General features: G+C 41.4%; 7 protein-coding genes and 1 long non-coding RNA gene across 20 annotated transcripts; 4 read left to right on the forward strand and 4 right to left on the reverse strand.

Annotated features, from left to right (window-relative positions):
• Window positions 1-12,363: 12,363 nt before the first annotated feature.
• On the reverse strand, window positions 12,364-13,542 carry rps29 (ribosomal protein S29). Of its 2 annotated transcripts, XM_071530255.1 has the most exons (3): window positions 13,447-13,542; window positions 12,861-12,960; window positions 12,364-12,479 (listed from the first exon to the last, which is right to left on the reverse strand). In XM_071530255.1, the coding sequence occupies exons 1-3, from the start codon at window positions 13,506-13,508 to the stop codon at window positions 12,471-12,473; spliced, it is 171 nt and encodes a 56-aa protein (XP_071386356.1). In that variant the 5' UTR covers window positions 13,509-13,542; the 3' UTR covers window positions 12,364-12,470. The 2 variants fall into 2 exon arrangements, with proteins under 2 accessions (XP_071386356.1, XP_071386355.1); XM_071530254.1 differs by lacking the exon at window positions 12,364-12,479 and having other exon boundaries at window positions 12,780-12,960.
• A 931-nt stretch (window positions 13,543-14,473) lies between these two features.
• Window positions 14,474-17,559, forward strand: mgat2 (alpha-1,6-mannosyl-glycoprotein 2-beta-N-acetylglucosaminyltransferase). Its single transcript, XM_071530253.1, has 2 exons — window positions 14,474-14,612; window positions 15,759-17,559. Exon 2 carries the CDS (start codon window positions 16,017-16,019, stop codon window positions 17,421-17,423), a length of 1,407 nt encoding a protein of 468 aa, XP_071386354.1. The 5' UTR covers window positions 14,474-14,612; window positions 15,759-16,016; the 3' UTR covers window positions 17,424-17,559.
• Window positions 17,560-25,188: 7,629 nt separating this feature from the next.
• wdr20b (WD repeat domain 20b) lies at window positions 25,189-32,285 on the reverse strand. Of its 9 annotated transcripts, none has more exons than XM_071530242.1 (5): window positions 32,033-32,285; window positions 28,944-29,126; window positions 27,896-28,710; window positions 27,313-27,832; window positions 25,189-27,041 (listed from the first exon to the last, which is right to left on the reverse strand). In XM_071530242.1, the coding sequence occupies exons 1-5, from the start codon at window positions 32,279-32,281 to the stop codon at window positions 26,985-26,987; spliced, it is 1,824 nt and encodes a 607-aa protein (XP_071386343.1). In that variant the 5' UTR covers window positions 32,282-32,285; the 3' UTR covers window positions 25,189-26,984. The 9 variants fall into 9 exon arrangements, with proteins under 9 accessions (XP_071386343.1, XP_071386340.1, XP_071386342.1 ...); XM_071530239.1 differs by having other exon boundaries at window positions 27,313-27,797; window positions 27,852-28,710; XM_071530241.1 differs by having other exon boundaries at window positions 27,313-27,665; window positions 27,717-28,710.
• Window positions 32,286-33,983: 1,698 nt separating this feature from the next.
• hsp90aa1.1 (heat shock protein 90, alpha (cytosolic), class A member 1, tandem duplicate 1) lies at window positions 33,984-38,833 on the forward strand. Its single transcript, XM_071530250.1, has 11 exons — window positions 33,984-34,106; window positions 35,250-35,399; window positions 35,529-35,895; window positions 36,015-36,148; window positions 36,285-36,590; window positions 36,739-36,904; window positions 37,069-37,259; window positions 37,378-37,525; window positions 37,621-37,889; window positions 37,995-38,328; window positions 38,455-38,833. The coding sequence occupies exons 2-11, from the start codon at window positions 35,250-35,252 to the stop codon at window positions 38,562-38,564; spliced, it is 2,175 nt and encodes a 724-aa protein (XP_071386351.1). The 5' UTR covers window positions 33,984-34,106; the 3' UTR covers window positions 38,565-38,833.
• A 402-nt stretch (window positions 38,834-39,235) lies between these two features.
• On the forward strand, window positions 39,236-48,290 carry hsp90aa1.2 (heat shock protein 90, alpha (cytosolic), class A member 1, tandem duplicate 2). Its single transcript, XM_071530249.1, has 11 exons — window positions 39,236-39,335; window positions 42,100-42,249; window positions 42,513-42,879; window positions 43,306-43,439; window positions 44,791-45,114; window positions 45,233-45,398; window positions 45,708-45,898; window positions 46,514-46,661; window positions 46,821-47,089; window positions 47,253-47,586; window positions 47,830-48,290. The coding sequence occupies exons 2-11, from the start codon at window positions 42,100-42,102 to the stop codon at window positions 47,937-47,939; spliced, it is 2,193 nt and encodes a 730-aa protein (XP_071386350.1). The 5' UTR covers window positions 39,236-39,335; the 3' UTR covers window positions 47,940-48,290.
• Window positions 48,291-49,473: 1,183 nt separating this feature from the next.
• Window positions 49,474-79,337, forward strand: ppp2r5cb (protein phosphatase 2, regulatory subunit B', gamma b). Of its 4 annotated transcripts, none has more exons than XM_071530231.1 (16): window positions 49,474-49,542; window positions 50,100-50,159; window positions 52,722-52,887; window positions 64,159-64,358; window positions 68,068-68,178; window positions 68,311-68,403; window positions 68,618-68,748; window positions 68,878-68,937; window positions 69,355-69,463; window positions 69,607-69,660; window positions 70,708-70,878; window positions 71,302-71,429; window positions 71,569-71,670; window positions 73,144-73,216; window positions 74,363-74,479; window positions 76,153-79,337. In XM_071530231.1, the coding sequence occupies exons 1-16, from the start codon at window positions 49,516-49,518 to the stop codon at window positions 76,285-76,287; spliced, it is 1,737 nt and encodes a 578-aa protein (XP_071386332.1). In that variant the 5' UTR covers window positions 49,474-49,515; the 3' UTR covers window positions 76,288-79,337. The 4 variants fall into 4 exon arrangements, with proteins under 4 accessions (XP_071386332.1, XP_071386333.1, XP_071386334.1 ...); XM_071530232.1 differs by having other exon boundaries at window positions 49,484-49,542; window positions 52,725-52,887; XM_071530233.1 differs by lacking the exons at window positions 49,474-49,542; window positions 50,100-50,159; window positions 52,722-52,887 and adding an exon at window positions 59,535-59,696.
• Window positions 79,338-99,166: 19,829 nt separating this feature from the next.
• Window positions 99,167-100,636, reverse strand: LOC139653264 (thyroxine 5-deiodinase-like). The gene has a single exon (XM_071530251.1). The coding sequence runs from the start codon at window positions 100,571-100,573 to the stop codon at window positions 99,767-99,769; it is 807 nt and encodes a 268-aa protein (XP_071386352.1). The 5' UTR covers window positions 100,574-100,636; the 3' UTR covers window positions 99,167-99,766.
• A 34,058-nt stretch (window positions 100,637-134,694) lies between these two features.
• LOC139653256 (uncharacterized) lies at window positions 134,695-136,590 on the reverse strand. The gene is made up of 3 exons (XR_011695994.1): window positions 136,513-136,590; window positions 135,188-135,420; window positions 134,695-134,784 (listed from the first exon to the last, which is right to left on the reverse strand). It is a non-coding gene; the product is annotated as an uncharacterized lncRNA (long non-coding RNA).
• Window positions 136,591-144,179: the final 7,589 nt, after the last annotated feature.

Here is a 144,179-nt window from a genome sequence, read left to right on the forward strand (position 1 = left end):
TCCCTGACAGCTCAGACCCACCTTTTCTACTGAAGCACATTGCTAGGTCTGACAAAGAAGCGCCGTGCTGTTTCCTCCATTTTGTGTCATCTGTTTAACATGGTGTATTTCTAACATACTCAGCACCTCCTGGCACATGGTGTGCCTTAGACACGTGTGGAACAACCACGGAAAGGAAAACCAAATTTTCTTCGGTGACAAAAACGTTCACATTTCATTCCTGAAAAAAAGAATGACACTGGATCTGGATTCAGCGTCGTCCCGGCTCTAATAATTCAAAATCTCATCTCTTTTCGCGAATTTGATCGGCACTGTGGTGTATTTCTGTGTGAGCCGTCTTAATTCCTCATCCCTTTCTATCTGCCTATGTCTGTGGCTCTGTTGAGAACCATTTGTTATGCAGGTTCATGAGATCAAGTGGGTGTTTGACATTCCCAAGCACACTCCCTCACAGTGGCTGGCTGCCTGTCTCCCTGCGGTACCACAGTGAGGAGAAAACAGCATGACACAAACCATGCTTGTCTGTCTCACAGAAAGGGAATGTACAGAAGGCAACATTGCTCTCATTTGCTCCAATGTTACATTGATTTTGTTGGCAAGACGGTCAGGCAGACAGTATTCGCTGCAACACTTTGATTCTACTGTCAGTCATGCAGCAGCTGCTCATATGCTCTGCCAGAGATAAGAGAGGTGCAGGCTGCTCAAGGGGGCTCGTTCACACGCTGACACGTACACACACATGTACACACACGCACGCATTAGCAGCCAGTCACAGCAGGCATAAGTATGACCCCACAAACTGTGATGAGGTCATTAAAGCCGGCACAGCCTGGGCCGGAGTCTGGAGACTGGAGGCTGTGCGGCAGTAAAACAGCAGCGAGTACAACATGTTCCTCATAAAGGCCATAGGTCAGGATGTGCTAGTCCCCCTGCTTGTCCTCGGCGGCGGATACAGAGGATGGGGAGGCTGGTGACATCACACAGGGCCACTCAGAGTGACTCACAGACACTAATTATGGTTTCAACCTCCTGCTCCTGCTCAGTTTGACTCCTCTCCACCTCGCTCCTGACATTTCCACCTGCGACATTTTGACAATCTCTTTCAAATCTCTCTTTCTCTCCGGCTTGCACTTTTTCCTCGCTCTTTCTCTGTGTCAAACATACGCACGCACACACACATACATCTTGTACGCAACACAGAAATACTACAGCTAATATTGAATTAAATTCAATTTAGTACATTTCATTCCATCTAATCTCTCTCTCCCTCTCTCTCTCTCTCTCTCTCTCTCTCTCTCTCTCCCTCTCTCACTGCACCCTGCCCTCGCTGGACACCCCATTTTTAGCTATGAGCAGGGAAGCAATTGTCCTTATCAACTGCAACTAGAGGAAATGGACTGAATCTTGATAGCACTCTGCCACTTGAGTGGAACAGAGGCAACATGTACTGAGGTGACTCAAGGCCTTTTTCAATTGGGTCTGTTGATATCCTGTTAAGGTATGATTCACTCCATATCCACTCCAAGCCAAGTGGAGAGAGAGTGGCAGCGGGGGGTTACAGAGTGCAAAGCATGATGGGGAAGAATGAGACGGTGAGAAGTGGGGAATGCAATAGCCAAGTAAACTTGAAAAAAAAAACTTGAAAAATGTGAACGTGAAAAATAGGAGGAGAGGGAGAAAGAAGGGGGCCGGGGTTAGGTCTACGGTAGCAGTGGGTGGGTTTCTGTTTGCGCTCCCGGTTAGCTCTCAGCTGGCTGATATGAAGGAGCCTTGGCAGAGCAGTCAGCCAGCAGCCAGCACACCTGAGGAGTAAACATGACAGATGCTGATAGACCCTGACACAGACAGATAAGCGCTCTCCCACAATCCCCCGCTGCTGTCCACAGCGGCACAGAAACCTTATCGTGCGGTGCACCGTGCCAAGCCCGCCTTCACCTACGTTCACGTCGCTCGCCACCGTCTCCACCACCCACCCGCCCGCCCACCCATGCACGCACCCAACCCCGAGGCCCCCTCCGGTGTCTGCCGCCACCCGCATCGCGTTTCCCCACCGCCCGCCCACCCTGATTGGCAGGCGGCACCATGGGGTTGACTGTGCTCAGCCTGGTGGGCTGGAAATGTGAGTCAGGCCGTTTAAACTTGACTCCTGTGATTATTCATCTCGTCATAGCTACTACCGTATTTTATTAACATCCTGAGGCTTGATTGAGTACCGCTCCAAATCCATGCGTAATGATGTAGAGAAATCTATTCTGGAAAGAGAAGATGAATAATGAGATGCCAACGTAACACTCATAGGCGACTATTAACAATAAATTGTAAATGCCTCATTCCAGTTATATGTAAATTGGCTAATAAAGTAATCTATCTACCTATAAAATTATGAGTAGGCCAAGAAATAATCAAATCAGACACATCGGCTTGTTCAAATATTTCTTTGCTAGAAGAAATAGCAGTAGAAATAGAAGCAGTCTTAGTAGAACAGATGTAGTGGTAGCAGTAGAAGTCGTAATAGTTGTGTATGTAGTAGGCTAGTAGTAACAGTAGTACTAAAACTGAAAAAAATAGAAGTAGTAGATGCAGTAGACATAGTAGTAAATGTGGCAGGATAGTAATAGTAGTAATAGAGGTGGCAATATTACAAATAGTAGTTTTTATTGGTTTTTATTGTTTTTATTCCTCTTTGATTTGTTCGCAATGGGTAAAATAAGGCCCTAGTTTTTAATCCATAACACCACTTAACTGTCGGTGTCGTTCATCGGTGCTCGTTAAAATGCTTATAATTTCCATTCACCTGTCTCCATTGATCTCTGTATCTGTTTATACACACACAGCCAATCAATCGGAACCTGGCTCTAACTGATCCCTATCACTCTCAATTACGCCCATCAGAGCCCGGTCTGCTGATACCCTGCGGCCTTTAAATATGTGGACTCTGCATCATGTTAACTGGTATCGGATGCTCTGGTGGGTGGACAGGCTGAAATCAATAGGCTCAGAGAGATGCCTCTCTATCCCAGTGCAGCAGCACACACAGCTGAGAGTGGGCAGGTCGTGCTGCCGCAGGCAAACACACAGCGAGTCTGCTGGGATAGACATATCTCAACACCAAACAACAATATACTTTACTCTCCTCTTCTGCGTGTCTTCTTAATCCTGTACATGTCATCGCTTTGGGCAAGAAACCATTTTTATGTAACCCAGTGATTTAACCTCTTGAGATGCCTGAAGTAATGGAAAATCACCAGGCCTATATTCAAAGGAACATGAAGTGATTTCAGGGAATACAAATGCACAGACTGTATAATCATTGAGACATGGAATAATACATGATGGAAATTTACATCACGTCCCAGGCACTGTTCCTCACAAGTCCTTGCTATTGAAAAGGCTTTGAAAGGCTAAGGCTTCTGTCAGGTTGACTATTGGAAAGCCATCCTCTTGATACAGGTGTCTTGGAAGGGAGGCTCTGACTTCAAAACCATCATTGACTGGTGAAAGATCAAGGTCAAACTGGCAGGTCATGAAACAAACGGTACAAGAGGAGTCGACATTTTGAATATAGCTTTGAGTGCTGACTAACTGTGTCCGTCACAAAACTATTCAACCACGTGGTCAAAAGTGATCCGACTCATTAAACTCCTCATCTTTCCATCTTGTGTTTAGGTCCTTTAGAGAGTGAGAGTGTGAGTTTTGTCGTTTCTGAGAGAGACGCAGGACCGTGAAAGTTACATGATTGAGCTGCTGCATTAGTCAAAAAATGTCCGCTCTGCACCGTCCCCCATTTCACTGGAGAGGAAAATGGCCCTCTCTGCTCTGATGGCATAAGGACTGTGTGTCATATTTAGTGCCAGTCATCTCCCGACATGCGGGTCAGTCCGTAGAGATGTTGTGTGTAATAGCCACAGCCGTAATGGTTATGGTAGGAGTGGGGTTAATAAAAAAAATAGGCAAGAAGGGATGTAACTGGAGTGAACGGAAACCATCCTCCCTGTACTACATGTGAGCTGCTGGTTATGTACTGTTCTCCCTGATCCTCTCGAGCTGCTCCATCCACTCGTACTGAAAAATGGAGCTGCATCTGTCACATTGTCACTAAAGATCCTTTCGGTATTGAGAACCAATGAACCGTCCTCCACCTAATTACATCTTCCAGACATTCAAAATGGGGGAAAAAAATGTTTGGATGAAGAGTCTCGCCTGCCCATTACTCCAAACCTCCAGAATTATCTCCCGCCCCCATTGGTAGAGGTGTTGTCACGGAAACCAGCAGCCACTTTTAACCATCAAACATGCGTGACAGTTCATTTTCTCTCCTGGATTAGAAGTGCTAGCAGTGACATGTGAATAGAAAGACAGTGAGGCTGGGCAGTAGCTGAGCGTGACAATTGGATGGCAAAGCCACAGACATTTCAGAACTGGAGACACAGTGGAAAGAATTAGCAACTACTAATAAGATCAGTGGGTGGCAGAAAATCTCGCAGCTGTTCACCCTCACCGTCTTGAACATGTTGTTTATCATAACATACAATACAAGTCGGTTTACAAGTGGGTTAAAGCAGTGCTGTAGTGTTAAGTAATAGTTTAGATACTGCAATAGCAAAAATAGAGATGGAGATCTCATATTGAGCCATCATTTTGGCTCTTTCCCTGTCATTTTGCCCCTGTGACTGGCAGCAAGGATTTCTCCCATTGCAATCCTCCCTGGATATCTTCAGCATGCACTTCAATATAATGTTAACCGTCTCATGTAAATCATGTTAAATATTCAATTCCACCCTGGTTGTCTTAAAGATTCATAAATGTGGGGAATGAAAAATGTTAGCATGGGTCATATTGAGGCCAAGCATTGTGAATTAAAAGGTTAACATCCAAACCGGCATACAAAAGGGATTCGCAGATATGGTTGTGGGCGGTCATTTCCATATTGCATAAAGGGTTATGGTTATGTCTAGTCTCTCGCAGGCAAGATGAAACGCCGAAGTACATCCATATATCTGAGCGTACATATATTCACACCACTGGCTCAATTCATATGTGCCTGACTGTAATGGGGGATTATAGCTGGGGAGGAGACCACCCAGTAAAGTATATGGTGTGATTGCCCAGCCATGACCTGTGTGAGAAATAAATTACAATGCTGAGGGAACATCACATCCTCTTAGCCTGGGGAGAGCTGGAAGACGAGGTCCTCCGTGACACCATTTCTCTGCGGATTGTTAAATGCCACTATTTGATCTTTTCCATTTATGAGTAGTATTTTTTTTTTCTGCTGCCCCTGAGCACTAAGCTACATATGGCAGGTAAGTCAAACACCGAAAAAGCAACTGACCTCCACCATCATATTATGTTCCTGTGAGTCACCGAGGCAGCGTCTGTAGTCGTCCCACCTGCATCTATTCACTGATAAGACCAACAACTTCCTTTTCCTCAAATCAGACTGAAAGTGATAATCATCGATCGACTTCTTAACGGTGTTTACCTAACTGGGAGGATGAATAGAGCACAGTGTTAGGACTTGTTCATTCTCTCCCCTTCAACTTCCATATTGTTTAAACCACCTTTACCGTTGTTTATGTCTGTTATTTGACAGACCTGACAACCTCTCTTCTCTTCTCTCTCACACATTCACGCGCTCAATCACCAACCGCACATACGCAAAGAGAGTGGTAGATGTCAGGGAATATATGTTTGATCGTCTTATATGTTCGCTCTTTGATTCATCTTTTCTTGTTTAGTGAAGGCTGCTGCTCCCCTACTGTGCCTGCCCCACACTGCCTTCTCTTTCTGCTCCAACTGTACTCTCCACTTCAAATGGCATGGAGTATTCAATTAGATATGCCCCAGCTGACAGGCTGATCGAGGCTGGCTCTTACCGTTCTGCATCTCTTTTTCAGCTGTGGCTGGAGAGCTCCTCCCCAGGGAGCAGCACACATCTCTTGTCAACCCACCTTTCCACGCTCCACGCCTCTGCTTGTCTCCACATTTAAGTGATGGCGCGCTACTGCCCCCACAGGCACACTTTGTTGCTGCAGCGTCTTTTTCACTGGGTGGTGGAGAGCTGTGATTTACAGTATTAACCGCCCGATTTTGCTTGGGAGGGTTGGTGTCATATTTAGAACTGCGGCTGGTTAACGGGAGATGTTAAATCCCATCAGCTTAAGGTAATTCTTTATAAAGTGCGTAGCAAACTAGAGTCAGAATTAGGATTTGTGTCCTGCATGTGGTCCACGCTTGACAGAACTTGGCTTTTTTGAGGAAATAAAAGTGGGTCTTGTGTAGCTTATGACTTTTCTCTCAAAAATACTCATTCAGGGAGAGAATATATGTCTGAAAACAAGATGTCCGTGGCCTGGAAAGAAAAGACTGACACTGTTCTCCCAAGGCCTTTCGAAGTGGATCTGCTGCGTCCAGATAAATATGTAATGGTCATTTGCATGCACAGTGTCATTTAGGAAATCTAGCCTTATGAAACCCAATACATTCTGCATTTCAAACACATTTAATGCGGGCTACTTTTTCTCTGTGTCATACTCGTTCAGCAACACATTTTTCATGTTTTGGTTCTGCACTCTTATTACTTCAGCTGTGAAATGACACAATGAGTAGGAGGCTTAAGTGCAGATCGTCTGCCTCACTTTGCAGGTGTTTGAAGCCAAAATGAATGAATTTATCACAAGGTTCTCCTTTTTGAGACCTGTACAATTCTGCAATCTTATCATTGGCTGACTGATGATATCTTATTTTCAGGTTCTCCTCCCAGCACTTTTGCATTTCAATGATGAATGCAGCACATGTATGGAGCGCACAGGGGACTACGAGTGAAAAGGGCTCAGATTTATCAAACCAGCCTTCAACTCAAGCTCTTGCTACAGAGCTTCAAGATTGGCATGTATTACTTAAGCAATTCATTTCTTCCTACTAATCTCCCTTTGAAATCTAGGGAGAAATTAATGTTTGCTGAAGTCATCCATGCCTAAATTGAGGCTCTTAAGCAGGAGCTTGGTTATTCCAGGGTGGTTTGATAACTCAGGCCCTGTTTGACTTGAACACATTTAGTCAGCCATGTGCTCCACGCTGGCCTGTAATAATTTAGAGCCAAGTGTAGTCCACAGCTCCCTTCTCATAGGAATACACTGAAATGCAAAAAGGACTGGGCAGAGAACTTCAAAACAAGATAGACTCTGGTGATGTTTGTGGGTTGTAGGCGTTTAAAAGTCATCGTACATTAAGATTTTTTTTACTACATACAAAATGACTAGATTAGTGAATGTATTCTTCATCTGTCATCATCAAATAAAATGTGCGTATCATAGAAAAAACAGCCTTTAATTCCCTTACCTGCATCTATTACAGCTGAAAATACCCTCAAATTAAGGCCAACAGTTTGCGCTTTAGCCTCTTAGTCATTGCATCAGTTCACAGTGAGAGCAAAACAATGTTGCTGGCCTTACTGTATATTTTAGTAAAAGGTTTTTCCAATTAACCTTTCTATTTCTTCCCTCTGTCCCTGGCCGCATCTGTTCTTTGATTTGCCTTCACCCGAGCCGTACAGATCCCACTCAGTCAAAATAGAGGAAGTGAATGAATGAGCAGTGTGTTTGCTCACAGCCCTTTTGAGGAACCTTTCAGTGAGAAGTGCCTCTTGGTCTGCTAACAGTTGAAAGCAGGTAAACCCAGTGGAATGTTTCCATGCCAACAGTGCAGCATAACATTTTCAATTCACTTATTTTCCCTGTAATCTAGGAGATGGATGGGAGACCTGTGCAATGTGCCTGGCAGTCAGTCAAATAGCAGTGCTGAGAATTTAGTTCCCAAGCCATCACACAAGCACTGCTTCCGGTTTGCTTGGACTAGTGCTTTTTTCCAGGTTTCCTTTGATTGTTAAGTTATGATTGTGAACAAAGAGCACACACGCAATAATACATGAATGCGGAGTGAGTGAAACACGGCCAAGCTTTAACACACACACACACACTCGCCCACGCTGTCTTTCACCACCAACAACAACTGATTTTCCTTGGATCTGCATCATCATCACAGCATCCGTGTGTCTCTCAGTGATGATAAAATGTAAGTGTGCATGCCTTCCCACCACTCCCACCACACCAACCTTCTTCCAAAGTAGCAGCAGGCATTCTCACATTGCACACCCACACATACGCTATTGATAGAAAGGCGATGGCCTCTTGGTATTGAAAGCAGTATAATATCACCTAAGTGGAGAGGTGTGAAGTAATTACAACTGCTGTAGTTAGAATACTGTTGAGTAACTGCTACTTTCTGACCGAAAGTCTGCATTTTAACTTCCTGAATATTTTTACCCCTACTTGTTTTTGAATACCTGTCATTTTTTTAGACAGAAGATTATTGAGGGCAGTGAGGAGGAGTACAGGAGAGTGAGGGTGGGTGGTGCAAGGAGAGCCATCTGCAGCAGTAAGACAAAGGAGCTGGTAGTGGGTTTCCAGTGAAGCAAGAAGCCACTGACACCTGTCACCACCCAGGGTGAGGAGGTGGAGATGGAGTCCTACAAGTAGCTGGGGGTGTGGGGGTGTGTTTCAACAACAAGCTGCTCCAACAACACAGATGCTCACTGTACAAGAAAGGGCAGAGTAGCCTGTTCTTCTCGAGGAGGCTCACGTGTGTCGATGGACGCAACATGTTCTCCTCAACATGTTCTACTGATCGGTTGTTGTGTGCTGGGGAAGCAGGTGGGATTAACCAATTGGTTTAAAAAAAAACAAGCAAATAGTAAACATGTTTTCCCCCACCAGTGATGTAGTTCAACCTTGGGTCAGTCAGTGATTGCTGAGTGTACTTGAAGTATGAGTGAAATTGTATAAGCATTTTCGTATGGGACAATGAAAGGACAGATTGACCATATATTTCTGTTGCCTACTCTCCTCCTGTAACTGTAACTGTACAGTAACTTGTAGTAACTGTAATTGTCCTGTTTTTACTCAATACAGTATAAAATATAAGAACTACAATACGCAATAAATACAATCCATACATTACACAATGTACACTACAATACAATTTATAATACAATATACAATATAACATACAACAGCAGGAGCATGAGTGTTATGAATAATATAAATGCTAAATGATAAGTGATATATGGTATTGCACAGTAGGTAAATGGTAATATAAGAAGTCAACACTGACGGCACAGTGGTAGTGCAGTGATGAGTGCAATAACAGTACAACAATCCAACATTGTACAATAACTACAGTGTCTTGTGGTTAGAGGTTGGCCCAAAAATTCTCTATTGACTCTCACTTCAACACATCAACCCAGTCTGATGTCTCCAAGTGTGTAGCGTGTGTAGACTATTATGTTACCTATGATAACTTTAACTGCATTGCTTGACCACTGAGTCCTCATTCATTGTCCCCCACATTGTATGATATCTTTACCTGTATGACCTGCTTTACCACTGAGTCCCCATTCATTGTCAATGCCGCCCCCTAGCGGCACAAAGTCAACGTTACAGTGTGACTAACTAACTAACTAACTAACTAACAGACGGAGACCGATCCATAGTACCCCCTTTGGTGGGGTACAAAAAGGGGGTGAGACTGAACTGAACTGCACTCCATCATAGACAACACCTCCCACTCAACTCCATGGTGAGCTGATGCAGCAATAGAGCGCTTCCAGCTTCCACCTCATCACCCCAAGGTGCAACACAGAGCACTTTAGGCGCTCTGTTGCTCTGTCCAAACAGCCCCAGCCTCAGCCAACTTGGAGGGTGCTGAAGCAGGGTGCCTGCACAGTCTGTATGAACTATCTTTCACTTTTCTGCATATGAATCGGTGCATATCTCCAGCCGCTTTACATACATATGCAGCCTTCATGTGACGATGCACTTTACACATTCTCACTTTTCTGTACATATTGTGTCTCCATCTGGAGTTTTTGATAGGCTAGACAGTTAGTACTGCTCATAGTCCAATCTACATGTTTTCTACATCTGTAATTTGAATATATGAGGTTTTTAATGTATTGGACTGTCATGATATTCTGTGTTTTACCAGCTGTTCTCTGCTTTAAAATGGAACTGTTGAATAAATGAATTAATTCAAGGTGTGTAGTTTTCTTTACAATGCTCGTCTACACACCTAGACACTTTCTATACAAAAGCATGGCCTTCTGTAGATGTGTTAATGTGAATACAAGCACATTTTGTACATCCTGTACATTGTTACATAGAGCATAGAACTGTACACGTTTTCATACTGCACATATTTAATTATTTTTAGTATATTCACATATTGTATGTATTTTTCATGTTTTTCTTTGCCTCAATACATATTACTGTTGCTATTGTGGACACTCTCATAATGCTGTAATCCATAGCTTGTCAAACTTTGATTAATACATTTCTACATAGCATGTTCTAGTGCTGACACTGTAGGTTGTGTATGTTTATATTACCATTATATTTCTATGTTCCTATTAATATTCTATTTTTCTTGACTGCATCCTACTACTATTTGCTGCTTCAAACAGCCCAGTTTCCCCATGGGATCATTAAAGTTTAATCTTAATCCTATTGAGTACTGTTATTTACAATGAAAAGGACTTTGCCTCCCTTTATTCGATGAAACCCGATAATGAACCATCAAAGTGTTAGGTAAGGTGTATAGATCTATGGATCCAGCCTGAGTAGGATTCAAAGAAAAGGTTTTTAAAAGAAGCGAAAAAAAAAAAGATCAAAGTAACAGTATTTCAGACAATATTTTCTGTATTATTTCCATCTCTGTCTAGAAGAACCCCCCTTCATAAACCTATAGCCTAAAAACTCATATTAGACCTGCAACACCTTTAATTAAGTTTCCACAACTGCATGATAGAAGTGAGAGTCTCTGTGTCTGATATATGATGGATCCTGAAGAATATCTGAATGCACAAATAGCATTTGTATTTGTCAGTGCTATTGTGCAATGTGTTTCATTGTCACTCTGTAAATGTACACTGTCCTTGAGTTGCAATGTGAAGTATTGCTGCCATCTAGTGCCTCACACTTTACCTTATAATTTAAAGACAGCGGGCAAAAGAAGGAATAAATTAATATAGTACATCCAGGCCAAAGTCTATATATGGCGCTGCACTCTCCCTCTGCCAAGGTGCCTGGCTGCTGCCTGTTCTGAGCTTATTCAATTTGCAAAGTTTGGTAGCCAATGTCAAAGCACTGAGTGATAAACGACTCGACAGGGGATGGAGAGAGCCTGACGCTGTGCATTAAACACTCATTGGATTTCATCAGTTTTACACGAGACAAATAAGTCGGCACAGAACCAACTCCTGGATCTGAGGAAGGCATGTCATCTCAAGTGAATGCATGTTGACTTGGAAATTAGTCTTAGCAATTGCAGAAGGACATCAATTGCGCTCTTAAATCAGCGGTAATGCAAGCAGCGTCATTTAAGATGTATTGATGCATAGATCAATTCCTCTTTTGGCAAAACACATCAGGCAAATGTTAATGAAATATAGCTTCCATAGCACCCTTAGGGAGGAAATGACTACTCCATCATAAAATATCACCTTACAGTTGAGTTCCCTCATGAGGAATTTAGGGAGATGATCCCCCAGTTCTTAACAGCCTTGTCTGGAGCAGACAGGTACGACTCAATCTGTCTGAACAGAAGCCTGTAATCCTCCCACATCAAATTGGTGCAGACAGTCAATATCTGTTGCTTTTCCTTTTAGCCACTTTCCCATTAGTATTTCAGTCTTAACTATCATTAGACTAGGATGGGGAGCTAGTCCATCTTATTGAACCAATGCACTTGCTACTTGTAAGAACACCCATCAATTCATCTGGTATTACCTTTTCAGATTATATAAGCCTACCCATATTGCCTAAATATCAAGATGGCACCTCTGAGAGACTGGAACCATCAGACCCAGCAACAGTCAGATATACTTTGAATGGTAAACATGTGGAAAGGAATGCTTATCTTCCATGTGATGCATCTTTGAGGTTAAATATCCAAGAGACGTGTACACCATAGGCACCTAACATTTCAAACCATTTAACAAAAAAATTCTTTACCCAGGGATATAAGTGTTCATTCATGTGCTCTACACCCTGAATAGCTCTATTTGTATGCAACACTTTTGGGAAAACACTTGAAACTTTAATCATTTGGCAGAAAGCACTCTCTGATCGTTATTCATCTTCCCTGAGCAGTAATCCTAACAAGTCAATTTCAATCTGACCAAGGCTTTTAGCCTGGATTCTAACCATCTTCAATAATCGTCAGTTGCGGAGACCATTACTTATGACTAGCTACAAAATGAGCCATTAAAAACACCCATATTGATGCAAGAATAAACACAGAAGAGGATTGTCTTTGTCAAAACAAAACATTTATTTGCAGTGCTGAATTATCCCATCTTGGCTCGCCTTGCAGGAATCGCTTGACCCAGGTGAGGAAACTTCAGCGCAGAACATCTAGTCCAGCTGTATGGAAATAAGACAAATTAAGGCATTTAATACAAATGTAAGACTTCCAATCTGCAGCATTGTTCCAAATATTCCAAAACCCTCTCATGATTTGAGTCACATGCATGATGATTTGAGATTTCCAAGCATGGATGCTGTATGCCAGTAAAAACTGGCTATGAACTAAAAGGCTATGAATGTCCAACTGAATAAAGGGAATATTTAGTCCATTTTAAGCTGCCATTATGTTCAGGTCAGGTCAAGATAAGATAGCACGTCAACAGTTACCATCAGACTTTACTTAGATTAAATCCTAGGCCATATACTAGTAGATCAAAGACACAGCAAGAATATACACTTAACACCATTGAACTGAGCTGAAAAATAGTTAATACTTGCCTTCACGAAGCCGATGTCTTTAGCGTACTGCCTGAAGCACTGGCGGCACATGTTGAGTCCGTATTTACGGATCAGACCGTGTCTGTTCGAGCATACTCGGCTGGAAAAACACACACAAAGGGATTGTTAATTAGCTTACGTTAGTGACTGATAGAGCAAGATGTGCCTGCAGCCTTCATTCATTCTCACTGATGTCAGGTGAGGAACTTTACACACAGCTTCACTGGTTCAAATTACATGTCGTTCTTTGTATCCGGGCTAAGATAAACATCAGCTAATAAGCTACCAAGTCTGAGATTTAGACTGAATGAACGTTTACAGATACACTGCAGAAATCATAAATAACCGTGTTAACATCGTTATCGAGAATATGCAGAGGGATGTCGCCTGAATTGTTAGTGACCGAGTGAGCTTAACGCTAGCACATTAGCAAGGCGCAGCATCCGCCGCCATATTAGCTCGAGCTCAGCCTCCATGTGGTGAACTTTTGGACATAAATTTTCGACTATGGAGAGCCGCAGAAACCTCCAAACCGACCCAAATCACAATCTAAATAACTACTTAACACAACATGAGCAGGACTGACCAGGATCGGGATCCCTGTCCGAATTTTCTGGGGTGACTCCAATAGAGCTGCTGATGGCCCATCTTGTCTCTTTCGCTCGAGTATCGGAAAGGAAGGAGAAGGGACGCGCATGCGCAAATAAAACTTTCACATCCTTTCTTTCCGGTTGTGGCGCCCAGGCGTGGCGCCCTCTGGTGGCCGGCAGAACAGTAGCGTGTAGCGTAACATCAGAGACTCCAGGTGGCATTAGTAAGCCACAACAATAATCAGTGGTAAAGAGGCTAAACTCAGTGCATCCACATTTTTTAGGCTGATATAAATATTTGTGACATAATTTCGTGGCATACATAAAAGTAATTAGTATAAAAATATTGTAAGTTATATGAAGATAGGACCTTGTGCTTTTCTATTAATTAATGCTTTTCTAAAAATATAATATAATAATAATATGTTTTCCTTATGATGATCACCGATTGGAAGTCATAGTCCCCCTCCCCCCTCCTTATTTACCAGTAGGCCTACATCAGTGACAACAACCCACACCAACATCATTTACACAATTTTACTGGGTTTCAAAAGTAGCCAGGAGTCAAAGAAACAGTACCCAAATGCTGAGCACAGTGTTTTGCAGACACTGCCCTTGTTTCTCCACTGACCTGAATTGAGGCCATCATTTTTTGTGGATTCACCATGAATGCTGGTAATTAAAAACGACAAACATTTTCATATGATTCTGAATATTCTGAATAATATGAACAATAAAGCATATAAAAGCATCTACCATCCCAATAATAACAACGACAATCTGACGTGATATGTTCAGTAACTACTAGTAGGCAGAGTAGGCCTTGTAATGAACTTCTGAAATGATTAAAGTATAGCAAATAACATTATTGCAAGGATGATATAAAGCTGTGACTGTGGCTTAGACATGGTTGAGTGTGCATCATCAGCAGCAGGGATACTGTAGCATCATTTCTGGCGTCTTGGGTGCCCCCCGCTGGACCAGTGCATTGTGGGACAGAGGCAGGCAGTGGTTCCGTATTTGGTATTTTTATAGCTAGCTGGGTAGTTGCTTTTTATGCAGACATCGGGAGCCGGATGGGAGGAATGGAGGAGAATGAGAATCTCACGCCACCGTACTGATGTTTCTTGCTGAACGGACTGCACGGCTACTCCAGTTTTAGGTAACTAGTATTAATAACGGTTTCATTGGTTCATAATGGACGCTGTTGTTGACGGGGTTCTTCTGGACGGGCTGCTAGTTGCTAGCCGAGCGTTGCTACGGTTAGCATGTAGAATACCGCTGGCATTCGGAGACCGTTGCTGCATTGCCAACTGTTGTTTTCGGTTGCTACAACAAGTAGCTACATTTCGCGTTAGTTGGCGAACAAACGTATCATGTCGAAATCGATGGAAATCATTGACAGGTTAAAAGCGGAGTCGTGTGCTCGCTGTCCCTCACAGCGGCCAGTTCAGGACAGAAAAACTAGTAGCTTATCAGTGAAACATTACGTTATTTGAATTGGAGAAATATGCTTGAGGTACGGTTGTTAGATAAAGACTACAAAGAGGCGCTGGTCATACTGTATTTGCTAAATTAATGCGGGGGAAATTGCAGAACAAACGATTTAGTTGCTCAGACTGTGGCAAGGCTCAATGCGAGCTGCAAGTGTGTGAAAACGACGCACTAATAAGCAACATGGCAACACGTTAGGGACATGAATTATGCAAGCTTATGGAACAAATTCACATTAGTTAGTTTTGCTAAATAATCGGCCATAAGCTATTGTATTTCAAAAAGAAATCAAACAGTACCATGTTACATTAAGTAGACTACACAAGTGCTATGGTTCACAGTTTGATGCTAAACGCCTTACAGTACTAGGAATGCACACAGTTTTATAATGAGAGACTCCATTAGGAATCAAATCCCTAACCCTGGCAGTGTTAGTGCAACACTGTCACCATTAGGTTGCACAGGGTCTGATAGAGGCTATTACCCACCTAGCACCACAGCTCTATCCTTTTTGTTCATTTCTTGATATATGAATTGATTGTGACAGTGCCTCTCGGCAGTGGGAGGAGAGATGAAGAGGTCAATAGGAAGCCAGAGAGACCACTGGTAATACAACTGAAGATGGAGATTGGTGCAGAGGGACAGAGCAGAAAGGGCTAATCAGCAGTGTTGAGTGAAGTATGTAGTAACCATGGTGTTTGCTCGTGTTTTCAGTGATGCTCTTTAGTGCAGAGACCAGCATCCCATTTGTTGTTACTGTTTTTAAGTGTGTTGCCATGACATACCTAACTTTATTTCTTTATCTTTCATTCAGTGGGTTGATGCACACTGCTACCCTGCTGCCTCCCAGCAACCATCATGCCTTATGGAATATCCATCCGCCGCCACTGACATTCCCGAGGGATCCATGTTTACATTCCAACAGATCACATTGCCGAAAATTTTCGTCTTAAGAGCTTTTTTTTAATCAGGCTTGCCCCCTGCGCAGAACACACCATCTGGATTGCAAACCTGTGCTTTCCATTTCTGTACAATCAACTTCTCTCCTTTCGCAAGAGGTTGACTCCCTATCATGAGATTCCGAATCTACAAGAGGAAGGTGGTGATACTGACTCTGGTGGTTGTCGTCTGTGGCCTAGCTTTCTGGACCAGCGGGAGGCAGAAGAAGAGCGGCAGTGGACCTTTCCCCAAGGAAGTGGAGACTGTGAGGAGAAGCAGCAGCATAAGCAGCAGCAGCAGTAGCAGCAACAACAACAACCAGGTGCAAGCCACACCTGCTGTCAGCCGGGCACCTGCGCCTCCACCTGTCGTACAAGCCAATGAGACTCACCCAGAGAAAGAGAAGGACAAAGAGAAGGTAGCCAAGCCAGAGGTAGACAACACCACCTTAGTCTACCGCGGCATCGTCTTCCAGCTCAACTTCGACCAGACGATAAGAAACGAGGAGAAGTTTAAGGCGGCGCGGCAGAAGGACGATCTGGTTGTGGTGGTTCAGGTCCATAACCGGCCAGACTACCTTAAGCTGTTGGTGGACAGTTTGCGGAAGGCCAGGGGTGTGGAGAGCATACTGCTGATATTCAGCCATGACTTCTGGTCCCCAGAGATAAATCAGGTGGTGGCCTCGGTCGACTTCTGTCAGGTCCTCCAGATCTTCTTCCCCTTCAGCATCCAGCTGTACCCCCAGGAGTTCCCCGGAAACGACCCCAGGGACTGCCCCAGAGACATTCCCAAGAAAGACGCCTTAAAGCTGGGCTGCATCAACGCAGAGTACCCCGACTCGTTTGGCCACTACCGCGAGGCCAAGTTCTCCCAGACCAAGCACCACTGGTGGTGGAAGCTGCACTTTGTATGGGACAGAGTCCGTGTTCTGAAGGACCACAAAGGTCTGGTCCTGCTGATTGAGGAGGACCACTTCCTGTCCCCGGACTTCCTCCATCTCTTAAAGCTGATGTCGGCTCTCAAAAGGGAGCAGTGCACTGACTGTGACATCCTCTCGCTGGGGAGCTACAGCCACATCGGCTACTCCAGCAAAGCAAACAAGGTGGAGGTAAAAGCCTGGAAGTCCACCGAGCACAACATGGGGATGGCTCTGAGCAGGGAGACGTACCAGAAGCTCATCCAATGCACCGACGCCTTCTGCACTTACGACGACTACAACTGGGACTGGTCCTTGCAGCACCTGACCGTGACCTGCCTGCCCTCCTACTGGAAGGTCATGGTCAGCGAGGCGCCACGGGTCTTCCACGCCGGGGACTGCGGCATGCACCACAAGAAGTCTGCCTGCATGCCAGTCAGCCAGAAAACCAAGATCGAAAACATCCTACAGAGCAGCGGGAACCAGCTGTTCCCAAAGAACCTCCTGATAACAAAGAGACTGCCGGCCAACGGGGCGGGAGGGGTGGCACCACATGTTAAAAATGGGGGCTGGGGGGATATCAGGGACCATGAACTCTGCAAGAGTTACCTACGATTACAGTGACCTTATTGCTACTATTATATATTACTATCTCTTTTGCATCCTCTTTAAAGAAAAGAAAGCCTTTTAAAAAGTAAATCTTTATGGACTATTCTTCATATTGCCTGTTTTATTGGACTGTTCCAAATAAAAAAAGAATGTTGGGTTTGGGCCTCTTTAACACTAGTATGTCTTTACATTGAATTATTTATGACTGATTCCTGATAGGTTCACAATTCTTTGTAGTTATATTTATCCCTAATCTACAGAACAATATATTGTAGTGTTTTCTATGAGTATTGATGATATAGACTAAAATACTTAAGCTGAAAATACAGAACATCTCTAAATAGTTGTAAATTGAAAAGAGCAGGGACTGGGCCAGTCATAAATTTGGTGAATCTGTGGACCTAGCAATCCCTCTGTGCATGCATAATTAATTTGAAGATATTTATATCACATAAATTTGCTGAGATCAAAGGAGATCCTTTGAGACACCTTGTTCCATTTAAATAATCTCCCACTTAGCTGATCTTCAACAGGTTTCTAGAGCACACCCAGGGTCTCATTACTCCTTGACTGCAAAAGGATGTCACTTAAGGTACACTGCATTAAGAAGACTACATCATTAATAAACATGCCACTGACACTTAGTTGAGCTACACTTCTAGACCACAGAGGAGACAATGTATTTCACCAGGCCAGGTTTAAGACAGCTTTGACAGAGTGGGTGTGCATTCATTTTATTTTGCAGTCGTGGAGCATTGTCCATCATAACACTTTGATAGAACTCGGTAATTCAGTCTAGTGTAGCTGTGTGCAGAGATTTTGATTTCACAGGTAAATGTGCAGGATCCCCCTGGAGAGATCCCAAGAAGATACAACTTTCTCATTCCTGTTGTAGCTGTAGAGGGTGCATTTACATTTTAAGTGCTTAGAGTGCGGCTCAGTATTGACAGTTTCCGCTAAGGGCCAAGCTTGGTGGCTTCTCTGAGGCTGCATCGATTTCCCCCTCCCCCTCTCGAGCAATGTTTTACAACCAATCCTGCACACTGTTCGAAATCTGAAATAACTGCAATGCTATCGCTGACTGGGCTTTCCATACATATTAAAAAACATCCTCTGGCATACTATGCTCTAGGCCTTTTGCAGACTTGGATCTTAACAGGAGATTCCTAAATATTGCATGAATTCAATGTGACATGCTTGATATTAAGCTATATCCTTACTGAAGTGCTTACTCCAGTTGTACACCAGGACTGAGTTACACTGATGAGGCCTAACAAGGCTTCTCCTGGGACAAACATTCCCTGCACAATAGACCACACCATAACTGCGGGGTGAAAAGTCCCATTTTATTTCCTAGCCATGAACTTTAATTCCTAATGTAGTGTGGCCTAGCGTGAAGACATGTGACTGTGGGCTGCTGTGCTGATGTCATGTGACCAGTGAATAGCGCAGCTGCTCCCATGGTGAAGGCCCAATAATTGGGCCTGTACCTCAAGGGGAAGGCTGCTCAGAATAGAAAAGAGAATAGGAGGAAGTGACTCCTAGCTCGTGGTGCTTGGTGACTAATGGTTAACTGATGTTGAAGCCTTTGAAACAGGAATGCACTGCTCACTTGGAAAGGTCTGCACAGACTTTCAGATCTGGGTTAGTGTTGCCACACACTGTCTTCAATTACGCAGTAAAATAATTTTTTGAAGCAACATTTTTGACAGGGACCCTTTCAACTCAGTATCTGAAGCAGATGGGAGAAAATAAAATCCATTATTTACAAGAGGCATTTTAAATAACCAGGGCTCTTCAGCTGAGATCAGTCAGTTCCCTCAAGTCACCGAATGCTATAATATAAATGTATTCCCCCTCCTTGGCTTGTGAGGTCCCTTGAGATGGTCCAAGACCTAATCATCGCTCTAAATTACTGATTTCAAGAGCAGTCGGTGTGTGGGTGTTCTTTTCCTCTTCACAGGCTTCTGTATGCTTTTCCCCACACATCTATCACAAAGACTAACACTCAGGTGCACAAAGTAACCTTTTTGGTTGTAGGGGCATGCAGCCAAACTGCATTCTTAATAGCAAGTGTATCCCAAACCCTTCCCTATAGGCTTCCTTTTGTTCCAAGTACTTTCTGTCCTTTTCATCAATCCAAATATCCATGATGTCCCAATGTCTATACAGATATAGTGTTAGTAGATATTTGTATACAGACAGTGGAGTTTCAATGGCTTCAATGGCTAAGTACACGATAAAATACACAAGGGTTTTTCTGAATTTCATAATTCAGACAAACAACTTCTTGAACATTTACCAACACACAGCATGTGATCCCATATGTACCAGAATCCAGGGTGAACATACATACAGAGAAGTCAAAAGAATATGATGTACTGACCCACAAATGGTGAGGACATCAGGCTACACCGTCATAAATCTACAGCACCGTCAGACAGGCAGCAGACTCCACCAGCCACCTAATCTAAATGTTACAGGGTTGAGTGGGAGTGTGGGTATGTGTTGGTAGGTATATCCTATATATATGTATATAACACCTCCAGAAGGCTTATGCTCATTTGTAGTTCCCAACATGACCCAGTAATTTCTAAACTCACTACTGGTCTCAGCATTAGGCTAAATAAATATCGCCCTGGTCTTTGAATTAATGGAATTCTTGGTTAATTTCCATAACCACTAGACCTGTCTCCTTGGTCGAGATCCTGAGTCCAGTTCATTTTACAAGCTCTCATTTTAGAGAACTTAATCTGTTTTGTCTGGCCATTAACATCTCCGTTTGATTTTGTCATATTTTTGTTCATATCTCTTGCAACAGTAACTTATCTAAGGCAGCTTTGTATGCCGTTTTCATCTTTTTTTGCTCTGAGAGACTATATTAATCATTAATAGCTTTTGCACACATTGCTAGGTAAACAAAACTCTGGGTCAATACAGAGGCATGCACACAGGGGAATTGCATCACTTGAAGAAGATGAGTAATGCAGGACCTTACAGAAGCAATGGGATTCTCTCTCAATCTATAGGATTCCTATCAAATGCGACCTATTTCCCTGAGGGGGCAAGATAAATGCAACTGTTTCCCAGGTTTTGCTCTGAATATTTTTTTTAAGCTACAGTGATTTGGTTGCTGCTAAATAACTGATTCAAATGGCTGGAAAAGAGACATTACATTACATTACATTACATTGCGTCATTAAACCGACAGCTTTTGTCCAAAGTGATTTACAGTAAGTGCATTTTGTCAACACGACGAAACGACAAGATGGTACGATTTGTAAATAATGAATTAATGTGATTGGTAGTCAAATATTTATTTGACTTTAACATAACATTACATTTACAAGAGAGAAACAAAAACAGCATAGGAGCATATAGAATACCAATAGCAGCTTGTTTGTACAGACAGCAAATAGTGTAACTTTTCATTCCCATGATATCCATTGTCCTAGGGGCTTCTGCTTCTTCTTCTTCTTCTTCTTCTTCTTCTTCTTCGTCTTCTATGCAGCCCTGATGGTTTTGTGTGAGACATCTAGCAAGCACCAATCCTGAACGATCCTTGCTCAGCGTTAACACAGCATTGATTTGTGCAGCCCAGGGGGGATCAGGCAGGCAGGCAGAGCTCCTCAGGGTGGTGACTGACTCCCTGACAGGACGCTCAGGACGCTCCAGCCTGCCGGTCACGCTTCCCATCAGCCTCCACACCGATTCCAACAGGCTTCTAGTGTAAAAACACGGTATCCATTTAACGGTTGTAAGTGGTTTTCTGGCGTTTGAGACACTCCTAAATTATGGAGGAGCAGTTTTATTTCCCACTTGGAATATAAAATATATATGAAGTAGTAGAAATACATTTGTAAAAAAGGGAATAGATAATACAGAGATAGCCTGTATTTTCCCCCATTTTATCAAGCGATATTATCAAACACAAGTCCACTTAATGGATATAAAGGAGCACCAGGTGTAACACAGTTCTCATTTGTCAGAGCAATACTGCCTCCCATTGGCTATACTATTACCTATACCTCATATGCTCTTGGTCTCTTAACAGTATGTGCTGCCTCCAACACATTAGGCTGCATGTAGGCTATAGTTATTTATTTATTGAGGCATTTATTTATTTATTCATGTATTTATTTTCTATTTTGACACATCTGGTCCTCCATAGCAGCATGGCAAAGGTGCAGGAGGAAACACATAGCTTAGTGTGGAATAGAATGAGCGTTTAAAGGGGATAAAGAAAGTCAAACTCCAAAGTAAACATGCCCTGCTTTCAAATGCTGTCAGAAATACTGTCATTACAAGTTGAACACAAATTAACAACCCAACAAACAGGTGAATAGGACTGGGAAAGTCAAAGTTTTCTATAAGACCCAGCACCCGAGTTGCCAAGATGTGATGTTTAGGGGCGGAGAGCACGTAAGCCATGTCAATAACTAATGATAAAAATTATTTAATTTATTATGCCATCTATATGTTGTTTGGCATCCCATGTAAATAACTATTGTCATATTGTTTGACTTTTAGTTGTCATGCCTTTTTGCTTTTCATGAATTAATTAAGGCATCAGTTACAGGCCTGACATGAATTTTCTCTTCTTCATTGTGGCACATGCAGCACAAAGTAGCACTGTGCTGCGTGATTCCTAAAGTAAAACATCAGCCACCAAAAAAGTACTTTTGTTATGGGTCCATTTTGTTATTATTTCTGACCAGAAGTACTTGAGTGTGTGAAGTCGTAGGCCTAATTTCGATTTACTTAAGTAGGAGCTTGAAGGCAGCAGCATACTTCTGGTCAGTCTAATTGTTGTTGCAGGCCTACAAGCTGAGTGAGAAGTTCAAATTTGTATGTATTCCTGGAAGGTTTGGCCTTCTTGACAGGTGTAACATTTTTTCCTGTCATGGTTTAGTGGTGTAGCCTACTAACAGAAAACCGTCTTTATAGGACCTCATAGATTTATAAATTTAAGAAATGAAGTTCAATAACTTGTTTCTATAGGCTAAGCCTTTTGTTTTATTCTTCAGAAGGACGCCATGAAAATCCATTTCATTATCTGAAACAATCTGCTTTTCCTCGAATCACCAAAGGCAAATAACATTTGTTCTGAAAACGAACACATTTTGCAATTAATTTCATTTATTTGGAGTGAAGATAAAAAACATTGGGTGCCACTGTATTTATTAATGGTATTTTCTGCTTTAATTAAACAACTTAGCCCAATTGCCTGTTCTTCTGTTCCTGTCAATGTCCACAAGACTAAACTTCTCAGAATGACGTCACGTCTTACCTGTATATCTGCTCCAGTGGTTCTCGCCGGGCGCGGTGGCGCGTGCCTGTAATCCCAGTGACCGGGAGGCGGAGGTTGGCGGTTCGAGTGAGCCAGGGAGCTCTGGGCTGTGACGGGCTGTGTTGAACCGGTGTCCGCACTAAGCTCGGTACCGACATGGTGCTCCTGGGGAAGCCCGGGACCACCAGGTCGTCTAAGGAGGGGCGCACCGGCCCAGGTCGGGAACGGAGCAGGTCAAAACCCCCGTGCCGTCCAGTAGTGGGACAGCACCTGTGAGCAGAAGGTTCAGTCCAGCCTCGGCAATACAGCGGTACCCAATCTCTTCTTTTTTCACAAGAAATACAACTTTTAGACTCCTGTGGAGAAAATGTAGCTTTAGATTAAACTAAGCAAAGAACTAATAGAGTTCATTTAGATATTTAATCATCTTTAATAGTTTTGCTGCCTCCTACTGATGAAGCAACGAAAATCCAACGAGAAACCGAGATGGTACCACCAGTTTATCATCTCAGAAGGTGCTATAATTTGTGTCACTTGCAATATTTAGTGATTTCATTGCCTTTAGGTACTTGGCTGACAATGGCCACAAGTCAAATACAAAATGTGTGAGTCAGGGTCAAAACAGATGACTTATTTTTGCTATTCATAAACGTCTGAATTTTAGTCATATCTTATTTCATTGCTGTTTGATGCATGAATTGGTACTCCTTACTATATAGGCCTACATATGATAGAATATGGTAATGTCTTTGGAAGCTCTTTACAGTGACTGGAATAGTTTCCAAAAGCAGCATCATTTTAATCTTCCAATCATATAATTCTTCATTGTGATCATCTCAATACAAAAATCAATACAAATGATCAAAAACCTGCATTTCTTGTATGCAGGATGTTTTATCGGTTGAATTAATTCTCACTGAAGGATTCAGAATTCTGTTATGATTGTTCCATAATGAACCCGCAGGATTTGTCATATTGTTGACCCATCTGTCACTAACTCAGAGTGAATCAGCCTTTAGTTTCATAATGTCAGCTGTGTCAGCCTTAATTAGAATCATCCTTCACTTTGTCTTCTGCCATGTCATTTCCTTTCTCTCAGTCAGCGGTAGCGGTATGCCTTACCCAGCCCTCCTTGTCCCTCATAAACCTTAATCTTAGTCGCAGAATTCACAAATACATACACAGACGCACATACCATACAGAAATTACATAGACCTTTCCACACATGGAACACAGATACCACATGAAGCCGTTATTTAAGCTGTCTTCCCGTACTCAGCCCACATACAGTCTATATTTGTTCCCATCCTAGAACCACATAGACACACACAGCATGCCAGCTCATCCCCTGTTGATTATATAAACCGTTGCTTACAGCTCCTTTGTGTGTATAACTTTTGTTCTCTCCTGATGTGAGACTTCTCTTACAAGTCATGTGTCTTCCAATTAAATTTCAGTCAATCTACGGTGCTGTCTCGCCAAGTCTTCTTGCTCCAGTTCAGCTTCCTGATAGGGTTCTTTGATAAAGCCGGGCTTTCAAAGAGCCAAAGAGTTTTCATCACTACCCTTGACACCTCATTTCCCCCTTTACCCATTTCCTTTCAGGCTCTTTAGTATGTGAGTTGATGCAGATAAATTCCAGTGATTTGATAGAATGTGAGTGATGTAGATCAGCATTATATTAGTAACTGCAGGGCCAGCAATTTTGACCGTTAACTCCATATTGGGAGCAGAAAATTCCTGTAACCCCAATATTTCAAACACATTTAATGTTAAAATTGTAGTGATGATTCAAGTAGGCCTGAAGAGTGAACATATTAATTCCTCAGGGTGGCTTCTTCGGGTTGAGTGCCCCTAAACTTTATTATCCAATTTCAACTGTAGTTCTAGCAAGCCGCCACCCTGCTGAAGTGTCCTTGAGCAAGACACTGTATCCCTACCAGCTCCAGGGCTGCTGCTCTGTAGCTGAGCATGACCTCTGACCTCCCTGTGGATGGAGGCAAGCAAAGGTATTTTCCCTACAGGTATCAATAAAGTATCACATTAAATTATTCACAATAGGTTACGTGAAGACATGGATTCACGTGAGTATATGAAGCTGTTCAAAATTAACGTTGCATGCAAGTGATCATGTCAACAAAAATGACCCATTCCTATTTCAGTGTGAATGGCAACATTGACTGAATTCACTTAATTGTATTCTTTTATATTCTATTTGATTGTATGCACATCTGTCTATATTCCAACATCCAGAGCCATGATGGCTGCAACTTGTCTCCTTTGAACAAGACCAGTCAAGGAGTGCAAACAGACCATGAACAGTGATTTACAAGATCATGTGTCAATTTGCCGTGAAATACCAAAGATAGAATACAATGCAGTGTAACTATCATCTGATTTCCCCTCTGATTACATTACACCGATGTATGTGAGATCAATTCAACTGTCAGCGGTGAACAAATGACTTGAGGTCAAAGACATCTGGTCTGTCAAAGCTGTTTTAATAGGTGTCACATGGAGGAAAAGGCTCCCACTGTTAAAATCCTCAGTCTTTCTATGCGAGTGCTTGAAAAACACCCTCACCTCAAGCACATATACCATCATCAAGTACTGACATTTATCAGTTGGTTATCAAACACAGTGTCAATTGTCTGTTCACAAGTTCAGCGTCAGTCCAGTCATTATTACTCACAATAACAGGGGGTCACAGATTCCACGCCCTGCCCATGTAACAACATTGTATCAGTCTTGTTTGTTAGTTAAAGAGTGAATTCACACAGATGTTGATGGGTGGGACCGGTGCTAATGGGTGCGGGAGCTATGCCAACGTTAGTCTTCCTGTGGTTTACCTGAGCTCTGAGTGATGGCTGAATTAGACCGCTGCGTCTGCGCCTACCTGCCTAATGTCGTAAAGGAGTCTGCAGCGGCAGGCTAGCTAGCGTTCAGCACTACCTGTTAGATAAGAGGATTTCATAGACATCTCCTATACCAAACATTTCATTAATAAAAATACACCTGAATTCTCTTTATGTACAACAGAAAAGAAACATTTAACCTGCATATTCAAGATTCATTTTAATATTATGTATATATTTTCTGTATTAGAAATATCACTATTTTCTGAAATGAGGATCTTTGAACTAATGTAATAATAATGATCATTTCACCCATAAATCATTGAAGTACAATATTTACATATAATACAGAGCCCATTTAATCTGAAACAATATTAAAATAAATGTTCAATAGATACAAAGGTTTTTAATTCTATTTATATTTCAACAACCTTGTCAGGGAGTCCTTACACACTCCAAAATTGTAAAGCCATTCTCCTCTAACAAACTATTAAGTGCAAACAATTTTCTTTTTTTCTTATAAAAAAAACTATGATTGCAGCATCCAGCGTTGAGACAGAGGGTAATGACAAGCCGTTTCCCCAAGTGCTTCCAAAGCTGTCTTTGAAAAAATTTCGTTTATGTTCCACCATCATCATGAATTCAAAATGAATGGGAAAAACACGAGAACAAGAATGAAAGAAAAACAAAATCTGTGCAAAAATACTCTGATATCTCCGATTAAGATTAAAAGCTTTTTTTTTTTTTGTAAAGGAGGCAAACTGCTCCGGTCTCTCCCTTTGCTGTGAGCATGAGGTGAGACCGCGGCTGCACAAGGGAACGTCCAGGAGGTGAAACTGAAAGAGACGCCGCATTTGGGGAGATGTCTCTGCTCTAAAAAAAAAAAAAAATCCCTCATCCTATTCCCTTTATTGTCTGCAAATACATCTGAATAAACAAGATATAGGAGGTGTAGTAAATATGTCTGAATTATCTCCACACACATCAAAAGGTTAGGTAGAGGAGTCACCATACTGCTTACACCTTGTCTAGTCTTCCGAGATCTACAGGCACAAAGGATAGGGTACTAGAGTTTATTTTCAGACTAGATAAGACCTGATATGGCCATAGATGGAACACAGTAACGAGCCAGGCAACCCCTCCCCTAAACCTCCTGGACGATTTCAAGCTTGCCCTCTTACTTCCGCAGCCTTTTTTTCCCCCCTCGACGACGGGGGTCTAGTTTCTACCCTGGCTTGGCCATCATCGGTTATCTCGAGACGAGTGGTAACAAAAAAAGAGAGCATCTGGTCGGTTGTAGTGATGAGAATGAAGATGACGCTGAAGATGATGTTGCGAGTGACGGTGTGAGGAGCAGCGCTGCAGGGCCTTGGCCTTGGTCATCCCCGTCTCTGTCGCGTGGAGCTGTCGTTAGCAGCACCAGAACCGGGGCTATACTACTGTTCCACTGGGAGAGTTGGCCGGGTTGTTTTGAGATGATAGTAATCCCTGTGAAAAGACAGACAGGCAGAAATACATTGATAACAAACAAGACTGTAACATCAGTTTACATACGTTTATCGTGTGAGCAAATGTGGCATTAACCATCAAAATGCTGAGGGTGTTGTATGAATCTTGTATGAAACAACCATAAAAACCTTTGGTGGTACACAGAGAATAAGAGTTTCTGAATGCAGTGAGGAAAGGCCTGTATACTCGAAAACCATCTGCTAGTTTAGAGGCGTCACATGACAGTATCCGTGCGAGGCCCGTCACTCACCACTTTCCCAGGCCTAGCCCATGTGCAAACGAAACCCTCCTGGCAGGCTGTGACCAGACAGTCCTCCAGGAAGATTAACACAGTGAGTCTCTCATGAGCGATCTTCTTGCACACCAGCGGCTCGAGCAGGGGCACGTCCTCCATGCGCGGGCACAGCGTTGTGCCCAGAGTCTTAGCTGCGTCGGCTTTTGCTGTCCGTGACGAGCTCAACTGGTTGAGCTTGTCGCTGCTCTTGCTGCTAATGTGGCCCATGCTGTGGTTGCGCTTGTGGTCCTTCTCGTGGCGCTCCTTGCGTGAGTCGTGCAATGACAATGTCGCAAACTTGCTAACGCCAGTGGCGATGAAAGCGCTGTCTATGATGCTGCTGCCCTTGGTGCTGCTGTTGCTGCCGGTGCCAGTGTGACTGTTGGGGGTGCTGCCCCCTGCTGGGTTGGAGGAGTGTGGCAAGCTGTTAGAACGAGGCAGGGTGTTGGGGAGGGAGTTAGCTGGGTTGCCACTGTTACTACTACTGCTCACGCTGCTGTTGCCATTGGTGCCACTGGGATTAGCGGTGGTGGTGGTGGTGATAGCAGTAGTAGCTTGCCCAGTGGCAGGAGGGCTTGTGGCACTCATAACATTAGTGTGAGTCCTGGTGCGGGACAGTGGGAGGTGTGGGAAGAGAATGTCCTCCGTAAGGTCCCACAGACACAGCTGGGTATCCTGGCCCACTGAACCAAAGCGGTAGGTCACACTAACAGGCCTACCGTCTGTAGAGTTCCTCTTAGAGAGCCGTGAATGAGCGCTGTTGGCTCTGTCTCTGCCCGCTCCAAAGTGAATCTGCTCATGGAAGTCCTCATCGCTGCCACTGAACTCAGCAGGGGGGTCCCCATCCTCCACGCTGGTAGTGCAGTGGTCAAACGCCACCACGCTCACCCACGACTTGTGACCGTGCCCCCGCGCAATCACCCTACAGTCTGAGAATGACCACACCGTCACCAGGTCGTCCTCCCCTCCTGCCACAATATACCGTCCGTCGGGGCTCCAGCACACACACAGTAAGCCGCCAAAGTAGCTCTTCATGGTTCCATGGAGCTCGGCAGCATCGAAGCCAAACACCCGCAGGAAGCCATCCTGGCTGGCGCAAGCCAGAAACTTGCCATCCGGGGAGAAGGCGAACTCATTGAGCGCCCCCTCACCCACCGTCCAGCGGAGTAAAGGGTTGCGGGCCGACTTGCTCTTGCAGGTATGCACGGCATAGTTTTCACCCTGCTTAAGGAGCTGGTAGTGAGGCGGCGTGGTGCCGCAGGTGTGTTCCACGTTGTACAGGTACATGCTGCCACTGGAGTGAGCCACCAAAAACAGGCTCTCTGAACCAGGAACCCATCGCACACATGTTACCCGCGACTTGTCTATCAGTCTCTGGAGGGGATGCAGAATGAGAGAGAAAGAGACAGAGAGAGAGAGAGAGAGAGACTGGTCAGGGAGGGTGGATGTAATGGACTAACAGACAAAAGTTCATATGCATTGTAGTTGAAACATGATGCTGGTATGATTACATTTCTAGTCCATTTTAGGAACAGCAAAGTAGTATCTTGTGCTATTGGTAAGTGTAACATGTGAAAGTGTGCAGAACAAGGCTGACTAGAACCCACCTCTTCATTGAAGAGCTTGCTGGTTTCCTTCTTAATAGGATCAATAAGCTGCACCTGGCCAGCTGAGAAGCCCACAAGCAGGGAGACGCTCTCTGCTGTGGCTGTGAGGGGGTTGAAGTCATGACACGTGGGCTGCGTTCCTTTGTATATCCTCTTGTCTATGGGCTTACTAAGGTCTGCAGCCTAGAATAATACAAAACACACAGAGAAAAGTTATGCTTTTAGTCAACAGAAAAACACAATCACCTCTGTAAACGAAAATCAAACAAGTCTCTCAAACTTTGCCAGAGGACAACTATAACGACAGCATGGTTGGCTGCTATCAAATCTCAAAACGGCCAAAAGACACTGTTCCTGGTGCATGATAGTGATGAATTCTGAAACATGGGAAGTCATTATCCCAAAGGGAGATGGAGAGCAGCCCCAGAAGGAAATGTAGGTTAACCTGCAGTGCCTATGTCTACCAACAGGTGGTTGAGGGCACATGGAATATGTAATGAGATACCATAATAATAATGACTAATCTGTCAATCTGTTATAAAATTAAAATGTCGTTTGTTAAGCCTATCAAAAAGCATACAATAATATGTTAACTGGTTCGCCGTAGGATGTCAAACAGGTTCGGACAGTGTAAGCCTACAGAATGAGCATCATTATGGTAACAATTCATTGTTTGTTCTGCAAGTTTACACCCAAAACTGACACTATTCATCCCTGGCAAATAGGCTGTTTTAGTACTGTAAATACAAAGAAAGACAATGAATGTAAAAGATAAAAGATAAACGTTAAGCCTATAGCAGGTATAAGACAAAAATAACAATACAAACCTGATGAACAGAGATGCTAACTTGGCATGCATGTATTTGGCATTAGACCTATGCTAATTTGTTACTTGTTGTGTGACAGTTTGATGCTTTATTGCTGTAAATTTCTCTTGGGTCTCTTGTGGCCTAATTGGGTGCATTATAGGAGGCAGGGAGAAAGCTTATGAGATGAAACCATAATGCTGACGGATGTGTCAGAGTGAAGCAGCTCTAAATGAATTTGGGATCTTTGGCAGACTTTGATGTTCCAAGTACCACGCTGCTTCTAAGCCTGTCCCATTTGCTACTAGAACATTTTACACAAACTTGAGGCTTTATATGCTCAAATTGTGGCAAAAATCCCCTAAGCAAAAGCAAGAAACAACTGAAAGGGAGATCTAAACACTGAGGGGAAGAACAATCCAAGACGGACGTGATTTTCCGTGTCCAATTTGTGAGACATAAATGGCACATTGCCAGCCCAGTTCAGCCACAAAATGAAAAGCCTGACGACAGTGATTACCGCAAATATAGGCTGGGTCTGGACTAGTTGCTGTAGGGACAGTTTAAGTTTGTAGGTCAACTCACTGGTTGATTGTCCAATATCAGAATCAGTGGCAAAAGAGCACATTCATATAAATCTAAGAATAGAATGGCTGATCTGGGGACAGTTTTTCCTCTTCATTCAGATTTTTTCATTGAGATCCTATATGAGAACAAGTTCCCTCAAAAAGCTGATCATCTCCAATTACAAATGGTTATGTCCCCCCCCCCCCAAAAAAAATCCTGAAAATCCTTGAGGATTTTTTTCCAACAAACATTCTTTGTATGACAGAGCATGCACAAAGCTATTAAGCTCAACCTGTTACCATCCACTGTCTGGAGGTTGAAGTTCTGATTCTAAGTACCATTGGGGCCTGTAAAACACAACAAATAAGCTCCCCACTGAGTCGAAAAGACAAGACCGTTCCCTCTTTAGTGAAATGTGTCAGAGTCAGATCACAGGAGAATGACAGAGCGTGATCATGTGACAATCCTTGTCAAGACCATTTCTCATAAAATGATCCGCTGGGCCTCCAGTCCTCTGAGCTTTTTGATGTGCTCTCTTCTGCTCTGCTGCTTCACAGAATTACAGACCACAAATAAAACCTTCAGTCCAGTCATCCCTGGCCAGGAATGTGGTTTGGCTATATCAACCACCACCCTAGCAGGGCTCGATTTCCTTCCAAGAGAATAACACTATCACTATTCTAAATTCCAATCCTCTGTTTTTCCTGTTTTTGGCTGGTTGAGACCAGCTCTAAAGAAGAAGAGATCTACAAGTGAAATAACTTCCTCTGGTGGTTCATACCTTTTGTGTGATTGTGAGAGACAACACAGGCTACCCTGCAGAGGAAAGGAGTAGCGGTGAACTTAGGCTACAACCCTCATATCCAAGTTGTCATTAGGAAGATAGTCTGCTTATGTTGGACTGCACAGGCGGTAGCCTTTCCAGAAACAACCACATCACCATCATGACTGTCACAATCACCACCCTTGCTAATGTAGACAAACGTGGCTTGCTGCTATGACATCATCACTGTGCACAACCAACCGCTGAGTTCACATTGCATCACATCCAAACCCCGACATAAGAGTGCGCTCAACATTACATCACCAATAACAAACACGCCTCACTTCCAGTGCAATATCTGTAGAGGCTGAACAGTTTTATTTCTATGATTAAAACACTTAAGTAGACATTTCTGATGAGCGCCACTGAAAACTTTACACTTATATCTATAGTATGTTAAGACCGGAGATAATCAAAAACCTCATTAAACATTTAACACATGTGTAATAACCAATGTCACCGCAGTTTCCACCTCGAAGTGACACACGCACACACACACATACGCGGGATGTCAACATGTCACAACTCATGACGAGCAATTTCTCACACGTCCAAGGTTAAAGCTTGCACTTTCCAAGAACAATTCATTCAGTCACACTCCGGGATATCTCATGTCACAGCAGCCATGTTAGCTAGCTAGACACTGACTGAACACTCAAACGGAGGGACTGCTGGAATTTGAAGTGCACGCATCTCATCGAGGCAAAAACAAACTGTGGCGATGCTAGCTAGGAATGCTAATAACTAAGTTAGCTAGGTCAGCTACATGGCCTTGTCTGGCAATCTGCGCACTTCAGCGAGATAACCAAAGAGACTGACAGCAGCGATGCAACACGTTTCACGTTGCCCTGCTGGACAACACAGGCTTTGTCGTTGTAGTTAATGCTGTTTACCTTTCTCACGCCTTTGTAGATATAAAAGTACAGTTCCCGGCCCACATTGAAACAGATTCTGTCGCCGTTACCGGACTGGTCGTTCACGTTGACGAAGGAGACTTTGACGGGATTGGAGCCCTGTGAGTTAAAAGGCACCCTGTTCGGGCGGCTGTATTCAGAGTGAGTGAGGAGTTTATAGACGCCTTCTCGAGTAGTGAATTGAGTTTTAATTTCGTTCATCTCCTTCCCTCCTCCCTCCGCCGCCATCTTGGAAATTGGCGTTCATCCTGTCCAAGCCCCGGATGTTACCGACAGCGCATGCGTTCCACCGTTGAAGCCCAGCAGCCATGCGTGTAGCCCATCCATGGTGTAGCCCGATAATGTAATACTTCCATGGATGTAAACTAGTCAGTCATGTGAGATTCAACTAGACTGCCTTAGCATAGAAACCTTCAACAAACGCAGTAACCCATTAGACTATTATTGTATAAATCGGACAGATTCATCCTACCGGGTGAATGTCATATCCCTTAAGAAAAAAACAACTGTTATAATCCTATAATAAATTTTTAGGGAAATTTTAACTTTTTTCTTTACCCAGTTTTACCCAAAACACTCAAACCTAGCAAAACACAACATTAAACATAGGCTAGCTTTGGACATAATACAGATAATAGGTCTAATGGATGTAATATCATAAAATCCTTTCAGTAGCCTTTACAAAAATAAAATGGATCCCAGAGTTAGTTTTTGCCCATGACAATATCATCAAACAATTTCATTATATAGGACGTAGCACACAATTAGGGGAAATATGTTGATGATTTAGGTGACCCCAAGCTGGAAAAGTGGGTAGCCTATTCAAGATAGAATTTGTTCCTATTTGCAGAGCCCCTTTTCTCCAGGGAGTACTGCATTTTGAGTGCCATCCCAGAATATGAATACGTAGTCAATGTTCATGAAGCGTCACACAAGCATTTAAACACCATTGAGATAGTCTTACACCAACCATCTTATTCTTAGATATATTATGAACACAGCCCCTGATGAACTGCAGGCTATCTGCTTTTAGAAAAGATCATCTCACAATGATTGCGAAACTTCCACATTTCTAGAGTTACAGGGAGGCTTCTAGTAATGTCTGCTGCTATCAAATGGAAACATGTGGATTACATAACTGATAGCAAGTGTAACACACTGCCATCCTCTGGTCAGCTGAAGTTGAAACATCCACACCAGACCAGAAAATTCTAGCCTTTCTGGTGCTTTCTATCTCACACATTTTTATTTACAGTGTAATAAATTTTCTACATTTATACATTTCTTTCTGTAGGCCCCTAATAGTTTATTGCAAGTTATATATGATGAGTAAAGGGTCAATCTACAGTACTGAAATTCTTAATAGACGCAAAGTAATCAAAAGGCGGATTTGTCCAGTGACAGTGTGTAGCAGTGATGGGAGCGCCTTAGACCTGAGATGTGCTGCAGCAGTCTGCTCAACTGCTTCAAACATGTGAAACTTGTGAGATTCTCCCCAATCCTGCAGGCCAAAAAAAGACATGGGCCTGCTATCTCTTGGAAGCCTCATGGTCTGCGTCTGTCTCAAGGGCTGCCATGACAGCAGGTGATAATAAACGCAACGCACAGCTGTGACGCTGACAGGGGGGTATGGAGGGGCTTATAGGCAGGCCTGCTATAAGCTATCAGGAAAGCCCTCGTCCTGAGTGACAGGCACCCCTTGTGACTCTGCAGCCCTATAAGGGCACATAAACTTTAGGGCTCTGGAGTCTCTCTTGCTGCCACCCCCCTCCCCAGCCGTTCTTTACCCCCCTTTACGCCAAGACTGTAGTGAACAAATCTTCTGGAAGCTTCTGAATGGGAGCTTCTAGAAACCACCCCTTGAGTATAAAAAGACAGAAGCATGCCGTCCGGTCAGTGTAGAGTGAAGTGATATTCACTTGAACCCACACAGAGACTTACTGCCCACAGGAGCAGCGGTGAAACAGATTTGGAGCAAGACGAGCAGACAAGCTCACTGATTCATTCGACGTCTGATTTCAAGAAATAACTGAAGAGAGGGATTTTATTCAAGGTAAGACTGGGACACCCAAAATGAAGAACATTGTGTCTGTCTTTAGAAGAAAGAAGAAGAATACTTTTGAATGGAGGAAAAACTTATTGGGTGCAAAATGCTGGAAGGAAAAGCATAAAAGCTTATAGGCTACATAAAAATTAAAAAATAAGAATAATAAAAGTACACAATTAATTCAGATATCAGCTGTTATTTAATTAACTGTGTCAGAGTAGTGTCTCTACCATCAATATCTTTGTGAAGGCATAGCATGCAAGCAGCACATGGCAAAGAGGGTGACCCTGGGTGTGAGAGCAATGGCGGATGAACAGGAAAACTGGCCAGCACAAAGATCAGTTACAGCAGGATTACATCTAGATACAGAAAATTAGCAAAGAAGATAATTATCATAGGGACAATATTAGATTGTTTGATTGCAAAGGAATCTGGTGGACTAATTTATGAAACTGTAATATCCGATTTCTCTATCTGAGAAAATGAGAATATTTTTCATGAAGAATTTTCTCGATTGAGGATTTGAGGAAATGTTACCACAATAAGGCAGAACTATTTTCTTCCTCAAAAAAGTCAATGATGCTGATGATTAAATTAATAGAACATCCACTCTCATGAAAATAAATAACAGATTACTACAGCTCTTTAGATGTCTTAATACAAACACCAAATTAAGTATGTCCTTCTATCTTTGTCAGAATTGTTACTCCATATTGCTCCCTTTCAAAGAAAGGTGTTATATGACACACGTAGCAGCTGTTGGCAGTGGGGTGGGAAGGGCACAAGAAGCTCCACCCTTTTTTCAGATGGCAAATCTTTGATTGACAGATGGAACATGTGCAACAGGAGCCTCATCTAGCACCAGCAGTATCAGCTGTCCCCTCCACTTGTCTCTACTACTAGCCATGTGGCTGTCTTTGCAAAGGGGGAGAAGTAGCTTTTAATGATAAGAGCAGAAATGAATTGTCAAGAACTACTGCTACTATTAAATTTAAGTTTTATATGAGAGAAAAGTAGCATTTTTAATTTCTTTGAGACAGATATATGAGAATCGTAGTTTCAGCAGCTACTTGAAAACAAGTACATTAATCCAGATTAAAATATTTATGCTGCTCAAACATAATTACCAATTTACTTCCCTTTATTCAGATGCCAGAGAAAGCCGGACACACAATGGAGGAGGAAGTGGAGACCTTTGCCTTCCAGGCTGAGATTGCTCAGCTGATGTCTCTGATCATCAACACCTTCTACTCAAACAAAGAGATCTTCCTTAGGGAGCTTATCTCCAACTCCTCAGATGTAAGTAAAATACTTACTTTCTTACCATATATACATTTATTTTTTCAAATGTAAACAGCCATAGTATGAAACACACAATACATCACTCACAGGAACTCACAACTTCTCTGTTCCATTCCATGCTGGCAGGCTTTGGACAAAATCAGATATGAAAGCTTGACAGACCCCAGCAGACTCGAGTCTTGCAAGGAGCTGAAGATTGAAATCAGGCCTGACCTGCACGCTCGCACCCTGACCCTGATTGACACGGGTATCGGCATGACCAAGGCTGACCTGATCAACAACCTGGGAACCATCGCCAAGTCTGGCACCAAGGCTTTCATGGAGGCCCTGCAGGCTGGAGCTGACATCTCCATGATCGGTCAGTTTGGTGTGGGTTTCTACTCCGCCTACCTGGTGGCAGAGAAAGTCACAGTCATCACCAAGCACAACGATGACGAGCAGTATGTGTGGGAGTCTGCAGCTGGAGGCTCATTCACAGTCAAAACTGACCCAGGTAATTTTTTTCTTACAACTATTTCACTTTGTCTTTCAATCTGTAATTTGCATGATGAACATAGTTTGACACATGACCTGGCACTGCTCTCATCCTCAATTTCATTTTACTAATTTTAGGTGAGTCCATCGGCCGTGGCACTAAAGTGATCCTGCATCTCAAGGAGGACCAGTCTGAATATTGTGAGGAGAAGCGCATCAAGGAAGTCGTGAAGAAGCACTCACAGTTCATTGGCTACCCTATTACACTCTATGTAAGTTCTTGTATAGGCCCAATATCTGTCTAAGTAATACACATCCACTAGCTAAACCTAATGAAGCTTGAAACCACATCTAAATGATGTTGACATGTAATAACACAAAATAAAATCCTCTTTTCATATGTTCAAGGTGGAGAAGACTAGGGAGAAAGAAGTGGACCTGGAAGAGGGAGAAAAGGTAGAAGAGGTTGAGAAGGACGCTGCTGAGGACAAGGACAAACCCAAGATTGAGGATGTGGGCTCTGATGAGGATGAGGACTCAAAGGACGGCAAGAACAAGAGGAAGAAGAAGGTCAAGGAAAAGTTCATGGATGCTCAGGAGCTGAACAAGACCAAGCCCATCTGGACCCGTAACCCCGACGACATCACCAACGAAGAGTATGGCGAGTTCTACAAGAGCCTCACCAACGACTGGGAGGACCACCTGGCTGTCAAGGTGAGTCTTTTGATGGGAAACAAACTGCAAAGTGCAAACCAGTTACCTAAAGTCGTTGATAGCTTAATTTGTCAAATTAATTAAAGAGAATTAATTTGTTGTGTTCATTTTAAGTTCACGAGTTCATACTTGTCTCTTGTCTCTGCAGCACTTCTCAGTGGAGGGCCAGCTGGAGTTCCGCGCCTTGCTCTTCGTGCCCAGAAGGGCCTCATTCGACCTCTTTGAAAACAAGAAGAAGAGAAACAACATCAAGCTGTACGTGCGCAGGGTCTTCATCATGGACAACTGCGAGGAGCTGATGCCAGAGTACCTCAGTGAGTAGCCTATCCCACTAATTACGAAATAGAAAAACTTTGTCACATTTTCAAATCTTATCATTATTCATCATCTCATTATTAGTAACAATTTTGTGTTATTACATTTAAGAAATTAATTTTGATGCATGGCTGATCATTCTGTCTTTGTCCTTCCTCATCAGACTTCATCAAGGGCGTGGTGGACTCTGAGGATCTGCCCCTGAACATCTCCAGAGAGATGCTGCAGCAGAGCAAGATCCTGAAGGTCATCCGCAAGAACCTGGTCAAGAAGTGCCTGGAGCTTTTCACCGAGCTGTCTGAGGACAAGGACAACTACAAGAAGTTGTACGAGCAGTTCTCCAAGAACATCAAGGTAAGTCGATCCATCTGAAATTATTTGTTAAGATCTGCTTAGGTTGGAATATTTGAACTTCTTATTTGGGTTTAACCTTCAGTTTTAATCATACAATGTTTCATTTGTCATGTTTTAGCTGGGCATCCATGAGGACTCCCAGAACAGGAAGAAGCTGTCTGAGATGCTGCGTTACTACACCTCAAATTCAGCTGATGAGATGGTTTCCCTGAAGGACTATGTTTCACGCATGAAGGACAACCAGAAACACATCTACTATATCACTGGTTAGTAATTCAACTCCATTTCCATTCCTTTGTCATTCTACTTTTGCTTAAAACTTTTTCTTAAAAGTGATTTACGTTTTCATTTGTTTTCACAGGTGAGACCAAGGAGCAGGTGGCTAACTCCGCCTTTGTGGAGCGCCTTCGCAAGGCTGGTCTGGAGGTTATCTACATGATTGAGCCCATTGATGAGTACTGCGTCCAGCAGCTGAAGGAGTATGATGGCAAGAACCTGGTTTCAGTAACCAAGGAGGGTCTGGAGCTGCCTGAGGATGATGATGAGAAGAAGAGGCAGGAGGAGCTCAAAAATAAATTTGAGAACCTTTGCAAGATCATGAAGGACATCCTTGACAAGAAGATTGAAAAGGTAACATTTCTCCTCTTAAAATGTATATTTCTAAACTAATGGACTAATATAATGGTCCATATTGTGTTTGATCATGACAGTAATCCAGAATTTAATCATCACCAGGTTGCAGTCTCCAACCGCTTGGTGTCTTCCCCCTGTTGCATCGTCACCAGCACCTACGGCTGGACGGCCAACATGGAGAGGATCATGAAGTCTCAAGCGCTCAGGGACAACTCCACCATGGGCTACATGACCGCCAAGAAGCACCTTGAGATCAACCCCCAGCATCCAATTGTTGAGACCTTGAGGGAGAAGGCCGAGGCCGACAAGAACGACAAGGCTGTGAAGGACCTGGTCATCCTTCTGTTCGAGACCGCTCTGCTGTCCTCAGGATTCACACTGGAAGACCCTCAGACACATGCCAACCGCATCTACAGAATGATCAAGCTTGGCCTGGGTAAGCAGCTTCTCCTTGATTGTAAAGAGTAGAGGCAATACAGGAACTGGTCCGGTTGTCAAAAATTGATTGCTGATTAATATCAAAGGACTTCTGTTGCTAATGGATGCCTCTTTTCATTCATAGGCATTGATGATGATGACTCGGCAGTTGAGGACCTCATTCAGCCCAGTGAAGATGACATGCCTGTTTTGGAAGGAGATGATGACACATCAAGAATGGAGGAAGTTGACTAAGATATTTCCAACGTACACAATTTCTTGCTTTAACTTTATTTTTTTAAGTTATAGTGCTTCTTCCAAATAGACTTTTCATTTTTACACAACTGTCTTATTTCTTAAACAGTAATATTTACCGGTAATTACAAGTTAATTCATGATACTACTGTAGTCCACAATGGGTATACATCATACCAGCTGCCTGTTTAAAACAACTGGAAACCAAAGTCAACAGGAATTTGACTTGCCTCTTTTTTTGTAACTGTTAGATATTTTTTATTAAAAGAATACAGATTTGTAATAAAAATGTATTTAGAAATATGATCCATATTCCCTCTTGCTGAGTCTGTGTAGTGCTTGCATGTTACTGGATTTCTTTCATCACTTTGTTCAGTTCCTATATGGAAGGAAACATAATGTACGTATTCTGGATTGTAGTTTTTTGTCTGAGTTTTTTTTTTAAAATTCCATTATACTGGAATTTTCTGGTGAGCGCTATGGTTAATTTCAGGTGGAAGTCCTCTCATCTCTAAGTCCCGCCTACTCAGCTGAGTTAAATGGAAGAGAGGCGTGTACAAAGAACATGATTGACAGTCCACTGAGCCTGTCAGTGGCCACCTCCAAGCTTTGCTAGGAAGATTCCAGACGGTTCTGGAAGCTCAGGATTTCTCGAACACTCTGAAGGGGAACAAAATCCGCTCAGCTTGCTTCTCTCCATCTCGCCGGGTTGTCTGTGTAGTCAAAGCAAACAGATCTCCAAGCGGAATTTTCGCTACATTAAGGAGCAAGGTAAACCGACTGAACAATATATTTTTTTTTACAGGGTTTCAGCACGATTTAAATTAAATGTCAATTACTGCCTTTGGTGTGACATTTTATCACTCATATTTTTAATGTTAACTGACATTAGCTTAACTAACCGTTAAGGTTAGATAGTTAGCTTAACGTATATTAGCCGTTTTCATTCGAAGCTGACATTTTCTAACATTTCCATAGAATATTCCAACGTCCCTAGTTGCTAATGGTGATGGTGTCATGTATGATAATATAACTATTTTATGTCTATCTTACTGAAAGACCATATGACATCCATATAGTTTCTGAATACGGTTGGTAGAACAAGTTGGTTTTCCTGGTCATACCTGCGTTATTAAGGACATTTAAAAACTTTTTCCAAGATTATCATGCCGAATTGGCAGCTCACGTTATCTCTTTATTAACGTTATCCAAACTGGAAGACAGCAGCCACAAGCACCACATGGTGCATCCACGACACTTGCCAACCAGCAATTATGATAGGCAGGCGCACAACCTAACTAAAGTCAATCTGATTCCTCAGTGGAAATGTTTTCTCACGCTTCCAGGTGGTAGTCTTCACAATATGCAAGACTTGTATAGCTCAATTAAGGACGGGTGATCGTTCTTAAAGTCTTGTCAAAACGCTGTGAGGAGACGCTTTCGATTCCTACTGTATAGAAACTGCAGGAGAGTCTGGTAGCTTCTAGAATCATGCATTTTGTAGGGGAGCCGGCAGGTGGAGTGTTTTTGGTGATGCTGAGATGCACTTCAAAACATGCGCTCCTCTCATGAGCAGTTATTAACCAACCAAGTCTGTCAAGTGTCAGGTTAGGGTGCCCCCCATATATTGGCTGTTTGAGGCTTCTCTTTGCTGTTTTCCCTTTGGATTAAGGGTCTCGGTTCCCTCATTGACCTTGAGAATATAAATTGGTTGAGAAACCAGTTTACTTACTGTATTCACAGTGGATTAGGGATTCAAATTTTCAGAAATTTCCTTAATCGATCGTCGGTCACGTTAATGACCAATTAATCGATTAATCATTTTGTAAAAAACAGCTTTTGACATAGGAAATAGAAAATACAAAATGTGTATTTTTACACCTGTCTTTAGGCCTACTCAACAAGTTACTCAACCAAGCATAATTCAAAAGAGTCGGGACCCCCGACAACGGACGTCAGTGTTTCCCACAGGCTGAAAATGTACTTTCTTTAGGGTTAATTACTTTAAATTGTCTTTACATTGTGTCCAACGGAACCCAACTGGCGGAATATGCAATGAAGTCTGCACTGCACTCATGTTAACTTTCTGAGTGTTGAGCAGCGTTACAATTGTCCGATTGAAAAGTATCAAGTTACTCTTTACCGTTACAACACGTGCGAGTTCGGAGAAATTGTGGAACTTTATATTTTTTTACGAACGTTTTCAGACTGTCAGGTTGAGCACAGAGCTACTGCGTCGCCAAATGACAGACATGACGTGATGCGCACATTAGACGCATTACAGAGCGATTTAGATCAATTTCTATACATTGATTAACATTTTTATGTTGTGCCGGCCGGCTGTGCCGATATTGTGGCGCTGCCACAGTTTATGTATTGGAAACAATGGCACGACAATCTACTGGTTTATTTAAGAATAAGAGCGCATCTACGTGGTCAGGGATGAGTCCAGTGCGCAGCCTGGTGACAGTCAGTCCATCCGCTGAAACACGCGCTCCGGGGGAACAGCTGTCCCGGGTCGGGAAGCACAAATAGTGTCGCGCCAACTTTACTTCGCCAGCCGGGGGAGTGCATTCTCTTTCATTGTGCTGGTGCTGTATTTCAACTTTGTATTACATTGTTTACAATGAACACTGTTGTCTTTTCGGGTGTAATGCTTCTGCCCGCTTGCTTGGCTTTCTTCTTCCTCTGTATAGGCGGTGAAAGTTAAATTGCGCCCTTGTGGCGGTAAATCATTTCCGAAAAAAAATGAGAAATAGCACATAACGTACATTATCGGTTAATATATGCTTGATCGATCAAATTGTTAACAGTGGGTGTATTTTGGTGTAGTTGCAATTCTCCACAAATACTAGTAATATCAATATTATGTAACTTGTGTCAGGGCAGAAGCAGGTGGATTTAGTCTTGTTCGCCAAGGATGGATTATAGAATTGAAGTACAGCAGAACTGGACAGTCTGTTACACCACCTGCCATTATAAGCCATACGCCTGCGCATATGAACCCATCATTACAGACACACACCTCATTGCCATCAATTAACTGAATGGATTTCACTTGGCTTCCAGAATAGCACCATCAAATTTGGTGCAATATGAGGCTGACAGTTGTCAAGGTTTTTTGGTAATTTTGGTAAAATCGCATTACGTAAGAGTGATGTGATGGCGCTCTTAGTAGCTGTGCCAGTTCTTTAGACCATTGAACGCGATGGCACAGGCTTGCAGCATGCCTGTACAACTGTCAAAATAAGAAACAAAGCCAAAGGGGCAAAATTGATGCTGTTGTTGGAAAGTGTGTGCCGTTACTGCTTCTGATGATGCAGCGCACGGTTTCATCTTAGTCAAATCAAATGTGAAGGCCTGTGTACATTGTGCTTTAGGGAAAAAAAGGACATACCATCATATATGTAAATGCCCTCAGTATAACCCAAACAGTGTATTCCATGACAATATATGCAATTTGATATAATGCATAGTGACTTATAAGCAATGTGCATTCACCTCCTCTGCTCCTCTACTCGTCACCTCTGCTCAGATGCCTGAAGCACACGACCAGCCCATGGAGGAGGAGGCTGAGACCTTTGCCTTCCAGGCTGAGATTGCTCAACTGATGTCCCTGATCATCAACACTTTCTATTCCAACAAAGAGATCTTCCTTAGGGAGCTTATATCCAACTCATCAGATGTAAGTTTGTCACGGTATTGGCCTAAGGCTATGTGCTCAGTCTGATATGTTGTATTGTAGCCTGTATGCAGATGTTCACTGAATTGTGCAATGGAATGATGTTAATATTGTCTCTACACTTATTTTTACCATATGCTACAGCTATAAGTGCTATACTGCACTGAAAATGAGGAAATCTAATATTGTAAATTACCGAATAATCAAAAAATCCTGAAGTTTAAAAATTCTGGCAGTAAACCTCTTATCAACATTTAATTCTTCAGGCCCTGGACAAAATCCGCTATGAGAGTCTCACTGACCCAACCAAGCTGGACTCTGGCAAGGACCTCAAGATTGAAATCATTCCCAACAAAGAGGAACGCACGCTGACCCTGATTGACACGGGTATTGGCATGACCAAGGCTGACCTGATCAACAACCTGGGAACCATTGCCAAGTCTGGCACCAAGGCTTTCATGGAGGCCCTGCAGGCTGGGGCTGACATCTCCATGATTGGTCAGTTTGGTGTGGGTTTCTACTCCGCCTACCTGGTGGCAGAGAAAGTCACAGTCATCACCAAGCACAACGATGACGAGCAGTACGCCTGGGAATCCTCTGCTGGAGGCTCTTTCACCGTTAAAGTGGACAATTGTAAGTGACGTAAAGGCCAAATTGTACAATGACTTAACAGTTAATTACAGTGGTGTCCGTTTATAGTAATACTACTACTAATAATAATACATTTTATTTATAAAGCTCTTTACATGATGCTCAAAGACACTTTAAAAAAGATGAAAAATAAATATATTAAAATAATACAATTAATAAATCAACATCAATACAATCCAAACAGTGATGCTGGGTGATCATAGCGGGAGTAGCAGTGGGTGTCAAATGTTGTATGCAGTTTTGAAAAGGTGGATTTTGATTTGATATATTTTCAACACTTCATTTTCATTGTTGAAGGAATAGCTATACCTAATAATGTAGTTTTGTTTACAAGGGAATATTATTCCAGTTGGTACCAGGATCATCTTGATATACACTAACCCATGCTTACTTTTTTTCCCCTCTTAGCTGAGCCCATTGGTCGGGGCACCAGGGTGATCCTGCACCTGAAGGATGACCAGACAGAATACATTGAGGAGCGAAGGGTCAAAGAGATTGTGAAGAAGCACTCGCAGTTCATTGGCTACCCCATCACACTCTTTGTAAGCACTCAATCCAATTGATATACACAGTCTTACTAGAGTATGATTAACTTGGAACTTTGAATCTGCTAGCATGGCGTCCATTGTGGGCTAACATCTCCAATAGAATAATCCAGTTTAAATGTTCAGATAAATACATTTATAATTGTGTGGACAAATGTATTAGATGGATACAAATCAATTTTCTCTAATTAAATAATTATTTCTGTTTTTATTCATTATTTTTCTCACAAATCACAGCTGTAATCCATTTATTGTTTTATTTATTTTATTTTATAACTTATTTTCTTATTCTTATCTTATCCTTTGCATCAATGTATTTATCAATTTCTTGGGTTAGGGTTAGGCTATTGAATTCAATTTTGGCACATATATATATTCATATATCCATTTTCCCATTTTTCAATATGAATTTATTTAAATCTGTATATTTGGTGCGGGATTACCTTAGTTGAGATGCTGACACACAATCGACGCCATAGCTGTAAGATAGAATTGCAACAATGCATTGTAAAAAAAAACATAGCAAGATCATGGGAAAGGAACCAAGTTTTGGGAGACCGTTGAGCAATCAGAACATAGGACTCCAAAGTCACCTGTTTGTCCATAGAAGGTTGTTTGCTCTGGTCCTCCAGGCTAACTGTTTACACTGTGTTGAGTGGTAACTGGCAACTAGCGTTATCTTGAAAATGAGAACTAGTAGCAGCTTTAAAGGTAAATGGTAACTAATTTTAAATGTTACAGTATGTGGCTAAATATGTTTTGTTTAGGAGATTACTAAGATTTATACAAAATATGGTGCACAAATAAGGTTGTTTTGCACTACCAGGGCCTACTTTCCCTTTGGAAAGGTCTCTCTTCCTGCAACACTCTGAGCATGATTTGTTTTAACATAGAAAGTGAACTTGGTGGGTGATGGAAGACTGTACAGCTAAAAATCGCTGTGCATCAGATAAATATGTGGTTACTCACCTGAAATAGCTCCAAAAAAACATCAGCTATACTGGGTTAATATTTCATTTTTAAATATATGAATCTACAGGCCATATAATAAAAACTTCGACAACTTTTTATTACTAAAAGGTCAGTGTTTGTACTTGGAGTAATGCCAGTTGCATACTCTCAGTTATCATAATGTATTCTAGTGTTGGCATGTAGTACTGGAACAAATGATCTACCGGATGGAGTGAATTGACCAAATATACCAAAAACATGGTGTATTTTTTTTAAAGGCTTTTGTGGAGAAAGACAAAAGCAGATGGCAACATTTCTTGTGGATGTTGTTCCTGGCTAGCCCATGGTCACAACTTTTTTTTAAATGACCAGTGACTAATGACTTATCTCTATTCAGGTAGAGAAAGAGCGTGACAAGGAGGTGAGTGACGACGAGGCGGAGGAGGAGGAGAAGGAGAAAGAGAAGGAAGAGGAAGATGAGGATAAGGACGAGGACAAGCCCGAGATCGAGGACGTCGGCTCCGATGACGAGCATGACCACGACAAGTCTTCAGACAAAAAGAAGAAGAAGAAGAAGATCAAGGAGAAGTACATTGACCAGGAAGAGCTGAACAAGACCAAGCCCCTGTGGACGCGTAACCCCGATGACATCACCAATGAGGAGTATGGAGAGTTCTACAAGAGTCTCACCAACGACTGGGAGGACCACCTGGCCGTCAAGGTGAGGAAGTCCATTCATGGTTCAGTCAGCAGTATCTAGGCTACATTATTGACGTTTTAACCAAAATAAACTAAACAGCTAATTGGAAAAATTATCCAATCAACCTGTCTTCCCACAGCACTTCTCAGTGGAGGGCCAGTTGGAGTTCCGAGCCCTGCTATTCGTGCCTCGTCGCGCTCCCTTCGACCTCTTTGAGAACAAGAAGAAGAAGAACAATATCAAGCTATACGTGCGCAGGGTCTTCATCATGGACAACTGTGATGAACTCATTCCCGAGTACCTCAGTGAGTCTTAACACACCACGTAGGGTCATATAACCAAACCCTTCCAAACTCCCTGATCTACCGAAAAGGTATGATAAATTCAAGTGGAGATGCAATGAATGAGTGAATTATCTCTTTTACAAACAGGTGCTACTTCTGGAAATTATAGTCATGCAGAAAGTTTTTCCACACCATATTGCATTCATTATATTGAATCTAATTTTAATGGCTCTTCTCTGTTCATACCAATCAGATGATCAGTGAAATTATATCTTGGGAAATTAATTTTGAAGTATCGCTGACCAATCTGTCTCTATCCTTCCTCATCAGACTTCATCAAGGGTGTGGTGGACTCTGAGGATCTGCCCCTGAACATCTCCAGAGAGATGCTGCAGCAGAGCAAGATCCTGAAGGTCATCCGCAAGAACCTGGTCAAGAAGTGCCTGGAGCTTTTCACCGAACTGGCTGAGGACAAGGACAACTACAAGAAGTACTATGAGCAGTTCTCCAAGAACATCAAGGTCAGTCGCCGCACCTTGCACTGTACATGCTGCAAGCTTTCCATAATCATGTGTTGGTCAAAATTATGGCAGCCACCTTGTGTGTCGTATAACTCTATTGTGCCATGGGTCTGATACTATGTAATTTGTCATGATTTCACAAGTCAAGCTGAATGTGATCTGTTTCATAGTGTGGTAGGGATTACACATTTATTTGAAAGGTGCTAATTTGAGCCAATAAATTAAAACCGCCTGTTTGTCTTAGAACCTTCTGAATTTTAGTTACTGCTTGTCCCTCTAACCTTTCATGCAGTAGCCACCTGTCTGATCCTCTCGCCATATTGTCCCTATGATAAGCTGCTTTGAGCCTTATTCAGAGCTCCTTACTGCCATCTCCTGTTTTGTCTGAATGGAGGCTCTCAGGGTAGCAGGGTTCAGCACATAATGTCGTTTTTACAATTACTGTAACACAAGCCTCTGCTGAGGAAGGCTATTGAATAAATCCAATTTAGAGATAACAGCCTCATTGTGATTAAATGCCAGCTGAATTTCTGCGTACTAGAACCGCCTTGTTCCCCACTGCACGTTACCGGCACTTGAATGAGTAATTCATTGAACATTTTCCATGTTTTCCAGCTCGGCATCCATGAGGACTCCCAGAACAGGAAGAAGCTGTCTGAGCTGCTGCGTTACTACACCTCAGCTTCTGGAGATGAGATGGTTTCCCTGAAGGACTATGTCACACGCATGAAGGACTCCCAGAAACACATCTACTACATTACTGGTGATTATGCTCTTTCACTTCTAGTCTGTCAACTGTAAATGCAAATTATAATATGTCAAATTAACTGAATTTATATGGTACTGTATATGGTCACTATTTCATATTTTGTTATATCAAGTATATATCTTGTTTGACAACATTACCATGACTTTATTTCAGGTGAGACCAAAGACCAGGTCGCTAACTCCGCCTTTGTGGAGCGCCTTCGCAAAGCTGGCCTAGAGGTTATCTACATGATTGAGCCCATTGACGAATACTGTGTGCAGCAGCTGAAGGAGTTTGAGGGAAAGAACCTGGTTTCAGTGACCAAGGAGGGCCTGGAGCTGCCTGAGGATGAGGATGAGAAGAAGAGGCAGGAGGAAAAGAAATCTCAGTTTGAGAACCTGTGCAAGATCATGAAAGATATCCTGGAGAAGAAGGTGGAGAAGGTGAGGAGATTTACAAATAATTCACACAGCATGTGTTCGAACAACCCACAAAACCTCAAAACCATGACATCCTGTTTATAACAACTCAATTTGATATTGTTTACAATGCACTGATGTCCCAGTATTATATTGGAAAATGGCATAAACTCCTTTGCCTCCACAGGTCACAGTCTCCAACCGCCTGGTGTCTTCCCCTTGCTGCATCGTCACCAGCACCTACGGCTGGACGGCCAACATGGAGAGGATCATGAAGGCCCAGGCCCTGAGGGACAACTCCACCATGGGCTACATGGCCGCTAAAAAGCACCTGGAGATCAATCCTGACCACCCCATTGTAGAGACCCTGAGGCAGAAGGCCGAGGCGGACAAGAACGATAAATCTGTGAAGGATCTGGTCATCCTTCTGTTCGAGACCGCCCTGCTGTCCTCAGGATTCACCTTGGACGACCCCCAGACCCACTCCAACCGCATCTACAGGATGATCAAGCTAGGACTGGGTGAGTACCTGCGTGTTCAGTCATATAGCTTAAATCTTTCATATTACATTTGATCTATCCTTGCATATGTTGCCTGTTTTAAGCAAACAAGAATATCGCTCTAGGTGTAAGTTGAGTCAGCTTACAGTATGTGCTGTACATTTTCTGTGAGTCATCGACATATATTTTTTACTGCATAACACAAGCCTACTCATGAAATCCAGCTTCAGTGACTCATAACCCACTTCCCGTTCCTTCTTCCAGGTATCGACGAGGATGACCTGGCGTCAGACGAGCCCACGTCTGCCCCCGCTGAGGACATGCCCCCTCTGGAAGGGGACGACGACACATCCAGGATGGAGGAGGTGGACTAAACTGACCCGGTTTCATCTGCCTGCTAGTTTGGCAGTAGTGTTATATAATGACAAGAGTTTGATGTTGTTAATGAGCCTGGAATGTCCTCCCCACCCCAACCCCTTTTTGCCCCATCTCACTGAACTTCCCCTTGCATTGACCATATGCAGTTCAGATTCATTCCTTAGAACTTTATTACTTTTTTTTGTTAAAGTCATCACTTTTTGTATCTTGAGTTGTATCAATGCATTTTTTGTATTTATTGACATTCCAGCATTCTTGTGTGTTCTGACTTTTACTGTAAATATCTTGTCAAAAAATTGATACTGATGTTTGAAACGGTGGGACCCAGAAATAAAGTTTACGATGTTAACGAGTCACATTTTTTTCACCCTTGCTGATTTCTCTGAAGTGATTAAGGACATTGTGTCTTCCAACTTTGTTTGATGGTTATAATAATGCAATGCCTCTCACCGATTATGCATATACTGTATATAGGCATCAACTTTGGCTTCTAGTCTGGCTAAGGACTTAACTAATAGTAGTGAGGTTGACATGTCCCTGTGACACCAATTTGTCTTCAGTGTTGTAGTGTTTTCTTATAGAGGCTTCCACAGTGGCTTTTCAGCTGTCCACAAGTGGTTGGCAGTATTTTTCATTTCAGTGTGAGGATGAAATATTACATCCTTGCTACATTTACAGGGACCATTTGCAGGGTCCCAAGGCTGGAGTAACCCTGTGTTAAGTGCTTTATTATTTCAAGTTCAAGTTCAATAACTTTATTTGTACCCGGTGGGGCAATTGGTTATGCAGCAGTGGGACGCATACATTTAGCACACATAAAACACAGGGCACATAAATACAACACTAGACCAAAAGACATAAATACACAGTAAAAATACTCTGTCAATTAAAAGGATACAACATTATGCAAATAACAACCTTTTCCTCCTAGAGTTTAGGAGGGAGATGGCAGAAGGTATAAAGGAGTGTTTGTTTCTGTTTGTTTTAGCTTCTGCTTTCTTATATAACTGTTTGTTGTAAAGATCCTGCAGAGTTTCCTGTTCAGTGCCAGTTATTAATTGGGAACCATCATGATGCATGTAAGCCTGGTCGTTGGGATATGTGAGATTTATTCTCCAATAAAACCTGCATTCAATTGGAAGGTTTTAACACCAGGTGGCGTCTGCCTCTAAAAAGTAAGTGAAATAAGCCAGTGGTCGTGAAGATTTTAACAGCTGGCATTGTGAATTAGACTTTTGGAAAACTGACTCATTGAGAGGTAGGTACTGAATGGAACAGATATATGAATATGGGACGTCTGGAAAAACGCAGTCCAGCTCATTTCATGCCTGCTGGACAAACCCTGAACACTTTGATGTGTCAGCCGTGGTTGTAATTTCTCTCACCAGCAGAGAGCTCCCACTCTCTTCCACGGCTCAATCTGTCAAAACGAGACGCCGAGAGTCACCTGACTGACAGCAGCCTATCGCATCAGCGAGGACAGGCTAACCGCCACAGTGTGGTTCCCGAAGAGTTGTCAAGGATTTGGTTGTGGAGTATCTGAAGGGGAGCAAGGGCGGCTACGTTTGTGCAATGCCGAATAAAACGAAAAAAGAGAAGGTGAGTTCAGAATTGGGAGCAGGTTATGACTATGGTGAATAAAGTTCACCCAGATGCATTTGAATGCATTTTTGGATAAACGGAGGCCTTACTACAAGACATTTATCAGTGTAGTGTCCCATCATCAGAGAGCGAAGAGACAAGCCAACTAGCAATCATCACCAGCTAGCCGCTAGTCTGCTACGTTAACGGGTTAGCACTTGCTACGTTGGGCTGCCTAATTTAAATAAACTACCGTTATCCAGCAATGAAATGGTTCTCTAACTATACATATGTTTTCTCAGATGATGTATGTGTGTTTGTGCAAATTTAGGCATTTGGTACCTTTTTAAAAGTGAAAATATGGCTTGTGTGACTGCTAACTAGCTTTGAAGTAGCTAGCTAGAAGCAGATTTGCCAGTGTGTTCAAATATGAGTGTGTGACTGTGTGGTCAGGTTTGCTATATTTGGCTAGGATTTGTGCATGGCAGCATAAGTGACACACCGCTTAGCATTATTTTCCAGCCTATTATCCGCTAATGTCACGTTCACTTAAGTATTTTAACTATGTCTTTCAGGAGTCCCCTAAGTCTGGAAAAGTGGGCAAGAGTGGAGGACAAGAGAATTCAGAGCATGAGGTAGGCTAACTCAGGACACCTGCCCGGACACTCCCTGGAAATCAGAAGGACTTTGCTTGACACAAGTTCAGATGACACTTTTAAATTGTCACTAGGCATTTTGAAAATGGAATGTGTTATTAGTGTCTAGTGCTGTCCTATGTGATGTTTTGGTGAAAGACTGCACAGTGCTCTGATGGGATGAGACTATTGCCCTCAGACCAGTAAACCAGCCTAAGCATGGTAGAAAATCCAGGGGATGGGCAAAATAACAGAAACGACGCATGAAAAAGGACTTAAACTTAATCAGAATTGCAGGCAGCTAGTCGGGTCAGTCATTAAATTGAATGCCAGCAGTATGTGTCGGCTCTAAAAGAGGTCTGGCAATCACCACCTTTTATATGTGTCTTGAGGGCAACATAAGGCAATTAATAGAGTTGCAAACTGGGAAAATAGTCGTTGCCTTAAGTGTGTGGCAAGGAGTCATTCTCAAAAATCATGACGATATACAGTATGCCAAACAGAGAAACTGTACTGGCTAAGAGGATCAGTAGTTGCAAGTTGAATATCACTGACAGGGATAGATGGAGATGGATAGATAGTTGCTAAACATCACAAAACGTGGACATCTGAAATGACCACAGAACTGAATCCCTCAGAAAATCTCAACAAAAACTGTATTTTGTGAGCTTCATAAAACTGGTATTTATCGGAAGGCGCAAAACCTGAACCTCGAGCTATGGAAAGATAGTAACATGATCTGAGTTGTCTTTCACCTTTTTTCTGATATCTGGATGGGGTTAGGTTTGGAGATGTTACCAACTGTTAAACATGGTGGTGGAGCTGTAATAGTGTGGGAGTCATTAGGTCGGATGACTGCACTGCATGGTCGTATAATTGTCAAAGAATCTAAACATTATTGAACCTTCATGGAAAGAAGATTTGCACCACCTTCATCCCATAAAGAACTGAGGCTTTCCTTCTTGAAGAATAGTCAAATATCCCGCTGCAGAACTGAAGCTGTTCTGAAAGCAAATGGTGGCCCTACTCCTTACAAGATACTTGATATTCATATATTATTAGGTGTGTCCGTTACTTTGTTCACCCCCTGTATGTTTTTAGTTTGCCAGGTTCAGAATACTGTACCAGGTCTAAATCTTTAAGATGCTGTTATATGTAGTCAAATTGATCTTAATCTATAAACACGTAGGCCTATCTAGTGAGTTTGGCAGCTGACCAAGTTTGTAAGTTGAAAGGTTTAAATAATACAGCCTGTGTACTGGGTTGAAACCTATTTAGATAAGATAGGGTGTATTTAATTTATCTGTTTTACTGGATTGTCCTGGTTTCCTCCTTGTATCTCAGTACCACATTCAATCAGTTATGCAGAGCTTAGAGCTTTGGTCGTCCCCTGTTAACCCCCCTGTACTCAGTTTCTTAAGGCTGTGGTCTCTGCCCCCTACCCTCCTCTCACTCGGTAGTAATCCTTGATTATCTGCTCTCTGTTGTGTGTCAGCAGCCATGCAGCAGATCTGCTAATGCGCCAACCTTGTGTCAAATTGAAATTGCTGGGCAGCAAGCTGTTGCTGTATTACCCCCTCTAAGCCCCTCCTTCAGTCTCAGACTCTTCTGGCTACCAGAACTGTCAGCTTTTAGATGTCAGACTCAGGAATGAGAGACAACAGAAATATCTTATTATAGCTTTTAATTCTATTGGTTTGCAGTAAAATGGTACAGAGAATGTCATATCTGTGTCAGTCTGAGGAGAAGTTGATAGCAGCTGGCTTGGGCAGGAGAGAAGTCCTTATGTTGCATCACATGAATGTGTAATCTAGCCCAGAACGTGGGCCAGCTCAGCTTGATTTCCCACATTACTCGACAGCTTGCTAAGATGGCCCAACTCCTAAACCCCTGTCTCGTAGTGCTGCAGACAGTGGCCAACTTTAGCTGGGTTTTAAGTGAATTTGATAAATCCCCTGTGACCCAGGCTGACGCAACTCCACAGCTGCGTCTGTTGAAGTGAGCCCTGTGTTGTCAGGTGCGTGTTGATGAATGGATCCCAGCAGGCAGGTGGGACCAGCTGTGAGAAACTTCCCACATTCACTAGATTCCACATCAAGACAATATCCAACCTCTGTGGGATTTTGGATCAGTGGATCCAGGGATAAGCTAGGTTTTGTCAAGTCTTATGCTCCACAGCTGGGTGCCTTGGTAGTGGGATAATGAATCTTGATAGATGGCTTTGCTGGGATCTTCCAGACAATCTTAGGGTGTTAATTAAACCCCGAGCTGTATCTTTCTCTACCTTCAGTTAATGTGAGTTATGACTTTAGTTGCATCATTATGCCATAGGTTGCCCCGGGGACTAAAAGTTAACTTCTCTGGTTATGTACCCATCTGAAGTCTGGCAGTTATACTGTTTGTCTTAAACTGGCTGCATCTACCTAAATTTATCAGATCTGTAAAGAGGTAATAGAGGAAGGTTCTCACACTCACTGATTGCTTTTTGTCATTCACTCTTTGTGCACCAGTCTAGACCTCTTGAGCCTGTGTCACTAATGTTGGCTCACTCTCTTCTCTCAGCAGGGCTCCAACAGGAAGGCCAGCAATAGCATTCCTCCTACCACTCAACTGCTAAAGGGGAAGCAGTCAGGTACCCAGACACCTGTCAAAAAGGACAAGAGGCAGAGCTCCTCTCGCTTCAGCTTGAGCAACAACAGGGAGCTGCAAAAGCTACCGGCTTTCAAAGGTATTTACCTGCTCAAGTTGACAACCTTACTTCACCTAATCACGTAATGACCCAGCCAGTGCTCTAGACTGAGGTCTCAGCGCATACTGTCGCATACACTTGGGAGTGTGTTTGTAAAATTGGATAAGGATACGCACCAGAGCATTCAAAGACTTTTAGTACAGCTTTGGTGGTAAAGTTGCTACGTTGGCAGGTTTTGCACGTGGATGAAGCATTGTAGATACTATAAGATCATAAAACCTTTTTATATGCAAAAATAATGCATTGAAAACCATTTTGAAGCCTGAATAATATAATCTTTATTTATATAGCACTTTTGAAAACAAAGTGCTTCACAGTCACGAGAGATAACAAACTGTGTATGCAAGACTCTTGGAACTCATCCAGAAGCCCTTTAAAAGTTTTCCTTTAAGCAGCCAGAAAAAACCCAAATAGGCTGCTTAAGTGTTTAATGTGTAGGGAAATCCCTATAATTGACACAGATAAATGCAAACACGACAGACATGCATATGTACAAGCACACACTCAGTCATTCACTCACTCTGTCCGCGTCTGAACATCCCCTGCTGCATCACCCTCAGTATAACACCGAGCTGGCGGTGGCATTACGCAAGACATGGAAACAAACAGAGGACATACATGGCATGGACTTTGCGCTGGATTTAACCCAAGCGTCTATATTTAGGGGTAATCCAGAGATAAGGCTTTAATGCCATGGTCCTTGCGTTTCAGGATGTTGCCCGTGCCCAGATAAGCAGTGTCTGGCAGTTATACTACTATTCCCTCTCTCTCTCATCTTCCTCTCTCTACATGTGCCAGAAAAATCTGGCAGATGTATGTAGATATACAATGAAACCCAGTACCAGCATAGCACTAGATGGAAAAGCAAGGAGCAACACTGTCGCCATGCTAATGGGAGTAGGATTTATACACAGAACAGCGCTTTCCCGTTCTTTTTTCCAGCAATTCATCAAATTCATTCAAATCATCTTGGATTACCCAAAACAAACAAATATAACTGAATTACAGTTCAATAATTACATTTATAGCAGTATCAATGTCCAAATAACATGCAGTTTTAAACTTTAACTGGCGTTGGAACTGATAATGGAAATGAGATGATTGAAAGGAAGAGAGTCAATAACTTGATGGAGTGCAATAAATGTTCCCTCATCATCAGTCCAAAATACAAAGTTCTTATAGAAGCATAAGATGCTTCCTCAAAATGTATGCAAGACAAATCAGACAACCCCATTTCTCCCTTTGGAGGATTAGGGTAATGGGACAAATTTGAGCCACTATCTGTGACTTCAGGAGAGAGCCGCTGTGGTGTTAATGTGTGCCACTTGTTCGCCATTCAGTCTCCTCTAAGATTAGACTTAATGGACACATAAAGGAGTTGTTCCTACAGTGATGTTTACCTGTACATACTTTAGCTTGGCTCTTATATTGAGTCAAGAAACTAAATAATCATAACTTAATTTCTGATAAACACTTCAGTTCCCACACCCCAATGAGAACTTTGATAACATTCTCCAAACATTGTCCCACAGTGGCCCAGTGGATGTTATCAGGTAGTCCTGTCCAAACAGGCGCCTCGCAAGGCCTGTCTTCATTCCAGGCATGCTCACCACCTCCTGATGGGAACACTTGTCCATGAGCCTTTCCTGGAGAGTTACAAGGTTGAGGCTAGACCGAAAACCCTGACCACAAGTAGGCCTTCCCCTTGAACACACCCCCAAATCTAATGCTCTTGTTGTGACTCCAGTGTAGATTTGAACTACCCTAGTTTAGTCATTTCGTAAGTTATAATGCTTCCTCAGGTAAGATGCTGACCTGATTCTTATGTTTGTGTTTATAGGCTAAGAGTGTTTGGTTTTGGTTAGGTCAGAAATTTGTGCATTTTGGAGAAATGGAGACAGTATGTGTGCTGGAGATATTTTTAACTGCAGCAAGTAAACAGGGAGACAAATCTACTGTTTTGAGGAAAAAACATCCCAGGCAGCGCTTCAGACAGGTGCCAGTTTATTTTATTTTGGTCTCATTGAAGTGCAGACGTACTTGCCAAAAGGCACAGCACAACAGTTGTTGCCTCTATATGTATGTGTTCCCTTTCAAACGAGGAGCCGTTCCTGCATGGAAGTAAACTGTCCCACAGGGTTTGTCTCCACCTGCTGGTGAAAGTGTGGATTCTTTAACTGAGTCATGTTGACTAACTGGGACAAACATTTTTCTGTAAAGAGACTAATGTGATGTAACCTGTCCCTGATCTTTAAGCCATGCATAACAAACAAAACCAATTGAAACTGATTCTATGTATTGTGTGTAATTGTTGGAATTTCCTTGCTGGTTTGTGCCATTACAATCATTTAAACTGTATATTATGTGCATTATTGCCTAATATTTGTCCATACAAGTTTAATATTTTAAATAGCTAATAGCTAAGCTATGCTACAGGATTTTGGAACATTTTATTGTTACATTATTCTCTTGAAGAAGATCAGTTTGTGAAGGCTTTGGATACAGAAGGTTCTCAGGAACAGGGTTCCATTGTATATCTATTACAAGTCTCTTTTACACTTTTAGGATTTCATTATGATTTAATTAATTTGTTATTTACTCATAGCTGGATAGACCTACCACAGCCATCAACCAGTCGGAGGGCTGGGTCAAAGCTGCCCGTTTTTTAAAGGTTCATAACGATTTCTTTCATGTTGTTTGCAGCCCACTCATTTATAGTCAGTGAAGGGTTTAACAGCCTGTTCTTATTGATGTTTATTTGAATGTTACCGTTAATTGTGCAGCCAGTAAAATAATGGCCAACCTCAGTCACTGAGCTGCCTTGGCCTGCTGCTCTCACTCAGGAGGAGGATGTGAACCTGTGGCAGCGAGAATGCTGCTCCATTTCCCACAATCTCCTACATTAGATTTCCAATAACTGCTAAGGGAGCTCTCACAATTGTGCCCACTGACAGACATGATCTGTCTGGTTTCCAGTCCTGTATCTGAGTTTCTGGATAGTTTACAGTGAAGTGAAGGCAGTGGTTGGTATAAATCTGTGTCCCTGCTTCCTTGCAGATTTTGGGCAGCATCGTTGATAAATAATTCAGGCCCATGGGCTCGTTTGTGTACCTGTAGGAAACACAAAACACTTCAGCTGATATAGCCTAGATTGGTGCAAGCCCATTTATCACATAAAAACCTCAGATACTGGACTATACTTATCTCACATTTTCACCTTGCTTCACTCTCCTCCTTGGGTGAAGATAGAAGAGTGGAACATCGGGAGGCAGCAGGGACAGATATTTCTCGAGGGAAGCATCAGGGCAGAGTGGGTCTCCTGGTTCCCCATGCTTGCTACCTCTTCGGTCTACCTTGTTCTACTCTTGTGGATCTTTAGGATTTTTTTGTCTTCATTGTACACCATCATTGCATATTTGTTGCCATTCTCATCCTTAAGGATGACAAATAGCTGGGCTGCAGCCAACAATTCCTCTCGTTACCTCTCCTCTCTAAATGTAGCTGCATGTCGAACCAAACTTGTGCAATTCTCTGGTGTGTCTGGATCCAGAGGCTGCTCGATTGCAATCAAGGCTTCATAGTGGCTTGTATGGGCCAGTCCTCTTTCTTATTGTTTTCACAATGGCCACAAACACATTATTGCTTGTCATAAATCCTCAAATGTCTGTTGGTTGCCCAATAGATTAAAATCTATCTGTTAATAAGCTTATCCATCTTTTGTTGCTGGCCTGCAATAGCTATAACCAATGTTGCTGGTAAACTATCGAGCTGGCTACAATGTTGCCGTTTTTTTTATCATAGGCTAGCTAACTACAATGTTGACATTTGTTCTGTTAGACCTATATATACAGCAGAGTAATATGGAATGGGGAATAGGCCGTTGCCATGGTAAGCATGGCATAAGCTATAGGATATATACTGTATTGACTAGATCAGATGGCTGGATCAAAGCTACCCATTTTATAATAGCCAAATAAAGGATATGTCTATGAAATTGATCTAGGATACAGATAAAGTTGTTTCTATCTTTGGAAGCCCCTTAATGGGAAATTAAGTTCAGCTGCTCTTAAAAGGGCTTGTGTCCTGAACCGTTTTGATAGCCCTGTTTCTCTAAATAGACTTGAGCTCTAAGCACTTATTACAGAGGACCATAGCATTGTGATGGAGGGATCAGCAGACCCATAAATGAACCACTCAACTATTTATATTTAGGCTGACCTACTGCTATCAACACTGAATCCTCAGAAAGCTGTGCTAAAACACAAACCAAACAAGCTCTCCATCCTGTCCAGGACAGACTCATGATACCTCACAAGTTCGCTCCCTTTCCTCTGCTGAGAATAGCATGGACACAGTAAAACGCTCAAGCCTGGTGGCTGCATGGGCCAAATGAGCATTTAGAGGGTAATTGTAACAAGTGGGTGTGTTTGGTGTTGCCTAGTCAGAACAACAGATCTTCTGATGGGAGCTTGCCTCATGACTAGAGAAGGGAGAGGGGCGAGAAAGAGCCCTTTATTCACTCAGACTAGATCTCCCATCTTCACAATCGGTCAGCCACTTTACTTTTTATGTAGCATAAAGACAAAGGATTTGTCTTTGGAATCCCATGTAGCATTTTAAAGAACAGTGGCTTCAACAACATTGGTTATGTTGTCTTTTTATGATTAGCAAGAGGAATTTAAACAAGAGGCCAGGGATGCATTTCTACCCCTGAATATGTACGGTATATTGTGACTAGACAGTTTTGGATGTCTTAGGTTGTACCAAATGGACATCTACTGCACTGCTAAATAAGGTCCAACCATCACAGGATTTTGGAGTCTAATACCAATAATTAGGGAGAAAAATTAACCATATCTGCCGATTTTAAAATATCCTTCAAATGTGATTCTAAAAAGGTAATTCACACAGGTCACACTGACCACGAAAATTGATTAACAGCGTTAGGCAGTAGTGGGTTTAAGTCTGTTGTGAGTTATTAAAGGGGGGCGGGGACACTGGAATCCACTGATGAGCCTTCTTGCGGTACCGTGGGCCTAATTCAACGAAACATCGGTGAAGGAAGGTGCCGTTTGATAACCCCAATGACTTGCCCATACTCAATCACACACTCCTGAAGGCTAGAGTATGTAGCTGCTGAATGTTGCTGCCTGTCTTATGGTCCTGTATATTAATGACAGTATAGCCTCAATGGTATTCATTTGCATGGTAGTATATCATTCTGTTAAACTCTGAATTGGGCCTTTATATGAATGCTCACCTTGGATTATGGCACAAAGGATAGTAACATATCCTGTTTATTGACCAATCATAATAGACATTAACATTCAAATGGCAATCTGAAAAACACTTTATGCGCTGTTTTTTTGTGTTTTGGAATGGAGAATTGTTCTTTTTATCTATTAGCATTAGAAAGGACTTGCAATGTTAAGGAATGGTTTTATGAGATGGGCAGCAGTAATGAATTTCAATGGATCTAATTTGCAGCTTTATCTTTTTAGATGTGTAGAAATTGTACTAATAACTCATGCCTATCACATACTAAAGATTAGCTTGTATCTTACCAAAACTTTGAAAGCTTGGAAGGAAAAACTAAGTACAGTAGAATCATACCACTGAGATTACACAGTTGCCTTTTTGAAGGTCTCATTTAATTACATGTAGCTTGGTGAGTATCTTTCTCTTGCATGCAACTGTCTGCATCAGGGTAAATGTGCTCTTTGCCTTGCTCATGTTCAACAGTGCAGGGTTTTGTATTCAATGCTGCTGAGGCAGACAGAGAGCGTTGCTCATTGCATTGGCACATCCTGTGTTGCTCACATAGAGACTTCCTGCCTTCCTGTTGCTCTGTCACATACACCTGGGCTTGGGCTGTGCTCCTGAAGAGCCATCTGTCAGGCCAATAAACACACACACACACACACACACACACACACACAGGGTCACAGGAGGAATACAGACTGTTATTTGACAAGCACTGTTACCTGGTCTCATGTCTTGGACAAACCTCAGTTATTTGTTGAGGTCTAGTTTGCAGGTTATACATTGTAGCTGTTAATGTATTATGTGACCAACACCACTTAAGTTGGCCTATGTCTTGCATGCCTGCAGCTTGTGGTTTTATTTTTTCCATCTATGGAACTTTTTATATTGGACTTGAGTATTGTAATTTGTTCCCTCAACTGTGGTATTGTGGCTTGTTGTGGGTTGACCTGGGTGTGTGGCTGTGAGCGAGTGATGATTAGGAAAAGTGTCACTATTGCATTTGATGTAGCCTACAAAGTATTTGATGTAGCCTACATGTTATATAGGTTTTTTTTCTGGCCTTGTCGTAGTATTTGTTTAAATTTCAGGAGAGTCTAAACTGATGTCAGATCTGTAGAGTTTGGCATGCTCTAAACTCTGACAGTGTCAGCCGCTCATGCTCCAATCACAGTAAAAGTCCCACCCCTCCCCCCTCAGCCCACCAGCCAATCCCTTCCCTCATGTTTATTTATTCTGACAGCCAGCCCATGTGATCGTAGCCAGCCAACCAGACAGCTTCTGTCAGGGATGACATCACTAACTAGCTGGTTCCCTCCAGCAGCAGGGGAGCTTCATTTTCTGCTCCGAGTGTTTGTGCTAAAATGGAGGCTGGCTCCTCGCCTTAGCCTGGGCTGCCCTCTGCTCTCCTCACTCCTGCCTCAGCTCACTGATGTTGGCATGTACTAGAGCTGCCAGCGGGATGGTTCTGGATGCACCAAGCTCCAATGGGCCTTTCCAGCCTGTGGCCCTCATGCATTTTAGAGGTGAGAATAAGAGATCTGCCTCCTTTGCTGCTCTGTCTGTGTGTGTCGAGGGGAGGTGGGTAAGAATGTTGTTGCCATTTAGCAACTGTAGCTGCTAAATGGGATTTTGTAGAGGAAAATATTTGTGTCAGATTACTTTTTTAGACGTTATTAAGAGAGATTGAGAGTGTTTATCCTCTTTGTCTTGGTGGCATGTGTATCTTTGGAGGAGGAAGCGGGGGATTGTGTTAGTATGTCAACGAGGAAGGCTTTTGCCAGTGCATTGCATAGCTTAGCTACAGCGAGGGAGGGAGAGTGAGAAGGAGGAGGGCTAGTTTTGAGTCTCCCATCCCCCACCAAGACTGCTGATGTCAAAGGATGTGAGGTCAGAGCCTGTTGTCAGTGGGTGTGTGTGTCTGTATTGTATATGTATGTGTGGTGTCACTTGACAGATCTATGCTATGTAAGTGGCAATGCTGGACTTGTTTTTCAGAGTAGGCCTTTAAATCACTGTTTAGTCAGAGAAGCCTGAACCCACAGTAAATATTTCGAGTGTATTGAGTTCAGCACGGAAAACCGAAACAAATATTGAATGAATGTGTGCACTGCTTCTGTGAATGAATGTTCCAGTAGGACAAAACATGGCAGGTGTTTGTCACTCTCCCTGTAATCATGTCTTCTCCAAAAACACCTGTGGCAATACACTGGCAACCATTTAAATATGGAGCCTATCCCATAAAAGTTTGCAGCACACACTTTGACTATTGCCACAAGCACCGAGTTTTTTGTTTTTCTGTGGTGACTTGCGTGGGTGCAAAAATGGCCTCATGTAGGCCTTCAACTCAATATGAGGGTTTTGAAGAAGATGAAAAGCCTGAACGTAACTATAGCAAATATTGGCATATCGCAGACTGCCCAAATTTGTATTGATTGACCTATGTCTGCATTGGGGCAGACTATGGATTTGCCCCATCTACTACCAGCTTGGTACATATTCTTCCCCAGAGGTCAATGGGATGCCAGATCTATGCCTGAAAGCAATTTGTGTCCATAGCCGGTTTCCCGACTACAAGCTGGAGCCTGTAGGCGAGTAAAGGTTATGGGCCCAGCCATGCAGCGAGGCCTGTGTGTGAAGTCTGCAGTTGCACAGCATGTCCCTTAATATTTTAGGCCTGTTCAGAAACCCTAGTGCTGTTGTGTAACAGGAGCAGGCTTGAGGTAGACCTCTTGGCACACGGGTAGATGAGATGAGACAGTCATGGTGAAAGGGTGGACACATGCTTCAACTCGTTAGTAACAGGCATGTGCCAGAGAGGGAACACAGAGGGCAGCGGTACAATAGAAGACGCATAAAGTGGTAGCAGGTTTTCTCCCAGAAAAGTTGGCCCGGTGGCAACTGCCCTACACAGTTGAAAATGACAGCTTGATGGCAGTAAGACAGAATCAAAAAATACTCCATTGTGTCCTAAATTATGGTTCTCCATTTGATGTGGCAGCCAAAGCCTAGTGGGGAAGCAAATTAACCCAGGTGGCACGCTTGGCCTGTAATGCACTCGGGTAAACCCTGTTTGTGGGTTAGTAGTTGGATGGATGGAGTGAATATGATGTTACTACAAAGCCACTGACAGGCTTGTCAGAATGCTTCAGTGTGCCTGAATGTTGGCTTAGAAATGCTTAGCACTGAATATGGTTGACTCCTCCCAGTTCCAAGGCACCATACTGAACAAGTAAGCTGCTCCTAAGTACCTAGCATTTTTACTTTCAATATTCAAAAGAGGCCTGCACAGTAAATAAATAAATGAATGAATAATTAGAAGTTGCAATATTCGCTGTTGCAGTTTCCTCATTGCAAGAGGCTGCAGTTTGAGGATAGTGTGTTCCAGGCATCTTCCTAAGCAAGGTATTCTGGTGTTTTGCCTAATCCCTGGTCTATCAACCAATTTTCATGTCAGCTCAATGTTTTGGAAACATCCATCATTGGACACAAGGCCCCTTCATATGGATGTTAACTGAACATTGGTGATGACATTGGCAGTGATGAGTGTTTCACCATCTTTGTGTAGTAGATTGCCAACTGCCAGCACCATTTTTACATTCAAGTTGGCCACTTTAGAACATTGTTTTATACAGTTGTACCCAAGTACTGCTGGTAGTGGCTGCTAGTGCAGGTTTGTTTAAACGAAACAAGTGTGTGTCGCACAACCCACTTTTTTGTCATCACAAAATGTGATACAAAAAAGCGGAATACCCTGAATACCCCTAGGAAAAGTACAACGATCTTCATTCTTGTAGTTCTCTTGGATTGGAGTTCACCTTATTGTGCTATTCAATAGGCCTAGACTGCAGATTCATATTTTAGTCACTGACTGTAGTTGCTGTCATAACAGCTTGAAATATGCTCATTTTTCTGTGCTCACAACTAGCCACTGTTGAGTCTATATATTTTTATGTGAGGTGAGGGAAATTTGACTTGTGGTACCCAGTCCACTCCTGGTTTGATTCAGTGTCAGTACTATTTCCTGCTGTGGTTTAAAAATTGCTTCTTATTGTGATACCTAAATCAATCTTATATTGGGGCTGTGTCTACTGTAGTCAGCCTATTTTTGTTTGGGGTGAGTATCAAGGCCAATTGCTGAATTGTCAATGTCTTTTCTAGAATCGGGGCCAGTTTACCAGCCTAGGGAAAGTGTCCACCAACCAGCACGTGTTGTGTTAAAAGGCTGCTGCTAGCTGTGTGTGTCAGATTAGATTTGAGGTTTTGTATTGTGGGAACAGCTTGCAGTGTCTTCTGGGAATTTGTTGTTACAGTGATAAAGTTGTGCTGCAGGCCCTACTTGTTGCATATCTAAACCTTTCCCACTGTCTTAATGCTTTTCAGCTCATTTTTTGCAAGAATAATAATAGGCTGCTTACTATCTTTTAGGTTTCACTTGGATTTTGAATTGAATGTTGTTCTGAAGAAAAAGAGTTTGCTAATTGATCTGGGTTGTTTTCTAATGACTCCCAGATTGGCTTTTCACAGTTAGTCCGTTTCATGTCTGTCAGTAAGGCTGACACGACTCTTAGCCACAGTTGATGGGATCAGCAAATCAGCAGGATACGATTCAAACTGACCTTAGTATCCACTATAACGGCAGCAGCAGCCTGCATGCATCTCTATTAGCAGTGGTCACCCCCCCGGTCCAAAGTCCTATCCCTGGCAGTGGTCACCATGGTGATGTACACATGCAGATTGTTCATGGTGAGAGTAGACTGACTCAGAAACCATAGACTGCGAAGAAGGCATAAAACCTACCTACAGTGGCTTTAATTTGTATAAGTTGACATTTTGTTTGAATTCAGCAAAAGTAATCCCCATATTGAGTGAACATAAATGAGTAATATAATATGTCAGAATCTCAGCAATATTGATAGCGCCATTACTCTGCTATTTGGTTTCAGGGTAAATTTTGTGGCTTGGGCATCTGACCAATTGAAGCAAATTCTTTGAGCAGGAGAGCTTCGCTTTGTGTTGTCAGTCAGCTGTGTACCAATTCAGCAGGGAGGGGAAAGGGGCGTTAAGTGTGTTCGTCTTCCTGTTTTCCTTCATACCTTAAGAGTCAAAGCTCCAGGCTTTCACATCCAGGCACTTGGTAGGTTAGATATGGAAAGAGTATAAAGCATAGATTCATACTAATAACCAAAACCGTAGTGTAAAAAAATGATTGCAAAATCTAAGCAGCATTGTTTTTCCTTCAGTGAAAGTGAGCTTTCCAGTTCCAGCACTGTCATCTCTACAGACTGTAGCCTATAATAATGAAACGAGTGAGAATGTTTTGACTGCTTTGTAATAATCATTGATTTGTTTGAGGCTGCTGTTGTGTGGTTGTTAATGCATGCACGTAGGCACAGAATTATGGCTGGCTCATTGGCAATGATGAGTGTGCAATGGCTATAATAAGTTGTAATGATTCTTGAAAAGTTAATGGTTATAGACAGACAGGTGTGCCACCATATTCCTGGAAGCCAATTTAGAACATTTACATTTTAATTTATCTAGTGGTGACAGTCTTGGAACGAGTGAATTAGTGATATATGAAATCTTTGATGTAAGTCACTACATGTTGACTAATGAACTACATCATTGCAAGTGTAACAGATTAACATTGACAAACATTGCAGTGCAGTGTCCAGTGCTAGTGAACATGTATTTTCCTACATATTAAGCTTAAACCCCACACCTCCCTCCCCCTGCACACACACACTAGTATAACAAGAGAGATGTTGGTCTGTGACTGCTCTGTTAGTGTGAGAGACAGATTTCTGATACAGCGTCTGTAGACACACCTCATTGGTGTTCTCTCTGGTGTTAAATAGGATTAGCAATCTGTCTTGTAAAGAACATTAGGGAACTTTGTCTGTTCTCCTTTGAAGCCGAAGCAAAATCTTCACACACGATGACTGACTCCTTATCTCCTGCCTTCCCTCCCTTTCTGTCTTGTAGATGTTCCGCCTGCAGAGCAGGAGAAGCTGTTCATCCAGAAGTTGCGGCAGTGCTGCGTCCTCTTCGATTTTGTTTCAGACCCACTGAGTGATCTGAAATGGAAGGAAGTGAAACGGGCGGCGCTGAGTGAGATGGTGGAGTACATCACCCACAACAGGAATGTCATCACAGAGCCCATCTACCCAGAGGTGGTTCACATGGTCAGTACTGAAACAGAATGGCTTAGGGATGGATATTGTTTAGTATAGGGATGAGGTCAAAACTTGTTGAAGCCACACTTAAGTCAAATGGCATTAGTAACTGTTTCAGCCTGCATAGAGTACTAGATTGGTTGGGTTTACTGCATCATTGCAACTCATCAGAAATCAGAAATGTAGCTATGTTAAACTGTCTTTTGTAATTTCCCAAACGTCCTGGGATACATTGTATTGTCCTGTGTAGCACACTCCACCCATTTGGGTGGAGGATAGAACACACCATAAAAAGTGCCAAATTAACCACAGCCTGGTTGAAATATCACCTATTTAATCTTCTAATCTAAACATTTTCATGGGGTTATCCAATATTGAAATAAATTGGTAAATTTACAGCCACAGTCTTCCATTATGGGTAACATAGTATGCAGTGTTTGGTTAAAAACCAAACACTGCATAAATTGCAGCCTTTCTGGTTGTGTCAGATTGCCTCAGATCAGTGAATTAGGCAGTAGAAACAGGGTTTCTTACAGGAATGGTCACTTCTGTTAACCCTTGAGTTGCATGTTCATGAGTTGCCATCTCTCACAAAGGTTATGACCACAGAAGAGCCTTGTGACTCAATATATTGAATGCAACTGTAGCACTCCTCAATCCATTTGATATGCCATTAAGAGCTACAAAATGGTCTGCCATTTATAAACGCGTAGATCTACTTTTTTCATCTGGACTTTATTCTATTTCTGCACCATGGGAAGAGAAGCTACTGTGGTTGCCATTGGCAGGAGTACTTGCTGGTTATTTCAGACCCATTTATTCTTATTTTTTTGCTCCTGACTGAGTCATAGGAAACTCACATGAGCATCACTGACCTCAGTTTGAACCAAAGGATGTGTCACATAAACCTAACTCTACTGTTATCCTTTCAGTCTTTGGTAAGCCATTCTGTAGCTATTGCTCAAAATAAAGTCTGGCATGGCAGCCAATGTAATACAACTCTTACAGTTTCTGGAATGTTATTTTATTGGGCATTATTGGTCTAAAGTGATACATTTATTTATTTATTTGCTCCAGTGATCACTTAGTGGTGTTTGCAGAGTGTCGTCCCTTATGAGCTTGCTATAGATGGGAGCATCCGTAGCGACTACCTGTGCAGATCTGAACCCGTTCCTTTCTCTTGGGCTGTACTCAGTCACTGTCTGACTGCCATGAAACTGCTACTGTATCTTTATTTGATTGAAATGGGTTCCTCTGAGATCGTGGCCTGGATGTGTTATGGTGCCAGGTTCGCTTTCCCCAGCCAAATTAAAAAAGCCTTTGATCTTAATAAAAGCCCTGCCTCAATGCCACATGGTAAACTGCAGATGATCAAGGTGCAAATTTACCCCCATTCTCCTTGCTGTATTTGATCAATGCAGCAGAAAATGCAAGGGTGCTGCCAAATCAGCATGAAAATATACTCTTATTCCTGGCTGCCCCCTTCCCTTGCCCCCTTAACGACAAGGACACTTTGAAGTCCACTGATGGCTTTCATCATCAAAGTGTGGAGATTGACACGACAAACTCCTTTATAGCCATAAAGAGTGTATTCTTATGGTAAGGGCGTACACGTTATTTTATCACACAAGTCCTTGTTCTTTCAGAGCACGATTGATGCCACACTGTTCTAGCTCTAGCACAGCATTTTGGTCATTTGGTTTTCCATTACTCCCATTCTCGGGGGGGGGGGGGATGGCGGGATGGCAGGATGGCTTCTAGTAAGAATATAAACATGATCATGAGTGAGTCTGTCTTGACCTCTGGTGTACGGCACTCTGGAGAGAGTGTCTGAGTGTGCTCTCTGAAGAGTGAGAATACACTGAGAGGGAAGATGGATGGACTAAACTTGTTAATTGATCAGTGCCGCAAGAGAGGCAAATTCCAGCAAATCTTCTAACTTTGTTTCATTATTTTTCATGAAGATATGTGGCGTTTTCTCATTAACATTTTGATGGCAGATTTGGAAGATGTATTAAATGCAACTATGCAATGAAACTATTACTGAAACAATCAGTATCAACAATGTCCTGCCTCTTGATGCGTCATGGTACAAAATGGGGAGTTTTGGGTATGATTTCTGTGAGATCTTATCTTTTTTTGGTAGACTGCTGCTAAGTGATGCCTCAAAAGCAACAGTTGGGGACAATGAACTGCTGATAGACCAGTTCACAGAGGCTATAGAGTATTGCACCAGTGGCTATTTTAACATTTGCCCACGAACATTGTGGCTAGGAAAATTCATCTGTTGTGTTCACTATTTTATCTGTCAAATGGGTTTTTGGAATTCAGACAATGTTTTGTCAAAGTGGCAGGTGCAGTAGACAAACTTTCCAGCCAGTGCTAATGTTTACCTGCATTTGGCAATGGCAAGTGTTAATTTCCCACCTTGGATAAGTACAAGACAGTTTAACTGCAGTGTAGAGAAGGTGAGTCTAGGTTTGTTCGATACAGGGGGGGTGTTTGTGAATGCCACAATCACCTGTTGAGCATCCTGCAGGAATAGTGGGTAAATAGTTATTAACTCTATTAATACCTGCCTTTTTTATTTTTTCCTTTTGAAAATCCAAGTCAGGTTTCTACATAGGTGCTCTGCCTAGGATAGTGGCTATATCATATCCTGTGTATTGGTAAATATAACACTCACAGTCTGTTAGATAAGCTGGTTGGAAGGAGAAAAACAAAACTGCATTAAAGGAGGAAAACCGACAGACACAAGAATGCCTGTAAATGCCATTCTAAAAGGTCTTGACATTCTGTCATGCCCCTGCATGTGCTCCATGTCCTAGTTTGCAAAACTGGTTTACTTTACTGGTATTCAAATTTGTGACTAGAGCAGAAAGATCATCCAGGTAAATAACAGAGTGCTAATCTTCAAGGGTGGGATGATATGCCAGGCTCAAGATACTATACAGAGTTCAGAATAAAATATTTTTGCTATACCAAAATTAATGGTATACTTAATAGTGTTACTGACTTGAATTGTTACCCAGTGTAACTTTTATTTTTTAACTTATGATGCTTACTGTGAACATTTTGCCACCATGACATACTGTGATAATATGGCCTGTTAGGGAAAATGCCCCATTGTGAAATTCAAACTTGTCATGTCTATTGTCATATTCTATTGTGCTGTAGGCAATGTGTGAATCTTCTTTGCGCTGAGAATATCTGTCCTCGCTAGCCTGTTTTCACACTGAAAAGCTTTCTAAAAAGCAGTATTTAGAAACCAATTCAGTATCCACTAGAATCCATAAATTTGCAGCAGTCCCCTTTCATACACATCCCCTAGTTCTAATTTTGTTGCTTAGCAACACAAGAATTCCCAACTTAATTCCCTATCTAAAAAAAAAAATAGAAAATGGTAATTATATAGCCATTTTTCTTAGCAAAATTTAAAATGCTTTAAAATGTAAAGAAAGAAAAAAGCAACTTGATTGTTTGAATTTTTCACACATACGAGGCTATTGGATATCTCAGTTTGAGGAAAAATTTTATTTAAGCGAAGTCGTCATTATCCAGTGACTCCAAACTAATGGTTTTGTTCTGTAAAAGTAAGAGATTGGATCAGTAATTGATATCTGTATGGAGAGTGGTATCAGTGGACTCCTAGTCTTGAGTGTCTCTGGATCTTCAGTGGATTGTTGTGTTGACCTAGCTTTCTCTGTTTGTTCCCCAGTTTTCTGTGAATATGTTTAGGACATTGCCGCCATCGTCCAACCCCACAGGGGCAGAGTTTGACCCAGAGGAGGATGAGCCCACGCTAGAGGCTGCGTGGCCACATCTGCAGGTACACACACACACACACACACACACACACACACACACACACACCACCTTGGTTGCTCATTGTGAGTTGATGAAAATCAACCCATTCTTCTGTTCCTGTCCAGTGTTTAAGTCTCTGCCCTTCTTTCCGCAGCTCGTCTATGAATTCTTCCTTCGGTTCTTAGAGTCGCCGGACTTTCAACCAAATATAGCGAAGAAGTATATTGACCAGAGATTTGTTATGCAGGTGAGTGTTTAACAATGGGACTTTGTATGCAGTGTTATAAGTATATGTTTTTGACAGCAAGAGGGCAAATTATTAACATCAATGATGCTTGAGCATACTTTTCTCTTTTGATAGATCTTTGTATTTGAAATTATTAGAGTGCTCAGTTGAATTTGCTATCAGTGTCTCTGTTGTGAAGTGAGGTTTTTCTAATGTTTGTCTTTTTGGTGGCCAGCTGTTAGAACTTTTTGACAGTGAAGACCCCAGGGAAAGAGACTTTCTAAAGACCACTCTACATCGCATCTATGGAAAGTTCCTGGGTCTGCGAGCATACATCAGGAAACAGATTAATAACATATTTTATAGGTGAGTAGTGGTTGAGTTGGATGCATTAGTGACACTTGTTACACTAATGTGAACACTAATGGATTTTATTTTGATAAATGTATCACCTTGACATATCCTCATGTTTTTGGTGTGCTTGTTATTTTTCAGGTTCATTTATGAAACTGAACATCATAACGGAATAGCAGAATTACTGGAAATATTAGGCAGGTAAGGGAGGTGCACCAATACCACTTTTTTGCTGTTAATACTGAACACTAAACTTTAAAACATAGCACCTTTTTACAATTTTGCTTTTGCCTCATTGCCAATAATGGTTTTCAGTAGTAGAAAGAAGCACTTTCATATAGACACATGCAGCCTTTGTCTCCTGTCTCTGACACTTCCAGAGTCCAGTTGAGTCATAATCTTTGATTGCCAAAAATAACACTAATATTAGCATGGCTTCAATGGGTACTATCTTAAGCAGTGTAGTATTATTAATTTCTGTTGCCTGGGAGTAGGCAAAACTAAAAGAAAGCCAACAAATATCAGCTATTGGTTAAGAATTTTGTTTACACCCACCCTAAGGGCAGCTATAGCATTGTATTTCCCTTATGACCATCTCTTTCTCTTTGATCCTCGCAGCATAATCAATGGATTTGCATTACCATTGAAAGAGGAGCACAAGATATTCCTGTTGAAAGTTCTGCTGCCTTTACACAAAGTCAAGTCTCTTAGTGTCTATCACCCACAGGTGACAATTTTTTGCCATTCACTTTTGTGCAAGAACATTAAGTTTCTGTTGCTCTTCTAAGAAGAAAACCTTATTAAATTAGTGTTTTACATGCTGTGATTTTGTTCGAATGAATAACTTTTTGTCCTGTCTTTCTCCATTAGCTAGCCTACTGCGTGGTGCAGTTTCTAGAGAAGGATAGCACACTCACAGAACCGGTAAGATTTGATTAATGAATGAATGAAAATCAAATATCGTTGATTGACTTACACTTATCCTGTCTACCCAAGCTAAACTTAGTTAATGCCTCTATCAACACAAAGAGTCCTTTGCTTCAGTCTTCTGTTTGATGCCATTTCATTAGCATGCTCAGTCGTCATGTGATTAGTCTGGTGATTGCTAGTCCTCTGTTAGTATTGATCAGAACAGCGTTTCTGCATGTGATGTGCAACTGTGCAAAACTGGTTTACTTTACTGCTACTTTATAGCCTCCCTGTGTGCGTCACAGATTACTACACTACACCACCGTCATTAATTAGTGCTAATAAACTCTAAAACTAATGCTTACAAATTTTACATATTTCATTCAGGTTGAGTTTAGTTGACTTAGGGCACGCTCTTCAGGAAAGGTTGAGATGCACGAGGAATATCATTCATATTCAGACTACAGGTGCTTATCTCTAAATTTGGCTGTCCATCAGAAATATATGAAGTAGTCTTTAATATGGCGTCTGGGTTGCCAAGTTTTATTATCTGAAGGTTTTGGAAAAGGCCAGAGAAAATGCATTCAATTTATGCTAGAAACTTTTGCTAAATATTGTAGGTAATTTCCCTGCTTGGCTTGTTTGATTTCAGGGCAATAGATAGGACAACAAACTATCTGTTTTATTGGGTTTAAGTAGAGCAGTAGGCTGTCGTCTATTTATATGAAAGAAACATTGCTTACATCTTCAGTCCCACATGATAGACAAACACTGATATACAAAGAAATGTATTTCTCAGCCTCAGATTCCATTCTCAGTGCTTTCCTTCTGGCTACCATGAATGTGGATTGTGGATTGTTTTCTTAATTTTTTTGAATTGTTTGAATCACAGCCTTGTCACCCTCATTGTGAGCCCGCTACATTACTGTGTATGCTGTATCTCTCCGAATATGTTGCTTATTCTGTCTGTGGTCTTGTACACAGAAAATCAGTTGGACAAATCACCTGTCTAAAAGTCATTCTCAATCCCATTGTAAGCCTGTTGTCCTGTCTTTTTTGCAGACGGTGATGGCTTTGTTGAAGTACTGGCCAAAGACCCACAGTCCAAAGGAGGTGATGTTCCTCAATGAACTGGAGGAGATCCTGGATGTCATTGAGCCTTCTGAGTTTGTCAAGGTCATGGAGCCTCTCTTCAGACAGCTGGCCAAGTGTGTGTCCAGCCCGCACTTTCAGGTCCGACATCCATCTCAGTGCACGTGATCTGTGTGTGTGTGTGTTTGTGTATGTTTGTGGTATATGTATTGCACATGCATAGGTATGTGTTTTTCAACCAGCTGGATTAGTGCTTGCGTGTACCTTGAAATCTGTGCGTTACTTCTATTGTTTTCCTCTCTAAAGTTGTGTCTGTGTACATATGTAACTCTGGTATAAACTGAATGTGGTGTCACGTGACCTGTGTGTGTGTGTGTGTGTGTGTGAGTGTATGTTTATGGTATATGTATTACACATGCATAGGTATGTGTTTTTCAACCAGCTGGATTAGTGCTTGCGTTTACCTTGCAATCTGTGTGTGTCATTTCTGCTGTTTTCCGCCCTAAAGTTGAGTATGTGTACAAATATGTAACTCTGGTATAAACTGAATGTGTTGTGTTGTAGGTGGCAGAGCGAGCGCTGTACTACTGGAACAATGAGTACATCATGAGCTTGATCAGTGACAATGCTGCCAGGATTCTGCCCATCATGTTCCCAGCTCTTTACCGCAACTCCAAGACCCACTGGAATAAGTGAGTCACAAACACTCTTTCCACTGTGTGTTTATCTCTGTGTGTTTCTGCCTTTCTTTCTGATGATGAGATGTGATGGTAGTGTAAGTACGTGAATCAAGTTGCCTCTCCGTAATCTTCTGTTTGTTTGTGTTTGCAGGACGATCCATGGGTTGATCTACAATGCTCTGAAACTCTTTATGGAGATGAACCAGAAACTGTTTGATGACTGCACCCAGCAGTTCAGGGCAGAGAAAAGCAAGTAAGGCCCAAGCCTGCCATCTGCTTTAGATAGATACTGTAGGTTGAGCAGAGGGGGTGATAACAGCTCAGTCCAGTGTTGGAATGCAGTACTCTATTTACAGCAATTTCAGACACTGTCAAGCAAGAGTCCTAGCACAAATCACTAGCTGCTTTGTCATAATGGTGTCATTTTCAGTTCACAACTTTCAATAGTTTCCTCTTATAGGTTTATAAAGTTTATCATTTTATAATACTTATTCATATCCTTGCCTATGTTTAATATCTGCCTGTTTTTAAGTCTGTAATTTATTTATTAAGTTGTTGCTTAGTGTCAAAGCAGATGATTGAACATAATTTTGTGACATTAAAATGCATTTGTGGATTGGCTTATTATAACTTAAACTAAAATTCTACCTTATAACACTTTGACACTTAAAAGCTAACAGCTATTGGTGATGTTTCTTGCATTTCTGGGCCCATTTTGTGGCCAAAAATAGACAACGTGACGTTGCATCCAGATATTTCCAGTGCAACTACAATGGAGTTTGATAGCAGAACATTTTTCAGCTATATTGTAAACATCAGGTTTTAGTTTCAGCCTTCAGAATCACAGAGCAAGGGCTTCTTAATAGACTCACAATTTTGCACTGACATTTAACAATCATGTAGGGAGAAATTCATCGTAGAAGAGGCAGAGATGCCAATTTCTCCATTGACAGTAGCCTCAGTAGACCAGAATTCAATGCAGCCACAAGACATGTTGCATTTTGAGTAAAGAGCACGAGACTCACTTGTTTTCGCCTGGAAAAACTCGCTCTCTTGCTCTTACTGTTATATTGCTATTGCTCTCTCCATCTACACATATTAAGGCTGTCAATTGCCCCTAAAATAAACTGACTATGAATTGACTGAAATGAGTCAAATTTGGCTGAAATTCAAATATAAATTATGAAATTTACATAATATTGACACATGAAAGCAGGGCACAGTGACCGGACAATGTGTTCCAAACACATTGATTCTCTCCGTAGTTGATTCACATCATGCATGTTTTCAGTTGCCTGAAAGATTTGAGTTGGTGTTTGGCTGAATCTGGTCTTTTACTGAGGGGAATCCAGATACCTTCCAATCGCTTGGAGGAGCAGTTAGGAGGAGTAGTAATATAGTTGTCAGGCTGGTGTTTTCTGCCATGATGCCACTAGAAAGAGCATGTGTGTGCTAAAAACAGACTAGCAGGCTAGTAAAAGAGTGTCACAAGAGCGACAGAATGAGAGAAAGTCATTCTGGGAAACACAGGAAATCACTAACTGAAGGGGAAGATGAAGCAGGTTGAGAGCAAGGATACACCAAAAAAGTAAACTACAACACAAACTTCAGGAATGCACTGAACATCACAGATTGATGTATAATGGTGTAAGAGGATCTGACGGTGGATTTTTCCTTTTTAAAGCAGTTTCTAATGATTTTGTCTGTGTTTTGTTCTGTGTGTTAGAGAGAAAAGCAAGTGGAAAGAGAGAGAAGAAGCGTGGCTGAAGATTGAGAATCTGGCCAAGTCAAACCCACAGGTGAGCAGAGAGCCTTTAACACAGCAGTCCTATTGATGCCAGGGTTGCACAATTAATCGTAGATAATCATGTGTTGCAATTTTATCTTTTTTAATCATCTAATTTGGTGATATTGAAGTGTTTCTTATATTTTCAATTCCCCTGAAAGTCCCGGTCTGGTAGATCAAGTGCTATTCTTGTCACTGCTGCGAAAAATAATCCAATAGAGGCTACTGAACAAGAAGTCCCACACACTGTCTCTACTCAATTGCATTCTTTTTATTTAAGGGTTACAATATTTCGGTCCACAGACCTTCATCAGGTACCTGACAGTTGACACTGTGTCAAAACCAAAATGAAAATGAAATGGAGAAGCAGGCAGAGAAACCTTGCATAGAGAAACCTTGCCTGGTTTTTAACCAGGCGACAAGAAGTACAGATGCTGTGCAGAGTTTGCCTTAGGGTTGTAGCTACGCCCTGCAGTAATAAAGTAGTAATTATTTATTGTTTGACTTTTGTAAATAATGACCGCAATAAGAGTTAGTCAGTAAGGATTTACTAAAATCCCAAATAAGACGTGCTAAATTGCGTTTGCAATTGAACAGATAGCATGTGTGGTAAATTCTCTCGTTGCGGGAATGCAGGAAGAATAATTGCATAATAATAATAATGATTGAACAGGTGCAAACAATCATATTTAAATTGCACGGATGACGACATTGTGGCATAGTTGTAAATTCAGGAACTGAATGTTGTGAATCCTCACCTTTTGCCCCGAAATCCTTGCTCTGCTTAGAAAAGGCAAATGCATATAGTGTTGCCAGAGGGTCCTACTTGTGTACTGAGAGAGCCTGGTGTATACCCAGCTGACACCTGGGGGCGGCTGTGGATAACAGATAAGCAGGAGCATGCACACAGGTCCATGTATTGAGTGTGATTGTGCATGAGAGACACCTGTTCCTCCACATTACCACAGCTTCAGACATCTAGACCTATTGAAATACCCATCTACTGCAATAACCATGAATGTCAATAATTGCACTCTATATTACAAAAAATGTAGAGATTATTGAACCTTTTGTTTAGTCTAAATGTGTCTGCCCTCCCCCTTACTTTGGTCTTCTAGTGCCTCACAGTTCTTCCTCCCGTTCTCTTGTCCCTGTACAGTTCCTGTTGTACATTGACGCAACAGGTTTGGGCAGTCCAATGGACATGGAGACAGACGGCCCACTGCTAGACGATGTCCAGATGCTAAAGAAAACGGTAGAGGAGGAAGCCACACAGGTAAGGAATCGGGTGTTGGTTTGTGGGTGTAGCAGTGATTGCGCACGTGTGCCAGTGGTGTGACATACTGTAGGCTTTTGTGGTTGGTGCTCAAATAACACACAGAAACTTGATGTACAATATGTGTGCCCTGTTTAAACTTTTGCTAGGCTTAGTGCTAGGATTTAATGGAGAAGTTGAAAGGGTTGTTCACTTTGCTTTTTCTAGCTAAAATACATTTCTGAAATTTGGTCAGTATTATCCTCTGGCGGTCTGGAGAAAGGCTTCCATGCTTTTACCTTTGTCTATTCTTGCTTCAGTTATAAGTTTCTCTCAAGCCCTTCAACGAACCTCTACAAAAACACACTCATGGGCTGGCTTATGTGACACATTTTTTAGCAAGTTACTTAAGTTTTTACTTTCATGCACCTTGTTTTTTACTTTGTTTGCTTTCAAAGTAAAATGTTCATCATAGAGATTAGAAGCTGCCTCATGGCCAGGAATCAATCTAATGCGCGTCAGTCACCTTGTCTCCAACATGGCCCTAATGTACTTTCCTTTCAACCACTTATTCTTTCAACTGGCCACACTTCCTTGTGTTATATCCATTACAGTGGATACATCCACTTGGCTTTGCGCCCTCTCAAAAGTCATCACTTGTAGGCGTTTCACTGAGTGTGTCTTGGGTCAAGTATCGGTCTCGTATTTGTTTATGTAGGCCTATTTTGTATTTTATAATTTTATTCATTGCATTATGCCCAAATAAAATCATATATCTGTAAAGTGTAATCTTAAAATTATGCTTCTCTAGCGAGCTAGCTAGCTAAATGGCTACAGCTATTTGGATGTGATGGGATAGGTAGGCTAGCAAGTTAACATTACTTGTTTAACCGACTAGAGCTAAAGTTGGCAGCTAAAATATTTGAGGTTACTTCAGGTAATGTTACATTCCCTCACTTACCTTCATAAATTATTTAGCTTGTCAAGATGATTATTTAAAGCTGACAGACATGGTCATATAAATCGGGAAATCCTGACACCACCATCTTCCATCTTCCATTCAAAGACAAAGAGGAACTAGAAATAAAAATGTAATGACCGGGTGGATTTGAAAGCCGGATCTTTACCTGAATGTGATTGGTTCTCTGGCACTGCGACTGTTGTGTGCATTTGCATAATACTTTTCTCATCACATTGTGGGCCTGGTTCATGTTGCCGCCTCGCTTCTCTTAGACAATGAATGGAGGCAAACTGTTTGCCTAGTGAAATCGGATCTGTTGTGCAACTACTTTGAGACACGTTTGTTTGGATCAGATTGTATGATACTGAAATGCCATTCTTTGCTATGGGTTTGTTGAAAGTGTAAGAACAGGGTGATTGAGAGGGCAGTCTGATGTTTTTTTCTTTGGTCAGGATCGGATTTCAAAGGTGGGAAGGTGACACTGATGAATATCACACTGTGTTGTTCACTCCTGTTCACCAGCTGAGGACATGTTGACAACACGTGACGGCCACTAAGAGACCAGCCTCGGTCACCATAAACTAAAGTTCAAGAGTGGATGTAACAGTGGGGGTCCCCACTGTGGATTGTAGATGCACAAGTGTGCACAAGTTACACCTCTACAGTGTGTATTTGTGCTGAATGTGACTGACCCCTATCCACTCTGCCTCTCTCCCTCACCCCATCTCTCCAGCTCCAGAGGGATCAGCGTAGGGACCGTCCATTGATGCGGAGGAAATCAGAGCTTCCCCAGGACATCTCCACTGTCAAAGCCCTGGAGACGCACCGGAGGGCTGAGGACATGTTGACAACACATGACGGCCACTAAGAGACCATCCTAGATCACCATAAACCAGCAGCAGCATCCACAGAGGAACCACAGGCCCACGGCGGCCGGGGCCAGCACAACAACAGAACTACGGTATCTCAGTCCAGCCCAGCCCAGCACAACACAGAACTGAACACAAGAGTCCCAGCTCCACCTGACACTGAAAATGCCTGTAGCCAGACATCTAAGCCTGGTTTGGCTGTAATTCTGTCGGGACAAGTGGTGCTCGGCCCTGACCGATTTCCCCCACCCCCCCTAGTTGTAGTCCAGCAGAGATGTCACTGGTGCTGGACGGTCCTGCATGACCAGAACATGCACCATGCCCTGAACTTCGCCCAAGATAGTGTTTTTGTCTCTCTCTCTCTCTCTCCTCCCTCTTTTCCTCTGTCACTTCCTCTCAACTTGTTAATGTTTTAGGGGTGCTGTGCTGCCCCCTTCTGGTCATTTCTCTCAGGTGTTCTGTTCTTCTGTATGTGAGCTGTCTTTCTCTTGCCTCCTCTTTATAGATGTCAGGTGCTTGTACAAATAATATGAGCCCCCAACTGTAACCTCAGCAGAGGATTTCTTTAGTTTGAATAAAAAAAAAAAAATCAGTTGATAATAAAAATGTCAATTGTTTCTATATATTTAACATTAGCTATTTTTCTCATAACATTTAAACTAGACAGCTGTTTATATTTTTTCCTACATAGTATGAATATTATGAGCTATCCTCACCTCTAGCAAGGAGAGGAAAACACACTTCCCATCTGTATAGCCGTTACTGCTAGGAGCTTGATATTTTTCCCCGGTCCATCTTCCATGCCCTGCAATGATTCATGGATCTTTTTGTTAATCAGGACAGGGTCATCTCGGACTCGCCAGTAGCGTGCGTCTGTGTCTGGAGTAGAAGCGTTGTAACACGGTTCTGTCCATCCGAAAGTGCTGGCCTGACAGAGGTCCAGGTTCCAGGTTCTTCCATCCAGTGGATCTCCGTTCCTGTGTAGAAGCATAGTTTGGTGCCAACTTCACTTAACGTAGTGTTTTTTTCCTAAACTGTTTTTCTAATTGTGTAGGCAACAAGTTAACACGGGTTGCGGTGTGTGTGTTGGTGGCTCAAACAATGGTCAAATGGTTCATCATAATTACACGTTTGGATCCATTTGATTGGTACTCGGAATCAGTCCAAGCTCAAGCCTGGTTTGCTGCGCCAGTTACATGAGAGGGGATTTGTCAAGGGACACACGTGCTTCTGAATCCCTGTGGATCTATTTTTGGTCTCCCATTCACATCCAGTCATTTAGGTAATGTGTTTAACATGGTCATTAGCGCACACTATTTGTCACCGTCATTCGTGAGGCTTACGAGAGGTCAGAGAGATGTTGTTCGTAGTCGTAGAGTTTACAAACTCCCACTTTGATGCAGACACCGTGTCACAGTGGGGTTGCAAGAGGAATCAAAGGAGGGCATATTCTTGCGGGAATTGTGCTGACAGCTTGCTTTTTCTACTCTTCTCAAGCAAGACCCTTTTCTTTATAAAAAGCTTGTTAGAGATTAGACTGCTTCATTGACAAGATATGTTTGGTTTGAAGAGGTCAAACACAAGCCTTTCTTTTCACAGTGCCTTTTATAGTCTAAGGGGATATTGGCTCAGCTGAGAGTAGAGTAGTAGCGTTATCTAAATGCCAAACGTTTAAAATTGTAACATTAGTTTCCAGAAGGATGCATTCAAGTCCGTACTTCGCACACCTTGTTAACAGCAAAGTGCATCTGAGCTGCTTTGACTACAGCACATGCCTTGTTAAATCTACAAAGCAGATTTGTAGTGGTGAAGCTAGAGAGGAGAAGCAGAGGAGTAGCCCCCAACCACTTCAACAAAAGAAGCACTTCCTGATGAAACTTGAAGAAAAGAAAATAGAAACATAGCTGAAAAACTAGTAACTAATTGAAATCCGTGATGCTGTCTGTCTTGGTGTGTGGGGTCAGCTCTCCTGTGTGCCTACTGATAAGAGCTAGCCGACGCGGGAGAGGAAACCACCTCCCATTGTAACTTCTCATTCTGTGCCCCCCTCTATCCCATTCCACTTTTAATTTGTGTCCTTGTTCGGCAGTACCATTGTTTGACCCCCTCCCCCTCCCAGACCTGCACACTGGCTGTACTTCCCCAGTAAAAGCCTACTACCCTTTAGGGATCTTTATTTGGACATCTGTTTGATCTGCTTCTGGATGCTTGCAACTTATTTTTGTTGTGGTTTTATTTTTCCTTTGCCTGCAGAACCTCCTGTCAGTGTTTTGACTGAATGTGCAAATTGTAAATAATAACCACGATCACATTGTTTCGTTCTCTCCTTGTTTGTCTTAAAGAATAACATTCACCAATGATTTTATGCTTTTACCAAAACCCCATCCCCTACCCCAAGTCTTGCAGTGGATTTGATAAAAGGAAAAAATTCTTCCACCCCTTCAGTATTCCGCATCCTCTGGGATTGTTGGTGTGCTGTACGAGTAGCTCAGCACAAGGCTGGTTGTCATCCAGTGCTCTTGGAGCAGAGGAGTGTCCCGTTGGTGACTGTTGTTCTTCATGAAATGGCTTTAATAATGGCTTCTTTGGAGCTCTCTTCATTTTACATAAGCTTTGTTGTTTTTTTTTCTTTGAACAGAATGATTATTGCAAGTGTCCTTTAGTATACGTCTTGTACTAAATGGCTTCATCTAATATTGTACATATAATGTACTTTTATTTTATGTTATAACTATTATTAAATGGTAGATTTCATATTTTGTACAAAGTACCCCGTGTACAGAATACAGAGGTTATTAGCAACTGCAGACAGTTGGTATGTGGCACAGACTTCAACACATGTGACTATTTACATTTAGAAACCGTATAGAATTTGGATAGTTTTTTATCGATTTGTAATCTGACATCTTTCCGTTTTTGTTTCCACCTCCAGACATATGTGTTGAGATCCTACATACATTAGCTTTTTGTGTGTGCTTTTATCCAAATCTCCAGTGGTGTACATCTATCTATATACGGCAAATAAAGAGAACATGTGAGTTTTATATTTTCATCCTAAAAAAAAAACCGTTGTGCGTGTCATTATTAGCCGGTCTGATTCAAACTGTCTTTTTCTGCCATTCAGCGCTCTAGATTCTGCCCAGAATCACAGCCTTTCCCATTGTAGGGTTTGACTTCCCACATTCACAGTACATGCTGTCCTCAAAACATTAACACATACTAACACATCTCTCCTAATTGGAAAAGCACTTGTCAAGACTTGCTCGGCATTGACTTTGGTTCAAACAGCGGTCAGTCCTGAAAGGTGTTTAGACAATGACCCTACATTCTAATTGTCAAACGACAAAATGCAACCGTTTCCCTTCCTTCCCTTCACTGTACTTGTTGGCTTTAGACAAATAGATCAAGGGAAGGTTACAGGGAAGCTTGGCTGCATTCCAGAAATGTTCACAGCTGCTTCGTTGGTTCCTTCTCTCGTTACCACTCATCTATCGGGAAGAGAAGGGAGGCGGGATGAATCGAGATAGCATCTGCACTTCAGCATCATCGCTGAAATGTCAGTTGATCACCTGATGCCAATAGATCTCCTCTAAAAGGAGAGTTCTAGTCTGTATGTACCAAGATATGATGCATAAACTTTCAAATCTTGAAGGTGTTTCAGAAAGTTTTCTTATTCCTTTTTTCTTAATTGATTGTCCAATCATCTCACATCTAAGAAGCGCAGCATTTCACAGACTCTGCTGATCACATGACAAACAGTTATACTTTACTCCCTGGAGAGGTGCCGAAGGAGACAGCTTTTCTCATCTCCTTTGTTCATGACGTTATGCTGTCTGCTGTCCTGATAACAAAGGTTTGCGGATCACGGAGGAGGAGGAGGACGAGTGATTATTGAGCATCGTCTACTGAAAGAGACTCTGGGATGGGTGTTAAGCAGCTCCTCTTGACTACTGATGCTTCAGGCAACATGGCGGCATGAGTATTGATTGGGGGTTACAGAGGAAAGAAATGTTTTTTTTGTTGTTTTTTTTTCCCCTACCTTTATTAAATATTTAGAATTCTGGGATGGAGAGGTACACATTTAATATAGGTATATTACATTTTCTTACAACTTTCCCTGGTGATGAAATATGATGTCATAGGATAGCATTTGTAGTTAAGTTAATTGCATTTTCCATTTTCCTTGAGCTCAACAGCCAAGAAACAACACAAAGACTCTTTTCAAATTTTAGGAGAATGTTTACTTTACAAAAGTGTAACAACCTAAAAGCCAATTTCAGTGTAACCTCCCTTATTGCATTTTCTTTCATATGACAAACTAAAATACAGTCCTTTGATGCCACCTTCTGGAGGAAATGGGGAAACATTAATCATTTCTGGTCATTGTGCTGTTGATTGAGTTACAATATCGCTTTCATCCACATACGTGCATTGTGCTAATTTCTATTTAGGGGGTTTTAGAATAATAAAAGAGAGAAAAACAATCCAGTGCAGTCTTTGCCCTTTGAAACCAACTATTTTACACAGTCAACATGGATTGCCAGATCTACCATACATTGGAGAATGTTTTCTTGGAGGTAGAAAGAGACTGAGATCAGCTGACTGAAAACACAAAAATAGAACATTTCTGACACAAAATGGGTCAAGGTCTCAAGCTTAGTAATTTTAGCTTTTTATTTATATAATTGAAATTTTTGATATTGGTTTGCTGTTTTTGTCCTGAACATTAATGACAATAAATGTTTTGCCCATGGCTGGAAGTAGAGTGGTCCTGCATCCTCTGGCATTTTATATAATATCGTGCATGGAATCACTTTCACGTAAACTCAAATGAAAAACAAATCAAAAAGACAAGCCTCAATTGACAATGCTTTCATGTTATATTTGTTGCATTTTATCCAAATGATTAGAAATGTGGCTCCATGTCTCTTGTTTAAAGGGGATATTGCTGCGTGTAGGTGCTTTTGTTTGAAATCAAATATTGGTCGAAATATTGAAAGGGGACGCATTAACCAAATTAGCACCAGCATTCTAACTGAATTCATACCAATCAAAAGATGTATAAATATTGTCTTCATGAACAGATTTCAGTGCTTGCTTGTTAATAGGAGATGCTGCTAGGCGCCATCATCAGCCATTCACAGATGCCCTCAGGCCTTTTAATTGGCTTGTCTGAGGTCACTTAGTTCCATTCCCATTCATTTGGAGACAACAGTCACGGTTGGCACCCGCCCGCCCCTCTTGTGTCTAGCACCCCTGCTGGGATCCGCGCTGAACCGAAATTAACCTGCACATGGACAAGGAAACAAACGGACTCTCACCTTTTTCACCTCTAAAACACCACCATGACAATAATGATACATTCCAAAAGACACTGCATCAGTCATAAATTTGTCAGAATAAGCCTCTCCGTTTCAACTCTCTTCAGTCATGTCGTTAATATATTCGTTCAAATTCTGTTTGATGGGTTAAATCTTGTTGCATTCGACAGAATCTGCCATTTAGAATCGGAGATCAACAGCCGTATTTAAATTAACAGCAAAATAGTTTGTTTCTCCTAAATGACTGCCCTAATGAGCATGCAAATTGTCTCTCACAAATAACCCAATTTGCCTCATTATCAACACACTGCATCCCAATTATCTAAAAGAAAATATTCCTTTGATGGGCTTGATGCGTCATTGAGAATCAAAATACGTCAACGGCTTGTGGGTGGTTAAATGAGTCTGTGTATCTCCCTCTTTCTCTCATCACCCCCCCTCCCCACCTCCTCTATCTTTTTCCTGCGCTCAGAGATGAGGTCATTTAGGTTCATTGTTTTTGCCTGCAGTGAAACTGCTGTGCCGTTTGTACTTGAAATCTGGTGTGTTGCTTTTCTGATTATGATCTGACAGCCTCCTTTGACTGTCAGTGTTAAAATCTTGCTGCGCAACCCCCCAGGTCCTGGTAACCAAAAACATCTTGTCACGACAGAAGATGTCAGACCCTATTGCCATGGAAACAGGGCTCAAAAGTTTTGAGCGTCGACCCCATTGTGACTACATCCAATCAGATTTTAGCTTTCAACGCTGCATTACTTTACTCCGGCATTTGTGTATGTGTATGTGAATCTGTATGTCTGGGTATCTCTCTGTGTGTCTTCCCCATGTTTCTTTGTGTGCAAATCAATTTTTGCATCTGGGTCCGTGTGTGTGAGTATATGTCCAAATCTGGGTGGGTTTCATTAGGTGGATTGTGTGCGTGTATGAGAGGTGGGGGTGGGTGGGTGGGTAGGTGAGGGTGGGGGGGTGGGGGGGGGGGCTATGCTATGCCTGCTTGCGTGTGCCGCCCCCTCCTCTTCATGACTCAGCAGCAGCAGCAGCAGCAGCTCTCACCAGCTTGTGGATGAATGGTTTAGAGAAAGGACTAGCTACCATGGGAGGAGTAGGAGCCAGAAACTGACTCATCCTGCCACCCTGGGGGTCTGGGATGCAGAGCAGCAGGAATACGACTCGGCTGCATGGTCTTGTATCCACCTCTTCCTCTTTCCTCTCTCTTTCCCTCTTCGGCTCTCCGCTCTCTTCTCAAACTCTCTCTGTACATATGGCACCTTCCCTTACCTAAGTCCTCTCAAGCGAAGCAACTATAACCGCACCTTGTGGTTTGAGCATTTCACCCTGAGAATGGAAGGTTGAGGCTATTCTCATCGCAACATATTAAAGACGGCAAGAGCGCAACCCTGTCCCTTTCTTTGATGCTTGACACTAGGCATCAAAGTCCTCAGCATCAAAGCAAGGGACTTGGGATCGGGCCCAGCGGCAGTCAAGCATCCTGCCTCACACAAGAGCGGCAGGAGAAAGCCTCTTCCCCCTTTGGGTTTATCCGGCTTGAAGAAGGCCAACTTCCCTACAGGGGGAGAGGAGAGGACAGACGATGCTGTGCTGTTTGGAAGTTAGTGAAATTACGCTGTAGGGTTGGAAAATTATGCTGAAACCAGGCTGAAGGAGAGTGACAAAACTATATGGAAAGTAAGAGAAATTAAGTTGTACAAAGTTGGGTTTTTTGCTAAACACACAAAGAAATAAAAAGTAAAAAAAAATAGGAAAGAAAAAGTAGAAAGTTGATTTGAAAAGGGAATTTAAAGTAAGGTGAGGTAAATAAAGTAGCTTCTCATTTGTGTGTGTGTGTGCATGTGTGTGTGAGGCGGGTAAAGGGAGTTTCACCTTAACAAAATTTTACTCCAGTTGATGAGAGACGATCCTTCAAACAATATACTTGAATATGAGTAAAGAAATGTATCAGGTTAAACAAGACTCACCGGTGTTACACATTATTTGAGTCTACTCCTGCAACCTCTGTTTACCACTTTTTACCTCTTTCCATATATTTGGCTAAGTATACATTCAGCCCAAGCGGCCTTGTTTTCAACTCCACAGAATGCACGCATTAGAAAGTGCACTGGAGTGCAAGCTCTGCCATATCAAATCATTTACTTGCCTTGAAAACTGAGCCATATTAGAGCAAGAGTAATGTTACAGTACATCTCTTCTCTATTGTCCGAAAATGTGTGTGTGTGTGTGCGCGCGTGCAAGCCTGCGTACATACGTGCATGTGTGTGCATCCAGGGGATAAAGCCGCGGCAACCTCTTCAGTAATAATCCGACTGCCTGTCAGGCTTGGCACGACAGAGCCATACCAGGACACTCTTCTCCTGTGACTGTCTGGAACATACAAACACAAAACCTTTATTACCTTCTAATATCTGGGGCACCTAGGGACATCCCCATTGTCTGCTAAAGCCACACGGGCACATAAGCAGCCGGTCTGTACAAGGGACGCATGTAACTGTCTGACTGTATGTGGGGCAGATGAACCAGAACGCTGTAGACAACGCAGCCTCACCTGACCGTCTGGAGCCTTGATGCTCTCAGCAGACAAGGTCAGCACACACTTGAGGGACGCGAGGGGCAGAAAAACACTGGGAGACGAATATTGAAAGACGGCGAGAGGGAAATGGAGAGAGAGAGAAAGGACAGAGTGGGAGAGACAGAGAGAGAGAGAGGTCTTTTGCACTCTTATGCTCTTTTTCCACATGGGTGAGCAGGAGCAGAGTGTGCAGAAAGAGATGGAGAAAACCATAGCAGAAAGGGATGTTTGGATGAGAGGCTTCATCTAAACAGCATGGGTGAATGATTTGTGTGTGTGTGCTTGGATGGGGTTGTGGGCAGTGGGTTATTTGGACATATGTAGTTACAAAGGGGTAATGGTAAGCAGGGAAATTGTTTTTATGCACATTTAAAAAAAAGATGTGTGAAGATTGCAATGATTTTTACAAAAATGGAGGTGCCATCCTATCTTTCCCCCTCCAGGTTAACCCTCCCATCTCTCACTCTCTCTCTCTCTGGCTGTGTGCATACATTTTTACTGTTACTGGTGTGAAATCTCATATATTATGGCTGGGACCTGGGGCCAGATTCACAAACCCTTTTTAGGAAAAATAAAATAAGTGCTATTTTTTTGTGACTTTTGTGACTGACTGTGAAAAGTTGATATTCATCAAATTCTTTTCATAGCTTTCTGATTTTGCTTGCAATAAAAAAAACATATTAAATAAATGGGGTTCTTGAAAGTAAAGTTCTCAAACTTGCTCTTAATATTTTAATGAAGACCCTGTTTGGACTGCTTAATATCAGCAAGACTAGCAACAGCAGCTCACCGTTTCAACCGACTTCAGAGTCAACATTGTCTGTGGGTCCAAAGGTACGTAAGAGACAAATTATACTGTATGTCCAAAATCGACAAATTTATATTTTAACATAGCTAGCAATGACACTTAATCTAACCAAGATGGATGGCTAAAGATTGGTAATTTTTTTTATAAATTATGTTAGGTAACATGGTAGCTAACGTGAGTTGTAGCTAATGTTAGCCAACTTAACCAAGGTGGCACAAAAGCATTCATGTTAGCTTAACACCCAATAGAAAGCATACATAGCTAACATAGCTAGTTAGGCTACTCACTCTTAGCTACAATCTGTGAGAAAAATAAATAATATTTGACAGCAGTCATTCTTTCCCAATTCCAACATAAAACAGCCTGTTCAGCCTATTGGGCCAGCAGTAGCAGTACTTTGCTCTGGGTCCTCTTCGCGCTTGTCTTTGTTTTTGTTTGTTATTTTTTTTCCAGCGCTGACTTTCCAGAAGAATCCCAATCCATTTCCCCTTGAAAACATCTGTTAGCACGTCCCAAAAACAACATTTTTAGTCATTTTGCTCCAGAACAGACATATTCTGATTTGAAGCAGTAAAAATAACCCAAAAAGTTCCTGATGTGTATTAAGGCCTGCTTGGATATCACATGCCAACTTTACCCATGACCAAAACCTTACCTAACTCTAACCCTAACCCTCCAAATTAGTAAAGGCCCATTCCATTAAAAAACAACTATAAAAACAATTTTCCAGCATTCAGTATGGTTATGAGACAGCTGGACTGCAAATTGGCATGAACCAATATTGAAAACCAGTGTTTGTGATATTTTAAGTAAACATTGTATGAACAAAACCTCAGTTGGCTCAGAGTTTTCAAATTCGGCTTAGAATTGGTTTTTGGGTTCAATTGTTGGAGATTGCTTTGACCCTCTGGGTTTTTATTGGAAAGCATGCAGCGCTCCTGGCAAACTACAGGTACATGAAGCTCTACAGTGAAGTATGTGATGAAAGTTTTAACACAATCAATTGTCATGATGGCAAAAAGTAGGAAAATAAGGCCCAAGTTGAAAATAACCGGAATTATCCTTTAACCAAAGTTGTTTTACTTGCCTCAATTTAACCGTTAGCTAACCTTGTGGAAAAAATGGCATGTCTAATTCGTGCTATTGTAACATAATCTAATTTGTGGTGGAGGAACATAGCCTAATCTTTTGTGTGCATGTTGTGCACATACATTTTGTGCACAACATGCAATCTGTGTTTCAGAGTCTGTGCTTGTTTCAGGAAATTTTTATGAAACTGTGTCAAATAATTCATTACTCACAGTTGTATAAACATGCTAAAAAAGTGCTATATATATTGATTATAAATGGTTATATTTTAGTTTTCCTATTTTAGAATCACCAAAATGACCTAAAAAATAAAAAGCTCACCATGACCCATCAGTTCATCACACATTTCTTTCTATTACATGCACACACAGATACACATGTGGATATGCACAAGTGTGTAAACTGTAGTAGAAATGGGCCAATCTATTCAGCATTTTCTTTGCTGAGATTATTTAACTAATGAATATGCTGTGCAACTTAGATATAATTCCGGCCATGAAAATCATGCCGTCACACTTGGTCTTTTTACAGATGTACCCCATTGATAGAGCATGAAAAAGCAATCTGCCATCTCCCCTGCCTGACCTAATTGAAATGTTAGTCGGGTCGGTGATCAGTCTTGTGCCTGAGTATGGCTAAGACTCTGTAGTATATCATACAACTACAGCATCCACAGAGTCCACTGGAAAAAAATGCATTTCAATGCATTTGACCTCTTTATTGATTTTGTTATGGGCATATACTGTAAGTTGGCCAGAAAGAGGACATAAGGTTTAATATAAAACCATGCTGGTTGAACACCCCCCCTAAAGCCCCGGGTTTACATGTACTGTAGATACATTTGTTAGTTAATTGTAGATTTGCCCTATTTGCCTATTTTTAAAAATTGTTTCAGCATCATTTAACAATCTAATAGGATGAGCACTTGTGACTGGGTGGGTAGTTGATGGGACAGACTGCTGGTCTGTGGGCCTGAAGAACATGTTTGTCCTGAGTTCCCCTGTGGGATTATCCCGGCACGCTGAAAACACTGTAGCTCAAAAAGAGCATTGTTGAACAGACTAACAAGATTTTCTAGCTCCAGGAGAACGTGATCAAAGTTTTCAAATGCTGCAGTTCAAGTAAGGAAAGTGATACAGAGCTTTGGTTGATGATTAAAGCTGTTTGTGTATTGTCCTGTAGTCTAAAGCCAGATTGGAGGATATTATTGATATTGTTTGAATTCAGAAATTAGGTTAACTGCTGGGCTACCACAGAATTTTGATGTGCAAGATGTGCAGACAGGAAGGAATTTGGTTGTGCTCTGTAATGTTGCTGTGAGGACATTTTGCAAATTGTGATACCTCAGGCATGTGTGTGTTTGGCCCATGGACAATGTGGAGTAAATTCTAGTAGTATCGAGATTGGAATAAGGAGTTCAAAGTCCAGAGCTGAACTGTTGACCAATGTATTGACAACTGCACTGCTTAGACAAAAGAGAGATTTTGCTGATTGGTGCCAAAGTTAATTGGCCGACTGATAGTACTTTTCAGATTAGAACTGGTTAAGCGTAAAGAGTGAGGAGAAAAAGCTGGTCAATTGACAGTAATGTTTCATCTTCAGTAACAAGGACTAGATCCAGGGTGTGCAGTCAGCAGTGAGTCCAGAAGAGCGCTGGATGATACCAGAGAGAAAGAAATGCCCATAACAATTTATTTTACAATGGATATATTTCATTATATTGGCCCGCGCATTATTGTAGGTACACAGTGATACTTGGAGAGAATCATCAGGTTTGTTGATATGTAAGCTACAATAAAAAACACCAAGCATCAAATTTCAGTGATACTTTATTACCAGATCTGTAAGAAAATGTGCAGATTCTTTAAGAAAGAAGATGTGGACTAGAAGGTTTGTAGAGAATATTAAAGGCAAAGGAAGCTGTAAATAATCAGTGAGTACAATTGCTGTCTGCTTGGGTGGACTTCCATCCATTTTTTCCAAATCCATTTTTAGACATAATGGATTTGGTTTGAATCATATATTAATGCTCTGTATCCACCTTTTTTGATTCTAGTGAAGCATGATCGTACACAAAGCGAAGAGGAAATGCCTCATGTAATGAAATTCATTTGATTGATTAGGTTAAGCCCAGGTTTCAGTTAATGCTAGGGAATCTAATCTATGATCTGTAACCAATTCATCAATGAGACATGCCTAAGACATTGTGATCTTATGTCAGAGGTCAGTTTCAATATGGGCTCTGATCTCCACACACAGTTGGGATTGTTTAGACGGTATGCAAGAATTACCTTTCCCAGACAATGTCTATGTAGGACAGCGCTAACAGGGTGGAAAACAAGATTAAACTCCAGTGGAACTAAATGAAACTTGCTGCCTAACAGGCGCCCTGCACTGTCATGGGTGACAGATTTCATCTTTGTTTTTGAAAAGTTCACTTCCTTCTAGGAAGGGTAGAGGCTCTTTCACAGACCTGACCTGAAACATCATGGCCGGTTCTCTTTGAACCCTTAACCGCAAGAACAACTGCCTGCCAGCCAGCAATTTAAGAACCTGGACCTACTGATGTAAAGGACTCGCTCTAACACAACATTAAACACAGTTTCTTGTATGAATATGCAAGTCAATGAACTTGCAAGAACTAAAGCCAAGGGGCAAAGCCAGCTAGAATTAAAATCAAGACCCATAAATAATAGAATGTGCAACAACTCAAATGACCCAACTGTACTATCACGCAAGTTAATCTCTAATTATTCACCCGTTTGGAAAAATAAATTCTTTGTTGTCCCGACCCTGTCCCAGTCTAACCCCTCCACCACTCTTACTATGTTGAGCGTGTTGATTTTATTTTATGCATGCATTGATAACACACATACAACTAAATCAAATGTTGTTTTACGTTGCCTTTTCGCTAATACTACAGTTGATAACCACCCCTGATTGGTTTCATCTCAGTATTTTTCAGCCATGGCATCGTTACATACAACCCTCCACATAGTTCCCAGCAGCATAAATGAGTTACGGAATGAGTGTGATTGCGGCGTAACTTGAGGGAAACAGATTGAATGAGCTGTCACGTTCAAACAATGCATTTAACTAGCGTGCAAAAAGGTAATAGATACTTTATTGACCCTCTTATAGATTTTCTCATTTCACTTGCCCCCCCCCTCCTGAGAGGTGTGGGCACTTGTTACGGGACTCCTCAGCAAGGTGGATGTTTGACACCCAATAATAGGACACCCTGCTGCCTTCCCAGATTCAGCTGTGAGCTGAGCTAAACTCATTTAAATGAGCTATGTTGTCCAATGTTTGTGTTAACTAACGAACTATAGCAGGGAATGTAATATTACCTACTTAAATCACAATCAGTGTGGCGGTCTTGTGGGTGTTTGACATCTAACCGATGACAGCTAGTGGGACTTTCCACATTCAGGCTTCAAAGGAGCTAAGCCTACAGCACCGCTAGCCACTATAGATACAGTAACTGTTTTGCTAAACCAGCTGTCTTTTGACTGAAATTGCTAGAACACTCTGATGAAGAGTGCATTACAGATGTGTACACTTTTGATTCTGTTTAAACATCCATTATTTGGGGAAGAGGAATAGTGTGGCACTGCAGCCTGGGACAGCACATATTTCTATTTCTGTTCATAAAATAACATTTGTAAACCTGACTGTTTTAAACTCCACCCTAAAACTCAGAACGGGGTATTGGAAAAAGACAGCTGATCCCTACAGTTTCCTACGACTGTAGGCTCGCTCAGTAAATTACCAATAAATTCATAAATGCTGTTTTAATCTATTATTGGGATATAAACCCTTGAGTGAACAGCTAAATCATGTCCGATCATTACCCATTTTGCTGTGTAACTGATCTATAGAGCATGATAATCTCTCCTCTGAACTAAACCAGTGTATAGTAGCTATCTCTGTCGTCTACTCTAAAGGCTAGTGTGAGGTCATCATTTTTAACCACTACACATGTAGTGGCCACATTAGGTACAGCTCCATGTTTATGCAAACAGCTTGAGAAGGATGAAAGCTTTGATTACTGTGGATTTGAACATGGTATGATCATTGGTGCCAGATGGGCCGATTCCAGCATCTCAGAAATGGCCAACCTCTCGCAGGTTTTTTGCGGACTACAGTGCCTCGAGTTAACAAAGAATGGTGTGATAAATAAGAAACATACTGTCAGCTGCAGTCCTTGTTGATGAGAGAGGTCAGAGAATGGCAAGACTTGCTCCAGGGACCAGGAAACAGACCACAAGTATGCAAATAAGATCTCAGTGCAACAGTGGTGTTCAGAGGGGCATCTCAGAAAGCACAGCTCATCGAACCTTGAAGCGGATGGACTACAGTAACGGAAGACCACTCCATTCAGCTAAGAACAAAAAGATTAGGATACATTGGGCATTTGATCACCAAAACTGGATTACTGAAGAGTGGATGAATCACAATTTCTGTTATGAAACGCTGATGGCAGAGTCAGATTTTGGTGTAAACAAATGCACGGATTCATCCATCCCACAGTCTACCTTTTTTTCGAATGAATAGTTCCAGCAGGATAACCTACCATGTGACAAAGCACGCATCATACCACGATGGTTACAGGAACATGACTTCAGTCGCCAGATCTCAACCAGATAGAGCACCGTTGGGATGAGGTAGATGGATGCGGCACATGCAGCATGAATGTGCTGCTTAAAAATATGCAGGAACTGTAAAAGACACTATCGAGTCGGCATGGACTGAGATCCCTGAGGAATGTTTCTGGCATGTTGTTGAATCCATGCCTCAAATTCAAGAATTCAAGCTGTCCTGGAGGCAAAGGGGGTCCAACCTAATGAAGTGCCCACTGAGTATATGTAACATGAGCCACAAGCCATGCTGACCATAAAGCTCCAACAAACTCCCTCCTGTACACACACACACATACACACTGGAGCAGTTCTTTGTATATTTAGTGCCCTACACAAGATTGCAGCCCACAGCAGTGAATTAGATCACCAATGCTTAGGGTCTCACACACACACACACACACACACACACACACACACACACACACACACACACACACACACACACACACACAGCAGACACGCATTGTGTTGTATAACCACCATTCTAGAGTTTACTCACAGGTCAGAAGAGAAATAAGCTGATTTTCATAGGCCATTAAGGGGTATTAACTATTGGAAAGCAAGTGGGTGGTATTCCCACTTCTGTCGGGATCCACGCGTCAGAGGTGCAGGGACATGCGTCATGCAGGGACAGCTCTGCACAGCGCAGTCCTGAGGCTAGCAAGTGGGAGAGGATGGGGAGAAGTGTGAGGCTGGAGGAGAGGGGCTGGCTGTCTCTGTCAGGCTTGATGTTGATAGGCATGTTATGCTTTTCATTTGACATATTGAATACCTCATCCACATTGGCAGGTTTTGCTGGGAGAGTGTGTATTCGGTTGATCGTTTTGGACAGATTGCTCAGAAGTTGAATGATATCATTCCAACAGTGAGTGTATAAGCTGTGAAGGATTCATCACACAAAGACATCCAAATTGTCTGATGCTTCACTGACATTCTCTTTCTTTATTAAAATCTTTTCTGTCAGTCAGGGTCAGAATATGAAATGTGTTTGACGCCTAACTGTCTGTAATTTGACCAAGCCTTTGTTATTGAGAGCAGCACCCAGTGACATCTGCAACTGCGAGATCTCCAGATAAATTGATCTCATAGCAACCACATTGCCATGGTAACCGGGGTACAGATGCCATGCTGAGGTGATATGCAGAGTGACTGGCTGCCAGACTGACATTTTTTCCGATAGAAAAAAGATAACTGAATGATTCATCTAGTTTCCATTCCAAATTATTGTCTTCATCATTGCCCTCCTGCTGCTTCTTGTCTATTCTTGTTGCTCTACTTATTTTTTACCGTTTCTGTAAAGCAGCCTACCCATACCATGATTGATGCGGCCTCATCATCATGGATCAGTGATAGTTGTTAAGTCATTGAGCTATGCTACAGGTACTAATAAGAAACCTTTGTCACCGCTTTATTCAAACATTTTCAGGGCTTTATCCTTCCAACATTGCAAATGAAATGTGCTATTGTTGCTAACATACAAATGATTGTAAGAGGGTCATAGAGGTCAGAGAGGTTCAACTGTTACACATACTTGAATCCTAAAAGATGTGAAATTTGTATGACACAGCCTGCTTGAGAAACAGAGGGAGTTGTCTTGCACCTTGCTGCGAGTCGTCACAGAAAATCTTTAAGTAACCCAGATTAGAATAAAATGCCGAGCAAATGGAAGCTGTAGCTCCTTTCAGCTCTTTATCCTTCTCTCAACATGGTATGACAAGAATTTTTTATTGTGCTGAGATATGCTACTGCCCTCTTTTTCCTCTTTCTGTTATATTTGTCGTGACTATAACTAATCTTACAGCGAGTATCTATAAGCGAGCCACTTATTGGTGTGCTTCTGTGTTGGGTTTGGTGTAGACAAGTTTCATTTACAACCTGTTAATGAAATTCAGTGGTGGAATGGCCATAACGCTTGGCAGTATTTCCGTGCACTTTCCCTTATCGGCCACATGTGTCCCTAGACTGTAGAGCAATTAGACCATTACTAGATAATGCCCACTAGATGGCATTATCAAAGGCAATGAGTCTACAAACCATATACCTCATTTTTGGCACATAATTTGTTATCATGGTTTTGACATGTATACCATTTGATGGCAGTCTTGCATAAGTAATTGGGGTTGGGATTGGCCGTGTTGTATAGTATAGGCAAACGGCTTCGCTGGCTGTTTGAAAGAGGGAGGCAATTAGTTGTACTAAAGTTTCTGGTAGACTGCCATTTTGTTGTTGGGGGTTTATTTAGAAGCTAACTGTTCCTTTTGGTTATTTTTCAGTTTGTCCAGGGAAAGTGCTTTACTCACTTTAACATTACATTTCTAAGGGATTTGCATTATTCGGCATTGTTCTAATGACAACGTGTTGGAAGACCCCGATGTTAGCTTGAAGAATTGTTTCAAGTTCCACAATGTTAGCGTTCTTGGCTTTCTTGAAAAGGTAAGTTATCACTTTTGACGTGATTGTCAGACTTTTGTGTGAATTGGCTAATGCTTCTGAGCAGTTTATTTCGCTATTACTTTAGGTTGCTTATCAAAACTTGATAATACAGCGCTGCTCTTTTCTTGTTGTGGGCTTTCATTTGTATCATGATTTGTTGATTGGTCTGGTGGCTAGCTATTGTTTTTGGTTAGCCTTTGTTCGATTTCAAGGTTAGAAGATTGCTTACTTATAAGCTTTAGTTTAAGTCGATATTCTAAAAACAACACAACATGCTTTATGCAGCATGTTGACAACTGTTATCATTGTGCCTAAGTGCCTAAGTAACTAAGCTAATGTTAGCTATCATTTGTTTAAGTTGCAATGTTAGCTAGCAAGCTACCTTTGCTATTGTTACTGTGTTGATACTGTGGTGTGAAAGGTGTTAGGAGGCCTTGTTAACTTCCATTAGGACCGTTACAGGGGACAATGTTCATAGACTTCCACTTATTTTGTATGCTCATTCAGTTTTCTTCACTTATATCGGTGTCAGTTACCTCTACTGGTCAGTAGATGGTACTATCTCGTATGTGATTAAAATCATGGATTGGCCAACTTGCTAGATAAGCAGGTTGCCTTGGATCTTTCGATTTTTGTCGTTTGTGTGATGCTGTTATCAGCTTAGCCATGGTGATGGGAATTATTGGAAATTGTGAATGTACAATTGATATAGGCTACTTGGGTTTGATACTTTAAGCTGCTTCTCAGACAACACAGGTGGTGAGCTTAAAACTAGCACTAAGCTTGTTTGTCATACATCTTTGTTAGAAGGTATTCCATACAAAGGGCTCTTGTGTAAAAGATGCTTTTTTCAGAAGGCTCCATGTATAAAGATAAAAAAATATGTTCACTGTTAGGGATAAGATTGTGTGTTTGACTGTACTATGTGTACAAACGCATGAGTGCGTGTTTGTGTGCATATTTGTATTTGAACATTAGACAGATAGTTCAAAAAATGATTACTTGTCTATGTCATCAATCACTAATTACAGAGTTCATCTATTATTGATTGTAATTACTCCCTGTTTACATACTGTATGTTTCTATGGTAGACTATCGACATACTGAACAATTATGGGCTGAAAATTCAGTTTGGTGGTGTTTAGGTTATTTATGGTACTTGATGCAAATGACTGGTGGGATCAAACCAACCAAACACGTTCACAGCAAAACCAAGAACTGCACCCTTCTCTTTTGTTTAAAGTGACAGCAGGCAGCTCCAAAAGAACACAAAATCAAGCCAAAATTAAGTGTAGCTACATCTCATATAAGTACTTACAGATACAATATGGAACTTTTCGCCTTGACAGCGGAAGTATGTTGTTAGTCATGCTGTCCTCCCCCTCAGCTGGTCAAGGTCACGGCCCAACACTTCTCACTCATCTTGATGAGCTGTCTACCTTGTAACGGCATCTATAAAGCCACCACAGGTGTTTAAGGAGCAAGGACGGTGAACACAGGTGGTCTGCAGTTTAAAAAAGAAAAGCAGTGCCAATGTCCACCCCTGTTTTTGAATGGGCCTCATCTGCCGCAAGTTAAGCTTCACTGTTCTTTGTTTCTTACTGCTTTCCACCGTTTTTGTCATTGCTATGACTTCTCTGCTGTGGCCAGATTATTAGGCATGTACACACAGGCACAGACAGACTTAGACAGATAATGTATATTATATACTATTATATATATTTATTTAGTGTTATTTAAATGTAAAAAAAAGTTGCATATTGTAGCTTTAAGTGCTTCTCACTTGTATTTAATCCCATGAAAAAGTTGCATGAATAGATGCCCAATTGGCCTATTTGTGATATAGGAAAGAAGTATCAAATCGTTTGAAATGCTGAGGTGCTGAGAGGATAGACGCACGTTGTTCAGTTGCTCTCTTTAAAATTGATAAATATTTTTCATGATTTTGGTTAATTAAATCCATATCAATATAGCAACCCAAAGTAATTCCAAATGTAACTGTATTCCTTAAAAAAAAACAAGTGTACTCACATTACACACCTCCTAGACTTTCCTAATTTTTTCAATCTAGTTATGTAACCCAAGGTTTACAGTTACATTTACCACTGTGTGCGTGCGAGCAGATCCGTGAATATCCTGTACAAGTTACTTAATGCCAAATACCTTTTAAATAAATTAATGTAAACCATAAATTAAAAAAAAAAAAAGAAAAAAAAAAAAGCATTTTGTTAGACTGTACTTATTATGTATTGTCAAATCTGATACCTTCAATACAGTAATAGTCTGACACCCATGAACACCAACCTGGTACACACACATAATCCCCCCCCATGGGAAATGACTGTTCTCACCTCTGCTATACTATTTATTCCATCATATTATTATTAGCTGGTGTTGTTTGCACATCCCATGGAACTGACTATAATCCCTCTAGTATTATTGTCTCATCCATCCCATTTATTGTTGTTTGTGCAACCTTACATTAGTTATATTGTCTGCACAAATCTATGCCACTTTACTCGCAGGAACCCCTTCCCAACAAGGCTCCAAATTTATTCCATGAATTTCTATCTACCTCATGGTATGCTGTCCCATCTCACTGCTGGAGTGATAGAATTATTTTTGTATGTCTCTTTGCACTAAATGTTGGGTCCTGCTGTCCCTGTAACACGCCTGCCATTATGTTCTTATTTCATCATGTGAATTGTCAACATGTTCCTGCACCAATGCCACCCAAAAAAAAATTCCTGTGCTTGGTGAAAACAGTGAGCGTGTCTCTGGTGAGGAACCATCATCTCGTGCCAAGTCAAAAGCTCACTGCATAAAACAACAAAAAGTTGCCCTGTCTGAGGTCAGCAAGTCAAGTGAATTGTAAAGCGTCTCATAGAGAGTCTCTTTCTTAATATGGGATATGCTGTTCCATGGTAACAAACCTTGTTTTCTAGATTTTAACTTTTCTAAGCCCTGTAAAATCATATGATTCCAAGGGCTTGCAGCTAAATCGAAAGTCATGGGATTGGCTAGATGAAGAGATATCACTTCAACTGGGTATTTTGTGTCCCACTAAGGAGTACCTTGTTTCAAATAACATAATCGTATATTTTTCATGAACTGTGCTTACTGGGCATCTCATCATTGCCTTCTGTTCTTTGTCTAATTGGTAGATTGACTAAGAAGGACTGTATCGGACATTTTGTAGTGCTCCGTTTGTGCCGTAATAAATGGCTGTCGAAATGAACTGATGAACTGTCAGGATGACTCAGGTCAGTCAGGAGGAGGATCAGCTTCGACCATGTTGCCACACAGATGTCCCTGTTATGATGGGGATTGAGTGCTCCGGTCTTTAGCCACGATGTATTTATTTTATAACGATAAAGTGAGTCACCTGATCCCCTCTCTGTTGATGTTACATACGAGCACACACACACACACGCACACACACATCTCTGGATCTCTGTGCATGTTTGTGTGTACCTAAATAAATCTCCAGACAAAAATGAGAATTTAAACGCGCATTTAAACTGGACCCTTGAGTCTAGTCTGTGTGTTATGTTGAGACTCCTTGGATGAATGCATTGGCAGGATTTGGTAAAGCAAAGAAGGGTAAGATGTGTTGCAGTGTGGGTAATCAGCGATCGGGTGTAAACCCTCTGTGTGACAGCCACGTGCCAGTCTTGTATCACACGTCTCTGTGTCTCTCAGCTGTTAGATGAAACTGGAGCAGTTTTTCCACCAGCCTGCGGCCTTCCCAGAACTACAAAGAAGAGAGACAGATAACACACACACCTAATCTCCTCAAGCCTCATTACAGTGATACCTCATGCCATCACTCCCCATTAAGACCACTGTGGTTTCTTACAAGGGCCAATCCATAGTTGTTGGTTTTTTTTTTGTTTTTTTTTGTTAGGAATTTAGAACATTGTTATTATTGCACACAGTGAACACAGTGTGCTGACAAACAGCCTACACAGTGCACTCCTACTAAATTAGAGTGCAAGTTTACATGTTGTTGTTTGTTGAACTAGGCAAGATATGGGAATAATCTCCTGAAGACAGCCTGTTTTTCCCAGGTTAGCGTTATCTCAGGTCACACCGTAATTTTTGAAAGCTCTTTGGTCAGACATCACTGATTGACTGACCCTCTTTTTATCATTTTATCACTGTGTTTGTGCCTCAAGGGCTATAATTGATTTAAAAGGAAGGTTCACAAGGAGACAGAGTTTCTCTTTAGAGAAGAAAGAGAGCGAAGGAGTTTCGAGGCTGGCACGTCAATCCATCTGCTCTCAAGTCTCTCCCATAGCACGCACCGAATTAATGCATACAGACGTGCACAGGCACACCATATAAAACATACATGCAGGTTATATGATGATATAATGAGAATCAACTGACATATGAAGAAACCTGAATACATTAAACCACGCAGTAGAGACTTGGGCCACGTGGGATCTAATCACATTGCCCGCTAATCCTAACTGTATGTGGCAGTGTGTATCTCTGTGTGAATGCCTGTGTGTGTGTGTGTGTGCGCGTGTGTGTGTGTGGTGCGTGCATGCATACAGGGTGGGTAGAGATGGGGCAGAGGGGAAGAGAAGAGGAGAGACAGTGAAAATGAGAGAGAGAGAGAGATCCCAGAAATAATGAGAGTGAGAATGAGATAAAGATAGATGGATTAAAGATATGAAGCACATCTCTCGGTGCACCACACCTTTAGGCAGCACAGTCATCTTCATGTCTTTAGATTCCCTGTCATCCTATCGAGGGAAAATAACATGGCTTTGTATAGCTAACAAAAAAGGACTTCAATCAAATAAAATGTTTTTTTTGTAACAAGCACACACATTTACTTGATCTTTCATTCATGAGTAGGAATTCCTCCAAACACAGTACAGTTCTGTTGATGAGGCTATATAGTGATGACTCTTGGGGATCAGTTGGGATCAGTTTCCCTCCTGAAGCAGACAATCAAGCTACAGTAGTATAAACACTGATCAGTAATTATTTGACTCAATCTCTCAAATTAGCTGCCTTGCAATGGGATGTAATGATATTGAATACTCTATTCAATAAAGATGGAGACTGGCATTAAACTCCCATATCAATATCAGGTACATTTCCCCAATACTGTATTGATTTGTATCACTTTTTATAAAACAATGGAATTCTAACAATTCTGACCTTTGGCTACTTGCTGCACATGGTAGGCTGAGCCATCATGAAATTGCCTATTACAAAAAGTTTAAACACCGTTCTCTCACCTCTCAGCATACATAAAAAGGTGAGGCCCAGCACCCTCTTTTGTGCTGCATGACTGAAACCAGGTTATTTAAAACTGAACGATCTGCTATTCATTCTGGCCAAACGGACAAAAGGACATGGTATTCATTCAACTTTACCTTTTGCTAAGGGCCTTTCACTTCGACTTCAACCCCCTCACACTTCTGCCTGACACAAAGAATAGCACTAATTGGACTGTAGTGGAATAGAGGGATCAGAGGAGGAGGTAAGTCTGTTGTTTAAGGTCTTTGGTTGTTTTACTTTTGCAAAAAGCTGTGATAAAGGCTCCAGTTTCCACAGCAGCTATGTTATTACAATTCTGGTGCCCACCATAAACTATTTTCTTACAAGAAGATAAACAACCAGATGAAGATTCATTTTGTCAGTTAAACAAACAAGAAACCACCCATGATGACAGCAACCATAAAAGTGCATGATTAGCAAGAAGTTATGACGTCATGGTCTTTAGACGCAAACACATAGGCAGAAACAGTTTTGTCCCATCTATCAAGTTAACAAGTTAACTAAAGGTCAGTCGATGCTGTTGGAGCTGCAGCAGTTTCCTATGAACCTGAGAGTTTATACTAAGTATAAAATAACTCCGCTATTTCCCATTAATTAACTATGAAACCTGGCCAAAATCTCAAAAGGAAAAAAAGGAAGAACCTTGAGGTGTTTTCCATCTCCACGTACAGTCAAGAGTAAATCGATGTGTGATTCGACATTTATTAAAAACATTTGTTCAATGAAGTATACATTGTTTACAGGACGTTTGGCAATCGATCGTTGAGGAAAGCATCCTGCTAATACCGTCCTACTCTAGTGTCAAAAACATCAGTATCGGTTTTCTGGCTTCACCTTTTAAAAACCGAACTTCACAGGAACACTGGAGTAGCCTTAGGTATTAGCCTACACACACACACACACACACACACACACACACACACACACACACACACACACACACACACACGTGAATACTGTAGAAAAATAAAGTGATCACTAATTGAATCTGGTTCACTGGTAGAGAAGTGAAATTCCGCACAGTTTGAAATGATTTAAGACTTCTCCATACAAAAAAATAAAGAATATCCCTAAGCAAGGACAAGACAAGCACAATATAACAGCCTAGCCTAATAGGCTTGAACATGACTTGGTAGGCTATTTGTTGAAGAGTCCTGTATACCTTATGCTTATGAAACAAAACAAAACAACATTATGTGCCATGTGTTAACAGTTGATAGCAGCATCTGAACATTTTTGCACTGTGGACTGGACACTTAAGCATAATGGGCCGTGCAGCAGGCAGCTCAGCATCTCCAACTAGACATGGAGCACCGCTGTTTGGGAATTCATCAGATCGTTCCTGTATTGCTCCAGCCAATTTCTAAGCTCGGAAATCCGGTATCCCTCTGGACCCCGGCCCCCCTGATACACCACCCTCTCATCCCTCACGATGTAAAGTCTCTCGAAGTAAGCTCCGTACGCAGCGTTAGACGAGTTGTCCATATCATCCACCACAACGTTGCTCCCGGGAACCTCCGAAAGCATCAGCTGAGCGGCGTTCAGCCGGTCCTCCAAGCAGCGGTGTTTGGGGATCTGATACGGCGCGTCCGAGCTCACCCAGCCGTCCGACGGATGCGCCTCCTCAATATATACAAGTAAAGAGTCTGCAATGTCCGCGTACTGGCTCACGACGCGCTGAAACGCCGCCAAGCGCGTCATGAATGGCGGTCAGGAGCAGCTCCCAAAGTTAAGAATGAGCGGTCTCTTCCCTTTCATGCAGTCCAGTATCCGGACCCTCCTCCGCTCCTGGACCAGGACCACCTCGGTGTTGGGCGCAGCGTGCCCAAGGTGCGCCGATTTGAAAAAGTCCAATTTCTGCCCGTACCACACGGCCCTGAGGGACTCCAGGGTGAACATCTTGTTTGAGTCGGAGACGCACACCGGCGGGTCGTCCGGGCTGCCTTGCCTCTCGCCCATTTTCAGCAGCACTTTTTTCCTAATGCACAGGAAATCCAGGAGCCACAGCATGAGAGCGGCCAGGAGGAAACGGGGCAGCAGCATCAGGCACAGGGCTGCATGCTTCAGCGTCCTCGCCATTTGGACACCGCCGGAGTCGTGCATCATCTCTTCCCCCTGCCGACGGGATGCGGCTGGGCTGGCTAAAGAGACAACTAGTATTTAGTCACCTTTACCCATTGGAGAAAACTATCTGACGCTCCCAGCCGCTCTTTTTATAGGTACAGCAGCGTTTGAATAATGAAAAAAAAAGAAAAAAACACGCCTCCGGATCCCGCACCGCCCACTCACATGGTGGGGATTACCTCCCGTCAACTCTCGGCTTCAAAGATCCAGAGGGAGAGAGGGTGAGCGAGCGAGTGAGAGAGAGAGAGAGAGAGAGAGAGAGAGAGAGAGAGAGAGAGAGAGAGAGAGAGAGGATGGGGTGGGGGGTCTGCTTCACTGATATGCAAACTTACTTGTCCGTGATTTTATTGCAATTCTTCAAAATAAAGACGAATAATTTGCTAAAATGTTTTTTTTTTTTTTACATAGTCATTATTAGGACTGACAAACGTAAATTTAAAACCTCCCAAAACAAGATAGCCTAAATTACTGTGTCCTTAATCCTCACGTTTTGATAAAACATGACAGTTAATGTGGGCTATGTTTGATAAGCTTATAGCCTGTTCCTTTTTATCACTTATCATTTTGACACAGTTATATGGTTGTAATTAGTTGTAACGGCACGCATGACAGGTCGTAAACGTCGGAATAAAACGTTTTATTTCACTTGATTGTCCCAATGAACTCAATGATCTCTCTCCAGTGACTTTAGCAGACTTTGAGTGCAGAGGACCGTGTAAGCTCACTAGACGGCGCTCAATTCATACATAGATACAAACGTGCACACGGGCAGGCAGCATCCCAAAACCGGTCAGCTGAGGTCACTGTTTTTTTTCTCATGAAGCATATCCTTATTCTAACATGCAGATTCCATTAATTTCAACCCGGTTTTAACTGGACCGGTGGTTATTTGCAAAACACTCTGATTGCAAAAGGTTTGCTATGGAAGGATCAGAGGTTTGATATGTGATGAATATTAAAGATGTTTGATTAGTTACAGAACGATCTCACGCGAGGGACGCACTTATTACAGAACCAGCGCAAAGTGCAAAGATTATCTAATTGCTTTAGGACTGATTGTCATTCTTGTATGGGGCCATGACCGCCGAATTGACTGTGAATGGAACAACACAACGTAAAAGTTTGGTTTGTGTGGGAAGTTGAGATGCAAAGCGTCCAAATCATATATGTATAATTATATGATATACAATTATATGCGATAATTGAACCGCCCTAAACATGACATTTACTCTGAAAGTAAGAAATGTTGCCCATCAAGTCAAACGAGCCTCTGAGATCAGTGTGTAATAGAGAAACCAGTTCGACACATGAAGTCTGGTCCTCTGTAATCAGGAAGTGCTTGTGACTTTGCCTTCACGACACCAGTTAGTCAAACTGGTGCTGTGATCTGAATTAGACACTGGTGTCTTTCAGCTGTTTACAACCAGGCTGAAGGAAGAAAAGAGCTTGTGTGCTGGCTTGCCCAGAACTCCTGGCCAGTGTTGGTTTCTCAGGCTGAATCTTACTTTCCCAGAACCATTAGCACTTGCTAAGATCATTGTGGGTTTAGCCTCAACGTGTGACCCAAAGGTCCCAGGGGCCACGACAGAAATCCTAAGTCTCTTAAGCTCATTAACTCTAGTAAATATTTTCAGTGACTGACTCCAACATGTCAATTTAAACACAAACACAAACACACACATACACACCATGACCGTTGCATACCTTTTAAGCTCTCAATTACAAATGCGATAGGATGACTAGCACATTGATTTAACATTTTCCTTCTTATTTCTTTACAGGAATTATTTCCTTATTCATTACAGGCCATCCAGCCATGGGTGCATTCAGTTTTATCAGTTTTTAATGGACAGTTCTTGTTAGTTTATGTCATCAGGATATCAAGTCCGGAACTGACATTGAAAGTTAATGGGAGACTGACTTTGAGGACTCATAAAATGTTTGTGTGAATTTTTACATCCAAATGAGATTCATTTACTGTTCATTAATACAGATCAAACTATCCAAGCAGATAAAAATAACACTTAAATTTCATATATCAAACAAAACAAATAAGCGATATAAGATATATCAAAAATCAGTGTTATTATCCTTTTAGCTAATCAGATTTTCCTGACTAATGTTACCTTCGTATGTCCTTCATTAAGGACAGGCACAGTATAGCCAGGAGCCTACTTTGCTTGAAAAACCACAAAAGATCCCTCCTCAATGCGTAAATACCTCTTTCTCTTTAAACCTCCTAGCCTGCCACCACAATCCCACGGCTACTGCTACTTTTCACATTCTCAACAGCCGGGTTGACAAGTATGGCTTAATGAAACATTGGTGGCCTGAGTCTTGATTCTTTATTTGCCAGGGAATTTTGTTTCTGAAATAAACTGCTGGAACCTTACTTTCATTAGACACAGCTTGGATCTTGGCACGGGAGCGCGGGTCATACAAGGACATCCCAGAATAGGAAAAACATCCCAGACAGAGCCTGCAGCAAAGCACTAAGAATGGCAGAGATCCAGCCAAAACCACTATTAGTACACTGGCCACTGGAGAGTCATTGAATATACATGTCTCAGGTAGGATACACACACACACACACACACACACACACACACTGAAACACACACATGCAAACACACACATCATCGCAGTGCTACAGTTTTAGGGCTGTCAGGTGATTGTAGTGACTTATATTGTCCATCTGTAGCCTATATATCATAGTGTACATAGTTTTTGTCTCCACTGAGGTTGCAATAAACAGCTTTTTTGACTATTAATGGTCAAAATGCAGCCCTGTCCCTTATGTTCGTCAAGCATTTGAGTAGGTTTGTGGTTACTAAGCAACCGTCATGAAGTCCCTCTCAGGCTAATCCGTCTAGGCCTGGCTGTGGCTGCATGGAGCCTTCGCTGCACACTGATACATCACCTTGGATCACCAGTGTCCTTTGTCCACGAGAACAGTACTGATTCACAAAAGTGTACATCTTTAGAGACGGTGGCTTTTCTTTATCGCATCAGGTCATTTTGCCCTGAAAATAAGTAATCTGTGTGTTGATAAAAAGTCAGATAGGTAATGCTGCTCCCTGTGACTTTTCAGCCAGAAACACTACCAAAACTAAACAGATAAAACTGGAACAAACTGCATCAGCTGCTGGTTGATATGATACTGTTGTGAAAATGAAACCCAATTCTCAAAGGACAAAGCACAGAGTTATTATCCAGAATAGAATTCCTGCAAGGCTACTAACGTGATCTTGATTTGGCCCGAAATTTTGCTTGTGTTGTGTTCACCTCCCTATCCTGTCCCAAGATAATCTTTAGTGGGTTTACGACATTGTTCGTCATCAAGGCAAGACACCAGGGACTTTCTGGGGATAGGTCTTCTTGGAATCGACTGTTTATGTGGGCCATTTCTAAAAAAACAAAACACAAAAATATTAACAGGAAATAACCCCCAAAGCAGAATTCACATGTTATTCCAATTATCTTGGACAGTTCAGTCCAGATTTCTGAACACAAACAAGTCCACCCCACATGCCATATATTCATTACAGTATGTTCATGAAACTTTCTAACAGATTTCATTCCTGGAAGATGCAATATACTCTAGTAGTCTATATAACATCACTGGCCCTCCTTTTTAAAGGTTCCTCGTCCATGTAGCAATGCAATGGAGAAAACATGCTGTTGATTTACTGGCTGCTAAGCAATTATAAAAGGAAGTGTTTGGGGACATCCTTGTGGTTCAGTTAGATAAGGCGCATACCATGTAACTGCACTATCTTGGGTTTCAATCTGGCCTGGGAACTTTGTTGCATCTCATCCCTCTCTCTCCCAGTCTTTCATGTCACTGTCTTCTTCACACTGTCTAATAAAGGAAAAAATGCCCCCCCCCCCAAAAAAATTAAAATGTGCTTTCAACACATCTGTGTATCTAGTTTGGAGCAACACATATTTGTGTTGCTTGCTGCTGTTGTGTGTATCAGCGGTGTTATTATTTACACATGTTGTATTTTAAAGTGACATAAATGTGCGTTGTCCCAAAATGTGGATGTGTTGAAAACTATACACTGTTTTGACATTCTGCCATCCATGGTCTTATTTTATACTGACCCAATTTACTTACTTCCTACTTTACTTACTTATTTAATCTGTGGACAAAACTGGACCTATTTAAACATGGGATATTTAGAATAGGAAACCATATTTCTGTACATTTTGTGAAATCAATGGAAAGCTTGTGTGTGTTCACCTCTGCGTTGATGGTGTTTTACTGTAGGCTGATAAAGTGAAAACAGAAAGTTCTCTGTATCTGCGATCATATCCTAACACCCCCCCCCCCCACACACACACACATCCAATTTACCATGTCAGTCTTAAGAGTTTATTATTTCCTAATCACTCTGTGGACAAAACTGGACCTATTTATGCAGTCATGTAAAACATGTAAAATCTCAAGTAGCTGCATGAATGGATGGTTTTGTGAACCCAAAGAGTTCAGCAGTTGAGTTTTTATGAGTGTTATATTCTGGTAGTAGCCTCGTTCCAGAGTCGCGTCCCGGCCACTCTTCAGATTTGGTCGATCGATTCAGAGAGTCTGGTGTTGCTCTATTCAACGGTGATTTCTTGATCGCCATTGTGGGACTAAAGTTTGAACCGTTTTTCATTGGCGTTTCGGCAGAATAATATTTGTTGAAATCATTCCTTACCCAACATATTGTCTTTGCGAAGTCGGCCGGATACGTCAGTCACTAGTGATTGGTTCGGTGAAAATCAACAACCCCACACACAGAAAACAGGCTAACATGGAGGCAATCTCAGACTGAATAATGGAGTGGAAACAAAATGGCCATTCAGTCTGAATATCAGGCTATTCTGGTAGTGTAATCAGCTCTGAACCAAATAATGTACCTTGTCCCTGTGGGCGCCTTCACACTCTTTCTCCTAATCGTTTAATACACAATAGTTTCATATTTTACATCTTGATGACAGCTCAGGTTCAAATCTTAGTTCTCTGGTTTCTGGCTTTTGGGAGAGAGTTTTTCCAAGTCCACACATTACATATTTATCATATATGAAGTCTTAAATGGAGAAGTATTCCCTTAAGTTGTAAACTTCTCCAGGAGAGCAGTTTGGGGGTGAGGCTAAAGGCAAAGCAGGAGAAAGTAGAGCCAAGGCATTAATCTGTGATGTCCTCTATAGACACAGTTGGAGCTGCTCCTTTGAATGGGGGACCAGCTTTGTGTGCACTGACAGTTTCCATTAAAAAGCTCAACAAGCTTTAAATGAAACAAAATTAAAGCTCAAACAAGCTATCTTTCTATGAATCCATGGGGTCAAGCTCCCATTAACTATACAGTATCAATAGATACTTTAATGGAGGGATACAATTGATATTTTCTGTCATTAATATGTGCAATATAAAATATTTGAGGTTTGTCGCATTTAAAAACAAGAAACTCAAATGTTTTCTATATTGACACGCAAAGCTAAAATGCGGATTTCTTCACTGCCCCACTGCAAAGGGTATACAATCATGTCTCTTCACCAATTGTGAGAAAAGTAGCAATACCATGTTACAATATAACTCCGGTAAGAGTTCCCCATTCAATATCTAAATGTAGAAGTATTGAATATGCATGTGAAAGGCCTCAAAGCATTAACCTCTAACGGTTACGTTAAAGGGCTTAGCAGTCCATTTCTGTTCAGTCCTCTTCTTAATACATTTTCATGACGTCATGGCATATTTTGTATGCAAATCATTTTCTTCAATGTAACTACTAATTACAGGTGGCAGATAAATGTATATCTATATTGTACTTCATACTGGTGTGCCGTATTAAGACCCTATTACATAAATAAAGCACAAGTAGCTAAAAATTGAAATGGAATTGGACTTACAGTATGTACAGTAGTTGGGTAAATGCACCAGCTAGTAGACATAGCCTTGCCTACAGAAGTCCTATTGGCTGAGAGCTTGGTGAGAAACAGCTCCTTTGCTGCCTCAGAGTCACACTGCTCACTCTCCACAGTAACTCACTTGATTGCATCAGGACAGTCTGACCAAACACTGAAGCCATCAGAGTGGAGTTTACTGCTGGATCTTCTCTTGAATCCTGTAAAGCTGGGTCAAGATGACTCACCAGTGGGACCTGAAATTGCGATAGACCTACCAGCACAGAGACTGGCTCTCATAGCTCTGTTTTATCATTGTTGTTCAGCATATGTAACAGATGGGGAAGCCTAGCAATGTGTGACCATTTAATGTTATTGCACCCAGTCCTCCATGTTGTTGCCAACGGAAGATACTCTTACAGGTGTTTCCACCTCATTTTCTTAGAAAACACAGGGTTTCGTAAATCATGCTATGGAGTAACCCCTGTGGAAGATGAATATCAGAGTTATTGATGGTGGTGAAAGTTGGAGAATAGCACACAGCACTCCGACATTCATCTTTGCTTCGCAACCGGATTCCACCAAGTGCTTTTTTGTGCTCATACAGACTGAAAAATGTTGCGTTCTTTGTGTGCAGAGCCTATCTTTTGGTTGTGATTGTGAAACCATGGAAAACCGTATGTGTACACACATGTACACATACATGTACACACGTATGCACACATGCACACACACACACACACACACACACACACACACACACACACACACACACACATGCACACACACCTTGGTTCTTTTCTAGTATATCTGATGAAATAAGGACAGCTGAACAGTTTATTGAGGAAAAACAAATCAATCCAGATCAGTGCTTGAGGGAAATGGAACTAAATAAGTCACATCTTTGATAGTTTGGATGTTTTTCATAGCTGGATTATATGGATTAGATTTATTCATAAAAATATCATGAAGTATCATGAGGGTGACCCTTCTCTGAGTGCCAAATAGTCAGTATTTTTTTACATGAGACCCTGGATAGTCATTTATAGTGTTTTTATACAGTACATCATCTGTGCAACATTATGCACACATGGATTGTATTGAGCTTTACCTACCAAGCCAATTTCAGGCTTTATGTCACATCTAACAATTAAAAGCTATTAAAATCAACGCCCTTGCACTGGGACTTGCGGCTTGCAGTGTGTATGATGTTATCCTTATTAAATACTGCCATATAAGGCCATATTTGTGTGAGTTACTAATGAGGCAGCAGAGATTGACGGTTATGTGATTACTAATGAAAGAATACACACCCAGAGCTCTGCAGCTATTGGACACTTTTAGATTACATTCTTGCCAACCTGAACATTCATGTGGCCTCAACGTTTCTCCCTCCTCTCTGTCCACTGGTGAAATATTCTTCCCTAAATCACTTGTACATTACACTTTAACCTCCCTCATTACACTTTAACCTCCCCCACTTCTCCGTTACCTGCTCTCACCTTTGCTTTTAGAAATTATTTACCTCTTAGTTCTCAACTTTGAATTGTTGTTCCTTGTGTTTGTTCTTTATTAGGCTGCTTATGATTATGGAATTTACAAATATTGTTTTTTTTCCGTTCTTGCAGGGGAAATGCTGCAGACGCTGGTTGTCACATTGACCACACTAAAGGCAGCTGTTTCTTAAAATGTTCTATATTTTTGTGTTTGACCCATTGAAAAATATTGGAGTCCGCAGTTGGGCTAGTTGCCACATTATACCTCTGTGATGTCTGTGTGGTTTACGTTGTGAGCAGCACTTGCAGACGTCATTAGATTTAGTACACTAGATGGTCATGGTGAACAAGGTCCATAAATTGTATTTAAAGCACTGAGGAAAACGTAATCTATTTGAACTTGACCGCTGCCAGAAAGGCTGAATAGACTGAATGATAGAGGTGCCAGTAACGGTGTCCCTCCTCCTTTGCTAGTCTCTCTTCAAACCCTCCTGTGCTTGTTTGATGTGATTTTGTGACAAGAAGTGAGACTGGCTACCTGAATTTTGAAGGATTTCCACTTCAGTCATCCACCAACCAATCATCATTTGGGCTGTTATGGTTGTTGGTCTGCAGCCTACACATGACGCAAATGCTGCACAACTGCTATGCAGACCATAACTACACAGAGGTTTAAAGTAGACGTCTGTCAGAGCGCCTTTGACGGTTAATAAATATTTGTTGAAATAATTTGAAACTATTTCAGACGTACCCATTTTTACCCGCGACATTACGCATTCTAGTGATGTTGAAATGAATTAGATACACCAAAAGAAATGTACAAGAGGGGAAAAAGTGTGCTAACCAGCCTCGGTCTTCCCTACTCTTTGTAAACCGCTGTGGATAACAATGTCAGCTAATTTATAACTCTGTGACCTGGAGCAGTGGCTTGTGCGTATCCCACCTCATCCAGTATCGGCCTAATCTACACAGTTACAGTATCTGTCACACAACTTCCAGTGTCTCTATAAACAGCCATGTGGAGACCTTACAGTGTCAGACATCTTGTTTAGTATATTAGCGCCGTTGGAGACCTTTGCACTTTGAAAGCTGATATAAATTTATTTTAAAGAGTGGAGCCGAGGCGAGCGAAGTGTCTTTGCATAATTTAGAAACCACTTTCCTGCTCCCTCACGAACTGTCTTCACCGCACATGACCTGAAGACCGGCTCACATGGATCAGAGATTCACACACGCAGGTACCCCATGCTTCTAGATTCCCATTGATACAGATTTTTAGATTGTTGGTGCGGTAAATCGAAACATCCAATTTGAGTGTTTGTTTGCCTGTCATGATGTTAGTTGTGATGACTTTTTCACATTTCACTCCACAGTCAACAGTAAAAATGATATGAAAAAGACATTTTATTTTATTGGTTTTGTGCTAGTTTGTCACATCTAGACCTAGTGGAATGTCTTACAGTATGTTATTACTTATGCACTTATTACTTTCTTACATGTCAGTACCCATTTGATCCATGTAATCAAGACATCACATATTAATGAAGACATTTCACGCACACTGACACACACACACACGCATAGCTCTCCACCCATCTTGTATAAGCACACGCAACTTAACATGCATCATTTGGTGCTCCCTCTTGCATGAATAATAAGAGGAGTTTTAAGTAAAAGCAAGATAGAGCAACTGGGCTTTAATTCAAAATGTAAAATATTTGAGGAAAATGATGGCAGTTGCCTCCTAATCAAAGCTTTTTAATACAAAGTCTGAATTGATTTTAGACGGTTATTTAAAGCAGAGTTTATGCTCTCTTTTCACTCCATCCTTTTTTTTTTTTTTACAATGGTTACAAGAAAATCTACTAATCACATGAAGCACAAAAAGTCTTTCCTCAGGTCAGTTCGACTCTTCTCTCATCTTCCAGTCAAAGAGTTCTGATTTCTAGGTTTTGTCGGATTACAGTCACAGGATTACATATGTTTTTTCCCCCAGAGCCATAGAGCCAGGAATAGGCTTCATTTTTTAAAATACCGCTTTATTTCAGCTTTGAAACATGTTATTCATGTTATCTAGAGCAGTTTGGCTTGTATAACGGATTATAAACTTTTGTCTTCCAGAAATGACGGAGGAATTTGTCCCACGGCGCCTAATCTATAATGTCAGAGCAACATATAGCTCCAGAGCATGGACTGGAAAAGATTTCAAAAGTAACAGGGTGATTTTCTGGTTTGGAACAGATAGCGGTTCAGCCACATAAAAGTGGAAACAACCATTATATGAGTCCACAAAGTCAGTCCTCCCATTCATTTTTATTGAAGCAGGTCCAGGTTTTACATCAGTACAAAACAAGATAAGAATCCTGATTATTCGCTCGTTTTGTTGTTGAAGTTCATGAATATTGGACTGTAACACGTGATTGGAGTAACAATTAGGTGTGTGACCCGATGACATCGCTGCTGTCACAGAAGAAAAGGTCTCTGAGTCACATGACTGTCACGGTCCTCAGGGCGTCGAACATCTGTCATTGCTTATGCACTAACGTTGTCAGAGCTTGTTTAGTCTGGATCTGGGAGCTGACAGTATGTCTTTTCCTCGGGCTAGCATTCATCACATTTAATCACATCCACAGGCAATTCTTTGAAATGTTTAATGTGTCTGCGGTTATTGTTTTTTTTCCTTTTTTTGTTCTATTTATTTATGACAGTAGGTATTTTCCAGTAAGCCTATAAGCGCACAAAATAATCAGACGTTAAATCAGATGAATGCGAGCGCCTTCTTCTTCTTCTTCTTCCGTCTGTCAGCCTGCCTCTGTTCTACCTTTTGTCTTCATCTCTTGCTTTCACACTCCACACACACAACCATTGCCAAACAATATATTGATGGGGCCATTCAATGTAATGTTTCACAGAGAAATGCACACAAAAACGAGGTGGAGCATCGCCAAGTAGAGACCCAGAAGACACAACAAGACAAGAGGCTTTCCCCCTGTGTTGTCATACTTTCTTCTCTTTCTGTGGTTCATTCCTGGTTGTGATATAATATCAGTGACTTGACGGCTAAAAAAGGAAACGCTTGAGGCTAATCAGACTGCAGACCCCCTCTTGCCATCGGCTATGTTGTGAGGGCGATGCACTTGTATAACAGAACAACAGGGGGTTTGGAAACATGTCACATTTGCTGTTGGAGAAACAAATTAGAGAATGGTAAGTTCATTTGGCTGTTTGAAATTATAAAATATGCAGCTGAACATACTATTCCTGAGTTTTCTTCTGTATTTATTTGTACAAAACAACTTAATATGTTTCCATCTTTATGAAAAATGTCTGGACCAGTGTCATATTTGATGCAAGATAATGATAATCAGTGTTTCTTGTTTCATCTTCTCTCTCCCTTTCTTCTATTTTGTCTCTTGTTCTGCTGCATATTTTCATGTTTAATTTAACTATTGATCTGTGTGCTTTTTTTTTTCTTCAGGGTTTTTTTATTTGGTATGCTCTCTGGGGTTTTGTGCGTCTATATTCCTTTTTGATGTTTTTTTGCTTCTGTTGGAATTGATTTTTCTTAGTGCGAAAGAAAGTATACTTTATTGTTTCAAGCAGTCCTCTTAGCTGATTTATTCAACTATTCGCACTGTTGTGCAAATGTTGTGCGAAAGCAAATAGAATATCACATAAGGCACACATAAGGCATCCCTCTGCATGATCTCAATTCTATTCTCTTCTTCTCTTTCAGCTGTATTTATTCTGATCATCCTCTGTTTCTGAGTCTAACGGGGGGCATCCCAGACAGGCTGCTGCATGACTGTTCAGCGCCTTTATGAAATGAGAGGAGGAAGGGCGAACGCTGACTGCCTCAGTTACCACAACATCAAGTCAGAGGGTGTTTATACTGCCGTTGCTATGGAGATGTGCCTCTCCACTCTGCGTTATGTAATAAAGTTTTAAAATTCATCTTTCTGAGGATGAAAGCGCAGTGAGCCTCAACCCCTTGGAGAGAGAGAGGGAGAGAGAGAGAGAGAGAGAGAGAGAGAGAGAGGGAGGAGAGAGAGAGAGAGAGGGAAAGAGAGAGGGAGAGAGAGAGAGAGAGGGAGAGAGAGAGAGGAGAGGAGAGAGAGAGAGAGAGAGAGAGAGAGAGAGAGAGAGAGAGAGAGAGAGAGAGAGAGAGAGAGAGAGGAATGGAAATGGAGGTGTTCCTGACAGCCTCGAGAGTATGATCTAAACAACCTTGAGGACTCTTCATTTTGCATCTGCTGATGGATTTTGATTAACTAGAATTTATGAATTAATGTGTTTTTTTTTTCTCACTGTTCGCATAAGGATGTCTGCAGCTGTGTTCGCTCTCATTGGCCCACAAGACCTACGGCACAGTGAATCATGTAGCATCGTGACAGCAGCGAGAAAGATTATCCATGTGGAAACTATCTGAGCTAGTCTGTCGATGGCAATTTATCATCTGATATTTGGATAGAGTTCCTCTCCAATCAGCGATAGGTATTTTCATACCATGATGCATTTTTGAAGCTCGCAAGCTACCTAGCCAGGCTGATCGCACCACACATGGAGGTCTGAATTATGTCAAACAGAAAGGCCACATATCTTCACACCTCTTGTGCTGTTCTATAACACAAATAATCCCATTTCAAAGCGTGGCTGCTGAGGGAAAGGTGTCTTTCTGAAGCTGCTGTTCCAAAGAGCGGAAGGGTTAAAGAAGCATTACTCATCAATGTTTTACAGAATAAATCATTGATTCATGCTCTTTTCACTGAAATAAAGAGCTGAAGGAGGGATAAAACGAGGACAAGCTTGAAGAAATCTCCCCTTCTCTCTTACTCTCATTCTCCATCTTTGTCTTTTTTTTTTTTTCTTTGCTTCCACCCTCCGTTACGCCATCACTCTGGGCTTAAGCTTAGCTGCACAGCGGGGGGAAATGTGTTGCGCAGAGCTGGAGTCACTGGGAGAGAGCCTTTATATCTAACAGCAGGCACTCGCTCTGATACCCAGGAGAAGCAGCAGGGGGGGGGAGAGGCATGAAGGCAGAAATCGCACGGGAGGACCGGGGTCACATGAGGTTAGGGTGTCTCCAAGGAACAAGGAACAGCGGCAGGGTGCGGGGACCGGCCCGGGGCAAGAGGAGAGAGCAGGGAATGGATGGATGACGTGTAAAAAATCAGGGGGGTGGAGGGGGCGGGGGGGGGCATGAGGTTAAACGAGCGGAGCAGGTGAGACAACGTGAGTCATAGCAGAGGATGATCGTCCGCCCATGGGTCTAAAAGGAAGAGAGAAACCCCAGATCTTATCAGAGGGAAAGTTCCAGCGAAGCTGCCAGCTACAGTGACGTATTTCTTATGCCTCCAGTGTGCGTTGAGCTCTAGAGCGGGGGCGGGAGGACTACACACACACACACACACACACACAAACACAACACATAGCAGGATGCAGCAGTACAGCAACGATGCAGTGGAGTCAAGATAAAGCTACTCATAACTTCATGGTTATTATTTATTTTATGTATTTTGTGGATATTTATGAACATTGTTAAAACTAGACCCAGGTTTGCAATCAAAGGCAGCGGAGATCTGGCCAGCTACAGTACAGCTTTTTTGGTTTATGTGGGGACTGATAGCTTTGGGCACTCAGAGGAGATGACTATAGGGGATAGTATGAAGTAAATGGATATGAAGAGAGAGGAGAGAGATGAATAGATGGAGCTCATCCCAGTTTCAGTCCTTGCACAGGCCGCTGTCAGCAACATCAGCCCCCTACTGGCAAACGCAGAGGATGAATTAGATTAGGCTGAAGAGATTATGGTGAACAAACAGGGGAGTTGTACAAAAGGAGTTGTTCCATTGTTGCCAAGTGTCCTTCCAAGAAAGCCTATATCTGACAAGACGTTCCTGTTTAAAGTAACTAGATGGAAAGGTTGCTTTGTTGTTTTATTACAAGATTGCAACGTTGTACGTACTCTTTGAACTTAAGCACCCCAGTTTAAGGACAAATGCTAAGCGTACCATAAAACCTGACTGATAGCAAGTAAAGTGGGTCAAAAGAGACTTGATTAAGTTGTTTTGATCAGATTTTTACATCATTTGGAGTTTCAATTCTTATGAAATTATTGTGAATTATTGGCTAATAAAATTGGCTAGTAATTGAATAATGGTCAGTGGACCACTTTGAGGAACTGGAGAGACAGACCTGTCAACAGTCACCACTCTTGTTAATGTTTATTCTCAAGGTGGAATGAAATGTAAATAGGTCAGGTTACTTTTTACTTCCAATCCTTGATATCGTCACATTGCGTACCATGAAATTGGCTGAATTGCGTTAGCATTAATTGAGACTAGTTTTTCGTTTATACTCTCCTTTATACTCTCTCAAGTAATATGTAAGCCAAATGGTTCTGAGATCCAGCTGGATGCTATATGACAGTAAAATGAATTATCTTGCAACTATCCTTCCTGTGTGAGTAATAGTCATAAATTTAGACCATATTATACTCTCAATGTGCAACCTTAACCCAGAAAGGACCACACACCTAGGGCACAAGTGAGCCATGCTATTACTGCAAATAAAGTAATGGGCAGCAATGCAGTGCTATACAATGATAACAATAGCACTGCCAGAAATAATATCTCTATTGGCTTTATCGCTTGATATGAGTGTGCAGCTAAATACATAGTGTACAGTCTGAAACTAGGCCAATATAAATAGATATAGGGAGTGGGGATTCTCGCTAATTTCAACAGTTACCGAGCACTTTGCAAAACTTCCATTGTGTTGTGAAGGATAATTTATTGTATAAGGTAGGGGAATGTTGTCAGCCGGTCTTAAATGAGACAAAAAGGAACCGCATGGTGTTAAAGATATCAGCAGAAAGCCGACTGTCACGTTACACATCAGGCTGGATTCTCAGCACATTGAATCGTACCTCAGGTAACCAGAGGAGAGCGAGGCAAGGCAGGCAGGGTAAACACGCCAAAGTTTAATATAAAACAGTCAGCAACTGTAAGCCTGATCAAGAGTGCTGAAATAGCCCAGACAATCCTGCCACCCTCCCCGCCCCTACTATAAACACGCATTGCAGGGAACTGCCAGGATTAGTGGGTGGCCAGTCGGTGGAAGGACGCAGATCTCTCTTTAGAATTCTTATTCTGGCAATTAAAATTCTATCATGCACATGGCTCCGCTAAGCTCTTAAGGTCATCAGCGCACCAGTGGCCTGACTGACCCTTCCACGATGGCCATTGCATGTTTTATCACCTGACTTGCAGAGTTCCTGGGCAGTCAGGCGAGTAACAAATACACCGGGGTCACTGTTAATGGTTGCTTCCAAAAAACACAAATTGATTTTACCGAGAAGCATTTGGTCGCCCTCCTCTAATCCCTCGAAAACAATCGATTATGTGCCTTAAAAAATACCCTGGTGCATAAAAATGGAGATTTCTGCCTTTATGATCAATTATTGTAAAATGGAGTATGTTATAAAACCAGAGTGAGTGGTGAGGTGGTTTCAGGTAACTAACCCTTGTTGTGCGCAATCAGGAACGCAAACATACGGTCAAGTGAATTCCATCCTGAAACAATAAACAATGCACCTTTAGTGCAATTTAGTCCAAATCCTGCAATTCAGCGTCTTGTTTGCAGATTTGTATTTTCTGTCATTAACCAACATACAATACACAAAGGAACAGAAAAGAGAGAGAGAGAGAGAGAGAGAGAGAGAGAGAAACAATCAAACAAAAGCAATTTGTAAGAAATGGTGACAGCGCTTATCACTCTGACTAGAAACCATGGTGGGAATGCAGACAAACAATGATGAACTATTCTTGAGTGTGCACGTGTGTTTGTGCATGTGTGTGTGTATGTGAGAGAGATAGAGCAATAGAAATGAAGAAAGAGAGATTAGTGTGTTTATGAGAGTGAGGTAACAGGTTCATCTGAGGTGTGTTTTTATAAGGAATCAAGCCAGGCTTTGCAAGGGCACGCTATCGGCAGTATGCCCACGGTGCCCTGGATTTCCCTCTTGAAGTGCTGCCAAAGTGTTGGCCTCTAAAGTGTGTCATGACACCTTACAAGTCTCTGTAATGTATGTGTGTCTGTGTGTGTTTTTGTGTGTGTGTGTAGCTGTTGATAACTGTTGATATGTCTTTGATTCATATTGAGTGTCTGTCTGGATTGTCACAGGATTTTGTATGTGTGTGTATGAGTGTGTGTGTGTGTGTGTGTGTGTGTGTGTGTGTGTGTGTGTGCTCGTGCCTGTTTGTTTACCTATTTTGAACATCTCCTCGTTTCAACAGCCTCAGAAAGGACATTTTGTATTTGTTTACATGTGTTATGCAACCTCTATCAACCAGTAATGCCATGTGACGTAGCTCCCTTCTGCATAATACTTTAACGCAATCTGTGATGTTATCACATTACTCACTGCCCCAAATATTGACTGAATATGTTGTCTCACAGAAAGTGCAAAACTACTTTGACGTTTTCCTGACAATGATATGAGTCATAAGCTAAACTCATTCAAATATGCGTAAAATGAAGTGTCAAACTAAATATTTGTTGCACAAAATCCACATCAGCTTAGAAGGCTCAGACAGAGACAGTGAAGTTGCTGAATGCATAAAAACACGTACGCAATAGATAAACCTGTACTTTCCCATAATTATTATGTGTTATGCCTCCTGTTAGTGTGCAAATCCGCTACAACTTTCTCAGCATAGAGCAAGAGGGAGACAGAGAGTATACAGTATATACATATTGCATATGCACATGCTTATCCCTTTAAGGAAAGTTTATCTATGGGTTATCTATGGGCACATAGGCAATGCTCATAATCTGGGCCTATCCTAACCTCACCTTTGTCAGTGTTTAACAGAGACATGTTATTGGGTAATATTCTGTGCCTTATCAGCACGCAACAAAGCCACATCCATGTCCTTAACATGCAGAGTAGGCAAAACACAGCGTTGTTTATCTTGGTCAGGGCAATGATCAATATGCACCTTACAGCCCTAAAATACCTTAATTATATATAAGATAATGTTACTATAAGTCTATATGAACATTACACAAAGGTATATATACTTAAGAACACACATCATGGGATTTTCTTGGATAGGATTTACTGGTACATCAGAAAGAAAGAAAAAAAAGTGTAACAAGGGTGTAGTTGCTGACTCAGAGGTCAACGCAAAGTGCAAGAGAGATGAAAGCAGAGGTGTGAGAGAGTTAAGTTTGCTCTGCTGGATAAGTGAGAGGTTATTGGACCCATTAAGATGTCATCTCTGACAGATAACCCTCTTGCTGTTGCATTTTACACTTCAACTCCAGCTTGTGTAAGACCTTGTTCCCCCCTGTACACAAGTGGGCAAAAATGCACTTTTCGCTGATAAAGTCTGCCATATCAGCAGCTCTGGTACAGGACATGCTTGCGGTGATCTTTTACGAATGTCACATGTTCCTTTCATGAGTTTGGGGCAAACATTTTGAGTGTCTCAATTCTTTTTTATTGAGCATGTGACCCATATAGTTTTCCAAGAGCTTTTTGTGTTTGGACTATGTGCATAAGTGCTATAGGACGATGTGTGGAGGGTGGCTCCCATTCCTCTCCAAGGTCTTAAAAGTTAAGGTACTTCTGTGCTTAATTATTTAAAAATTCATTCATATAGGGCAGGTTGACTGAGCACACTTGTTCTTTAGCAGCAATGCCCTGTTTCACTCTCATACAGTTACACACAACTTATTGAAAACTGAGCTGCCGGTCTGGGGATTCAAACCACCTTCCTTCAGGTCACAAGTCTGCTAGTGTAACCTTAGATTAATGGTTTGATTTGGTCTTGGGTGCACTGGACCTGGAAGGTTTCCATGCTTGTGTGCACATAGCCTGTGAGGTGTGGAGCCAGGTGTGGATCAACATTCAGAACTGCTTTCTATGGAGATTGTGTTTTGACAGACGTCTCCATGTCTCCCTGTCAATGTAGTTATGGGACACTTGAGCTGTAGAGCCCCAGCAGATGATTGCAATGTGTGTGTGTGTGTTTGTGTGCTTTTGTGTGTCTGGCTGTATGAGCATATGTGAAAATGTGGCAATTAACATACAGAGTGTTGCCACTCTGTACTCTGGTACACCTCTGCGTTTATGCAAACAGTTCACACCTCTAGACAGTGAGTTACGTGGCTGTGACTCAGAATATAAAGCATTCAGACAGGGTCAAGAGGTTCAGTTACCTTAGAATGGGCAAGGTACATGATTTAAGTGACTCTGAATGTATATGATCCTTGGCACCAGACGTGCTGGTTCCAGGATCTCAGGAACAGCTGCCCTGTACCCAGGTGCATCTCTTCATGGCCACAGTCTGCCCTTTTTCGGATGGAAACGTCCAGGAGGTAAACGCTCCATGTCACAAAGCACGCATCGTCTCAAGCTGGTTTCAGCAACAGGACAGTGACTTCAGTGCAGTCCCAAGATCTCAACTCAATAGAGCATCTTTGGGGTGGAAGGTGGCACAGGACGTTCACAGCATGAATGAGCCACTGAAAATTCTGCAGTAAACTGAGTGACACTATGGAGTCAGCATGAGCCGAGATCCTTGAGGAACGTTTTTGGCATCTTGTTGAATCCATGCTGTGGAGAATCCAGGCTGTCCTGGAGGCAGAAGGGGGTCCTAAACAGACCACTGGAGGTATGTTATGATTCCTTCACATAATAATCTGATTCAATTTTGAATCAGATGGAAAACGGATGCATGTGACAAATGTAACTTTTTCAAATTGAAAACAAATATCAAACTTTTTCAGCAGTAGGCAGAAGGTGTTTCCAAAGATCATGGCATCTGGGTTCGTACAACACATACAATACCCCCCTCCCCCCTATATTGGTGTGACTTCAGTGAGATTAGTGCATTGAGAACACTCTGCTGCTTTTGAGGACATGAGACATGTGCTTACTCAGTATCATCACTTGACCTCAGCCCACTCCATCTGCTGAGAGTAAATCTATCACCTCATTTGAACTTTATGGATCTCAAGAGCTTTGGCGCACATTAAACTGGAACCCAACTACAACTATAACACCCGCTGCGCCATAAATCTCTATCCCTCTGTACGGACTGGGACGAGGAAGAAAACCAAAGGGTAGCAGTGATGTAATGTGCAAGAAGAACAGCGTTGGGGCTTAAAGATGGCTGTAAAAAAAAGGTTTAGGGCTAAAAACAAAGGCAGCCAGAGTGAATTAAAGTCTTGTTTCATTGTTGTAAAACTAACAATGTTGTTTAGATGCTTGTGTCAACCTCTGATATTATGCAATGGTCCTTGGGGGAGAGGATGTTATGCCAGGTGGTCTGCCAACATACTGGAAAATAACTCCGCTGCAAGAAGCGTGAGTCCAGGAAGACTCATTTATGGAGCAAAGGTGCCTTCCCTCTCCTCTCCTCTCCTCTCCTCTCCTCTCCTCTCCTCTCCTCTCCTCTCCTCTCCTCTCCTCCTCACCTCCTCACCTCTCCTCTTCTCCTCTCCTCTCTTCTTCTCCTCTCCTCTCTTCTCCTCTCCTCTCCTCTCCTCTCCTCTCCTCTCCTCTCCTCTCCTCTCCTGTCTTGTCCTTTCCGTCTTCTGTCTTTCCGTCTCCTCTCCTCTCCTCTCCTGTCCTTCCCCTGTCCTTTCTTTCCCTGTCCTGTCCTCTTCTGCCCTTTCTTATCCTCTCCTCTCCACCCCCTCTTCTCCTCTGGGCTTCACTTCCACAGATGGTTAAACAACTTGCTACATGATCCCCAACTGGGTGGTGAATCTCCCATATAATAATCTGTAACATTTGGCGCTTAAATATAGGATTCCATATAAAATTGTATTATAATCCAATATTACATGTAGTATATGTCTGTGCAGCAATAAAAAAAGTCATATGGGGGTACTGTCCTGGATTCTCTATTTCTCTTGACAGCCAATCCCTTTGCCAGAACCATTCCCATGTAAACAACAAGGTCATAAAGACAAGTGAGGGTCTGGCACAGATAAAATGAGGGCATGCTAACAAAAACATGTTTGCTCCTGTGCTGGTATCCCATTATCCGCTGCATCCCATGCCCCCTCACTGCTAATCTTTCTCTGGCCACCCAAATCTCACTCACAGGCCGGAGTTTTTGGACCCAAAAGGGACTCTTCGAGCCAACAGCGGGGACATAACCCCGGTGTTAATTCCTTTGTTGATGGTGATGTTCTTTATTGATGCGGTTTTCAAGCAGTGACATCACAGCAGGAAATCAATTCACCTGAACTGACCCTGGAAAAATACACAAACAGCTGTAGTGAGAAAAAACACTGTGAACTCTCTGAAGTGAGGCTATTGGGGACAAATCAGTGACGTTTACACAAAGCCTTTTGATCAAAAACAAAACAAAAACAAAATCGAAAATTAAACAGATGGGAAGTACTTTTGAATACAAAAAGTATGTTTATTAATGCTACATATAAGCGCACAAGTTAACAAAAGCGCATAAGTGAGCAAGGAACAAACACAAAAAAGGCTTATATACATGCAGCTATGCCAAATTTGTGAAGCATGTATCAGCTGCAAATATACATGGATTTGCCTTTACTTGGTGGTGGTTTTTAGCTGTGATACTCCCCTGCAACAGGAAAACAAATGAGATGCATGGGAATAAATCATTTCTCTTGGCAACAATATTATGAAATCAATGCAAGAGAGCTGAAGATGGCATAAGAAACATAATATGAGATAGATTATCCGTAGTAATCTCACATTGAAAGCTAATCATCCTGAAACCTCACCTGACATGTGATGTGGGAGATTATAGGTGCATGTCAGACTCATCCCTGGCTGTATTTTGGGTGATTCCACATGAGGCTCAATAGCAGCTTTGGAAACCTTAAAGGGTAACTTCTGTATTTTTCAACCTGGACCCTATTTTACCATCTTTTGTGTCTAAGTAACTAATGGGGACAACAATTTTTGAAATTGGTCCAGTTTTGAGCGAGATCGCATCAGCCGGCAGCCGTGAAATGGGCTGCAATGTAATCTGATGGCGAACCGTCAATGTGCGTCCACTAAAAGTGCTTGTTTTTGCCACTGACAGGCTCAGATTGTTATTATAAGTGTCTGACAACATTATGGAAAGGACCATACAGAGAAATTAAACGTTTTTCTTTACCTTTCGCTTGATCCGGTCTGTGTGTAACCAAGTCTTGCTCAAGTCTCGCGAGAATTGAGTTGCTGCAGGAAGTCAGCTGTGGAAACGTGAGTGAGAGTTGGAGAGAGGAGTGCCGGGAGGAGTTTGTTGTGTTGGAGTACAGAAATCGTAGCTTACTGTTATCTAAAAGATAAAAAAAACCAATGGTTTGTGTTTGCGCATTTCTGAATGTTGAAAATGTTGCGCAACACTTTGCGCAGCTTTCATAGACTACCTTTGTTGGGTAGTCTATATATAGTCAGTGTGTCCCTATATAGTCTATAGGGACACGCTGAAGTTGTGGCTAGTTGTGCTACAAATGGATGCTAACACTCCTGTCCATACACTGCACCTTGCAGACCATCGGGTCTGCAGTGACCTTTTTGACCGGGATGACTACTGCCAGCCAAAGAGGAGAAGAAATCCTATACCAAAGCACTTTTTCCTAAAGAAAAATGCTGTTCCAAGAGTGGAGAGACCTGCTGCAGACAGAGTGGAGGTAATGTTATTAGCTAAAGTTATTGTGTTGACCTGGCATCAGTAGGGTCCTTTCCGTAATGTTGTCAGACACTTATAGTAACAATCTGAGCCTGTCAGTGGCGGCAAAAACAAACACTTTCCCGTTTCGCGGCTGCCGGCTGAAGCGATCTCGCTCAATACTGGACCAATTTCAAAAATTGTTGTCCCCTTTAGTCACTTAGACACAAAAAGATGGGAAAATAGGGTCCAGTTTGAAAAATACCGAAGTTACCCTTTAATGATTTAAAGGCGTAAACAAGTGATACTTTGATCTCGAGACTCTCAAACTCAATATATCCTGCAGTACAACTTCTTTTCTAAACATTAGAATTCAGTTGCAAGGTCCTGATATGAACACATATGAACACAACTTCATACATTAGATAGTATACTGGACAGAAAGGATTCACAGGTTTGTGTCTTCATGTCTACCAGTTAAATTTGATCCTGATGAAATAGCCATAATCCCCAGGATATAGTGTGCGGTTGAGCAATAACTGGTCATTTGAAATAACTCATATCTTCAGAAGGTGTATCTGCATAAAATAAGCCCTTCAGCACCATGACCATAACTGACCATAGATTTCAAGAGTCTGTCAACTTGGCCCACTGAATCTGGTAATGCAGACTGACTTCATGGTATAGATGGAAAACATATGTCCAACTTTGCATTGACTCACAGCAAAAGCCCTCTCTCACTGTGAAGCAAACCTTCAGTGGAATCCACCATCCATTAAGAGTGCCATAAAGAATTTATAGGTGGCTAGGATATAAATTCTGCACATACACGTTTCCATAAATTTTTTTGTGTGGCTTTGCACATAAATTCCGAAATTTTATGGAAACATATAGAAAGAAAAGTTCAGCTGAGTTGACACCCAAGAACCAGTTTGTTCATTTTTTTTTCTCTGTGTAAAATATCAGTTGAGCTTTGTTCACTGCTAACTTTTAACAAGATTGTCCCTTTGCAACATTCTCTTATTACTTGACAACTGCAGGTGTCACTTCAGCTTGCCAGCTAATGAGATGATCAGCTTTCTTTTAGACAAAATATTTAATAATAACATCCCACTTCTATTTTCTTTTTTGGGGGGGGGGGGGGGGGCTCTGATAGTCCTGTTTGACTGATCTTTCACTCTAAGCAGTTTGTTACGGTTAAGCTAACACACAAAGTTCACTGTGTGGTCGTGATTGTGATTCACTGCCTTGTCTCCTCCCCATGCGGAGCTGTTCAGAAACAGAAAAGACATTTACCGTCAAGCCGACGAAAGACTAACCGGTTACAAGATGTGACATTACTCATTGGAGTTACTCAGAGGCTTTTTGTTTTCTGTTTCTGTTTGACAGATTAGACAGCTGTGTTTCCAGAACAAAAAGTGACACATATCCTCATTCAAATCAGACAATTGATTTCTGCTAAGGAGGCAACCAGTGTTAGAACTAGAAGTGCACAAATTTTCTACCTTTAAAAAGATAAGTAACTGTGCTCAGATACAATACGCTTTGGCCAGCAGTGTCATGCATTTGGGAATGCATGACAACACCACTGTCCATTAAGAAGGAAGGCAATAACAATATTGTAATATGATGTAGGTCAGTTATGGGCCAGCCAAACCTTGAATTTGAAGTGCAGCCTTTAGACGTATTGCTGTTGAACCAGGGGCTGAGTCCTCATGTAATTAAAACACGGCAAACAGTGGGCATGCAGTATGAAATGGTGACAAATTATTTCTCATTGACAAATCTCTATTATGTTTTATAGTTTCTTGTTCAGCTCTCTACACTATGCCATTTACTTCCAAATATAAATAAATAAAATGGCTCCTCAGACCGTCTTGAAACAATTTGGGTTGCCAGTATTTACACAATCTGAAGACATGGGTTTCTGTACTGGGGATATTGTGGCTGGATGTGGAAACTATGTTCACACTGTTGCAGATTCTCTACTTGAAGTGGATGTTTGGTTTTATTTTTAGGAGAGGATCATGGGTAGCCTACAACATGTCGCTAAGAGTGAGGAAATGTGTGCACATCCAGTCAGGATGCTGGAGTGAATGTAAATCAGCAGAGTTGATAAAAAAACATACTGCTTCTTTTTTTTCTTTTTTCTTTTTTTTTTTTTTAAAACTTCCAGATAATAAGCTGCTAAACAACTAATTAAATTGCCAATCAACAAAATAAGTGTTCAAATCAATGGTATGCCGGAGACATCAAATTCTGTATATGTGGAACAAAAGCAAATAAGTAAACAACGCAGAGAAATTGCCTAATTTACTTGTAGATTGAATCAAAATATTGTAGCAATAATTGCTCTCTGCGCTCATGGCAGGTTTGATTCAACATCAGTATGCGGAGCTTTACCGACCGCAGTAGCTGGAGTCACAGCAGGTTATGTTCTTTATTATCTTTTTTCCTCCTCCCCCTTAATATCTTGTTGACATTGTTCAGTCTGTCACCTTACATCGGTGCAGGTGAAATCCTCCACCGTGTGACCTTCATGAACCATTCTTAAACATGGCTTTGCATTTGATTTACTGTGAAGGGTTTAAGTTATTCATATGCAGGCGCTTAAAGTGATTTTTGATAAAGAATATCACCATGACTAAAATAAAGGAACACCAATGACATTTTTTTACCAGTTTGTCTAACTATGGCTGCTAATTTTAAATGCATACGCAGTCATAGGCATTAAATTAAAACGCAGGGTGTTTAATAGCTGAATGGTATTAAGTGCTGAGTAGAGGAATGGAGTTTATACCCATAATGGAGTGATTACCTGGAGAAACGAGTCAAGGAGCCTATTGGAATAATTTCTACAATTTAAATTGAGTGACACGAGCGCAGAATGAGCAAATGACTGCATGTGGAACTTAAAATTCACTACAAAGTGGATCTAAAATAATGTCTTAGACAGTTCAGTGATATGGCAGGGTTTTGTGCTTAAATGTGCTACGTAGTCACGCCATCTAGTGTGATGAATGAATGTTGATTCATGAATGTAAGTATGTTTCTTATAAAAAGGGTTAGCCTGTTATTTTGTTTTCAAAGAGGAGTGGCAGACTTTGTAATTTACCTTATTAATAATAATACAGTAATCCAAATGTAATAGCTACATAAATGGGGAATTTGCATTGTTTCCCAGCTTACTTATATTGGACAAATGCTCGCATTCCAGGGGCTTAGCCTAGATTTGAAAGGCATGCTGGGATTTGAGACATACTTGCCTCTTAATTGACTGCTGTACAGTACATAAGTGTTCATGATCCTTTTTACCTGCCTCTTGGTGGCCGACTAACCCTCTCTTGATTAGCTTGTGTAAATCTGTCCATGTGGGTTTACAGTATTTGTTTCCACAGTGTTACATCTATAGTTGTCACATCCACTGACTCGCCGTGACAAACCCCGCAGGTTTATGCTCTCTTCCCGTCTTGGAATGTTCTCTAAGCCACAACTCAATTTACCAGCTGCATGCACAGATTCTCACGGAGATGGAGGCAAAAAAAAAGGAAAAAGAAAAAGGGCACAGCAATTTAAATGCTGCCGTTAAATAGTCATTTCTAGGCAGTTTTTCAGTTTTTCTGGTATTATTTTGATAACTGCTAAAAACTCCTCTCTTTTTTCTTGAATGTCAGTATATTTTAGTTGGTCTGTCACAGTTGCCTCCACCTCCCATTTATACTCCCGGATTTCTTATTTATTTAAAGGGAAATGCAGCTAAATTTAAGAATTCCTGCAGGTTATTCTCATGGACAGCTTCACCAGCATTTATGACCATGAACAACTCAATCCAAAGCGAGAAATCAGCGAATCAAGAATATAATCTGTGATGTCACGCTAATTTATAACATGGAGCTGATCACCTGGCAGTGAATAGGAAGCTGATTTTGTCATCATCAGTTTAGTCCACACTACTATTTCCAAATGAGCAGCAATTGTACCCTTGTCACCAGAAAATTAACTTTGCCATTGTCCATTGTCATTGCCATTGTCACAGTTTTAAATTTCCAATTCATTGTTGATGCAATTGTAGTGACAATGTGGCTGGAAATATCCAATCTTGCTGTCTCCCTCTTTCCCCACCTCTCTCTATTTCTGTCACACACACACACACACACACACACACACACACACACACGCACACGCACACACACACACACACTACACTAAACCTGCCAACCTTGAAGAACATTTTTGAGTACACCTGTGTAGTGCCTGCTAAAATATTTCCAGCTCATGTTTGTCTGTGCTGCAAAAGTAACACATACAGTACATTCTGAATAAATGATGTATTTATAGATCACTGACACCAAAATGCTGACTGTGTGGAATAAATGAATAAAATGAATGAATAAAATAAATTAACAGCCACACAATCAATGGAACATAGGCTGAACTACCTGGGATTTTTGTTACAGTTTTTTTTACACTTTGGCACTAATTTCAGAAACTTGTGGTCATTTTTCAAAACTCTAGACACAAAACTCAAAACGGTCATCACTTGTAACACAGGCTGTCCAATGTTCAAAACATTGCATTGTGCATTCATATCTTTAAAGAAACCTTGCACTTGCAGAATCATTGGTTCAAATAACTCATTTATCATGAAATACCATAGGAACATTAATTTAGATCACTCACACACAAGATACCGATAGTTTCACTGTTTAGTTGTTCGTACAATCATTTCCGTTTTTTTCAATCACTTTGGCACTAATTTCAGAACCTTGATGTCATTTTTCAAAACTCTAGACACAAAACTCACAGCCGATGATCAAAATGCACATTTTTCAAAACTCTAACACTTCTTCCAATTGCTTGGATACAATACACATAAACCTAAGATCATTTGTTCATTGAACTAAAATCACATGTTCAAAATGACCGAACTTAGCATCAAAGTATTACCATTTCAAAATGAAATTCACACATTACATCTGAGATGACTGTCTATTCATTTCATTACAATGATCTAACTATCAATTGATACAACTGCTCAAAATGATAAGTAACTGTTGCATTACTCTTAATGCATAGTTTTATGGAAACTGACGAACAATATTCCATGTTTAGATCAGAAAGTTTCAGGATAACGAGATCCATTGACACCAATTACCGTGGAACATGAACCAGTTGGACTACATTATCTATGGATGTAATATTTCATCATCATTCTATATCGGACACTGTTTCTATGGTCCCATGTTCCACTTTCCCAGACCATGTTTTCAGATTTCAGAAGATTCTTCCCAAGATGTTTGGCTAATGAAAACATCCATTGTGATGTGGATGAGAACCTGTGGCCAAATCCACAAGACAGGGTTGATGGAAATATAGAAGTACAGTAATCAAACCTTCGTTTTGCTTTTTACAGTACGTACATTACAGTAAGCCAGGTGAGGAACACGGCAGTTTTACAGTACTGTAGTTTTTTGATTTTTTGATTTTATCCAGGGAAGGTTTGCTGTTTTCAGCAGCATCCTGCTATAATATTGGCCTCCTCCAAGCAAACTGCGGTGCGGTTCTTGGTGTTTCTAGTGTTATACTGTTTTTGAAAGTGTGTTGGAGGGGCTGAGACAATTTACTTGTATTTCAACTACAGCGACCAGAATAAATTGACAACCCATATTTGTGGGCCAGATTGAAATTTGTCTGCAGGCCTCGAGTTTGACACATTCTTCATAAAGCGGCATGTTTTTCACTGCTTCAGTCCAAGTTCACCAGGTGTTGCCATGTTTTTCAGTGTTGTCTATTCATTCTTTTCTATTTTGATGCATTGATAATTTCATCCTAACACACATTAACAAATTCAACTTGCTCACTGACCCATGTGTTTATCTGGCACTGTAAGGATAATCTTAAAAGAGGGTTACAAAAGGATTTATGGTGTGACATGTTTATTCAACTTGTAGATTAGCCACGAACCATACACTAAGTCCTTGTGGGTGAAATGAGAATTTCAACAAATCCAAGTTGTTCCTCTGGGAAATTCTGACGGATTTCTTTAATCTAAAGGTAGAGTCTAAACCCTCTGTCTGAAGTGTATGTCTGTACCCGTGTCTAACACCCCACTTAGTCTGACAAGCTGATTAGCATTACATTTTATGTAAGTCAGCTGTTCTTCAACAAAAATAATGAGTAATTTGCTCTCTTGACCACTCTAGTGAGGCCTTTTGTTCATTCTATAAACAAATTTGTCTTTGTATTTCAGTGATGTTATGTAGTCCACTTCCTACACGCTCTCAGCTCTATCTTACATTATGGTGCTGTATAGCTGTTCCTGACAGCAGCAGCAGTATCTGCACGTACATAGGTACAAAACATATCTACAGACTCACATTATTTACAGATGAACTGATCCTGCAGTGGGAGTGACATGGAGGTGGTTAGCACTGTTGCCTCACAGCAGGAGGGTCCCAGGTTCGATGCCCCTTCTGCATGTTTTCCCAGTGTTTGAGTGGGTTTCCTCCAGGTGCTCCGGTTTTCCTCCCACAGGGCAAAGGCATGCAAATCAGGTGGATTGCAGACTCTAAAATACCCATTGGTACGAGTGTGAGCGTCTTTGTGTTAGCTGTGTGATTCTCAGCCTTCTACTCAGCTGAGAGGTTGGTCCCGAGGGGAAATTCATTAGTACAGGGTATTAGGGGCTAGTATTGTGTATAGTAGTAGTAGTAGCACAAATATACTGCCACCTGACCACTATTTAGCCTATATGTACCAACTTGCTTCAAGGAGAGGTATTGAAAAGTAGCTAACACCAGGGTCTATAACTCAAAGGTCAATTGCTTGCAATAGATCATTGAAGTTACGATAAAAATCAGCAATATAGTACATACAAACTCCTGAGATACACTACATTTTTCACATATGTGGTGTGGTAAGATGTTAGTTTCTGTTTTCTGTATAGTTTCATCTCAAAGAGCATATCAGACATTCATGAAATCCATCAAGCTCAACTCCCTCTGGGGCTAATTATTGCTCACTTATGACTTTTTAAGATAAGATGAAATTTTATTGATTTTGTTGGGTAATTAGGTCATTGTAACCACAAAAGTAATAAGATTCATCAGGGAAAAGACAAAAAGAATAAAATGCTGTGCTATAAATCTCAGTATGTATAAACATAATGCCAGTATGTATACAGTATGAAATAGTGGAACCATTATAGAAATACCATTAATAAAGATAAAGCTGCACTTTATTGATCCTCTAGGGGAAATTCGGGTGTCACAGCAGCAATGTACAGTACAGCAGCAGAACAAAGAGAATATATGCAGAATATAAATTGAAAGAGACATATGAAAACTGAAGAAGCAATTATGTGAATTTAAAGCAATACACGTGATGTGCAAATGTGCAGTGTATTCACGTGATATTCACATTAGCAAGTCTGCAGATGGCCATATATTAATACATGTGTGTCATGGCATGTAGACTAGTATATAAACACAAAAAAAACCTGAACACCTTATCAAATATATTGACGTTAAAAATTCCACTAGAAGATACAGAATGTGCTGTTTGGCTTTTTTTTTTTTTTTACAAAGCTCCAGGTACCATATGTACAGGAAGATGGCAGTGTGCAAAACGCATGTGCATTCTTATCTGTTCACAGTATCACTACATTATCAGACCATGGAGCAGGAAAAAGTGTCATTTTGCATCCCCACTCAGCAAAGCTGAGAGCTTACAAAGAGGGATGCAAAATGGACACAGTTGAAAATATGACATAAAGAGGAAACAAAAACATGGCAGCAAAAAATCACATCCATCCACTAAATGTTGCACACAATCTAGCCCCTGTAATCTGTGTTTGAAAACTAACTGCAGTTTCAACATATCCCAGAATTTGATCCATATGCAAATAGTTCCTAGAATACACTTCAGGTTAACCAAACAAATGCCAGCTTTCTGAAGTTGATGTAGTATTTGTAATGAAACATTTATTTAGAACAATGCAGCTGGCAGTCTGCCATTCCTTTTGGACCTGCAAAAAAACATAATCAGGTGTTCAGATGCTCTCCCTTTTTTATGTTGGCCACAGAAATTTCAGCAGGCCCCCTGGATATGGTGGCTTGTCCTGCTTGTGTCATTAAAGCGTCTCATGACTTTGTACAGCACTTCAAAAGCCTTTCAGTCTGCTTGCTTCCTCTGATGTTTATATGGGTGCAAGCCTTTTTTTTCTCTTCTGATACTTATATTTCTTTGATGTACAATATTCTGTTTGAGCCATCTGAACTAAGAGAGGTTTCATTCAGCAAACAGGAGTCTTGAGTTCTGTTCAAGTCCTAGTTTGACCTCGGTATCACGGAGCATTGTGGGATTTGAAAGGAGTCCTATCAATCCAAGAGCAAAAGGCAATGATAACTTTTACATTAACCTTATTTACTTTAGATCAACACTGAGACCAATTGATGCATTTTTAATAGGAAGAGGAAACAAACTTGCAATTTCTGTATAACAGCTAATTGTCCTGTGTGGGATCAATGGTCTGCATCTGCTATGCACAAATCCTACAAAGTTAGGTTTTCTATGAATCCCATATTAAATATTGCATACTGTATGGATTCCATCAAACATGCTTGAGTAGAAAGCTGCAGTAAAACTGTAGCTCAGCTGACTGCTAAGCCAGCTAATGATTGTAATATCCTTGACAACTAAAGCAACTTGATTGTACAAAGCATTTCAGAATGCATGTGCATAAAGGTTTTATATTTTGAATGCATTTTTCCGTGGGATTTTCAAAACATTTAAGTATTAACCTCAATTCCCAAGGTTCAGATAAATTATGTTCGAGTATATGTAATTTCTGGGCAGTATGAATCCTGATGCATCCTGTTCCTGCTTGTGGATTTATTGCTATTGCTTTATGTGTGTATGTGCTTACATGTGTGTTGCATGTAGGGGGTGCAAGCTCGGTGTGTGTGTGTGTGTGTGTGTGTGTCTACGTGTCTGTGTGTGCACAGCTGAAGTGCATGTGTGTGTTTCATGAGCTTCGCAGTTTCACAAGTAAAGCAGATACCCCAGTTGGCTCTCCACACAGAGAACTCAATGTTTTGCAACCTGTAAACATGTCAATAAAAGTTAAGTTGGTGGGATCTGTTTTTTTTTTTAGTTTCAAAGTGAAGAAAGAGTTGTTGAAGGAGCTGTTGTTTGGATGTAGAGAAGCTGCACAGTAAAGTTTCCTGCAGAAAACCCAGCTGTATTTAAAAACCAATTCAAATTGTTTCGAGCAACTGAAATATAGTCATTGATGAAGCTTTCGGTTGATGCTCCTTTATCCCCCTCTTGTCCATCCTGTTTGTCTTCTTTTTTCCACAGGGGATTTATTCAGTGGAGGTCTAATTCTCTGCAATTTATGGGTTCTGTGTGTTTCTTCCCTAATGAGGCTTGAGTTGCCGGTCTGCTAATGAAAATATTTAGAAGGCTTACTTGTTGCTGGAAGAGTGCTATTTACAAAATAAAGCCCTGTATGTTCAAATACAGCAGTTAGACAAACAGGCAAATTGAGCAATGCGGCAGAGGTTGAATCAGGTCAACGAGACCAAGATTCATTGAGTGAGTCTAATGCAAGTGGGACTAACCCCCAAAACAAATTAATTTAGTCAAAGTCAATCAGCGTTGCTATTTGTGTTTGGATGTGCCAGTCCCGAGTGACACTGACAATTAGGAATAATCAGGCCCCTCAGTTTGTTCTCACGTCCCTCTAAAGAGTCAAAGAGAAACATCCTGCCGGCCGAATCTCTCTAACTAAACTGACAGTCGGGCCCGGCTCCACAGAAGTACGGGTTGACGGCGTAACTGGAGCACAGAGGGTTTTGGAGCATTTACTGCCTGTTTCCTGACATGCAAAACTGAATACCAGCACCAGTTTTATGATGCAAGAAGTCTGCTGTGTTAAGCCATTGTATGAATAGCACGTTTTGTGCTGTGACCTCTTTTCTCTGTGGTATGTTGACTCCAAGCGCCTCAGTGAAAGCTAGGCCGGCCTCGAGGTTCTGTGACCTGACTTCAACTTTGTCAGACAGACAGAATAAATCAGGGGCCGTATCCACAAAGCTTCCTAGTACTAGTAGTTGGTCCTAGTAGTGAAATTCTAAGAAAACTCTTAGAGATGACCTGTTCTAAGAATTTCCCCTTAAAAGTAAGACTAAATCCTAGTAAAGATAAAAGCTATTCACAAAGCATCTTAGCCCTTAAGAGAGCTCCTAAGGTGGAAAAGTGTTAAGAGTAGAGAGGAGGACTTTTAGGAGCTTAGGAGTTTCTTAAGGAGAGAAGGAAATGGCTGAAAGACGCAGAAAAGACGCATTAATGCGTAGAATAATCACACAAACAATCACAGCTCCTTCACAGCCTCATATTGTGACGCAGCCTGTTTAATTCCCTCTGGCCGGTCGCAAAACAGCAGCTATGGATATGGTGAGTTTTCTCTGTATTGATGGGACACACGTCCGCATCATCTGCAATATACTCTTGTTCAAAAATCCTATTCATATAGGCTTGCCAATATAGTCTATAAATTATACTAATACTACTGAGTCTTGAGCCATTTTCACCAAATAGTAATTAGTAAAGTATAATAACATTACTGCATTCACCCAAATAAAGGCATAATGCGTCAACAAGTATTAAAAAGTACCGTTCGTATGGTTTTCAAAGATTTTGTCCAATGAGCTCTATTTAAAAAAAAAAATTGATAGTATAAGCAAACCACGCTTTAATATCGCGCAAATTGTGTTTTATCTTGTGTGATTCCTTGTGTTCATTCTAGATGACAAAAAGAGGCTTGTTGATTTTCCTTGATCAACCAATGACAGCGTCCAAAGAGAGTATCACACCTAGCAACGGGGTCAACCACACCTCCTCACTAAGATAAAAGTTCTTGTCCATTCTTTGCTCAGAGTTGCTCTTTCCTAAATCACTCCCAAGCTAGGACTCCTTGCTAAGAGGTTTTAGGCTAAGATAAGAGCTCTCTGAGAGGACTCTCTGGGTGCATCCCAAGTCTCTTATTTGATATTTCCTCGCTCCTCGCTCCTCGCTTGAACCGGAAGTCGTTCTGGTCCGTCATTTTGAAGGTCGTCCCAAAGCTCTTATTTCTGCTCCGAGGAGCGAGGGTCGAGGAGCGAGGAGGGATCTCTGAGGAGCTATGAGCGAGGAGACACGAGAGCAGCCTTCCCGGAAGACTTTCAGATGAACACCATGACGTCAATTCTCCGCCCCTACATCTGGCAAATTTGAACGAGATGGCAGAGAAACAGTACAAGTGTAAATGCCTGTTATTTTATGCTTTTTGATATATAACGTTAATGCAAGAACATGGGGAACCTAAATTACGTTTATTTAATCCACAACCCGTTTTGTCATGCAGAAAAGGACGTCGCTTCACATGACGCTTCAGAGGAAAGGACATCTCATTTCTCTAAAAACATATTTCCTTGTTTCCTCTCTCCTCGCATGGTCTCTCCATGCATCCTCGGTGGGAGGGACTAAGACGCAAGGAAAAGACGCAAGTGAGGGAAACGTAGATGCAATTTAAGAGACTTGGGATGCACCCTCTGTCCTCTCAGAGCACTTTACTACACTGTAAAAACGAACACGTTGGCTCAACTTAAAAAAATAAGTAACCTGGCTGCCTTAAAATCTTGAGTTAAGAGAGCTAAGGATGTCTAGTTCTTTCCACTTCCATGTATGTTCCTACCACTCACAATAATAAGTTAAAGTGACTAATCTGAAACTGATAAACAGTTAGATCAACTTGATATTTAAAGTTCAATCAATAACATTTTTAGTACTACTAACAAGGAAATTCAAGTTGTAGGAACTAAATGCCTAGTTGAGGTGACATTACATTATGAGTCAAACCAACAAACATGTATTTCTATCTTCTGTTGCACAAACAAGGAAACATAAGTTATTTCAACTAAGCACCTTAGTTGAATCAACATAATATTTTAAGGCAGCCAGGTTACTTTTTCAGTAAAAGTTGGCCTCACTGGCAATCTTAAGTTTGATCAATACCTTGAATAGCATTATTTGCCAAGTCAACTAAATCACTTATTTTCTAACAGGACTGAGTGGAATGCATTCATAAACAAGAAATCACTTTAAAGAAAAATATATACTATTTATTTTGACCTCAACAACTCAAGTTCATACACAAATGTTTGTTTTTTTTTCAAAATCAGAGTTCAGGTATTATAAGATTCTTAACAACATGCTGAAAAATGCCAAATCTTACAATATTTTTTCAAATTGAGAATCCTCTCCTCCAGGATCACAGCAACGTCAACGACGTCCTTGGCGAGCAGGTCTTGTTCACCTCCAGGCTCTTTAGTGATGAAGAGTAGGCCAACATCCACTCCCTTCACAGCTTCCTCCTCCAAATCAGTGGCCTAAAGATCATTATGTATTAAATTATTGTGTGTGTACCATATTCCAAACTTCATCATGTATAGACTCTGGCACAACCAGGACAGCATTATGATATATCCTCAAATTAACACCAAATGACTACTCCGAACTTCATCCATGACTCCCCCGAAGGAGAGCAATATGATACATTTTTATATTAACACAGAGACTCGAGTTAAAACCCTTTAACGAGCAGAGAAAACACATGTCCCTTATTCATGAGAAAATAAATAAATAGTTGTAAGACACAGAGTCTATATGTCTTTTTTATCACTGTCCCTCATTGTATTGTGTAATGGCCATTACATCCATTGGGTGACAGTGCAAAAAAAAAAATCCACCACAAGACTGTAAAAAAACATAAGTCGACTGGTGCTGCTCCATGGTCTAAAACATCCCTCATCTTAACATGGAGTGGGAATGAATGAATGACTGACTGAATTTGTAGGTAAATAAAACATTTTCAATTTCTAGACAGTTGATCACATGTACCATCAAGTTATAGGTAAATGTCATGTAGATGTCATGTAAAAACATGTTTGCTGTAAAGCTGCCTGATTAGGGTATAAAAGCTAGCACTGTAACTATATAAACAATGGCTGTAACGCACCTCACAGACTTTGATGAAGTTGGAGGGATCCTTTCTCAGGTAGTGAGGCAGTCCAAGCAACACTGCAGCTCTGCTCTTCTGGTTGGAAGTCTATAACACAGAAGAACAGTAAAGGAAGACACACTGTGTCCCAACTGTAGCAATCGAGATCTGAAGATGGAATGTAGGCATGCTTGTATAGGTTATTTTTGACAGGATAAGTAACAATAAGGTAAATAGCAAAATACACAGGAGAAAAACACCTCAAACAAACTAAAGTCTGTCTGTCACTGCTCTAGCCGCGCTGTAAACACAGCTGGTGGACCTGAGCATCCGCAACCAGAATGTGATTTGAGCACCACCGATTGAGAACACACACGCAACTGAGCCAGTAGACATTTGTTAGTTTCTGATAATCACAAGATAACATTGCCCCACTATTACAAGTGATGTCACAACTTCAATCTTTCTTCAGTGGTGAGAAAGAATTTGATTAAGATCAGACTATCCTTACTTGAACATCAAGGGACTGAAGCAGACTGTGAAGCTTGGTACTGCTACTGGCTCACACTCTGGACAACTCCAGCAGTTTTGGAAAATACTTGTCAAGTCCATCTAAGAAAGACTGGTGGAGATCAACAGAAACCAGGCGCATGAACTCTGCAGCAATCTGCAAAGAGAACAAGAAACTTCATCCAACAGGGGACAGGACAGGCTGCTCCAGACCACTCAATATGACCTCCAGCCCTGTAAAGAAAACAAGTCAATGTCAGATTGATATCTCCATATCTTGTGTAATTTCAGTCAAATCCACAATGTCATCCACAGCAAATACAGAATTACTGTTAATAAACCAAATTCAGCCTTTTAACAAATAAACCATCACTGACTAATATCATGCAGGGATAGACAATAAGTGAGAGCATTTTATCTTAATATCAGCATAGATTAATTTAAACATCAATGCACTGACAAAGAGTGAAGCTTTGTAATGCAGCAGTAAACACATTGTTTTATATTATATCCATGTTAAGCTATCTGTTGATAAGCTTGCTAGATAAACAGTGGCTCTGTCCCAAATGGAAGAAAACATATTTTTGGTAGCATTTCTTGGTAGGAAGTGAAACTTTTCAAGTTTTAGGTTGTCTCAAATGTATAGGATCCATAGAAAGCATCCTTTCAAGGGACCTAATTTTAGCCAGTTTTGAGGGAAGCATGCCATGGTTCCTTTAGCAACTCTGATATCCCATAAAATATTGTGACACTGGGGGAAGAATTCATATTCTTCACTGTAGTGCAGTCAGTTGTTTCTAGAATATTAATAAAATCGCTTAGCTTAGCTTCGCCATACAAAGGTACAAGCTAGCTAAAGTTAGCACTACTGTCTGCAACCATGCAATTCACTGCGGTTTAGATTGTAGACTTATGAAATTAATGAATATCTGATTTACATACACAAACACCCTGGCTGAATTTTGATAGTTAATATATACAGGGAGCTAACCAGGGTATTATTTTATGGATTTGAAGGCTTGCAGCGAATGTTTTCCTCGTTGCCCCGGACTGGCTGCTGCTCGGCAACTTGTTACCGGTCAGTAAGTCGGTCATCAACGTTTTCCTCATTGCCCCGGACTGGTTAACGTTCCCCAGCTGGTTACCGGTCGGTAACAAATCAGTAACTTAATCAGTCAGGGGCAAGGAGGAAAATGTTCTGAACACAAATCAATGAGGAAAGAATTCTGTAGTTAGCTAGCTAGCTATAAATAATACGAGGATTTGGCAACAATTTTAACATTAGGTAGGATGGCATTGCACGTTGTAACTTACAAAAATATTAACCTGAAATTATTTGCTCTGTCTTGACTTGCTGTCTTGCTGTCCTCTCAAACTGCAATGGTCCTTTTTTCTGGATGATGCATGTGGAGCACGAGGGTATGTCCGTGTGGGCGTGTGCGGGTTGTCCAAGGCAGTTTTGCAGGGGCTACTACTCACACTTAATTGAGTCAACTCAGCAATTTAAGTTACCTGGACAGTTCTGATTTGACTGATGAGTTGACCACATTAAAACTTTAAATTTCAAGTAGGCCCAATGTTTTAGTCATTTTTAGTTGAACTGACTAAGGAAAAAGAATTGAGGTAACTAAAAGCCCAAATTCGTTTTTACAGTGTAGGAACACCTTACTAATACTGGGTAGGTATCAGCTTTCAGCTCAGTGTCAACTGGCTACCAAAGTGACATCCGCCTCCATGTTTGACGTGTTGTGCTTTCTGAGAGGCTTTCCTGCTCACCACAGTTGTAAAGAGGTTATCTGAGTTACTGTAGTCTTTCTGTCAGCTCCAAGCAGTCTGGTCATTCTCTGAACTCTCTCATCAACAAGGCGTTTCCGTCCGCAGAACTGCCGCTCACTGGATGTTTTTTGTTTTTCGCATCATTCTGTGTAAACTCTAGAGACTGTTGAGTGTGAAAATCCCAGGAGATCAGCAGTTTCAGAAATACTCAAACCAGCCTGTCTGGCACTAACAACCATGCCACGGTCAAAGTCACTGAGATCACATTTTTTCCCCATTTTGATGTTTGATGTGAACATTAACTGAAGCTGCTGACCTGTACCTGCATGATCTTATGCATTGCACTGCTTCCACATGATTGGCTGAATGGATAATTGCATGAATAAGCAGGTGTACAGGTGTTCCTAATAAAGTGCTCAGTGAGTGTATTTCTTCTTCAAGCTTAAGTTCTGAATTGCTTCTGAAGGAAAGGTTTGAGTCATTTAATGGGCCTTGACACTTTATAGATTGGAAATTGTCTATCATTAAAGTTACTGATATCTATATGTGGGATTCACAATGTGATAAATCGAGGAAAACTGTAGTACAATGGGAATGTAATAGCGGACAAAGACATCTCGAGTTGACAAAAACAAACATAAACACAGACAAAATTGCCACCATATGCACGCGCAGATAGTTGATCATATGCTAACGCTAAACTGTAATCCACAAAATTCATACAACCTCAAACACTGTCAAACTATTTCAAGGACCCATGAACAACAATGTGACCAGTGCACCATTCCGTCTGTCTGTCTGTCTGTTAGCAGGATAACTCTAAAAGTTTTCACACTGATTGGCCAAAGGGGGAGCGTGGCGGTGGGCGTGGCTTCTCATAATAACACATATAACTTCTGAACGGATTCACTTAACACCATCAAATTTTGTGGCCTATCAGCAGACAGAAGAAGATGAGGCAAACCCTCCATTATTGGCCCAATCAAACATGGGGCCACTGGAGAGCTGCAGCTGGAGAACAGATATAGTGCTGATTGGCCATGTGGTGTTGACATAATCGGCTAAAATGCTTAACAGGCAGATCTTATGTCACATTTCAGGTCCAGCCATGAAAATGCATCTCCTCATGTGAAACAAGTTGGTAATGTGGCATGTAAGGAATTATTAACTTTTGGTGAAAATCCGGCATGTGGAACTGGCATGTATTGACAGTTGCATGGCACAATTTTTCATGATTTGCTGTGACTGATTGCAGTCTTTTAAAGTCACTGAGTTCAGCTTCACTTCATTTGCCTCCAATTTATGTGTGTCCCTGTGAGTAGGTCAGCTGGACCACAACAAAGAGACAGAACATAGCATAGCCTGATCTATAATCAGGACACCATTATCTGAAAATGAAAGCTATGTCCAGAAGAATGTCACCAATTGACCTGGCTGAGTGTATGTCCGATTCAAAGCTTCCATCAGCCATGAGAGCTCCATTGTATGTTTTGGCTGGAATCAAAATTAGGCCATTTTTTTTTTTTTTTACCAATTATAAGATGTTTTGTGAGTAATGATTTGGACAATAAAGCTGTGATGTTGTTTGTTGCCTGTCCTCTCATAAGAATAATGAGAGGGTAATTCCAGTTTTGGGATTTCTTTGTAACACTCATATTCAACCAGCTAAGTCCTTAAATTGTTAATTTAATCAACAAAATATGAAGGAATTTGCTATTTCCTCATATTTATCTTCCTGCAAATAGATTTTTTTAATGATAGAAAAGGTGATCATATTTTTTTCAGGATATAACTTGATAAAGGAACTGACTGAAAAAAATCTCAGTTGACTTGGAGCCTTACTGATTAATCATTTGTACAGCAAACCAGCTGCTGAATAAGAGATGGCACTTGGTGCACTAAAGAAGAGGTAAAATAACAACAATCATGTACCATTACATAACTCATTCTACTATTGACAGTTATCAGGTGGCTCAGAAACAACTATAAAACATGCATGGGAACGTCAAACCACATAACGGTCCCACAGGAGGCTGAACTGGCGCTGCTGATGCCAACAATATATAATTGAGCATCGTAACGAAACGGAAGCGTGTGAGGACGTTGAGATATATTCTGTAATTAATTGGGGCCCAGACTGTTCATTTGGAGTTGAGTTGAGTGGAGGTCTGCCGGTGAACAGAAGTTTGAAGCGGCACCGAGGGCAACAAAAGGTCACGGCCTTATGCAGTGTTCCAACAGGATACAAGGCTTCTTTGTCAACAAGCCGAATGTCCTCCTGAGCTCTGCTGGAACCGAGGGGTTCATGTGAGTGCAGCACACAACCCCCATCCCCACACCTCCAGGGCTCCAACCAGATCTCTTCCACAGCGAGTATCATGCTGTGCAATATGCACTAGAATAGTTTTCTGTTTAATATTCCCCCCCGGACATAAGAAAGGATGAGTGGAGTGGATTCACTCTTCTTTTAATCAGCTGCAATAATAATCTATGGTAGAGATAAAGTGAAAAAATAATTGCTCTATACAGTATACTGTAGATACAGGTGGGTATGTGCATATTCAATTTACACAACCAAATGGACTTTTACTCACAACAGCACAACAATGTAACAGCACCACATAGTGCATTAGAGTAGAAATGCTGTATTCTGCTATGCTGTCATTTACTGTACAAACTATGCCATACTATACTATACTATATCATACTATACTGTACTGTACTGTACTGTACTGTACTATACTATACTATGCTATACTGTACTATACTGTACTGTCCTGTACTATACTATACTATGCTATACTGTACTATACTATACTATACTATACTGTACTGTACTATACTATGCTGTACTGAACTATACTATACTATGCTATACTGTACTATACTATACTGTACTGTACTATACTATACTATACTATACTATACTATACTGTACTGTGTACTGTGCTATACTGTACTATACTATACTATACTATACTATACTATACTATACTATATGCTATACTACACCATACTTTGCATACAAATATATTATACTAGACTACTATAGAAGTGCAAATGAATTAGAAATGACAACACTTGTGAGTTGATTTGTTTTGAAGCACCTGGTGACCAATTATATGGTTCCCATGCCATTTCTGCACTTATTGTTCTCCGTTGTTTTCCATCTGAATCCCACCTGCCCACCACTGTTTTTGCGGACAAACACATTCGGTCACTATGAAGTTGAACGCTAATCTAATTCCTCCTTCTAAAAGGTTAAATGAATTACTGGGAGTCACACTTCACATCCACCAAGATCTGAATGTTCCAAGAATGTCTTGTGATTTGGAAAAGGAATTGAAAAAAAAAAAAACCCTGCCATTAGTAATACAATAGCCTGCACTCTTGGGATTTTTTTTGGTCTTATCTTTATTTTACCCTCTGCCTCCCCAATGGCACAACCCCAAATTGGGATTATATATTGATTCTGGGAATATTCACAGAGATTCTTACATTAGATTAGACTTGATGAATAACTTGATGAAAATTATTTCTTCGTAACTCAAAATTCAGGCCAATTTTGCTGCAAGGCTTTTAAACAATAAATAACCCTTTGTAACTGAAAATACAGGTGTGTTTTACTCCAGAGTGTAAAAAAAAAAATCTTAAGTCCAAGAAACCTCTATGTTAACAGTGATGGGGCAACAGTCTTTCAGCAGAGGACAAAATACACACATTGGGTTTAGCCATGATATGGGAGCTCTTACTGTAATTCACAGTGTGCTCAATGCTTTGTATGTTAATTGGTGTATCTTTTTTAATCATAAAATTGATGCTGGCTAGGAAATTCTTCTATGCTAATATGTTTATAGCAAGTTCGGAAATGTAAATGTTTTTGAGCTGCTGGTCAGTTTCAGATATGCTTAGAAATGCACAATAAGAATGGAAGTGGCCTTGCTGTATCAAAACAGATGATTGTCAGAGCATCAGTATTATGTGGAACCTCAAACCCACAAGTGTTAATCTTCCCTACATGTGTGTGTGAGGCGTTATGCACTGAACAGACCTATAACTCTTTCTGTTGCCAAACACTTACACTTGCTCGCCCCCTTCTCAGAGGAATTTACTGTAGCTCCTTATCTGATTATGAAAGTAGTTATGAAACATTTTTAGGTCAAAGCCGTGCCCTCAGAGAGCCAGGTCACCTCTAGCTGTGCTTTTAACTCGGGGAGAGCTCCCAGCCCATAATCTATTCATTAATCCCGAGGAACTTTTTACAATATTGTCGGTTTGGACAGTTGCCCAATGAGCAGCCTCTCTTTCTCTCTCTCTCTCTCTCATATAGGGGATGCTGCGTTTAATGTTTAGACCGATGTATGTCCATGTTAGCTTCTCACCGTGCAAATCCATACTGTTGACTCAAATTTCTAATTATTACCCAGAGTGGATGTCGCCATGTCAACATAACATGCTGTGCAAATTTGCTGTGTGTGTTTACCCACACACGTAAGGTACAGCTCACATGTTACATACATAAAGCAGGAACCAGCACACAGACCTCAGGGTTAAACCTGAGAGAAACCTTAACATGACCTTTATGAGGGGCTTTGTGCAATAATGTGGTATGTGATCCACTTGACCTCCAGCGACCCCTATATCATAGATAACCATGAATATATGATGGTTTATCAATAACTCAAAACATGCCTTACTGTTATTTTTCCCATATACATTTACCATGACTAAATATTACTTTTGCAAGTTGGTACTGTGAAATTTCAGGTCTAATGCAGGTCAAAGGTTGATTTTCTGTTTTCTATCATGATACAACCCAGGCATTTTTATAGGTCAGATGAAACCTATACAACATTAAACAAAGTTTCTATAATGAGGAGATTAAGAAAACCAAGTAGACACCACTGAAATGTTATTTAACTTGTGAAATACTATTACTGATTCATGGATATCTGTGATGTCGGCTAGACAAAAATATTGAACAGTCCATGCAGGAAAACTGTAATTAACATTTTTCAAACAGTGATAATCTCAAATTAAAACCATCAGACCTCAAACCTTTAAATTCCTCATTCCCACGGCCCTATCTTCAGTTACATAAATGAAGCTTATGAATTATAAATTTATATTAACAGATTTGCAGGAGGGTATGGACTTCATGAGCACTGCAATGAGCAGTACTAAAAGCATCATAAACCACACCAAATTGATGATTAAGGAAAACTTTATTTTCAGCATACTGGTTTTAATCTGAATATTCTTGGGACCTGGCTGATGTGGCAGCTGGTTGGAGTGGAGCCTGTGGGAGAACTACTCAAATCCAGCGAGACCTTCCTTTCCTTTCTGGTGCTCAACAGGTTTTCTGTTGATGCTGTGACATGCTGCCTCTTTCCCATTGTTAGGCCTATTTGTTAAACCTTGCTGAATTTCAACAGAGCCCAGTCCCTCCAGTTACACCACATTTAAACACGGGTCACTGTTGCTGACAGAAACAGTGTTTCAGCTCTTGGTTCTTGAATTGAAAGAACAGATTCTGAACAAGCATCAGTAGCTGATAGGAAGGATGTAAATTGTACTTGCCCGCTAGCCCGTAGCTGGTATAATTCAGGCAGCGCAAATGCCAAATTATTCCGTCCAGCCAGAATTGTAATGGGGTCTAAATGGTTTGAGATAGTGGCCAAATAGTCACACTGGCCAAGTCTGATGGTACCATTTACAAGACGGTCTAGAGAAGGTCGGGTCACTATGTAATCTCTTCAAACAGAGTATCTCTTCTTTTGAATCATTAAGACATTTTACAGACAAGCTTTTGCATAATTTGTTTTGACCAATTTTGTTCTCCAGTTTATTCTCATGTCACAATGTTTTGTATCATGTCTGGTATTTTCTGCTTATCTCATTGGGTTTTAATATTACATTAGTGTTTGTTAAGTAACACTGTTTTGTGGCTGCAAGTGTTTTGCAGGAATATGCTGCCTTTTGTCAGTCTTTAACTAAAGCAGCCATGTCATTTGGCATGCAGAGAAGTCTTTACCGGTGGATCCCATGACATACAGAACTTTTCAACAGGATTTCTTCTGATAACATGATCTGTTCATGCCTTCATGCTTGCTCATGCAGTTTATTCGGGGCAACAATGATTCAATTACTAAATTATGTTTATAAATCCCTGTGTAGTTCTTTTTCTCTGTTACAACACTGTGAGATGCTCCATGCTCCATACAAGAAACACAACTTCTACCAACTTGACTTCAACCTGCTCTTGGAGGTTTTGCCCTTAGACCACGTGGAGTGAGAGAGCTTCCAGAGTGCCAGAGGACATGTACACACAAGTCTAACCTGGACCCCCTGACAGGGGGAGTGGGGAAATTGTTTTTCCTCTTCTGAACTCTGGTTGGAGATTGAGCCATGCTTCTCCACCAACTGACCGTGTATTTGTCTAGAAAAAACAAAACAGATTTAGACCTAAAGGTTTCAAATACAGTTGCATTCCATATTTTATAGCCCCTGATATTATTCCTCTCCACAGTCAAAACGACAGCATACATTGTTGTTTTTTTAAAGTAATCCAGGAATGTTTCATACTCTTGAACAATGTAAATGTTTTTACAAAATTTTATATTTCATCTGGCTAAAATGTCTCTTTTCATAGTGCATCTATGGCAAGCAAATGGTCCTTTAGCATGAACTTATTCTCTCAAGTTCTCAAGTTTAGAGTAAACCTTTCCAAGTTATATCATAAATGAGGTATTACCATTCCTCTCATGCCAGCTGGAACTGTTGAAGTCTTTATGCACCAGGAAGTCATAATTTCATAGAACATGTCGCAAGAAACAATGTCATGTATAAATGGAGCTCAGTGGGAACTGTTTTGTGGGACAAAAGAAGAGTGAAACGAGTCTCTTGAAACCCAATCTGTGTGGAAAATGTCACAATACACCTAAATACACAACAGTGAGGCTGAACTTCTCAGGCTGAACCTACAACAAAAAATGAAATAGAAAATAAAGCTTGATTTTACATGATTACATCCTAAAAATGGCGCCCTCTTCTTTACTGGGAGTGCCTTGTAATATTTATATAGTGTTCATTTCAAAATATTTACTTTGAAAAACAACTAAGACAAGGGAAAAATATCTTGCAAATATCTCACAACGTGATAAAAGCATTGGAAAACGATCTACAGTGATGTAAAGCAGTAAGGGAATGCATGAAAT

This window comes from Centroberyx affinis, unplaced genomic scaffold (assembly GCF_046629955.1).
Source record: "Centroberyx affinis isolate AG114_WGS23_722 - 3 ecotype Tasmania unplaced genomic scaffold, CSIRO-AGI_Caff_v1 ptg001906l_1, whole genome shotgun sequence".
In the NCBI taxonomy this organism is placed as follows: Eukaryota; Metazoa; Chordata; class Actinopteri; order Beryciformes; family Berycidae; genus Centroberyx; species Centroberyx affinis.

What these genes read in the sequence shown, in the direction of transcription:
- mgat2 (XM_071530253.1), top strand. Translation starts at nt 16,017, where the DNA reads ATGAGATTCCGAATCTACAAGAGGAAGGTGGTGATACTGACTCTGGTG.
- hsp90aa1.2 (XM_071530249.1), top strand. Translation starts at nt 42,100, where the DNA reads ATGCCTGAAGCACACGACCAGCCCATGGAGGAGGAGGCTGAGACCTTT. An exon ending in CACCGTTAAAGTGGACAATT is followed by an intron (nt 42,880 to 43,305) that starts GTAAGTGACGTA and finishes TTCCCCTCTTAG; the next exon opens with CTGAGCCCATTGGTCGGGGC. An exon ending in TGGAGAAGAAGGTGGAGAAG is followed by an intron (nt 47,090 to 47,252) that starts GTGAGGAGATTT and finishes TTGCCTCCACAG; the next exon opens with GTCACAGTCTCCAACCGCCT.
- hsp90aa1.1 (XM_071530250.1), top strand. Translation starts at nt 35,250, where the DNA reads ATGCCAGAGAAAGCCGGACACACAATGGAGGAGGAAGTGGAGACCTTT. An exon ending in GCTACCCTATTACACTCTAT is followed by an intron (nt 36,149 to 36,284) that starts GTAAGTTCTTGT and finishes CATATGTTCAAG; the next exon opens with GTGGAGAAGACTAGGGAGAA. An exon ending in ACACATCTACTATATCACTG is followed by an intron (nt 37,526 to 37,620) that starts GTTAGTAATTCA and finishes TTGTTTTCACAG; the next exon opens with GTGAGACCAAGGAGCAGGTG.
- rps29 (XM_071530254.1), bottom strand. Translation starts at nt 13,508, where the DNA reads ATGGGCCATCAGCAGCTCTATTGGAGTCACCCCAGAAAATTCGGACAG. An exon ending in GGACAGGGATCCCGATCCTG is followed by an intron (nt 12,961 to 13,446) that starts GTCAGTCCTGCT and finishes GTGTTTTTCCAG; the next exon opens with CCGAGTATGCTCGAACAGAC.
- ppp2r5cb (XM_071530231.1), top strand. Translation starts at nt 49,516, where the DNA reads ATGCCGAATAAAACGAAAAAAGAGAAG. An exon ending in TCCAAGACCCACTGGAATAA is followed by an intron (nt 71,430 to 71,568) that starts GTGAGTCACAAA and finishes TTGTGTTTGCAG; the next exon opens with GACGATCCATGGGTTGATCT. An exon ending in TGGCCAAGTCAAACCCACAG is followed by an intron (nt 73,217 to 74,362) that starts GTGAGCAGAGAG and finishes GTCCCTGTACAG; the next exon opens with TTCCTGTTGTACATTGACGC.
- wdr20b (XM_071530236.1), bottom strand. Translation starts at nt 32,281, where the DNA reads ATGGCGGCGGAGGGAGGAGGGAAGGAGATGAACGAAATTAAAACTCAA. An exon ending in TCTACAAAGGCGTGAGAAAG is followed by an intron (nt 29,127 to 32,032) that starts GTAAACAGCATT and finishes GTATTATTCTAG; the next exon opens with GCTGCAGACCTTAGTAAGCC. An exon ending in GGGCTAGGCCTGGGAAAGTG is followed by an intron (nt 27,042 to 27,312) that starts GTGAGTGACGGG and finishes GTCTTTTCACAG; the next exon opens with GGATTACTATCATCTCAAAA.